Source organism: Arvicanthis niloticus, chromosome 8 (assembly GCF_011762505.2).
Source record: "Arvicanthis niloticus isolate mArvNil1 chromosome 8, mArvNil1.pat.X, whole genome shotgun sequence".
Classification (NCBI taxonomy): domain Eukaryota; kingdom Metazoa; phylum Chordata; class Mammalia; order Rodentia; family Muridae; genus Arvicanthis; species Arvicanthis niloticus.
In genome coordinates, this window is record NC_047665.1 from 19,902,602 (window position 1) to 20,046,780 (window position 144,179).

At 41.6% G+C, this 144,179-nt stretch overlaps 3 protein-coding genes and 1 non-coding gene across 8 annotated transcripts; 2 read left to right on the forward strand and 2 right to left on the reverse strand.

The window, feature by feature from the left end:
* Positions 1–1,529: 1,529 nt before the first annotated feature.
* On the forward strand, positions 1,530–80,016 carry Ranbp9 (RAN binding protein 9). The gene is made up of 14 exons (XM_034509766.2): positions 1,530–2,180; positions 19,545–19,656; positions 43,942–43,994; positions 45,102–45,269; positions 49,661–49,683; positions 55,589–55,773; positions 57,947–58,059; positions 59,395–59,503; positions 60,913–61,103; positions 64,440–64,584; positions 67,419–67,540; positions 69,028–69,179; positions 76,060–76,171; positions 79,022–80,016. Exons 1-14 carry the CDS (start codon positions 1,676–1,678, stop codon positions 79,150–79,152), a joined length of 2,121 nt encoding a protein of 706 aa, XP_034365657.1. The 5' UTR covers positions 1,530–1,675; the 3' UTR covers positions 79,153–80,016.
* Positions 54,979–55,085, forward strand: LOC117714478 (U6 spliceosomal RNA). Its single transcript, XR_004607552.1, has one exon. It is a non-coding gene; the product is annotated as a U6 spliceosomal RNA (small nuclear RNA).
* Nol7 (nucleolar protein 7) lies at positions 75,651–84,232 on the reverse strand. Of its 2 annotated transcripts, XM_034509767.2 has the most exons (9): positions 83,943–84,232; positions 83,807–83,867; positions 83,233–83,291; positions 82,166–82,194; positions 81,879–81,960; positions 81,266–81,387; positions 81,112–81,189; positions 80,838–80,926; positions 75,651–75,948 (listed from the first exon to the last, which is right to left on the reverse strand). In XM_034509767.2, the coding sequence occupies exons 1-8, from the start codon at positions 84,194–84,196 to the stop codon at positions 80,844–80,846; spliced, it is 768 nt and encodes a 255-aa protein (XP_034365658.1). In that variant the 5' UTR covers positions 84,197–84,232; the 3' UTR covers positions 75,651–75,948; positions 80,838–80,843. The 2 variants fall into 2 exon arrangements, with proteins under 2 accessions (XP_034365658.1, XP_076795232.1); XM_076939117.1 differs by lacking the exon at positions 80,838–80,926 and having other exon boundaries at positions 83,943–84,230.
* A 1,369-nt stretch (positions 84,233–85,601) lies between these two features.
* On the reverse strand, positions 85,602–115,859 carry Sirt5 (sirtuin 5). Of its 4 annotated transcripts, none has more exons than XM_034511135.2 (9): positions 115,722–115,859; positions 106,894–107,042; positions 105,766–105,899; positions 99,734–99,959; positions 96,701–96,788; positions 95,876–95,929; positions 91,423–91,546; positions 88,940–89,055; positions 85,602–86,040 (listed from the first exon to the last, which is right to left on the reverse strand). In XM_034511135.2, the coding sequence occupies exons 2-9, from the start codon at positions 107,006–107,008 to the stop codon at positions 85,965–85,967; spliced, it is 933 nt and encodes a 310-aa protein (XP_034367026.1). In that variant the 5' UTR covers positions 107,009–107,042; positions 115,722–115,859; the 3' UTR covers positions 85,602–85,964. The 4 variants fall into 4 exon arrangements, with proteins under 4 accessions (XP_034367026.1, XP_034367025.1, XP_034367027.1 ...); XM_034511134.2 differs by lacking the exon at positions 115,722–115,859 and adding an exon at positions 115,521–115,664; XM_034511136.2 differs by having other exon boundaries at positions 85,862–86,040; positions 115,621–115,749.
* Positions 115,860–144,179: the final 28,320 nt, after the last annotated feature.

Here is a 144,179-nt window from a genome sequence, read left to right on the forward strand (position 1 = left end):
AGTAAAATCTTAATGACTGTTAAGGATGTTCGATGAGGCTCCAAGCCCATGTGGTCCATCTTGGCTACCAACATGTAGAAGAACATGGCTTCCGTCGAACTCCTTTTATTTTAGTATAAATGGAAGTTTTAGTGTGTTTTAAATTTCAATGGCATCATGTAAACATGCTGTGATTTGTAGAAAACATTTAGAGCAGAGTTTAGAATTATGGTTTTTAAAAAAATTATTATTAATGAACAATGGAGTGTCTAGTGTGGGTAATTTAAGATGGAAATTAGGCAGAATGACTGCTAACTTCTGGCCAGGCGCTATGTCCATGGGAGCCTTCAATTAAATCACCATTGACCCATTCGCTTCAAAAACAAAATAACTACTTCTCTATTCAACCAACCATCTCATGCTTATTATATGGTCCAATTATAGCCAGTATATCATCTCGGGAAGCAAACACAGTATCAGAATCTGTATCATATAGCTTACGGGAGTGAAGACTGATTTTTGCCCGGCTAAGGAAAGGGTAAGCGAAACAAAGGGAAGTGTCGAAAACAGAATAGTAAAGCTCTGTGGGGTCAGAGAGCAACACTTGGCAAATTGTGCCACATGAGTTGACCAAGCACTCTACTGAGAATTGCAAAGTAGGAAGTCCTATTTTTTAAAACTCTGCTGACCTCAGTAAATATTTCTATGTTAAAAAAATGGGCATAATTCTCTGCAACCTAACAAAGAGGCCTATGATGAGAATTAATGAGCTTATAAAATGTTTGGCCGTCTCCAGAAGCCCTTCCTAAATGCACACACAGTTCGCGTTCCCGACCTTTTGACGATCGGCCAGTCTTGACTGGTATTCCTAACGTGGCTGTTTCCCCCATTAAGTTCACTCCGACTCCTCATAAATTAATTAATTAACGAGAGGGTCACTGTTTTAAGAGGGAGACTTCGCCTTCCGAAATGGTTTCCAAGGGCCCTTTATTGACCCGCTAGCGTTAAGGCGTTAGGAACCCCGGGCTCAGCTCCCGGCGGCGCATCAGGGCTCGATTGCTCTCGCCTGGGCGCGACGCGGGCTCCCGGCGGCTGAGGAGACGGCGCGACAAGACGCGCCAGGCCGCCGGTCGGCGCAGCTAGGATCCCGCAGCCACCGGAGGCCCGCGCCCGAGCCCGCGCCCGCGCCGGAGAGCCCCAGGCCGCGGAGAAGCCTGTCCGCGCGCGCACCCGGCCCGCCCCTCGCGCCGCGGCCCGCCTCCTCGCCTGGCGCCGCCCGCGCGCAGCGTCTCGCGCCGCCCGCTCGCCCGCCGGGAAACAGCCGCGAGAGCAGCGGCCGCCGCGGCCGCTCGCACTCCTCGCAGCCTCTCCGCTTCGCCGCGTCGCTCAGGGCCGCGCGCCCGCCCGCCCGCCCGCCCTCCCGTCCGCGCCCCTCGTCGTCCCACCCCATCGCTCCGGGTCGCGTGCCCGCCAGCGCCTGGCCAACGCTCCCTCGCGCCCTCTCGCCCGCCTGCCCGTCCGCCCGCGGCCGGTCTCCTCAACCGCCGCGCTCCGCCGGGCCGCGCGGCCCGCCGCCTGCTTCCGGGGCGGGCGGACTCTGGGCGCCTGGTGCCGGCGGCCGCAGCGACAGCGCCCCCGGGAAGCGCAGGAGGAAGCAGGGACGAGTGGAGGTGCCGCAGGCTGAGTCGCGGCCGGGATGTCCGGGCAGCCGCCGCCGCCGCCGCCTCAACAGCAGCCGCCGCCGCCCGCCGCCGGGGCCCCGGGCTCCGGAGTCGCCCTCCCCGCACCCGCGGCCGCCAGCGCCGGTTCCTCTCCGGCCGGCTCGCCTGGTGGAGGCTTGGGGGCCGCAGCGGCCGCCCTGCTGCTCCACCCGCCGCCGCCGCCGCCGCCGCCCCCGGCCACCGCCGCGCCGCCGCCCCCCGCCTCGGCGGCCGCCACCGCGCCGTCCGGCCTGGCCGTGGGCCCCGGCTCGGCCGCAGGCGTCCCGGTCCCGGGCCTGGCGGCGGGCAGCAGCGCCGCTGCCCCTTTCCCGCACGGCGACTCTGCCCTCAACGAGCAAGAGAAGGAGCTGCAGCGGCGGCTGAAGCGCCTCTATCCGGCTGTGGATGAGCAGGAGACGCCGCTGCCTCGGTCCTGGAGCCCGAAGGACAAGTTCAGCTACATCGGCCTCTCGCAGAACAACCTGCGGGTGCACTACAAAGGTACGAGGCGCGGGGTCCCGCGGAGAGATCCGACGGTGCGGTGCGGTGCGGGGCGAGGCACTGGGCGAGGGAAGGTGAGAGTGGGTTCCCAGGTAGGAAGGAGCTGGGATTCCTAGGCCCGGAGCAGGACGCTTAGAGGGAATCCGGGATAACCAGACACATCGCACCTTCTGATTTCCTCGAGATAAATCTATGGGCTGGAGTTGGGTTACATTGTTCTCCAGGTGGAGGGTCAAGCCATCTCCTCTTACGCTGCAGGGGTGAGAGGCACGATTCCGAGGTACAGTTTCTAATTAAGGGAGAGCAGAGATACACAGGAGGGGGAGGGAGGCGTGATCAGTGGAGGATTTGTCCCAAATTAGGCCAGAGATTGTCTAGGGGGACAAAAGGACAAGGGGCCCAAGTTGGCCATCACTGCACCTTACTGAAAGCAACTGGGAGGGTGGGAGGGGAGCCTCAGGATTCCCTGTTTTCTTCGGGGAGCAGAAACGTCCCCCCTCCGGATTGGAAATGCTCTGTGTTTCCGGGTTGGTGTTACATGAAGTTTTGTTGAAAACAAGGGTTTTAAAACATACCAATTAGCATTTTGAAGAAAACTGGCTTATATTTTGCACCTGCAGTTAACAAAGTTAGGCTTCTGCTTTCTCCCATCCCCACTTTTTCGTAGGTTAAAACAAAGCTTTAAGCAAACCAGTTATATAGAAGATTATAAATGGCAGTATGGGGGTTTGAATTGTAGCTCTGATTAATGGCCTGCGTCAAGTTTAGTTGTGTGGAAGGGGTCAAGAAAAATGCAGTGGCATCAGTTCGAACACAGTCTGTTTTAGGCCCTAAATCTAAAGCGGTGGAGCTAGTACATTCTAAGCTGGCTCTTCTTGATTGGCTCTAGAGGAAAGGTCTTTGGATCCTAGTGACATGTATGTAGAGGATATAAACAGCCTTTCGGTAAGATTCTGAAAGAATTCAGAACAGGGTTTGCGGAAGAATCTTGAAGAATCGGCTACTATTTAATTGGAAACGCGTATGGCAACAGACATCTGCTGAATGATTTGACTGTAAAGAATCTACACAAAGATGGGCCTTGTTGAACATCCTTTTTATTCTTGCCATAGATCCAAAGAAGTACTTACTATTTTGAACGTTATGTTCCTTGATGTAAGTGGCTGAAATTTCAAAATAAAGGTTTTTTTTTTTTCTTCCTTTTAGTTAGGACATTTTGTTGCTTTCCTTGTGGATTATTACTTAATTTTGTTTTTAAATTTGTGTGAACAGTGAGTGCTGTGTTATGAAGTGTTTACTTCTGTTTTGGCAGCCAGAATGCTTTTGTTAGATTTGACAAAATCTATTTTAAATTTGTGGTTTATAGTAAATAAAAAGCTTATAAAGGAAGAGACTGTGTATAGGGGAGATTAGTGAACAAAGAATCCCAGCTTTCCTGAGTCCTAGCCATCACTGGAGATAGTAGGTATGTTACAGGAGAGGGCCTCAGCCTCTTCTGAGTGATGTGGGAGTTGAGCTGGATACTCGGTAAGGAATTTTAGCTTTAGACTCATGATTATGGCTTATTTAGCATTGTAATACACCTTGATCAGTTGTGTTTACCCATTTTATGTAAAATTAATCATCTGGGCCAGAGACAAATGCATCATTGTGTGGTTGGGGTTTGAATGTTATGATACTGTTGTTGCAGTTACTCTTTCTGTTGGCCTTTTTATTACTGTCTGTTGTGTAACGGCGAGATTCACTTTCTGGAAACCTCTCTGTTTCATAAACATAGAGCATGAGTTCTGGAGGACAGATTGGTTGTTGTCGTTCCTTTCCCCATTTTTCTCTCCTCTTTGTCTCCCTTTGCAGTGTTACAAAGACAGTGTCTCTTTCCAGACCTTCGTCTAGCCTTGTCATTTTAAAGTCTGTTTTCTCTTGTTGCTGTTACCAAACACACTGGGCAACTTTTACTCAGTAGCAAAAATGAAGTGTTATAGGTAGTGAATATAAAAGTTACAGAGAAGAGTAGATGCTTTATGGAATGTGTCCTTGTGCAGTGTTGGTTTCTTTAACATGAAAAGTTACTATTGTATTTGCATTTTTCTGTATTACAAAATTTTAAAAAGATTGATCATACTTGTTTCCCAAGAATTATGATCCTTTATTTCGTTTCCTCTGAACACATTCTGTATTTAAAATGTTTTTCTAAATTGGAATTGCTGATTATTGAAGCAGCTTCTTTAGTGATCTGAAGGTACTATGTTAACATTGATAGATACCTACGTAAGATGGATTGAATTGCAGAAGTTACCGTGTGTTTAGAACAGTGTATGCTAAGTTCTTTTCTTTTTATTTTGTGTGTGTGTGTTCCTATCTTCATGACATGGTACAGGTGTGGAGCTCAGAGGACAACTTGTAGGAGTGGGATTTCTCTTCTATGTGGGTCCTAGGGATCAAATTCAGGCCATCAGGCTTGTTGGCAGGTGTCCTTACCCACCTTGCTGGCCTTACCTTAAATTTTTGATGCTTTTTATTTAACAGACTGTTACTGAAACACGTGGGGATAGCCCTCTTATTTTAAAAATTGTCAGTATTGACTAATTTTTAAAGTGACAGGTTTAGACTTAATAATAACTTTATTTTTGATGAATATTAAAGAAACATTTAATGAATAAAGCATTGGGTTTGGTGAGCCTAAATGTTTGAATAACCTATCTCATCGACCACCCCACTCCACTTCCTCCCACCCCCAGCCCCCCTCACTCACTCACTATCAGGATGCTTTACAGAGACAGACAGATCTGACACAGGTAGATGTGTGAAGTGCGAAGGTGTGTCTAACCTGAAGGTTACAGTTTTCAAGTCACAAGTTAGCTAAGATTGAAGAGACAGCTCCTCTGTTAAGAGCACTTGTTGAGCTTACAGAGGACTTGGGTTTAATTCCTTGCACTCACATGGTAGATCACAACCATCCATAACTACAGTTCCAAGGAATCTGATGCCCTCTTGTGACCTCTTTGGGCACTAGGAACACATACATGCATGTAGGAAAAACACTTCTACACAAAAAATAAATACATTTTTAAAAATTTAAAGGAACCTAATTTTTGCTGTCTCCAAATTTTGTGATCTTTGCTTTATTCTTACTAAGTCTTTTCACTTGTGTGAGTTAATCTCACAGTTCTGAAAGACATTTGACATCAGAGGTATTTCCTACTAGGGAAAAGGTAACTGAAATTCAGTAATGCTTCAGAAAAGTTGGATACTCCTGCCTTAAAATGCTTAGGACAAATGCCAGAGAATTGAAACTTGGTAGCCCAAGGAAGTGATGAAATGGTGAATTATACCTTTTAACTGAGGCATCTTTAACAATATCTTAAGTAGGTACTGTTTTCAGTGGGACTGGAATTGGAAGAGGTATGTATGTCCTAGTTCATGTGCCTTGGTGTCCAGAAGAGGGCATTGGATCCCCTGGAGCTGGAGTTAGTAGCAGTTGTGACCCACTTGGTATGGGTGCTAAGAACCAAACTCAGGTCCCAGGAGAGCATCAAGCTCTCTTCAGTTGCTGAGCCAGCTCCCCAAGTCACAGCAGTTACTAGTTTTTTAACCCTTACTAAATATAATTACTGAAAATTTTTGTAGTTTTTTTTCCCTTATTACATTTTTTTAAATTTATGTGTGTGCATGCAGGCTTATGTGTGGTTGTGTGTTACAGGCATGTACATGTATGTGGAGGTCAGGGGACAACTTCAAAAACTTCATCTTGTTGGTCCTAGGGGATTGAAGTCACTAGCAGCACTCCTGTTCAGAGTGAGCCATCTCACTGACCTGAAGTCTGAACAAATATTTTAACAAACATTTGCTTACAAGAAGAAGGTCTGTTAAGGATTACAAGGATGCTGAGAGGATGGCTTAGCAGATAAGGTGTTCAATACAAGCATGAGGACGGGAGCTCAGGTCACCACCACGCACAGGAAGCAGGTTGTGTCAGTATGTGTCCGAAACTCGTGTCTGTGTGTGTGTGTGTGTGTGTGTGTGTGTGTGAGAGAGAGAGAGAGATTGGGGCCAGGAGGAGGCTGGCAAGATGAACACAGGTGCATCTTGGGGAGTTGTCAGCCAGAGAACAGCCAGTTCCGGGTTCAGTGAGAGATCATAAAATAAGACTAAAGAATGACTGAGGAAGATACCTCATTTCCTATGCACACACACATTCACACTCATGCTCTAAAAGGGCAACTTAAGAGATTGTTAAAAGTCAAAGAATTTTCTACTGGGCATGGCGCTAAATAACATCTACTCTCAGGATATGTGGGAGGTAGAGGCAGGAGTTGTAGGCCAGCCTGGCCTTCAGAGTAAGATCTTGTATCAAAGCAAGAAAATCAAAGAAATTAATCGTGAACTAAGTTTTCCCGTGGATCTTTTTGCTAAAATTTGATAAATTGGCTTTTATTATATTTAGTAAAAAACTAAGTAGCAATAATGATAACTGAGCAGTTGCTATAGGGTAGAGAGTTCTGGTAAGTTTGTCTGTATTCTTTGTTTACTCAGACCATTCTTTTAATCCTTTTTTACATGTCTTCTTGGTCCTGGTTTCTGGCCTTAAAGGTGATTAAAATACTGTCTTTGACCTTACAGAACTCAAGGAGCATAAAATGGTAGTAAGAAAAAAATGTTAGAAGGGTACAGTGGAAGTTAGGAGTATCTAACTCAGGCTGACCCTGGAAAGGGTTGCAGTGCTTCTCACCTTCCTAACCTTTAATACAGTTCCTCATGGTGTGGTGACTCCAGCCATAAAATTATTTTAGTTGCTACTTCATAACTATAATTTTGCTACTGTTACAATCGTAATGTAAATATCTGTTTCTGATGGTCTTAGGTGACCCCTGTGAAGGTCCCGCAAAGGTTGAGAACCTGCAGTTTCTTGGAGAAGTGAAGCTCAGTGGTCAAGCTTAAAAGATGAGAGTAAGGTGTAGGGCTGGGTGAAGGAAAATGAAAAGCACGGGGAGGCAGTCATTATTCTAAGTGTTTGGATCTGTAAGCATGAAGGAATGTTAACTGAATGAACATTTATTAAGCTGAAACTTTATTCTGTAGGAGCTGGAGAATCGTCAGATGATTTCAGATTGGAAGTGTCTGGCTCATTTTTATTTTTGTCAGACTACACAACTTATTGAAAGATAGATTCAAGTGTATCAGACAAAAAGAAAAAGGAGCCAATTCCTTTTAGGAAAAAAGTTGCATCAAAGACAGTAACTTGGACAGTGGAAGGGATAGAGAAAAACAGATATATCTGAGATTTTAAAGGTAATACTGGGATATGAGAAATAATGAGAGATATCAAGGAGGATTAGGTTCCTAGTTCTGTTGAGTTCTTAAAGTAAGCCTTGACTCAAATAGATTTTGTAAGATGGTAGTGCTGTATTTCAATACCCCCGAGGATAAGTAAAAATGGGAACCTTTTGTTTCTGAGACAGGCTTTCACAGTGTAGCCTTGGCTGGCCTGAAACTTGCTATGTAGACCAGGCTGCCCTTGAACTCAGAGATCCACCTGCCTCTTAGCCTTCTGAATGCTGGAATTAACAGTGTGTGCCCCCATACCAAACCTCAGAAATGTGAATCTTAATCTTTGTTTTTCATGGAAATCAGGAGATGCTGAAGGGGGTTGGGGGTGGAAAGAAAGCCTTATAGAAGGACCAGAATAAGTGTTTTGGAATCAAGGTTCTTTAAGTGATCTCAGCAGTGGAAACTCACAAGGCTGTACTTATTTTGTAGCTGAGACTCAGCTACAGTTGCAGATTTTGAGTCTTTCCCCTATGCCTGGTTTCTCTTCTCTTTGGTTTATCCTGTTTGAAGTCCTAGGGCAAGTATGGTGCCTGCTGAGCGACTTCTCAATTTGTTGGCTAGAGCTTTTCCTGGGTTGTTACAGTGTGAGTTGGTGATCTTCAGATGGGGTGCTAGTTACTTTTCTCATCACTGTGACAAAAATAACTGATAGAAGCAACATGGGAGAGGATTGGTTTATTTCTGCTCACTCTTTTGGGAGGGTACAGTCCTCCATAGTGGGAAAGGCATAGTGGGTTCCTGGTTGCCGCTGGAGCCCGAGGCTGTTTGCTTATGTCTCTGGATCAGGAAGCACTTAGGCTGGAAGTAGAGCTTGGCTGTGGCCTCTGACCACCCCCAGCCACTCACTTGTTCCAGCTCAAAGGATGCCACCTCTTAAAGGTCCCCCAGCCTTCCCAGATCTAGCAGCAAGGGACCAATTTCAAACATATGCACCTGTGAGGGAGAGGTCACAGGCAAAACCATAACACCTGTATTGATTTAGTTTGGAGTGAGGGTAGATACAAATGCAAAGTACTGTGTAATCAACATAGTCTGAGCCCCACTTTTTTCATTGGGGGAGGGTGGCAGTGTGAGGCACTGCCTCCTGGGAAAGGGTTGGGAAGAGGGGTGTCTGTTAGCACAGCTTTAGGACTCACCTTGAGGTGGTAGTTGAACTGAGAATGAGTGTGTGGAGGGAGAAAGCTGTGGCAGAACACTTACTGCGTCATTAAGGGGCACACATGAATAGAAAGAAGAGTAGTGCCAAGGGAGCTGAGCAGAGGAAATGAGAAAGGAGGAAGAGGCTCCTGGTGTAGTGGTGTGTAGTTGACTAGGCCGGGAAAGTTTATCACTGGCTTTGGAATGAGGCCACTGTAGCCTTAGGGGGAAGAGTTTGTATTCGGTGATGGGAGCAAAACCCAAGTGTCAGGGAGTAGAAGAAGAAGAATTGGAGGGAGGGGTTCAACTAGAGAGGATATGGGAAAAAATGTTTTCTATTTTTAATGATGGATAGTTAGTTACATTTTAACTGAGGGCTAGATTCTGATGTCATAAAGGTAGGTGCAAATCCCACATAATCAAGACTTCCCTTTAAAATCTGAAAGCACTGTTCTAATAGTTGTGTCATTTCTAAGTCAATCTTAATTTAGTTTGTGGGTAAAACTGAAGTGATGTTAACATTGGTATGAGACTGTGCAAGTTATTATTATTCACTACCAACCTTAATATAATACTGACAATGGTAATGGTTTAAAACACAGAGGCACCAGAACTTTGTGAGAAAACTGTGTACATTGTAGGGACATCATAAAGGTTGAGGTGAAATTAAAGCAACATTGACTGAAGATACTTAGCTTGAGAGCTGATGGGGTCAAGGCCGGTGGTGTTTGGAGCACAGGTGGTCTTGGAGAGGAGAGTTCCTTTTTTTCCTCTTCAGAGTAGTGGAAGACAGATTGGTTTGCACACAGATCACTTTGGAGTAGCAGAGTGGAGAGCTGACAATGACCACATCGGACAGCCTCCATTTTTCTTCACAAAATGGGCTCACTGAACTTAAAAGCTTGCTGTCCATGAAGAAGATGTGGGTGAGCCTTTTAGAATAATTGAAACAGGTTGACTGAAGATTTCTGAACATATTCTAGGTAGCCCTGGGAAAGGGGAGGTAATGTTCTGAGTTCACACTGTGATCATTTGCCACACTGTTCGACTTTTCAGCAGAGGCTGACTCTGGGGCAATAGCAGGGAAGGTAACTATGATCCCGAGGAAAGACCATGGCCCTGGCTTTGCTTGTAGGGTGGTGGATGGATAGGCTTATGAATGGCATTTGAGGCCTTTGTAAGAGATTCTCATGTAAGCTTGTCCTCGAAGAAGGGAAAAATCCTAAGGAGAGATTCAGAGTTAAAGTTTAAAAGTGAAGTCTGTGTAAGAAAACAACAAGCATCTCTGCTCCAGTACCACAAATGCATTGCTGTGTGTTAGAAATAACAGGACTCTGGGAGCCTGGGCCTGGGGTAGGTACTTTGGAGTGTGGACCTCTGTAACACTGCAGCAGCGCACTGCAGCTATCACAGTACAAAAGATCTGCACACCTACCTCAGTCCCCACTGGCGTTTGTGCCAGGATTGCATGTGGCTGACTGCAGCCTTAGGTCCTGCTTCAAGGTGAAAGGCTTGACCTGGTTAACTGAAATGAAAAGCCTTTTAGAAAAAGGAATACACAGGTGTTAGAGTGGCTAAACTGTAACCAGTTGCTGGTGAGGATACCCAACAACGGGAACTCATATTATTGTTAGTGGGGAAACACAATGATATAGCTACTTTGGAAATGACAGTTTCTGACAAAGCCAATTTATTTTTACCCTACTCCCCAGCAGCTGTATCCCCAAGTATGTTTTTACTTAAATCTTACAGAAACTTGCATCTGAACAAATTTTGTTTCTCCAAACTGGGCTTTGCAGGCAAGACTGTAACTGAGCTACACCTCTGCCCTGTGCATCAGTGTTTGCAGCAGATTTACTTATGGTCTTTTAAAAGTGGTAGCAACCAAGATACCTTTCAGTAACTGGTGATGGGATCAAGAGACGTAAGTTAGATTTCATGGGATATTATCAGTGACTAATGAAAGGAGCCATCAGGTCAAGCAGCCATGTATGAATTTGAACTGCATATTTCTAAGTGAAGGCAACCTGTCTAAAAGGACTGAGTAGAAAGGTCAAAACTGTGGAGACAATAAAAAAAGAGTGGTCGGTCATTCAAGGAATGGGATCAAGTAGATTAATTAAGCATAGAGGGTATTTTTAGGACAGCAAAAATGTCCTGTTTGGTGGGTACATGGTACTGTGTCTTAAGCAAACCATATAATACTAAGACCCATAATGAACACAAATTACTTAGGAGACAGGCAGAAATTCCAGGGTAGAATGCAGAATGTAGTTACTTTTTATTAGAGTTTCAGTGCATTCTGGATAAATGGTTTACCACTGTGCTATATCCCTAGACTGTTTTAATTTTTTTTTTTTTTTTTTTTTTTTTTTTTAAAGACAGAGTCTATATAAGTTGCCTAAGTAGTCATTGATTGTGCAAGCCTCTTCATTCAGTACCCTGAGTGACTGAATGAAGACCCAGGGTGACAGGCCAACACCACCAGGCCTGGTTTGACAAAATAGTCTAGGTCCTTTCCACCCCATTTTGTTTTCCTTCCCCATCTTCCTTCTCTACCACTCACCTCTCCTGTTCTTTCTGATAGGGCAGTGGTTCTCAACCTGTGGGTTGCAACCCTTTTGAGGATCAAGCAATTCTTTCACAGGGGTTGCATATCAGATATCCTGCATATCAGTTATCTATAATATGATTCATAACAGTAGCAAAATTACAGTTATGAAGTAGCAATGAAAATTATTTTAAGTTGGGGTCACAGCATTGGGAAGGTTGAGAACTACTGTGATAGGGTCTCATATAACCCAGGCTGGCCTTGAACTCACTATGTAGCTGAAAACAACTTTGAACTGTGGATTCTCTGCCTCTGCCTCCTGAGTGCTGGGATTTCAGATGTAAAGCACTCTACCTGGCTTGATAAAATAATCTTAACTGGATAACACATGTTTGAAATAACCTTAGGGAAGAGAGGAAAGTGTTTACCTCAGTAACTTTAGAAACAGTCTAAGTAAAAGCAAAGCAAAGTCAAACTGTATCCTGAACTTTAGTTGATTAATGTGTATCCTGAGGGATTGTGGGCTAATTTTCTCATACTTCTAGCTTCTCATACTGTTGTACATGTGTACTGGAAGTGAGATGGGTGAATTTGTACTCATAGAGGAAATCTTATTAGCACCTCTAACCTGTGGCGGTTGTCGTGTTGCTCTGATGGTGATGGCTTAGCATAGTGGCATGCTTAAGAGTTCCGGAAATGCTGTGCACCATAGGGATATGCTTCTGTAAGAACCTCAACTCTTTCTCTTCAAGGCCTTTGTCGTATATTGCTAAGCTTTTAAAAATTGATCAGTTATTGAGGAAATTGATATATACCAAGTGGCATGTTTATTATGCTAGCACCATTCCCATACTTAATGCAAGTGAACTAATTTGTATTTAAGGAATATGTTTTGTTGTAGCAGAACAGGCTTGGTTAGAATTTAGTATTTCTGAGGTGGAATAGTTGTAGTAGGTGCCTGGGAAGGTGTGCTTTAATTGGAGTAGAAAGCCTATGGTAATCACAAGTTAAGTACTAGCATGCTAGCATCAATGAGATAGAGAGACGTGGTGCTAGAAGAATGTGTAAAAGTGAGGTTAGACCAAGTCAGAAGTTAGCCGATATTGGAGGCAGATAAGCTTTAGCCAAGGTGTAAAGTGTAAATGTCACTTTCATGTCCTCAGATGAAGGGATGAGATGGGAGCCTTACCCAAGCTGTATGAATACACAGTTTGGACAGAGGCCAGAACATTTCTTTCTCTGTTCTAATTATTCCTAGGCCTAGGCCTGGAAGCCTCTAGCTTTTCTATAATCTTTCAAGATGACTGAGTCAATTTACCTTCTCTTGGCTTCTGACTGAATTGCTCTGCTTGGTCTCATACTAACTTTGTTTGGCAATGTGTTCTAATCTTCTGGCTTCTTCTCAGTCTCTGGCTCATTCTGTCTTACCTGTGTCTAGTGTGTTCTCTCTGCAACCTCTCTTTGTAAAACTGTCCGCATGAAACTGCATCCCCCAAAACACACTTCCTTTTCTCTCCCTGCACTGCTCTTAAGTAGCCTCTTTCCTGTGCTGTTTTCTTGAGAATATCCTATCTTTGACTCATCTGTCAAATCTTTCTCTGATTTGTCAGTTTGTCTACCCTTCAGTTAGGCATCATCTTAAAACATGGCTGCTTCCTTCTACAAACTAACCTTACCTTCATTGTTAGGGATTAAAGGTATGTACTAAGGGTGTATCTGTATTTCAGCCAGATCATACTGTAATCCATGATGTGTCTGGCCAGATCTTGTAGACCTACAAGGTTTTTGGATGTGATCCCTTGCCAGAGCAGATGCTTTTGGATTAAAGTTCTCTGTAGTAAAGTGTGAGGAGGACCTGAGCAGCCTAAGGAAGGTCTGTCAGCTTTCCAGTTACAGAAGCAGCACGCTACACTGTGACTAGAACAGGGCTACCATGACTGAGCAGTCAAGGAAAAGGAGCTTCCAGAATTCAGGGCCAGCAAGATTTGCAACAATATGTCCTTTAGGCTGATGGGGGAAGCTTTGGAAGGAATGTTTCAGTGGTATCTCTTAAGGGATTATGTGAGAAGGCTGACCTACTATATCCAGAAAGGTATTAATTGGCTGACTGGAATAAAGCCCACTCCTATCTACTAGTAGATAGGAGTGGGCGTTATTCAACTTTTCCCATTTCAGTTAAATGGAAACAACAGATTATTGAATATGGTCTAGCAAGAGCTAGTCTTGCTAGCTTTAGAGTTTTAACTAATATATTGATTCTCTTGTAGAGTTATATAAACATCTAATTAGCATTGATGGCTTTGCAGATATAAAGATTTAAACCTAGGAGGTAGTATAGTGGCATTTGAGAGGCAGAGGCAAGCAAATCTCTAGTTTGAGGTTAGCCTGGACTATATATACAGTGAGATTCAGGACAGCCAGAGCCACATAGTGAGATCCTGTCTCAGAAAGATTTAAAATTGGGAATCAGCATGAAGACTCAGTAGGTAAAAGCACTTGCTATAAAGCCTGAAGACCAGAGTTAGATCCCTGGAACCTACACAGAAGTGGCAGGAAAGAATGACTCGGCAAAGTTGTCCTCTGACCCTCCTGTGTGCCTGTGGTGCCTGTGTGCTTACATACACAACACATCTCCCTTTTCTCAAACATTTGTAGAAAAAAAGTTATTTAAATCTTTTAAAGTGAAATTCATCAAGCTGTACTTCTAGAAAGAGTGAAAGTGTCTGTGGTCCCTGGTTTGATGTCGTCCCCCAATAGGGATTGAATTTAGGGCCTTCTTTCTTGCCTGTGTTAGGCAACCTCTCTACCACTGTATCCCCAGCCTCCTTTACATTTTATTTTGAGATAGGATCTCACCTAGTCCAGGTTGAACTTGGATTCCGTTTCTAGGCTAAGCAGACATTGAATTTTCATCTTCTGCTACAGTGGGATAACAAACCTGTACTCCTGGGCATGGCTCCTCCCTCCTCTCCTATTCCTTAAAACTACAGATTTTAAAATAATAATCTTGCATCTGATAAGCATAATTAGAGACAGGCTCAACATTATCTGGTATTACTAGCTTCGCTAAGAGATAACACTATTTTTTTTTAAAGTTGTATTTATTTCTTTGTTTATTTATACCTTTATTTCCTGTGCTGGGAATTGAGCCTAGGACCTTGAACATACTAGGCATTTGCTCTACAAGCTGAGTTTTACCCACAATACCTCCCAAATTCTATTTGTTTTTAGTGGAACTAGGGATTGGCTTAGAGCAGTGGTTCTCAACCTGTGGGTTGGAACTGCTATTGGGGGAGGGGGTGTAGATGATCCTTCATAGGGGTTGCATATCAGATATTTATACTATGATTCATAACGGCAGCATAATTACAGTTATAAAGTGGTAACAAAATAATTTTATGGTTGAGGAATAGTATTAGGAAGGTTGAAGGCCTAGAGCACTGTGCCTGTTAGGCAAATGCTCTACCACTGAGCTGCACCTCTCAGGCCCTCTGTAACTTTTAAATTTAATAATGAGTCAAATCATTTTAATTTTTACACTTACAGAACTATTCTATAATGTTTTAGAAAAGCATAACAGGATTTTTAAAAGATTTAAGATTGTGAAGAATTTACAGATATTTTGCAAAATGAAAACATATATGGGATTTTAATTTGCATGGGTTTAACATAAGTTTGGAATCTGGAACAAATCATATCATCTCTGTAAAAGTTTCATTTTAAAAAATGATGATAGATAATGCTTATGTTACAAATGTTGAATGAGAAAATTCCATACAAAAGTACCCACCACTTTGAGAAGTTGTATACTTCAAGTATTCGTTCTCGGTTTCCTCTGCCTTGAAGTATGAAGAATAGATGGGGATGGAGGCAGAGTGATTCCCAGAATTCTTGGTGTCCATAATCTTTCATGTGGGGTCAGAGCTCTGGCTGGATTGGGCTCCTTGAATTTAATTAAATTGCAGTAAGTATCCTGGTTTTAGAGCCCTAAATCATCAGGGTTCTAAAACGGACATAGTTTCTTTCACTTTGTTTCTCTGTTGTGAAGTGAGGCTGTAGTACTTCATTGGATTGTTTTGAATATTAGAGGAGTCACTAAATACAATTTACCCAAAACAGTGCTCCCCCCAGACTAGATGTTAACTATTATTTCTTAAGTATATCTTGAGATTACTCCCAGAACTTTTGGTTACTACCAGAAACTTTTTTGTTGTTGTTGTTGTTAGAATAAATTTTTGGTAAATTAAAATAAGTTTTGGTCACTGCCAAAATTTACTGTTTATTATAAAAACCCAATAATAAAATAATTGATTTAGAATTCCAATTAGAATGTATGGTCCGGGTTTTCTCCCTTGTCCTACTCCCACTAACCTCCCTTTCTTCTTTCAACTAATACCCTTTTACTTTGTGTGTGTGTGTGTGTGTGTGTGTGTGTGTGTGTGTGTGTAACCCAGTGAGTTCCATTAGGGTTGCTTACAAAGCTTAGCTGATGGTTTATTTACAGGAGCAAGATCTTATCAGTAGCTACACCTTTGAAGAACAATGCTCTCCCTCACCTAATAACCATTAACTATGTGTAGATCCTTCATATGAAACACAATGTTGATAGACCCACACTTGTGCAGATAATCCTGTCTGCTTAGAACACAACAGTCCCATAATAGTCCACGCCTTCCTCTGCTCTTAGCATTCTTTCCATATCTCTTCTGTGATGCTCCTTGAGCCTTGGAGAAGATAATAGAGGTTTCCATTAGGGTTGAGCGTTCAGTGGTTACTTATTCTTAATACTTGACCAAAGCTGACAGCAGCACTAGTCTGTGGGCATAAACTAAAATCTTAGAAGCCAATTTACAGACACATCATGGTCCAATTAACAAAAACGATAGTAGTAGTTTTCCCACTAGAGCCTGTGTCCTTCTTAGCCTTGGGCTTTTGGCCAGGTTTGTAGAACCAGGTATGAGTATACCTCTGATCAAAAAGTCTTGTTGATCATGCCACTACTATTTATTTCACTGCTAGGCATGACGTCAGTACTAGAGCAACATGCAGTGTCCACAGTTGAGGAAGACAGTTGGTGACTACTGTCCCCCAGCAGCCTGCATAGTACCCTTTGGGACTATGAACAATAGGAAGTTTCCAGCTCAGCTCCAGCTTGATGACTGTATGTGCTATAACTAAAGCTTATCTTCAGCAATAGAGTCTTAACCATCTAGTTTTGATAGGCAACTAAAAGCAAAGGCTTTTAGGTTTTTTTTTGTTTTAGAGGCCATAGAGGCCTTGCTGGCCAACAGCTTATAGGGAGGAGGCTTAACTATGACTATCTAATTTTTAAATGTGAGTTTAGTTTGCATGAGTATTGCCCCATAGGTAACCTAATTATTTGAATATATTTTTACTGAAAAGCTATTTCATTGTTAGCGCAGTTCAATAAATGTCTGTTTATTAAGTAGTTATTGTGTGCATTGTGGTTGGGAGACAGGTAGCTCAGCTGGCAAAGTGCATACTACACAGCATGTGGGCTTGAGTTTGATCCTCAGAACACACATTTAAAAAAAAAAAAACCAAACAAGCAACTGCATAGATGGTGGCGTGCACTTGTAATCCCATTCCTGGGGATACAGATCTCCACATACATCTGGCCAACCAGTCTATTCTACTCTGTTGAATTCTAAGCTAATGAGAGTCTCCTTTTTAAAAGGTCAATGCTACCTTTGGAACAATACCTGAGCCCATCTCTGGCCTCTATATGTATACACACACCCTCACATATGCACCCCATAAACACACATACATACACGTGACTGTTTTGCATATTTGTGCAGTTATTTTTTCTTGCTGCTAAGCTCACTGAGGTAAATCTAGGTAAATCTGTTACCTACAGAGGCTAAAATCCTTGGGCTGTGGAGGAGGAGGCTGCATTTTACAGCTTCCATTTTTGTCTTCCTAGCTGACTTCATTGGCCCTCAATGGTCATAGGGCTGTCTTACTTTGCCTTTATCAAAAGTTTTCGTAGTGGGCTGGTGAAATGGCTGAGTATAAGTCTGATAAGCTGGGCTCAGTCCTTAGGACTCACATGGAAGGGGAGAACTGAGTCCTGGATGCTGTCCTCTGACCACCACATGTTCATTCTCCTTCTTACACATCACACAAGCATACAGAAATAAGAAAATTGGTTTTAATGTTAATAGAAAGGAATGGAAACACTTATTTAGGCCCTGCTTTGATCCCTGTCACCACCACCATCGTGTAAAAAAGGAGTAGCCAAACTGAATCCACCCAGTTCAATTTCTTTTGAGCCAATGAACATGTAATAGTTGGCATTGCAGTGGTAAACATGGCTATTTAAATGATAAGGTGTATGTTAGTAATTTGGTAAAGTGAATGCTAAGAGTCACACCTCATTTGTGTGTATTGGATGTCATAAGATATAATTTTTTACTTGAAAGCAATATTTAGTTTTAGAGCAGCTGGGGTGAATTGGAGATGGAGAAACTCTACTATCCATGAAGGATAGTAAATGACAGTTGTACTTTGTGACACATACCTACTCACAACACAATGTGTAGTGGGGGACAGTATCTCTCAAGCAGAGCTGGGGAGTGGAGATCTGACTCACATTCTGAATATTTCTGATGGGCTACTGTCGGGGCCTGCCTGTTCCTTTGTCGTTTTCTTTTTTTTAACTTTTGTATTTTGGGTTTTAATTAGGTATATATGGATGTGTCTGTGTGTAAATGTCTGTATGTGAGTCCTTGTGTCTTCTTCGAGAGCAAGTGCGGGCTAAGTCCCTTCTCTAGCTGCTTCCTTTGTAATCTTTTGGACATTTTTTTTTTCCATGTCCTCATTTTTGCTCATTTTAGCTTTCAGGATCATTTCAATCTTGGAAGAGTTAATAATTAGTAAATAAAGTAAGGTAATTGTGAATGATGGAAAGCTGTGGGATTAGAGAGGAGGAATAGCAAGTTTAGAAAGTTTAAAAGCTGTTACTCAACAGATGGGCTATAATGTTAACAGTAGCATTGTGTTATTTCATTTCTTAAAAACAGAAAAAACATAAAGCTGTACTTTTCTGCAGACTGTTCTTGACTCAAGAATTGTGGGCCAGTCTTTTCAGAAATTCTAAGAATATATCAAATAATGGAATTAAAAATTCTTAATGAGTTATACCTATTAATGTAGTTTATTTAAAATTATGTGATTATACAAATATCTCCAGTTTAAAAAGTGGTCCATTTTGCAGAAGAATGTATAGGAATATTACAAATTAAATGCAGATTTAGATCTGATAAAATTAAGATCATTATCTCACGTACTTCCAATCAAGAATAACTTAAAATGTAACCTTAAATTTCTCTAATTTGGAGTCTAGAGAGATAGCTCACTAATTCTTGCAGAGGACTTGGGTTTGATTTCTAGTACTCACATGTCAACTTCACAATAGCCTATAACTGCTGTGATGGTTTGTATATGATTTGGCCAGTGAGTGGCACTATTAGGAGGTGTGGCCTTGTTGTAGTAGGTGTGTCACTGTGGGTGTGGGCTTAATACCCTAGTCCTAGCTGCCTGGAAGCTGGTCTTCCACTAGCAGCCTTCAGATGAAGATGTAGAACTCTCAGCTCCTTCTGCACCATGCCTGCCTAGATGCTGCCCTGCTCCCACCTTAATGATGATGGACTGAACCTCTGAACTTGTAAGCCAGCACCATTTAAATGTTGTTCTTTGTAAGACTTGTCTTGGTCATGGTGTCTGTTCACATCAATAAAACCCTAAGATAACTGCAGTTCCAAGGGATCCAACACCTGCTTCTGGCCTTTGGCAGTAGACACACAGGTGGTACACATACATACATGCAGGCAAACACACAAAAAGTAAATATTTTTTAAAAATCTTTAAGACAAACCCAGAACTTTAATTTTTGTTAAGGGCTGCTACCAGACTCATTGTGTTCAAGATTCTTTTTTTGTTTTTCAAGACAGGGTTTCTCTGTGTTGCCCTGGCTGTTCTGGAACTTACTCCGTAGACCAGGCTGGCCTTGAACTCACAAAGATCTGCTTGCCTCTGCCTCACAACTACTAGGATTAAAGATGTGTATTCCACCACCTGGACAGATTCTGAACTCTTGATATAACCCACCATAGTATAAAGAAGAGTTCTTTGTCTAGCTTCAGCTATTTTTGATATTGGATTTGTTTTAATGGTAAATGTTTCATTATGTCTTCAGTTACTTGAAATGATGATAACAGAAATTAAATTTCATCCCAGTGCCTTATTTTCTTGATTGTTTAAGATTTTCATTTGAAAATCTCATTTGTGATTTGTTCTTTTTTTTTTTTTTTTTTTACATGCAGGTCATGGTAAAACCCCCAAAGATGCAGCATCTGTTCGAGCCACGCATCCAATACCAGCAGCCTGTGGGATTTATTATTTTGAAGTAAAAATTGTCAGTAAGGGAAGAGATGGGTAAGTGTAAATTTTGGTTGGCATAACCATTTCTGTTCCTGGATAATTACATTTGAAATGATTCATACATGTATATGGTATAATTGGAAAGTTGTAATCTTGAAAAATCTTGTAATCTTGGTTTTGGAAAAATAGACTCTAAATATTACAGTCCATTGTATTGGTTCTGGTTAAGTACTAGTTGAACTAAAGCGTGAGCTCATGATTTTAACAATCTTTCTGGCGGGATCATTATTAAAACTGAGAGTTAAGGTTTAAGCAATAGAGTGACTCATTTTTCTGAATTCTGCCGAGAAGCTAGATCTTCTAAAAGCTTGCTTAGCCAAAACCAGTAAATGGCTTGTTAGGTATCTTAAAGGGCTTGGGGTTTAGGGTTTGAGGCATTACTTGGAAAGTGGATGCTTGTGTGTTCTTGGTTCAGAGCTTCCTAGAGGAGGTTAGTGTGTGGGGTGGGAGCTTCAGAGTGAAACCTCTGATTGTGCAATCAACTTTGGTTTAATGCCCTTATGGTATGTATGTATGTATGTATGTATGTATGTATGTATATGTGTGTGTGTGTGTGTGTGTGTATACACACACACACACACACACACATTAGAGTCACTTATGGGACTATTAAAATACATTTTGGGCCTTAACCAAAATATTCTTAATCAGAATTTTTAGAAATAGAGCTTTGGTAATGATAGTAGGTATTTTGAGAAAGGTCCACAGGGACTTTTGGTGCATATTTCTAGTTAAGAACTCATTCTCTAAAGTCATATTATTTTCTGATACTGCACTGGGATCTTAGAGAGTCCTTTAAACAACCATAGGGTCATCTGTCCAGCTACCAAGATAGTGGACTCTTCAGGTAAGTTGACCTGTTTTTTTGTTTGGTTTTTTTTTTTTGAATCCCTATTACTGACCTTCCTGTGTTTAGTTAACAAAAAGTAAGTGTCTAATACATTATTCTTCACTTTGCTGGACTCAGTGCCAGCAGTACCAAAAGCAGAAGGGAATAGCTTAGCCTATTATGTTGAAGCTTTTTATTGCCTTTTTACCAAGGTGATCAAACTAAACATAAAAACAGAGATATCCAAGAGAAAATCTAACTTTATAGTTGTATATTCAACTTGTTTATTCGGCTCCATAGTGCTGGTATTGCTTATGATGATTTTCAGATTTCTCTAGAGCTTTCATCTATGTATCCCATCTATGAAGGATTTCAACCTTCTATGTTCATGGCTACAAATACTCTAATTTTATGTCTCATATATTCCCTTGAGCTCCAGTCAGATGCATCTACCAAGATATTTGTAATTGAGTGTTCCACAGCCATTAAATGTAGCTCGTTTGAAATGCTTTTCTCAGAACCAGTCAGCTTAGTGCTTCCACTGTTGACATAAACTTGGGGATTTCTAATCTCTATCCTTTTCTTGTTGTCTCCACAGCATCTTCCTTAGTTGGGTCTTAGTAGTTTATCTCTGGGAGTTCCCAAGGTGGTTGGCAATTGCCTCCCAGGTGCTCCCTGTTTGTAACTGTTAATAGTGTCTTTCTCAAACAGACCTGACCTGGCTCTGTCTCTTCCTTAAAATCATTTGAAACATATGCTTTAGGGCTAAAATAGGAAACTTTTTTTTACCAGTCATTTATGGTGTGACAGTTCTATATAATTTTTCATTCTCATCTGTTTATAGCCAGGACTTCTCATTCTTTTTGTTTTATGTTTAACCGTTTTGATACAGAGACCTGTGAGGTTTCACAAATATGTGTAGTCAGTCATAACCACTATTAACTAGTAAGTAGAATAGTCTGTCGCTCTGTCCCTTGGTAGATGGCCCTTTCCCATCTCTAGCTTGGCAACCACTGATGGGTTTTCTGCCTATACCTTTGCTGTTTCTAGAATGGCATATAAATGAAATCATAATATCTAGCCTTTTAGGTCTGCTAGCATTTGCTGTGCAAAATGAATTCAAGATTCATCCTTGTTGCTACATATTTTGAAGAACAGTCCTTTTTATTGCTGAGGGTATAGATGATCAAACCAGTATGCTAGCCCACTCCGTAATTGAAGGGTGTGTTTCTACAATTACAAATGTAACCAGCATCAGCATCTATATGTGCAAGGTTTTCTATAAATGTCAGTTTTCATTTCACTTGGGTAAATATTCTGGAACAAGAAAGCCAAAATGTAGATAAAACACTTTATAAGGAATCTGAGATAGTTTTTACAAAGTAGCCAGACTAATATGTCTTTCCACCAACAATGTGAGTATCCCTCTTGATCTGCCTCTTTGTGGTCAGGGTTTTTTATTTTTTATTTTATTTTTTGCACTTTTAAAAAATCATTTTGATAAAGTCTACAAACCATTATGGCCTTTTCATGTACATACACCATTATTACTTTGTTCTTACTCTCCCTGTTCTCATCAGGTTCTGTTGTTTGGTTTTGTTTGTTTGTTTAATTGTTGTAATGATGTCTGGCTTTTTCTATGACTAATTCTTTGTTTGTTTGTTTGTTTGTTTTTCGAGACAGGGTTTCTCTGTCCTGGCTGTCCTGGAACTCACTCTGTAGACCAGGCTGGCCTCGAACTTAGAAATCCGCCTGCCTATGGCTAATTCAAAAATTCCTGTCTGCCCCTGCATCTATAAACTTCTGTCTTGTCACTCTCTGATTGCACATGTTTCTTAGGTTTCTAGTTCTTTATAGTTGCCCTTTGCTTTGCCCCTAGAGTTAGCTTCTGGTTCTCACTTCCTCTTTGCCAGTCAGGCTAATCAGTTTTTAAGTCCTAAATTCCGAGTATTTTTTTTGTGTGTGTTACTGCCTCTTCCCCAAAATAATATATTGTCTTTACATTTTGATCAGACTGATGATGGTGCATCTACCCTTGCATATTACTGACTTAAGGGTAGGGAACATTTCAAAGCCAGCATATAAGTGAGTGAAGAAATGAATGGTTTTCTGTCTTTACTTCTGCCATTTCTAAAATGGCACATACATAGAGCCATATTACTTAAGTAGCCTCTTAACTGTAGCATCTTCAACCTAGCAGAATGCATTTGAGAAGCAATCCTGCTGCAGCGTATATTGAGAACAGACCCCAGTGAGCAGACTAGTTCACTTGCCACTCTGCCATTTCCTTGAAGAGATGTGTGCTCATCTGTTTATATCACTTTAAGTAGAATTTTCTTTGAGTTGTGTTTATTTAGGAACAAGGCAGGTAAAATTTGAATCCAGGGCCGTAGTTTTCTAGAAAAAATTGTCATTGACAGGTTTTTAAATGAAATGACAAGTTTAGTGTAGTGTGGTTGCCTCTTTGGACAGATGACAAAGAACAGAAGCTCTGGAGTTGGAGTGTCTGTCGTGTGTGTGTGTTGTGTGTGTGTGTGTGTGAGAGAGAGAGAGAGAGAGAGAGAGAGAGAGAACGCGCCCTGCTCTGATTCTGCCCTCTCATTGTACCAAGCCTGCTGAAGAGGATGAGGACCATGGCTATGATGGGCATTTTGTTTTCTGCCTAGAAAATAAGGCTTAAAGGAAAGTTGTTTTATTGCATGAAAGAATATGTTTAATTTTCTAATTTAGTTTTTCATTTAAACTAAGCATAATTTTCATGGTTATTCATAAAAATAAACATAATTTATAAGGACAATTTATCTGATCGGTAACCTGTCAATTTTTTTAATTTAAAAATAAAATCTGAACACATTTCCTAAAAAAAGTCTAAAATTGTATTAAGTACATGATCATTTTTTAGGAGACATTAAGGGTATATCTTCACTTTGCGTTTTTATGATTAATCAGTGACTGGTGAGAAGTTTCTAAAAATAATCTTATGAATGTAATTTCAGCTCAGGAATTTCATTCAAGTTTTAAATTATGCATACTGATAGACACAGGGTAGTAGAGAAAGTATTAATTCAAAATGTGAGAGAGAATAACATTTTGTTTGAAAATTTTTAGTTATAACTCATGCATATGGATATTTTTAACTCTTTGAACAAAATATTGATACCACTCTGACAGCGAGCGATTCTAAAAGAATTGGCAAATTTTTTAGTCTTTGTTCTATTCCTCAGTTTTTCTGCCTGTTCTATCCTCAAAGTGTGCCTTTTATGCTTATGGACTTAAGGCTTTTTATTTTGTTTTTTGTTGTTTCTTTTTCAAGACAAGGTTTCTCTATGTAGCCTTGGGCTGTCCTGGAACTTACTCTGTAGACCAGGCTGGCCTTAGACTCACAGATATTTGTCTGCCTCTACCTTGAGCACTGTGATTAAAGGTTTGTGGCACCATCGCCTGGCTTTAAAGGCCATTTTTTTAATGAAGAGTAGAAAAGAAAGTTTCCTGTCTAGCTTTGAGAAAATTAAAAACAAAACAAAACAAAAAATAGAAGGGCTGGGGCTGGAGCTGGAGCTGTGGATCAGCAGTTAAGAGCATATTCTGCCCTTGTAGAGGTCCCACTTGAATCCCAGCACCCATGACAGCAGCTCACCATGGCCTTGTAACTCCAGTTTCAGGTACTGATTCAAGTGCATAAATCCAGACATATTCATATAGACTGATTGCAAAAACAAAATTAGAGTTCCTCCTCATTTCAGTTGGTTGTTCTCAACAAATGAGTGCTCACAGAGCAAAGATGTGAGCAAGGTGTGAGCAAAGAGAAAGCCATGTAAGTAAGCAGCATGGTTATCAGCTTAACGTTCTTGTTGGATAAATGGCATGGTTACACGTTCAGTGAGCCTAAGCGCATTACCTTTTCATGGTTGTCTTACTTACACTTCCTTGTGGGCTTTCTGAATGCAGTAGGAATTCAGGAAACATATCCAGGTTAGTATTTAAAAAGTACAGTGGGGTAGGGTAGAAAGCAGTCATAGTGCAAAAACTCTAGCAGTCTATAGTGAATGAAGATTGAGATCATATATGGGGGAACTGAGGGAGTAGTTCTGACTCAAGGAAACATACATATCTAGGAAATAGTATTTGCTAGTCCTTTAAGATTAGCAAGACATTGAGAGGCTTTGTTGGGGGGAAATACTACAGAAGGTGGTAAATGGCTAAGGTAGTCTCTGGAAGAATATGAATCTGTATGGTCTTTGGCAGAGGCATTCTGATAGCTCCATGTTACTGGGACTTTAGGGGATTGTAATGGAACCTGACAGAAGTAAGAATCGAGAGAGCCTTGATAGCAATTCTAAACTCTGTAGGTAATAGCAAACCTTTGTTATTCTTAGTAGGAAAGTGAGAGGACATCCATATTCAGTAGAACCAGCTAGAGACTGAGAAAGAGTACCATGTGTAATGGCATTGAGCAAGGTAGCTAGAAAGGTGGCCTAGGAGTAAACTGGTAGAGACTAAAAGCAAAGAAGAGGGTTTCTCTGTCGATTACCTGTTATGCACCACAAACTGGGGTAAGAGTTAAGATTAATAAGGCTTGTCAAGGATGAAGACAAGCCTGTAGACATGCTGAAAATAGGGTCCCCACTGTTTAGATATTTATAGGACAGAGCAAAAATAGACTTGTAATAAATAATCAAGTATAAAATAGTAGTAATACATGTGAACAAGCTGACGTGCAGAGGTGGTGACTAGCTGTTGGAAGACAGTGGTGATCAGGGCAAGCTTGGTAACATTTAACACTGCAGAAGGAAGCGGGTAAACATCAGGCTCTAGCTTCCCTGTCCTTGAGCAATTTTAATACTCCACTATAGACAAGCTTCTTGGGCATCCTTCTCTAGATGGTGTGTGATTTTAAAGTAAATTCCTGTTTTACAAGCTGGGTTACTTTTGTTGAGAAGCATAGTGAACATTTAAATCTTGCCTCTGCTGTTCACTGATTCTTTGATTTTTGTTCCTTTTTTTTTTTTTTTTTTTTAAGGATTTATTTAATATGAATGCACATGGCTGTCTTCAGATACACCAGAAGAGGGCATCAGATCCCATTACAGATGGTTGTGAGCCACCATGTGGTCTGGAATTGAGTTCAGGACTTTGGGAAGGGCAGTCAGTGCTCTTAACCACTGAGCTATCTCTCCAGCCCGATTTTGTGCTTTTCAGTAAACTGTTTCAGTCTAAGTCCTGAAAAGGAAACAGTACTTCTGGCCTCATGGGGCTGACATAAGTAATGCATTTAAAGAGCACCTGGTTCATGCTAACTCATGAGGACTTTGTGCTTCAGCTGCTTGGTGCTCATAAATTTGGACTGTGTTTGGTAGTGATAACCTTTGCCTTGAAGAGAGTCAGAGGCTGAAGGATCTCTGAGTTCAAGGCTAGAGCTTTTCTCCTGGCTAGAACTATAGAGTGAGGTCCTGCCTCCAAAAGAATAAATAAATAATATAAAACCATTAATTTGTTGTGTCAGCAGTTTACATATACTTGGTGCTTGTGTGTACTCAATTGATAAGAAGGCTGGATTGTATGCTTGATACAGAATGAAATTCAGGCAAACCGAAGAACAGTCTCCGTTGAGATTAATGGTGATGGTCTGTGTAAATGGATTGTTTGAGTTCTGGCTAGGCAAGGAAGGAGTAGATCTATGAGATGACAGACTCAGGCCAAATGAGAGATTTTTATATTGTTATTTTTAGTAAGGTTTAAGAAGAGCAGTGTGTGTGGGTTGTGGTGGATTTACTGACGATGCCAGGGGTAGACGTCACAATGAAAGATGACTGAAGAGAAGCAAAGCTTCCTGAGAGGATTTGTATGTGTGGACATGAATCTGCAGTATACAGAGATACAAAATGTCCCAGGCAAATATATTACCTGAAGTATCATAGACAGGGTAATGTTTTCTTTTGTTCACTGATAGAACTGTGAGCACTGCAGAATTTGAATGAGAAAATTGTAAGCTATAGGCTTTGGGTACTTCCTTGCATGTATTATTAAAAATAATTTTTACAGCATGCACAAGACCTGCAAAAGTTTGTGCCAGATGGGATTCTAACATGAAGACATAGATGTGGACACACAGCCCCACTCCTGACCAAGAAACTGCAGTTGATCCCTGCTGGGAACACTAAGTCTATCAAGTCACACTCCAAGGCAGGCTGCATCCTCAGGATAGTTACATAACACAAAAAGGATTCCATGGTATTTAGGTGGGAGGGTGGAAGGATCTGGGATGAGTTGGGAGAGGGATGTATTTGATCAAGTATGAAAAATTTTCAAAATAATAGAATGATCTGTTCAATTTAGTCTGTGTGTTTGCACGAGTATGCATGCGTGCATTTGCGCCATGCCCTGTGTGTGGAGGTCAGAGCAGAACTTGAGGGAGTTCAGTCTAGTACCACATGGCTCCTAGAGATTGAATGTAGATGTTCAGGGTTTCAGCAGGTGCTCTACCCACTTAGCTATCTTGCCACTCCACATTTTTAATTGACCATTGAGCCCTTTTCACCATGAAATATCCTTATCTTTTAAAAAATTACATTTATTTATGTGTCTGTATATGTGTGTACATGGTCATACTTATGCCATACATGTGTGTAGAGACCAGAAGACAGCCTACAGAAGTAGGTTCTTACTGTGTGGATCCTAGTATTTGAGCTCAGTCATCAGGCTTGGTAACGAGAACGCTTACTCTGAGCCATCTTACTAGCTTTTCTAGTTAGGACTAGATGTGATAGTGGACACCTATCTCAGCACTTGCAAGGCAGGTTAGTTCAAGGCCATCTTGGTCCGTGTAGCTAGTCCTAGGCTGGCGAGGGTTATATAGTGAAACCCTATTTAAAACAAAACAAAACAAAACAAAACAAATCCAACCCTCCCACAAAACCAAAGCTCAAAGAGTTTTATTTAATTAGCTCACAAAAAATTAGGTTTCTTTATCCGCTTTCATCTCTACTTACTTGGTTTTTGATTACTGTCTTCTCTACAGCTTCCTGTCCCAGCCCCCACAGCCTCCCATTCCCAGTAGTTTCCTTTGTACTTTCATCTTATGGCTCTACCACCCTTCCTGCTTTCCTGTGAAGTGTCTTTTTATGTCTCACATGGCCCCCTTTCTGGTTTCCTGGCTTCTATATGAATGTACATACAGAAAAATTAAAAGAGTCTGCATATGAAAGACAAATTTTTGGTTCCGTCTATTTTCTTTGTTCTCATGAAGTTCTATTGTGTATTTGTACCATATATGTAAATATTTATGTATATGTACATTACATATTTACATGTATATATTTGCATATGTCTATATGTATATAATACATATTTAAATCTGTTCTTGAGGGATGTTTAGGCTGATTCTGTTTCCTGGCTATTGTGACCAGAGCAGCAGTAAGTGTGGATGTGCAGGAGTCTCTGGTGTTTTAGCGTCCGTTGGGCATATGCTGTGTTGTACTTCTAGCTTTTCTGAGAGTGTTCCACAGTGATTCATGGTGACTGTTCCAGTTTACGCTGTCATCACTAGTGAACAAGTACCTCCACAGCGGCATTTGTCCTCTGAATGGTAGCCTGTCTGACTGGGGTGAAATGGAACCTCACTGTAGTTGAACTTGCCAGATGGTGAACGCCGTTTCTTCTTTTGAGAATTTTATCAGTTCTGAAGCCATACTTTGGGTTGACTTCTTGTTTGTTTTTGTTAATTTTTAAAAAGTTCTGTTTGTATTCCAGGTGTTGTCTGTCCTGCTAGTTTGTAGCTAGCAAAGATTTTCTTTCCTTCTGTAGCTTGTCCCTTCATTTGAGTAACTAGTTCCTTTGACATGAAATTTTCTTTTCATTCTACAGTGTCTTATTTGTGCAGTGTTGAGTGTGTCTTTCCTTCTGTAGCTTGTCCCTTCATTTGAGTAACTAGTTTCTTTGCCATGAAATTTTCTTTTCATTCTACAGTGTCTTATTTGTGCAGTGTTGAGTGTGTTTCCTGTGAGCCTAGAGTCCTGTTCAGACTGCCCTTACCTCTGCCAGTGTCTTGAAATACTGTCCTTTCACACTCCTCTTGTCAGTTCCAGAGTGTCACATCTTAAGCAAAGGTCTTGATCCATTTGGAGTTGATCTTTGTGCAGGGGAGAGGTAGTTTCATCTTTGTGTAGACATTGAATTTTTCTGGTCCTGTTTGTTGAAGCAGCTAGTTTTTTCTCCCTTAAATTTTTGTGAATTAAAAAATTAAACTTTTGGCATCCTGTTAGAAGTCAGAGGACAATAGCTATGTAGGTTACGTCTGATCTTCTGTTCTGCTCCACTTATTTTCTTGGCTGCTTTTGTGCTAGTACCAAACTGTTTCTGTTACAGTGCCTGTAATATAACTTGAAATCAGGTATATTGATAATCTCTAGCGTTGGTCATTTTTGCTGAGGATTGTTTTGGCTGTCTGAGGCCGTTTGTGTTTTCCAAATCAGTTTTAAGGTGAAGTTGTCTATTTCTGTGACGAGTGGTGTTCAAAATCTGGTTGGGAATCTCGTGATCTCTTTTGCTTACTTGCATTTTGAGAGCATTAAGGTTGGGGGTAGAAGCTGCATTTTTGTTGGAGAACAAGATGAGTTAACAAGACAATTAATTAATGTGTGAAAAGTGACCTGAGATACACAGCCAGTGTATTCCTTAAATGTTCTTCAGTTGCTTATCTTCAGGACACTTGGGATCTCAATTCAGTTCTTGTTGTAGCAGTAATTTTATACATAACAACTGCTGGTTTTTTTTAGTTATAAGGTTTCAATCAACATTTTTTGAGAAAGAAAAGAGCATAAATACTTGTTATTGTATCAATAATGCGATTGAACCTAAGGCTTCATGCTATGTGTCCAGCTTAAAGATGTTTGCAAACCCCTATGGTTCAACTCAAACTATGCTGCCATTTTGTGTTTTATTTTTTAAATCCTGTTTTCCTTTATTCAAACTGATTTTTAACAGTGCTAATAGGATTTAAGGTGTATTTGGATTACAAAAGAGAAGCTTCAATATTGTATGATGTCATCATGATACCCTACTTGCATTTTGTTATATTCATTACTTAAAGTGACTGACATACCTACTTTCCTTTCTTTTTCCTTCCTTTCTTTTTCTTCCTTTCCTATCTCTACTCCCCCCATTCATTCTTTTTCACAAAGGCAATATGTTTATCTCATATGTTGAGTATTTGCTGTTACCTTCTGTTGGACTCTGGTGAGAGTAACCTTCCAAAATCAGGAGAAATGGGCTATTTGTCATTGGTCTTTGTACTTTTAATGGATGAGTTGGAGGTTGGTAGAACTGGAAACGGGTTGAGGATTAGTCCTTGTGGCTGGGTAGAAAAGAATTAGTAAAGAATACTGAGTTGATAAGGAATTGAGCTGCTGATGGGGAATATGGCTCAGGGGCTATAAAGGTGCTTGCTGCCAAGCTTGATGACCTGAGTTGAATCTCTAGCCCTACTTGGTAGAGGGAGAACCACCTCCCTCCCACAGGTTGTACTCTTAACCTCTGTACCAACATGCAGGCATGCTCTGTTTGTCTAATATGCCAGGTGTGGTGGCACACTCTAATCCTACCACTTCAGAGGCAGAGACAGGTGAATCTTTATGAGTTTGAGACCAGCCTGGTCTGTCTTAAGTTCCAGGCCTAGCTCGGGCTACATAGTGAGACGCTGTCTCAAGAAACAAACAAAACCAAAAATGGGCTGGAGAAATGCTTCTGCAGTTAAAAGCAGGAAGCTGAAGGCTTACATCTTGAACCACAAGTATAAAGCAGAGAGAACAAACTAGAAATGATGTGAGTTTTTTAAACTCTCAATGGCTCTTTCTAGTGGCATATGTCCTCCTAAGCCTCTCGGAGACAGTGCCACCAAGCTCGAATGGCCACGACTAAGGAGGTCATCTCTTTCAAACCCCTATACCTGTCAGATCTGTGTCTGTTCCCTTTTTACAAATAAATGTTTCTGGAAAGACATGCCTTTCTCCCTGTGTGCTTTTACTAATGATGAGTTGGCTGTATTGTGGCCCTGTTTCTCAGGGCTCTTTTGATCCTGTGAGAAAGAAGTATCAGTTAATTCTTTTTAAACTTTGAACCTGGTTGCAAATCACACCTTTTAAACAGTGTTAACTTTTGAAAAGCCACCAAATCCTGTGAGTAGCTGTATTTAGGCAACCCTGTCAAGTCCTGCTTTAATCTGAAAAGTACATTGTCTCCTAATAACTCAACTTGGTTTTATACTGCCTCATTCTGAAATTATTTTAAGATACTAGCCACACCTGAGGAGGTCCATTGGGATTGCTCCTTAGGCTGCATCCTCCAGCTGTGGGATGTGCCCTGTGACAGCCTTGCACTTGGATATTGTATACTAGCTTTTGTATGTGTGTCTACTTTTATTTTTTAATAGTCTTTCCCATGGCATTTCAGACTGGGATCTTCGTGCTCACAAATTCTTTCTTTGTTTCAGCTGCTGATCTCAAAAGACACATTCTTCATTTATTTGCATATATTTAATGTCTCGTGTTGAGTTCAGTGCTTCCTTATAATCCATAGCACAACCAGTTGTTTGGAACTCCCAGTTTGAGCTTTCAGATTCTGTCATATCTTTGCTTTTCAGACTGTCTGTTCTCTTGCCTTTTATGTGATTTCTCGTTGAAATATAGCTATACATTTCTGAGTGTTAGAAACCCAGGTAAGTATATCTTTAAGGTCTCATAGGAGTTGGGTTAACAGCACACACAAAAAAATGTACTCTTAGGAAGTCTGTGGCGTTTGTTTGTTTGTTTGTTTTTCTTTTCTTGCTTCTGCTTTGAATATGAGATCTAAGAGGTCACTGCCTAAGATCAAATCCCGAAGATTGACTTCATAGTTTGTTTTTATAGTTTTAGTTTCCTTGTTTATTTTTCTACTTCATATGAGTTCACTTTTACTGCATGAATATCCAGTTGTTCAAGCCTCAATTGTTTAAGAAATTGTTCTTCCCCTGTTGAACTAACTTCTTCCTTTTGTCAGTGGTCAGTTTACCATATTTGTGAGCATGTTGATGCACACCTATAATCACAGTATTTGGGAAGTAAACGCAGGAGGATCAGGTCCAGCCTTAGCTATATAAGGAGATTGAGGCTAGCCTGTATTACATGTGATCCTGTCTCAACAAAACCAAAGACAAGCAGAAAAAAAAATCATCTTAACATTGACCAGATGTTAATTTCTGTTCTGGATTCTATTGCAATGATCTTAGGACCAAGTATAGGAGTATTTCTTCTTTACTGTATTCCGTAAGATATTTTAAAACTGAGAAGTGTGACTTCTTCAGTATTGTTCAAGATTGTGTTGGGCTCTTGGGAACACCTTGTACTTCCATATGAATTTTAGGATCAAAAAAACCAGGTTATGTTTTTTGGGAAGGGCCGATTTGAATCTCTAGGTTAATTTGCCATCTTCATATTAAATCCTTAATTCTTGATCATGGTGATCATTCATTTAGGTTCTCATTAATTTCTTTCATTGGTCTATTGTAGATTTCAGTGCTTAAACCCTATATCACTTTAGTTACATTTATCCTATATTCTTCCTCTGCTTTGTAGTATTATTATATCAATTACATCTTTAAAGGTTTTTTTTTTAATAGTCTTAAGATATTTATTGTCATGGTGGAAAATGGATGAAGCTATATCCCTGTATTCTCAGAGTGGGCCTGAGGTTAAATCATCTTTATAGGTTTTAAGAGTTTAATAGTTACTTCTCTGTTTAAATCAGAAAACAAAAGTTAGTTAAAAAAACATTTACATAATTTTCTGTATATTTCCTTAAAATTATTTTTCACATTTTTATTTGAGGTGAAGGGAACAGGTGCCAGAGCACATGCCTGGAGGTCAGAGGACAGCACATGGGAGTTGGTTCTCTCCTTCACTGCGTGGATTCCAGAGATTGAATTCAAGTGTTAGCCTAGATAACCAAGCATCTTTTCCTGCTGAGTACTTTGCCCACCCTGTTATATCTTGAAGAGTAGAATGCTAATGACAAATTCTGTTTTTGTTTGAGAATTTATTCATTTATTTCTTCATCCCAAATGTTGCCCCCCTCGGTCCTTCCTTGAAGACTTACTCTCACACCCCCATTTCCTTTGACTTTGAGAGGGCACCCCCAATCCCTCCACTACGTGCATAGGCGCATCCTTTCCCACTGAGCCTAGACAAGGTGCCCCTATGCTACTATGTATCAGGGCCTCAGATCAGCCATGTATGCTCTTTGGTTGGTGGCTCAGTCTCTGGAAGCTCCCAGGGGTCCAGGTTAGTTGACACTGTCGGTATTCCTATGGTGCTGCCATCCTCTTCAGGGCCTTCAATCCTTCCCCTAACACTTGCACAGGGGTTCCTGACCTTGATCCGATGTTTGTCTGTGGGTATCTGCTTCTGACTCAAGTCAGCTGCTTGGTAGGGCTGCTATGATAGGCTCAGCTACAAGTACAACATAGCATCATTAATAGTGGGAGGGACTGATGCCTGCCCATGGGGTGGGTCAGTCACTGCTCTGCCATTCCTTCAGTCTCTGCTCTTTTTCCCCTGCATTTCTTTTAGATAGGACCAATTTTTGGTCAAAAGTTTTGTAGGTAGGTTGATGTCCCCATACCTCCATTGGGGGTCCTGTCTGCTGCTGGATGTGGTCTCTTCAGATTCCATATCCCAACTGTTGGGCATTTCTGCTACGATCACATGCATTGACTCCTGGGAGCCTCTGGGACTTCTTAGGGAATTCCTCCATCCCTGACCCCTGGCAGGGAATTCCTCCATCCCTGACCCCTGGCAGATGCATCATTTCCATTCATTTTCCTGGCCCTCTGGGACTTCCTCCTGTCTCTCCCCATGCCTGATCCTGCCCCCCTATTTCCCTAGCCATCTCCTCACCCACCTAGGTCTTCCCTGCCTCTGCCTCCCATGGCTATTTTGTTCCCCCTTCTAAGTGGGATTCGTTTGAGAATTTCTTTTAATTTCTCCCTTTTAAAAGTGTAGAGTGGCTTGGTCCAGAATTTGCATTCTTTTCCTCTGGGCAGTTTGAGTACGTTTTCCCACTGGAAGCTGGCCTTCATAGTTGGTTAAAGTCTACTGTTAATCTTGTTAGGCTAAGTTACACTAACTGCTTAAAACAATAATAACAGAGTGTGTGGACATGGCAACATGAAGGCCTGAGACATGAAGAGATAGCAAAAAATTGTGTGAGGAAGTAAATAGGCTTTTTAAAAGGTATGTCTTAAATTACCAGAATGTGATAAATAAACTAATTTAAGAATCTGATCTTAATATCTGAAAGATATATTTTAAATTTGTAAGACTTATAGTTCAGTAGTAGTCAAAAAATAAAAATCACAAGAAAAGATGAATGGAGGTGAGAATAACTAGAACAGATCTGAAGGAGTGGCTATCTATCTTTAATCCTGGTCATTTCTGGTATGCAGTGTTGGGTACAACTTAATTAAAAATACTGAAAAATTAATATTCTGTCTCACAATATTGATCTGAAGAAGTCTTTGTGACTGTTACTTTTTATAAACCTATAGTGAGTGCCACAATAATTTTTTGCTTGCATATGTAAGCAGATCTTACTATTTTGTTGAGTTTGATCCTTTTCTTCTACACAATGCCTCATTTATCAACTATTCACTTACCTGTATGTTATGAGCCATACTTGTGCTTACAAACTTCCTTCTGCCAGATACCTTTCTTCTTGTCACTTCACAATAACTTTAGCCCTTTGTCTTAGTCAAGGTTTTATTGCTATGACGAGCCCATGACCACAGCACCTCTTATAAAGATAAACATGTAATTGGGGCTGGCTTAAAGCTCAGAGGTTTAGTCCATCATAGACATGGCTATATGCTGGGAGACATGGTCTGGAGAAGGAGCCAAAAGCTCTACATCTGGATGGGGGCGGGGAAAGGGAAGGAGACAGACAGACAGACAGACAGACACACACACACACACACACACACACACACACACACACACACACACAGGGCCTAGAATAAACATTTGAAATTTCCCACTCCCAGTGATACCCTTCCTTCAACAAGGCCACACCTCCTAATAGTACCACTCTTTGAGCCTATGGGGGCCATTTTCATTCAGAACACCATATCCTGTGACTTCTCACCTAAATATCAGGCCATTTTCAAGATAAAGTGTCTACTTTATTGTATTTTGTAATTTTAACATATGCAAAATTATATTACTATTTTTGTTATTTTTAACATGACAAAAGATTTACATGCTGTTTCCCATATTTCCCCTTCTGTAAGCCCTTTAAAACATCTTTTCCTTTGTTTTTATATATTTTGACTGTTTTGCCTACATCTATGTTTGTGTACCATGGACATGTAAATACCTGTAAAGGCCAGAAAGTGTTTGATCCCTGTGGCTGGAGTTAAGACTAGTTGTAAGTTGTGGGTACTAGGCATTGAATCCAGGAAGAGCATCCAGCTCTTAAGCACTGAGCTATCTCTTTAGCCCCAGCACTTTGACTTTTATTGTATAATTTCATATAGTGTGATATTTTTTAAGAGCTCAAAAATAAAGTATAGAAGTGATGGAAATTGCTTTATCTCACATCTCATTTCCCCATCCTTCCTTTGATTCATCATCTTTTTTTTTTTTTTTTTTTTTGGATATTTTAAAGGTAAGTATAACCCCCTAATAACTGTCATAAGCATATCTTTAGTTGGGTCTATGTACCACTTTTTATTGTGAACCACTGTTTTGTCAGCTTGATACATGTGACATGGTCAAAATGGAGATAGGTGTCTGTGTTTCTTCTGGTGGAATTTTAGGTAATAAGGTGGGTATAGCACTGTGCCTTTGTGATGCTGGTTTTGTTTGTCCTAAATAGTAACTGTTTGGTGCTGTGTAATAGCAGCTCACTGCAATTGTAATTTGCATTTTCTTAATGACTAATAGTGAAAACATGTGTTCATGCCTGTGAACATTTGCAGTGAGAACAACTGTGTTTTTTTCCTACCTATGGCTTTTCTTTGTATTTAACTTACTTAAAAGTTTGTTTTCTTTTGAATCTACAATTTTTTGTCTTTCCAAATTTGGGAGATTGTTGTGAATTACTTTTTCAGCTCCATTCTTTTTGTCTGTCTGTCTTTCTCTTTTTCTTCCTTCCTTTCTTTTGTTTTTCTTTGGATGGAAGACGGATCAGATAATAGATTTAAAAATCTAAATAACATTTAGTATCATTTTAATGATGTGTTTTGTCCTTTTCTGTGTTAATGGTTGCTTTGACCCGTGCACTCATTCATCTGTTTCTGCTGAAATAAACATAAACATTAAACATAAAATATTATTTGGTAAGAGTCTGTGGTTCATAAATGATTTGTTTTTACATGCCTTGATACCTCTTTCTTCTTATTCTTACTGCTTTCCTTGGGCATTAAAGTTCAAAGCTGGCTGCTATTATTACCATCAGTACTTTGACCTGTGCCCACCACTAGTTTTTGCCATGAGTTGTTGAGAATGGATGTCAGGTGACAAATGTCACTTGTTGGTTGGTGCCTCTCCTCTTTGGTAGCTTTTTACATTGTGCTTTTCATTGATTTTTCTCAATGTATTTTAAAGATAAGTTAATATTTAACTTTCTCATATTCAGCAGTACACTTTTTAACCTTAGAAAATTACTAGATAAATTGAACTCAGCAGAGTGGTATATCACTGTTTCTTTTGTGTGTGTGATTATGATTTTCTTTTTATATAAAAATACCTACTTATTAAGAAAAATAAGGTGCTGCCAGATTCATAGGTCAGTGGGTAAAAGGTATTTGTGCAAGACTGGATCCCCTGAACCCACTTAGTGAGAGGAGAGGCCAGTTGCGTGAAGTTTTCCTCTGATCTATACATGTATGCTCTCTCACTGGATGCTAGTGTCAATGGACATCAGTAACTAAATGCTGCAGTCTGTTGAGTACATCAGCCACAGTGGATTCTTGGTGCTCTTGATTTTATCTTCAATTTTAGGATTTTGCAACCTCATTTTGATTAGGAATTTTAATATTTATCTTTTTAATCTATTTTTTGTGTGATTAGCATTTTAATTTTTAGTACAGTTTATACTTATTCCAACTCCTTGGACCCTAGTCTAGAGCTTTGATTCTCACCCGTCCTAATGCTGCAACCCTTTAATACAGTTTCTCATGTTGTAGGGGCCCTCAACCATAATATTACTTTGCTGCTACTTCATAACTGTAATTTGTTACTGTTAGGAATCATAAGTAATCTGAGAAGTAGGCTATCTGATGCAACCCCTATGAAAAGTCATTGACCCCACACCCACAAAAGGATCATGACCTATAGGTTGAGAACTGTTGGTCTAGAGTTCTTTTTGGAGTTTCTAGGTCTTGCCTCAAGATAATTTGAAGAGTGTTGCAGATTTAGTGACCAATCCATTAACAACTGGTTTAGAACCTTGTCCAAATTTCCTTCACTCTCTTGCCTTCTAACCACACCATGGCATCTAAGCTCAGGTAACAGCAGGCATCCTGTTTTTTTTAGTTTTCTTTTAGTATCAGAGAGGTTTGGTCCAGTTTTTGTCATTAAACAATAAGCTTGGTGAATACCTCTTGTGCTGATCAGTTGTTTTTGACTAGAGCTACTTGGGAAGAAGGAAACTTAATTGGGGGATTGCCTCATCCGTTGGTTTGTAGGCAAATCTGTTGGACATCTTGTTATTAGTATTATTAATAATTGATGTAGATGGTCCTACCCAGCCTACTCCTTCTCGGAGTGATCCTGGAGTATATATAAGAAGTCAGAGAGAGCAAGCCATGGCAGAGCAACGGTCTTCTGTGGCCTCTGCTTGAGTCCCCGCTCCAACTTTCTTTTGTGGTGGAATGTTCCTTAAAGTGTAATATGAAAGACCTTTCTGCCTTCAGTTGGTTTTAGTCAAGGGTTTATTGTAAAATAGAAAGCAAACTAGAACACCCCTGTTGAAGAGTTTGTGAGGTTTTGTTTCTCCAAAGAAACTTGTAGGTGTCAGTGAGTGAGTCACAGTCACAGCCTGTGTTCTGCCAGAGAGCTTGGGCTGGTGTTGCTACATTGTAACAGCACAGGCTGCATGGGCCAGACTACAGCCAACCTACAGTTGTTTCTGTCTTGTCACCTTGCCTCACTCACAGTGGGCTCTTACTAGTAATCTTCTTGGGAATTTCATTAACTGTAAATTAAGCTGGGAGTGGCCTGCTGTTTACCTAAGTCTTGTCTTTTTTGGAATTCTAGATTTGTATATATAAACTTTAAAATCATTTTTTTTCTAGTTTAGGAAATCGGATTGGAATGTGTCTTGAACTGTACTCAGTGTACCTACAGCTTTTAGAACAGCTATTCTCAACCTGTGGATCTCAACTCCTTTGGGGGTCAAATGATCCTTTCACAGGGGTCACCTAAGACTATTGGAAAACAGGGATATTTACATTATGATTCATAACAGTGACAAAAGTATACTTAATGAGTAGCAGTGAAAATAATTTTATGGTTAGGGATCATTACAACACGAGAAACTAACTGTTGAGAACCACTGTTTTTAGAAAGACAGTTACTTCTATTGTCAAGTCTCTAGATACATGTTGTGCCTACAGATTTGATACATTGCTTTTCCGCTTTGCTAGAAAACTTTATTACTATTTTGGGGTTTCTGTGACTCATACACATTGCTCCTATTTTCAGCTGTCTGTTGCTGTAATACCAAATTGGTTTTCTTTTCTCTCTCTTTTTTTTTTTTTTTTTTGTTTGTTTTTTCTAGACAGGGTTTCTCTGTATAGCCCTGTCTGTCCTGGAACTCACTCTGTAGACCAGGCTGGCCTCGAACTCAGAAATTCGCCTGCCTCTTTTTTTCATTTTTTTTTTCCCGAAATTGATTTTCTTAAAATATCTAGTTAATTTTAATGCTTTGACTAGTTTCTGTGGTTTTTGTATGCATATAATTATACCAGCTACAAATGAATACATTGTTTTCTAATGTTTTACTGGTTATTTTTTATGTTATATTAGGATTTTAAAGACCTCCAAAACAATGTTTAACAGATACAAGCAACTCCTTGTTACTGTTTGAAATGGAAATGGCTTCACTGATTTTCACAGTATTGTTTTGTGTGGGGCTTGTATTGGAGTTAGGGGAAACAGTATCATACTTAAATAATTTCCTTTTCTTAACTTTGCTGGATGCTTTGTGAGGAATGGTTGCTGAACATTATCAAATGACACAAGATCATACAATTGTAGACAAATTACAGACTTTAACAAATTGGATTCAATTTGCTGGTTTTTGCACTTGTAGGTGTTTTGTATTTACTTGTTTTAAATCTGAGCTTCTGAGATGTTTATAAGCTTTTGAAATTTGTGTATTGTTCTAGAAAGCCTTTATTGTCAGCTTGATAAAGCCTAGTGTCATCTAAAGCTAGCATTGCCTAAATTGGATTGACCTGTTTGCAGGTCTGTGGGAATGTCTTGGTAAATTGATGTAGCAACTTTTTAAACTCAAAAGACAAGAGAGAGTAAAAGAGGGGGCTGTGTGGGGAAAGGAAGGAGCAAGACAAGAAAGGGTAAGGCGGATACATACCATCAAATAGTTATGCACCTATGAAACTGTCACATGTCACTAACATATGTTACTGTAATCTTTCACTGTCTGTAAAAGAGCCATTTAGGATTACAGTTGCTCAAAAACAAGTATAGAGGAACTCATGTGAGAAATATTAAATAATACAAAATGTTTCCAAGAGGACACAGTGAAACTTCAGAACCCCCAAAATGGGCTATGACTTCTCATTTGGATGTAATGTCAAATTCATGCAAAATATTTGGAGTTGTTAATAAGGTACAAAATATATTTGGGGTTTCTATATGACTATTTTCTAAAACTGAGCAAACTGACAATCTACCTAAACAAGGGACTCTAGTCTGCTAATTTATAAAATTAGAACAAAGTAATCTCCACAAAAGAATACACATGCTCTAATTTGTTATGTGATAAAATACTTTGACCAACTTGAGGAGAGAAGAGTTTATTTTATTTGGCTTGTACTTCAGACCACAGTGTCATTGAGGGAAGTAAGGACAGGAGGCATGGAGGAGCATTGCTTGCTGGCTCACTCACCTCCAGCTCATATTTATCTAGCTGCCTTATAGCCTAGGGATAATGCTGGGCTTGCCCGAATCTTTCATCAGCCATCAGTACTAATACAGTTATGCTGTATCACTGAAGAAAATGTCTCCCAGGTTGTTGAGATAGCTCATTGGATAAGTTACTGTTCTAGAAGCATGAAGGCCTGAGTTGAGATCCCTAGTACCTACCTCGACATGGTGGCTTTTGTCTGTCACTCCTGTGGTAGGGTTCTGGTAAAAGGTGGATCTTGGGGGTTCACTTGTCCAACCACTCTAGCTAAAATGACAAGTTCAGTGAGACCCTGTTGCAAAATAGAGAGGAAGATACCATTTGCCTTCAGTAACCATTCTGACTGAAACAATAGAATCTCTAGAGTAGTTTTGATTTGCAATCCCTCATGGCTAAGAATTTTGAACACTTTTTAAAAGTATTTACTAGCCTTTTGTATTTCTTTTTGAGAATGCACTTCAATTATGTAGCACATTTTTGATTGGTTGTCTTATTGTCTTTGTATATTCTAGATATTAATCTGTTGATGGTATAACTGACAATGATTCATCCTGTAGAGTGCTCCGCTAACTGTTTTCTTTGCTGTATGGAAACTTTTTTTTTTCCCTCAGATTTCATGAGGTCCCATTTGTCTACTTGCTGGCCTTATTTCCCAAATGGCTGAAAGCCTTGCCTATGCTTGTATCTCGAAATGTTTTACTTACTTTTTCCTTCAGATATTTAGATCTTATGTTAAGGTCTTTGATGCATTTGGTGTTGGTTTTTGTTCATGGTGAAAGTAAGCATCTAGTCTTACTCTTCTACTTGGAGACATCCAGTTTACTACAGGCCATTTGTTAAAGAGGCTGTCTTTTCTCTCCTAACTATTTTTGGCATCTTTGTGTAAAAACAGACAAAGCAAAAATCAGGTTTGTACATGACTTTGTACCTAGCTCTCACATCTAGTTACTGCATTGATCTGTGTCTGGTTGTTGTTGTTATTAGTGCAGTGCTGCTGCGTTACCAAAGCTCTGGAATGGAACTGAAACTTAGCTATAGTCATATAACATATGGCATTATTTTTGCTTGGGAATTCTTTGAATATCTGTCTCACTTTACATTTTGCTAGGACAGAATGGATAACAAAAACAAGGAAGGTAGGGTTTGCTTTGTTTCACAGTTCAAGGTCATGGCCCCCTCCTGGTGAAGTTATGGGCACAGGAGCTTAAGGTTGATGGTGACATTGCCTCTAAAGTTAGGAGATGAATGAGTACTCAGTTCTCTTTCTTGTTTTTATTCAGTCTAGTCCTCCCCTCCACCCCCCATGGAACTGGCCACCCACAGTTGGCAGATTGTTCCATCACAATTAAACCCATCTGTATACTTTATTGTCCAAGCAATTCTTGATTCCACAAGGTTGAAAATAACTGTCACACTATCTAAGTGAGGTCTTTTAAATGTGTTTTGTTATCATTGTGTCTGTGCCATATGCTTGCTTGATGCCCATGGAGGCAGAAAAAGGGCATTGGTCTCCTAGAACTGGAGTTACAGATAGTTGAGCTGCCATATGGGTGCTAGGAGTTGAACCTAGATCCTCCAGGTACTCTTAACTGCTGAGCCATCTCCAGCCTGAGTGAGGTCTCTTAAACTTACGAATGAAAATTAAGATAGATTTTTTTTCAATCTCTATATAAAGAGTGGCATTGAAATTTTGATGGGGTTTACATTGAATCTCTGGAGATTACTTTTGGTTAGGGGAATCATTTTACGCAATTGATTATTTCAAATCCATGAGTATGGAAGGTCTGTTCATCTCATATCTTGAGTTTTGAATGTTTTAAAGTTTTCAAGATTGATGAGAAGGTTCATCGAGTAAGGTGCTTGCTGACAACATAATTACCTGAGTTCATTACCAAAGACCCACATGGTCTTTTGTGTTACAGGTACCTGCAGAAACAGAGATACATAAAAATAAATGAATAAAAGTACAGGTTTTCTTATAGAACTCTTTCACTTTGGTTAGTTTTTTTCCCAGGGTGTGTGTGTGTGTGTGTGTGTGTGTGTGTGTGTGTATGTATGTATACCTGCAGTTGTGAATGGGATTATTTACCTGATAGCTTTCTCAACATTGGTATATATGAAGGTGACTGGGTTTTGTAAAGTTTGTGTGTTGCCACTTTTCAAAATTTATCACTTCTAAGAGATTTCTGTTGGAATCTCTAGGGTCTCTTATGTAAAATCCTATCCTCTGAATAGGGATAAGGAAAGATTGACTTCTTTGCTATTTGTATCCATTTTGTTCAATTTTTGTCTTAACTTCTTTAGCTAAGACTTCCAGTACCATATTTAATAGAGAGCAGCCTTGTCTTATTTCTGATTTTAGTAGAAATGCTTTTGAGTCTCCTTGTTTAGTGTAATGTTGACTATAATGATTATATAATAATTATATAATATAATGTTAATCATACATAGTGTTTATTATGTTGACTTTTATCATGAAATACTTTCAAAGGCTATTTCTGCGTTTTGGGGGATGGCCATGTGATTTCTGTACTTGTCCATTTATATAATTTGTAGTGTTTATTATAACCAACTATCCCTGTGTCTCTGGAATTAAGTCAACTTGATCATAGTCAATGATATCCTTGGTGTTTTCTAAAACTTAGTTGGCAAATGTTTTGGTGACATCCTTCTTCTCTTTGTATCTTTGTTGTCTTAGTTACTGTGAATAGATTCCATGACCAGGGCAGCTCTTATAAAAGAAAACATTTGTTTATAGTTTCAGAGCTTGGTCCATTGTCAATATGGCAAGGAGTATAGTGACACACATGGGGCTGGAAAGAAGCTGAGAACTTTCCATCCTGGTCTGCAAGCATGCAGGCAGAGGGAGACTGGGCCTGGCATAGGCTTTTGACATTTCAAAGCCCTCCCCCAGTGACACACTTCCTCTAACAAGGCCTCAGTTCCAAGTCCTTCTAACCCTTTCAAAGAGTTTCATTCCCCAGTGACTAAGTATTCAAAGCTATGCACCTATCAAGCTGTTCTTCTTGAAAACACTGAGAATGTAACTCAACATAATAAATACTGTGTATGATAAACCTATAGCCAACATTACACTAAATAGGGAAGACTCAAAATTATCACATATATCCATCAGAAAGATTGGTCTATAGTTTTGTTTTTAAATGTTTTTATCTGGTACTGGTATCAGAATTAGTAGTGGCTTTATAAAAACAGTTTGATACTGTTCTGTTCCTTAGTTTGGGGAACTTTGGTGTTTGCTTTTGAAATTCTTGTAGTATTTAGCAGTCTATTTGGGTTTGGATTTTGATTAATTGGCAGATTTAAAAAAAAAACAACTAAAGACTTGTGACATTTATTTATAGGAGTGGTATGTGATGTTCAGAAATTAGTTTGTGGGAGTTAGCTCTTTGTTCTATTATGTGGGTCCCAGCACCTTCACCAGTTGAGCTGTCTCATTGGCTATGGAAGGGTCCTCCTCCCACCCCACCCCCCAGTTGTTTCTGTCTCATTATTTGCTATATAGATCTGTTTGAAGTATTTATCTCCTTTTGGTTTAATTTTGGTAGATCATATGTATTTAGACATTATTTCTTTTAGATTTTCTAATTTGGTGAATTCTATGAGATTTAAGACATATTTTTGCAATTTTCTGATTTATGATGATATATGTTGTAAAGGCTTCCTTTTCATCTCTAATTTTAAAAATTTGAGTCTTTTTTTCTTTTGATTAGTTTGATCAAGGGTTTGTTCTTAAGCTTTTCAAAGAACTAACTTGGTGGTACTAATCATGTGTATTATTATTTATTTCTATTTTATTAACTTCTGCCTGATCTTGATTCTTTCCATTGACTGTATATTTTTTTGTTCCTGTTTTCCAAAGCCCTAAGGTATACTATGAGATACTTTGAGATCAGATTTCTTCTTGTCATGTAGTATTGGTACTTGTGAAAGGCAATTCTCTTCTTTCACCAGGTGGATGCCAAGGATTCAGTTCATTAACAGTCTTGACTATGAATGCCATATCACTCACTGTAGCCATTACTAATATTTTTAATGGATTTATGAATGATTACTATTGTTTACTGAATCTAGGTCTCATTGCTGCTTAATAGTCCTCTTTGTTGCTATGGAATATGTTGTAATAATACTTCTGTGGCTACTGTAGGAGCCTCAGTTGGGCTTGGTTCTAGTTATGTTTTAGAGTATTTAGTGATATGTCCATATCTGACTGTAATAACCTCCATTTCCTTTCCTTTGTTCTCCAACAGCTACATGGGAATTGGTCTTTCTGCTCAAGGTGTGAACATGAATAGACTACCAGGTACACTTGCAAGTGAATTATAGTATTGTTAGAGCCTGACATTTAGGACTGACATTTCTGCTTAAATTTTTAAGTAATTGAAATAGTTCAAAGGTAATAGCTTTTGAAATTTTGATCACTTATAATATGAATTCTAACTGGAAGTGAGTTAAATTTTATGTTCTTCTGTAAAATTTACATAGTACCTATGCTTTGTTTTCCTGTTAATGTTTCATCCTTTTTAATTTTATATACTGTATCAGCCACTTGATACATTTTAATGTCACTGGTTCTGTTGTTACCAGTCATATCCTGACCCTTAACCCATGTTAATTGTGTGCCCTTGTGAGAGTAGGGACAGAGGACAGAAGTGAGCTCAAGGAATGTGTGGATGATGTGGAATGAATGCTGTGTGAGAACTAATTAGCAGAAGGAATTGAGTCTGTTTTCTGATGCTAAAAATCAACAGTAGCAGAAAGTTCTTATTTAAAAAGCTAACTGAGCTGTGCAGAACTCTACAGTAAGTGCATTGAACGGGAACATTTCAAGCCAGTACTGCTGCCATCTCATTGGATCCCTGTGTGTCTTGATGGATTTTCATTGTGCACTTTTGCTAGAAGTTATTAAGGTATAAATGGGGTCTTGATTATAATAAATAAGGATGTGTGTAATTGAGTGTATAAAATGATTACAAATTCCACAACTTTTACCTATGGATCAACTTGAGAAATTTGTGGTGACTGAAAAGTTATATTTTACAGTAAAGTTTGTGTGTTATTCAAATTAAAGCAAAATTCCTTTGCTCTATTAGCTAAAGAAGTAATGCATGGAGAAACATGCCCTGTCATGACTGCTGTGCTTATGCTCGCATTCCTGGTAGAAATCCTTTCTCCTCAGTACTTGTTTTTACTGTTCTGGGTGGTGAGTTTATTTTTCTTAATGTTGTAGACAGCATTTTAATGCTGAAATCACTCTCTAGTTTAGTTGTTGAGAATGTAGATGGACATTTGGAGATTTTATCTGTGTAATATCTGTTGTGCTGTTCTGGGTTATCTTACAACGTTAGTGATAAGTGACTGCTGAGGAGCCTTGTTCATCATTGTAAATATACTGAACCTGTCTCTCCAGGTTGGGATAAACATTCATATGGTTACCATGGGGATGATGGACATTCATTTTGTTCTTCTGGAACTGGACAACCGTATGGACCAACTTTTACAACTGGTGATGTCATTGGCTGTTGTGTTAATCTTATCAACAATACCTGCTTTTACACGAAGAATGGACATAGTTTAGGTACTGAGATGTTTCGAATACAAAATAGCCAAATATTGTGATTATTTTACTAAGCATGATGGTTTTGTTTATTACGTGATTGTGTTTAATGGATAGATGCCTTTTTATTCTATCCATGTCCACATTAAGGAAGTGATAAAAAATTTCGTATTCAGGGAAGGGTAACTTACATACAAAAGTAATAGGAGAAGAAGTACTGCCTAGTACTGAGCCATTCATTCTAGTAATAGAAGTGCTAAATTTTGCTTGGAAAAAAAAAAACTTTATTAGTTATTCAGTTCTCTAGTACAATTTAAAAAAATCACTTCTAAGAATAGTTGGGGGAACAGTTAAAAGAAATGGACAGCTCAGTACATTAGTGAAAGAACAGGATGGATGTACTTAAGCTTAGGCCTGCGAATGATGTTGCTGAAGGATGGTGTCTGAGACAAGTTTGTAGTGCAGGACAGAGTTAAATAAGTAACAGGAATAAAAAGACACATGGGCTAAAGTATGATTATCAAACAAAGAATCATGTAGGAATAATAAAAAATGAAAGGCTCTAGCGAATGTGCATTCGTGTGTAGTTATTGTAGTTTTCCCTTTTTAAAAAATGTGTTTTTATTATATCTGTGTGTGCACATGGGCATGTTTGTGTGAATGTATGCATGCATGTGTGGGTTCTGGAGGAGGCCAGAAAAAGGTGTGGGGTCTGCTGAATTCCTGGTGATGTGAGTTGATGAGTGTGGGTGCTGAGAACTGAACTTGCGTCTTTTGGACGAGCAGGATGAGTTTTTAACTGCTGAGCCATCTCTCTAACCCACCTTTTTTTTTTTTAATTGCAAGAAATAATAGAAGGTAGTAAGACTGCTGCTTTTTAAAACCTCATGTTTATTATTGGGAAATGTATATGTTCATAGCAGATTATTTCTAATGGGCCCAAGTGGATAGAAGCAAAAAGTAAAAATCTTAGAGGGCAGAAGCTGCTTTACTTCTGAACAGCATTTTAAAAGTTAGACTGCAAGTAGTCTGCTTATCTATATAATGCAATATCTTAAATGGCAAGCCTTTGTGTTCCATTACATAGAGGAAGATTCTTAAGTTTCAGTTTGCATCATAGCAGGCTTCTGTGGTGCCCCAGCACAACCCATGTGTAAACTCTTTGCATTCCTGTCTGGTTTAAGATTTTTGCTTAGATTTTTCTTTCTTTTTTTTATGTGGCTTAAAAGTTGTTACAGGTCTGCAAAACTACAAAGTTACTCTCAACCATGTATGGTTTCATGACCTCATGCAGACTATATACAAAGTAGTTAACTGACACTAGTCTTAGACTGTCTGCTTAAACTGTTTAAGATCATTAACTTAAGGGAAGTCTGCTTTTAGGTTTGACAGCTCAAAAATGCAAAACAAGACATTTTTAGAAAACCACGATTAGCCTTTGTAACACTAATTTTTTAAACTTTTCAGAGAAGAAATTTTATTTTGGGAGATGGGAAGATCACAGGTGATGTGATTTTTTTCCTATTAGATTTTCACAAACATTTAAATCAAACCCTTTCATTGAATAAGAAAGCCATTTTAAAAGGTAAGATGCTTAAGAAAAGGGTACCTAATGATGGAATTATGTTCTAATTTTCTGTAAATTTGAAATGTTTGATGGTATTTGTAAATTCATAAATATTGAGCGTATAGGTAATATAATACTGCTTAGTGGGAGGGAGTCCCGCAGTCTCTTGACTGGGTTTGACTCAAGGGGCTTTTTTGCCATGTGACCTTAGCCAACTTACTGAACATTTCTAAGTTTATAAAAACCGAGTGCCTGTAACGGCCACCACAGTAAGCTCATCAAAGAACACTAAAGTGGTGCCTGAACAGTTCGAGATGCTAGGTAGTCTGGGACTTTAGGCTGGGTGCCAGGGCTGCAGAGATGACCTGGTTAACAGAAGTTATCCCAGTGAACAGAGCCTCTCTAAGTGTGGCTGCTGAAGCCACTGTGGAACACAGCCCCACCCATTCGTTTGCATCAGTTACAGGCTTTCTGTGGCAGAGTTGAATAGTGGTGACAGAGACACCATTACCTGAGAAGCAGAAAGTGCTACCTAAGTTGACCCTTACAGGAAAAGTCTCTATGCTTTAGGACTGGACTCTAGAATCTAGAAGATAAAATGTTACTCAGCCCCTACCCATTCCTCCAAGGGCATTTGTAGAGGGATATTTCTACAATAAGACTGGAAGAGTTCTATTTCTGTCTGAAGCAGTTTTCAAAGTTGTACATGTACTTACTATATAATGAAAAATGGAGAGGTTTTATTTGGAAAAATAGAGGCATTGAAGTATAGAACTTAAGTAATGTTTTTTTTTTTTTCTTTTTAGCTTTTTTAAAAAAATCAGACATTATTCATTACTTGAAGATAACATTTCAGAAAGCTTCTTGGCAAGTCAGGAACTTGAAAAGTGAAATTTCCGTAGTTCTAGCAGCTTCCTTTCTAAGCACCTGTTTGTGGCCCTGGACTGCGGAGGTGCACATGCTTACTTGCACATGGCCAAAAGTGCTGATCTCTGAAGCTAACGTGGAGTTTTTATTAGCATTCTTGATATAGAACAAAAACTGACAAAGTATTTTTAATAAAACAATGTAAATTTAGAGACTTATAAGTACATATCCTTGAGAAAAATAGTCTACATTAAAAATGTTTTAAAAAGATCATGTTAAGATACCGTTTTATTTTTTTGTATTGTTTAATTTTCTGATGATTTTGGAATAAGTTTTGTATTTGGCTCCCTTCCACTGTGAATGAACTGACTGCAGTCAGGATATTTTGTATGGAGTGACAGAACAAAAGCAGGACTTAGCCTTCCTTTTGACAGATGCACTTATTATAACTTGGTAAAAGTCATAAAAACAGAGCTTTACCAACCACAAGCATTATTTTTACATTAAAAAAAATTACAGATACCTCTTACTTGAAATGCGTAGGATCAGAAACATGGAGGGTTTTGGATTGCAGGATGTGTGTGTGTATCTGGAGGTAGATACCTCCGGGATGGAACCTAAGTGTAAACAAAACAACCACAACAACAACAAAAACAAAAAAAAAAACAAAAAAAAACCCCTCGAGTTTCATATGTGCCTGACACACACAACCTAAAAGTAATTTCATGCCCTGTTTGTAGTGTGCCTGCATTTGAACATGACCTACCAATTGTATTGTGGTAGAACTTGACCCTAATGGCACCATTAGTTTTAGAGTTTGAATTTTTAGCTTAGAATTATTCAGCCTATACTATTTAAATTCACTGTGTCTTTTAACTTTATTATTATAATAAATAGAGTCAGATAGCTTAAGGTGAGATTGTTTTTCTCTTGGCAAAACATAGTACTAGATACCCTTACACTTTAGATGCTTGTCAGAACAAGAGAGGTGCTGGTGCTGCGTTGTTTGTATGCTTCCAGTGTGTGCAGAGGCAATGTCTTTGGCCCTTACTTGATGTTACTTTTTAAAACAGTATAGTAGGTGCTATAGAAATATTGCCTCACTTGTATTCATTTGGTTAAGAATGCCAGTATACTTATGCCATTACTGGTGTTCCAGTTGTGTTTGCACATGGGTATGTTGAAATTCCTGTTGGGATACTTAGGAGCACTCTCCATCCTTCAAGAAAGAATAGATTTGTTTTATTGTGTTGTGTTTTGAGACAAGATCTCAGCATGTAGCCTACACTGGCCTCATACAGAGCTCGTTGTAACTCAGTTTCCTGAGTGCTAGGATAACAGGCATGTATTGCTATGTCCTGACAAGAAACTGTGTTTTGTTTTGTTTTGTTTTGTTGTTTTAGAAATAAAAACAAAATAAAAAGTGCTTTCTTGTGTTTAGTTTTTTTTTTTTTTAATAGAAAATGTCAGTTCCTTTTTCCTAGTTTTTATTTATTTTTGATTTTTGGAGGCAGAGTTCCACAAGCTCAGTTTGAATTGGCTGTGTCGCCAAGGATGACTTCATCTTGCCTCTGTCCTCTGAGTGCTGGGATTATAAGCATGCACTACAATGCTCAGCTCCCACCTAAAATTTTGTAAAAGCTAAATCTAGACAAGCATTTAGTGCTGAGATGGATAGTACAGTTTTGGGGTGAAACTATCAAATCTGACACTGTGATAGCCAGTGTTCTCATACAGCTCTGAAGGTTTATCTAAGATCACTTTAAAGCTCTGTATCCCAGAAATAAAGTGTGTGTGGCCAATAGAACTGATGAACTCTAGGACAGCATTCACACAAAATTAGGCTTTTCTTTCACCTTTTCTTCCTTTCCTGTTCTCTCCCTTTGCTTTAGTTATTCAGCTTTTTATTATTGCCTGCCTTTGAAAAAAGCCACTAATACCTTTCTTTTTTTTTTTTTTTTCTTTCTTTCTTTTTTAGGTATTGCTTTCACCGACTTACCGGTAAGACATAATTTTATTTGAAAGATTATTTGTTTTTAACTAAAAGAAGTTCAAGAAACTAGAACTAGACATGTGGAGCAGCCTCCCTCATTCTACGTGCACGTGCTGGGCATCAAATAGAGGGCCCTTCTCTGGTCCTCTGGAGGGAGCTTCAGAAGTAATGCTCCAGAATGCATTGCATCCTGCTGCACAGCATAAGTGAAATTACCTAAAATACCCAGAAAGCTTTGCTTGTGGATTGGACCTGTTGCTTCCCATGCAATAAGCATTCCTTTACACTGAGCTATGCTCCCAACCCCAAAACACTTGTTTCTTACCATGTGTTCATTTATAGTGTGGTTCCTGGTTATGTGTGAGCTTTTCAGCTAGGGTTGTACATTTGTAACTGCGTTCACCTAAGGTTCATCATCATCTCCTGTGCTTTTGGGTCAGTTAGCAAGTCAGTAAAGATTTCTGGAGTTGGGTTTTGAGATTAGTGTCTAAGGTAAGGAAATTTATAGAGTAAGTACATGAAAAATAGTGAATTTTGATATTTTGAAGTTTATGACTTTGAAGAGAAAGTTGTAGAAGTTGCCTGCTTTGCCCACAGTGGAACTTGAGCTGAGACTGACAGAGTATTATGTCAGTAGATATGCATGACAAGAGTGTTTAAGCGGGGAGAAAAGTGGTCAGGCAGAGTCCAAGACAGGATGTGGGGGCTAAAGAGATGGGTTGTCAATTAAGAACACACACTATTCTTCCAGAGAACCAGAGATCAGTTCCCAGAGCCTATGCCTATACGACCTGTGACTCTAGCTCCAGGGCATCTGACACCCTTTCCTGGCCTCTGAAATCTTGTGTTCCTACACATACACATAAATAAATTTTTTTTTTTTTTAAAAGAAAGAGGACTTGACTTTAAGACCCGAGGAACCTTTGAAAGAGTTGATAGTAGAGATGGGATTGCTTGGTGATAAACAGAGCACTTTTCTTTGCATATTGCTTTGTGTCTGAGGATCAAACCCCAGACTCTTGCACATGGTTGGTAAAAGCTTTTCAACGAGCTACACCACAGCACTTTTGGGTTTTTGTTGTTGTTGTTGTTTTGTTTTTGTTTGTTTTGTTTTGTTTAAATCTTAAGACAGGAGTTCTCCATGTTGCCCCATCTGCCCCTAAACTCCTGCTTGAGCAGTTGCTCAGACATCCTTTTGCCTTCCTGGTAGACATCACAGAAGGATTTCTTGGAGTATTTTAGGGGGCAGGGTGAGCAATTTAGTTGGGTAGAAGAGTCAAATATGGTCACATACACAGTTGGGTTTGCAAACCAGAATTAAAGAGAATTATCTGTGGTAAAGTTGGGGCTATTGGCAGTTAAGTGTTAAGTTTTAACTGCACGTGGACAACTCCAACTGTGTGTTGACACAGAAGAAAAGTAGATGGTTTTCTAGGACGTGGTAAGGTTAGGAGAAAATAAGGAACTATCAAAATGAAATTGAGAAGTAATTAGTGAGGTAAGAAAGACAATACCTGGGTGAAAGCCAGCTGAAGATACGAATCTAGGGAAGGAACTGTATTACTTACTTTCCAGTTGTTAAGATAAAAAGATAAGTGAGGGCTGAAGAAGTGAGTGGTTAAGTGAATAAGTGAGTGGTTAAGTGAATAAGTGAGTGGTTAAGAGCATTGACTGCTTTTCTAGAGTTCCTGAATTCAATTCCCAGCAACCACATGGTGGCTCACAACCATATGTAGTGGGATCTGATGCCCTCTTCAGGTGTGTCTGAAAACAGCAACAGCGTACTCATATACATACATACATACATACATACATACATACATACATACATCTTTTTTTAAAAAGATAAGTGATAAAACATCACTACCAAAGATGGCTTATGGAAGAACTTGTTTTGGCTTGTGGTTCCGAGGGATAAGAGTCTTAAGGCAGGGAAGCTTGACAGCAGGCATGATGGCAGGAGCAGGGTGAGAGATCACATCTTCAACCACAAGCATGAAGCAGAGAGACCTTGGAAGAAAGGGGATTATGAACTCTCAGAGCTTGTCCCCAGTGACATACTTCATCCTAAACTTCTCCAAACAATATCACCAACCAAGGACCAAGTGTTGAGATGCCCAAGCCCATGGCAACATTGCTCACTCAAACCACCACAGAAATCAGTTGCGTCCATGCTGAGATGTATTTTATCATGTCCCAAGCCAGAACTGATCATGCATTAGGTAGGTAGAGCAGAGGTCCCTGGTAGCACTGACAAGGAGGTTGAGCAGAGTAGAGAAAGTCTGTTAGGAGTGAACCTAATAGAGACAGGGAGGAGACTATGGATGACTGCGGAGCCTTGGTTAAGATGGAGGGAGGTAGAGACATAAGGAATAACTGGCGATGAAAAAAGGTGAATAGAAAACAGTCAGATTTAAAAATCAGTTACATTTGGCACAATATTGTTTTGCTATTAAATGATTTACTAGGAAAACTACTATAGTGACCATATTCTTCAATAAGCAAGTATGCAAGTGAAGGGAATTAGCTTTTGAATAGAGCTTTGTATGGGGGAGTGACAGGTGGGGTAGCAAAATATGAAGGTGTAAATTTTTTTGTGTGGGTGAGTATGTACACACACACACACACACACACACACACACACACACACACCCCGAGGCCAAAGTAAGAAAACATTAAGAGTCTTTCCCTATTGCTCTCACTGAACCTGAAGCGTGCTGTTTTCCAGTGAGCTTCTGCAAATCCACAGTATCTGCCCCCGTCACAGATTACAGGCACATACATGGGTCCTGGGGACTTGAACTCAGTTTCTCCTGCTTTCACAGCAAACTGTCTTACCTACTGAGCTTACGCTCCAGATAAATTCTTCAGGTAAGATGATATCTTTAGCTATTGGGGGATGTTTCATAAAAACACTTGTTAACTGTTGCAGGGTTTTGTTACAGGCGTTTGCTTGCTGTGCTAAGCACCACTGGGTGGCTGTGCTGTAGTTGTTCTCTTTGCCTCTTGGTTGGCCAGTGCAGTAGTGATCATTCAGCAAAGGCATACCTGGTTTTAGGCAATGCATGGTTTTTGTCTGCTTGTAGTGTTTTTCTGACCCACTTTGGTGATGTGTGGTGGCCTCCCCCACCCTCATGTAGGATGAAACAGTGGCAACTTTGTTGTTACTGAGCAAGGTAAATGTGGTGGGAGTTCTTTCAGGTTTCCTTTGATGGCTGGCTGGCCTGCCTCTAGGGCTCTAAAGTCTTCTGGGACAGACTCATGCTGCACTTCACTTTCTACTTCAAGAGAGACAGAAACGCTAGTCTTTCCCTTAAAGGGATTGCTTGGAAAATATTTATATGTTCTTTACCTATGGTTTCTTTTGAGTTATTTGGAACATTGAATCCTGGAGAAGTATATTTGCAAAACAGTCTTGTCCTTGACTGTACCATTCATTGGTCATAGCATGTTCACACAGCAGTTCTGACAACCTTGCATCCTTCTGTTGTTTGTTTGAGACCCAGCTTGGCTGGAGCCTATGATGATCCTTTCCCAGCTCCTAGGACCTCACATAGGTTCCTGCTAGAGCTTATGTTTTTTAAATTTTTTTTCTCTCATCTGAGAAATAGCTTTTAAAAAATCAGTTGAATTTGAAATTGGATACATATTCTTTTTGTTGTCATTAGTTGTTCTCCTTTAAGATTTAGTTTTAATTTATGTCTAGTCATGTTTTGCCTGCATGTATATCTGCATACCACATGCATGTTTGGTGCCAACAGAAGCTTTAAGGGCATAGGATCCTCTGGAACTGGAGTTATGGACAGTTGTGAGCTGCCACGTGGGTGCTGGGAACTAAACCTGGGTCCTCTGCAAAAGCAACATGTGCTTTTAACTGCACAGTGTCACTTTAGCCCCCTGCTCAGTTAAAACAGTGCGACTTTCCAAGGCTACAAACTGACTTGAAATTGAGTTGCCACAGATAAGTTATTTGCTTTTGTTTTTTGTTGTTGCTGTTATTTTGCTGTTTTTAGAATAAATATTTATAATAGAACAAAACTTAAATTCTTAAATATTGATTTGAATATGTACATTAGTAGGAATAAGATGTTTAAGACAGGGTTTCTCTTTGTATAGCCCTGACTGTCCTAGGACTCTTTCTGTAGAGCAGGCTGGCCTGGAATTCACAGAGATCTGCCTGTTGGGATTAAAGGTGTTTGCCACCACTGCCTGGTGTGGAAGATAAGTTTTTTAAAAAGGACTTTCCCATCTATAGTCTAAATGTATAAATGCATGGTAAACCATGCCTCCTCAAGCTTATAGTTTTTGTCCTGAAATGACAGAATTGTCTTGCCCCCTTGTTGATGTCTTTGGTTCCTTATATTTTTGTCTTAAAAATATATAATTCTGTGATGGATTTTGATGAAAAGTTAGTTGTGCTAGAAGAATTTTTTTTTTTTCTTTTACATGATGCTATTAGCAAGCTGTATGCTTTTGGATTGGGTCTCAAGTCTCAAGTTTTCTAAGTGTTGAAATTAGAAGACTATTCAATGTCTGACCTACTGACTATGAAGAGTTAAAGCTAGGCATGATGTATCAAGCCTGTAATCTTAACACTTTGGAGGCTGAGTTGAAGGTGACACTGAGTCACAATAAAGTATAAAATGTATAACGATAATCTCACCACAAAGAATCAATACTTTGTCTTATCATATATCTTAATAATCTAATAAAACTTTGTGTTTATTTTGACATATTACTTGTTTCTGATTTGTGTTGTTTGTTGAAGTTATGTTTAAATACACCTCAGTCTGCTACAAAATATCTTTACCTTGTTTTGTAGTGAAGATACTTGTGATTACTACAAATAAAAGCGAAGAAAGAAGGCACAAATCCAGACACTAAAGTGTGAGAGGGTTTGGAGTCCCAGGATGAAACTTGCTGTAGCATTGGTAGCCTGTGTGCTGTGTTTGCTTGTTGGTAGTAGAGCAGTCCTGGGAAAGTTATTTAACTTCTGGTTCTCAGTTTGTGCATCTATGTAATGGCAGCAGGCACCTCCCAGGTGATTCTAAGGAGTGAAACTGGCATTTAGTGAATACTCATTATCTCTTTAGATGGAACGAGCAATAACAGCAATAACAGTAAAAAGAAGGAATCTGGCATATTGTGTGTATTTGAAGATAACTTCTTTTTACATTTTATGAGTTTTTTCTTTAATATCATAGAGTATATTTGAATGTATTTCAGTTTGAATATTCAGACTTGTCTTTTCCTTTGAAATTATACATTTGAGGTTTTAGTTTTGCATTTAAAATTCCCACAGTGTGTTCACTTCGGCAGCACATATACTAAAACTGGAATGATACAGAGAAGATTAGCATGGCCCCTGTGCAAGGATGACCTGCAAATTCATGAGGTGTTCCATATTTTGAGAGGAATGAGAGTGAATCATTGTGGTGACACTGCGTCTTGCTTAAAACAAGTTTTTACCACTGTCTTTGTAAAGGCAGGCCTTACAAATATTCTGGTAATGATTGTAGTAAATTTTAAATGCTACTTTCTGTGAGTCAGCTATAATGTACATTTTTTTAGACATGCAGCTTATATAAAGGCTGAGTTGATTTTAAAGCTTTATAACTGAGATATTACATTCTGAAGAGCATGGGGTAGATTTCCGTGCATTAGAAAATACAGTGCCACCTGTATTATGCAGCAGGGTCCCAGAGTCATCCATTCTTGATGGTTAGTGGAAGAAAATAACACTTTTTCATTCAGCACATAATGTGTTTTGTTTTAGTTGTCCTCTGCTCATATTTAGATGGAGATTTTAAAATACTCATTATATAAATTTATGTTTCTATTCTTGCATTGAAAAAGTAATGAAATCTTTAGTGAACAATAAGTAGATATTTAAAGAAATATGTTGTCTTACAGCCAAATTTGTATCCTACTGTGGGGCTTCAGACACCAGGAGAAGTGGTTGATGCCAACTTTGGGCAACATCCTTTTGTGTTTGATATAGAAGACTACATGCGAGAATGGAGAACCAAAATACAGGCCCAGATAGACCGCTTTCCTATCGGGGATCGAGAAGGAGAATGGCAGACCATGATCCAAAAGTAAGAGCAAAGAATTTTGAATATACAGATTTAAACACTGAATGTTTATAGGCAAACTGTTCTTTTTGTATCCAAAGATATATATCCAAAGTCTAGTTTAAATCCTAATCGTTTGTATGTACTAATGATTATATTTTAATCTCAAAAAGTAATTTACCAGTTGGGATAAAATAGCATTGATTTAAGCACACTCAGAATTGTGTTTGTTTGACTTAACTGGATGGACGTAGTAAAGTGACACTTGATCATAAAAGTAGCTTAATTCGGTTTTACTCGTAGTAATATGACTCAGTGAAGTCCGTAGGTTATACAGTTAAACTTCTAAAAATGTTGACAGAAAAGAAAAAGTTTAGAGGAGCAACCTAGATTGTATGTTTTGGGTCTGTGCTTTAGTAATATGACCTTGAACAGCAGCAGTTCAAATGCATATGGAGGAAAAGAGTGGTTGTTGGTGCTTACTCTCAGTGTGGAGAAGTATGAGAGTACAGCCAGAATGGGCACACAGCATTTTCCAGGCCTGAGGGGTGTGGGTGACTCTAATGATTGCAGTGAACCCCTTCTTTATTTTGTATTTAACATTTCAATTCAGGGAGACTATAATTGTTCCTATCCAGGAATCTACTCATAGGCTTCTACCCAAAAGACTTCAAAAATTAAATTACAATTAAAAAATGTAGGCAGGAAAGATAGTACCACCAAGATGGCAGAAAGATGGCTTGCTGCCAAGCTTTTTCACCCAAGTTGTATTCCTGGGCCCCACATGCTGGAAGGAGAAACAAACCCTACAAAGTTGTCCTGACCTCCACATGTGTGCCATTGTGTGTGTGTGTGCACAGTCACAATAAACAAGTAAATGTAATTGTAGAAATAAAAAGGCCTTAGTAACTCTTTTTAATGCTATTTCTTACATAAGTTACCATTAGACACTTAGGATAAGATAAAGGGAATGAAGACCAAGGAGCAATGACTGTGGAGTTAGCCCAAGTGCAGCATAAATACTTTGAATTCATTAATAATAATGGAGGATGGCCAGCAGTAGAGAAGAAAGTAAGTGTTAAATCTGCTCTGAGGAAGAGCTTTGTAGTGCTTTATGTGTTTGTTTTATTTCATAGAATTTCATAAAGAGCAGCAGGAAAATTGAATTCCTGTGACAGTCAACTCTTTTAGACTATGCATCTGTCAAAAGTCTAGAGACAGTGCCTAGATATCACAAATATTAAGTGACAGATGTTAAAGACTGATGTACATTGCATGTATACAAAAATTAAATACCATTAATTAAACCATTCTCTGATTGTATAATCTAGGCAAGTAAAATAGCCAACATCTCAAATAAACCATCAGTGTGCCTTTGTCATGAAAGTATGTTTATAATTACTTTAAAGGTTCTTTGAGTGCTCACTTTGGCAGCACATATACTAAAGGTTCTTCGATTGAAAATTTAAAGAAAACCTTTTTTTGTGTATTGTTTAGGGAAGATAGTGGTTGAAGGTAACAGATTTTTTTTTTTTTTAATAGTGTTGGATTACTGGTTTTGCTAGCTACATTTTAACCAGTTAGTGGCTTTTAAAAAGCAAGCTTGTTGTCTTAGAAATGTATCACTATCTTTAAGTCTTGCACAATTAATTTTCTGTTAAAAAACATCAAATTGATGCAAGACACATTGTTTAATTGTTCCCATGTGGATTCTGTTCTGGGCTAATATCAGTGTCTCTTCTCACATTTGTGAGGTCTCATCTCATTTGACAGCTGAGCACAGAAAGTAGTTGGAACTGCAGAATGCCAAATATTAATCAGTTATCTCAAAATCGTGTGGTTTGCACCAAACTAACATGTTATCGGGATGTCTATAATTAAGGTGAGATAGAAATCTTGGTTAATAGGATTGAATAATAGGAACATGGATAAAGAACCAGGGGTAATAGGGACCCAAGAATTAAATGTAAGAAAGACGATTTTAATGCTTTTCGTCTTAATTTAAATTATCTTTTGGACTATTCATAACTAGAGCAAACTGTTACTATCAACTTATTTTAAAATTGAAGATTGAAGAGCCTGGCTTCAAGGAAATAGATTGATTTTGTGATACCAAGTTGTACTTTGTTAACAAAAATTGTAGTCTGAAGCATGTATTCTCCTGACTAAAAGATGTGTTTCTTCTTTTTGTTTTAAGAATGGTTTCATCTTATTTAGTCCACCATGGGTACTGTGCCACAGCAGAGGCCTTTGCCAGATCTACAGACCAGACTGTTCTAGAAGAATTAGCTTCCATTAAGAATAGACAAAGTAAGAATACTGTGGTACATAGCAAATACTTGTTTTTAAATATTAAGTTTGGTTGTTTTAACTTTTAGAAAACTTATTTTTTTATTAAAAATTTCCCTGGTATATTGTTTTAAAGTGGATTTCTCCAAATTTATTTTCATTGACTTTTTGAGTTGTTTGTTTTTGTGAGTGATTTTGTTTGTGGCAGGGTGGAAGCTTTTGTGTTTGAGGCAGGGTCTCATGTAGCCCAGGCTGGCCCTGAGCTTCTCATCCTCATGCCACACTCATGACAGTGAGTGAAAATTTGTTCTAAAAAAGTTACATGACAGTGAGTGAAAATTTGTTCTAAAAAAGTTACACTGGAGTTTTAAATGTAGAAATACATCTTAGAACTTTAAAAGAAATGCTTTTATTGTGTTTCCATGAAAAACATTGCTTTCCTGTGGATTGGGATTGAGGTTGTTGGTGAGCCTGATGCTCTGGGTTTGGTGTCAGCACCTGGTACGTGGAGGACGGGGCAGGGAAGCCTTGTTAAGAGATAAGAAGCACTTGTTACAAAGAAAGTTTCCTTTGGTTGTTTTGGTAACAGTCTTGATGAGGTAGTGGAGCTAGTATATGAAATAAGTTTTTTCTTTGAAAGAAATTTAAATATCTTCTAATTTGCTGCCTAAATGTAAGGTGGTGTTGGTCATAAGTAGGTTACTGCTTAGGGCCTTGTGGCTGGTACTGTTTTCATTAGGGCAAGGCAGCCTGACAGCTGATGTCAGTTATACATTCTGAAGTCAGTGCTGCTGGCCCATGAGTGTAGATCCCATCACCTGATGGGCAGGTGGAAAGATGGAACAGCAAACAGGCAACAGTATGCTGGGTGGACGAATCTTCTGGGTGAGATGGCTAGGGTAACGCCAGGCGCAGCGTGCTGTAGCACACAAGCATGCTGCTCTCGCTGCCTTAATGCTCTCCTTCAGCAGAGGAGGTCACTCACTCAGTGTTAGTCTAACAAAGCTCCAACCCTTTCAAAGGCCTGAGTCAGAAGGTTCAATAAGGCATTTAAGTGTTGTTTCTTTAAAGTATAGTCTTCTAAATCTTACTGTTTGAAAAGATAATACTGTTCAATGGATGTTTTCCCTATAGTTTTTACATATTTATTCATGATATTTTAAAGGAGTCTTTGAAGTAACTTGTGTTTTCTAATTTTTTTCTTGGATTTACTAGTCTAAACTTAAAAAATTTAGACAAAGAGTTTAACAGTAATTATTTAGAGGTTTTCACTGTTTTTTTTTTTTTTTCTGGAACAATTTTAAGGTTGTCTCTGCTTTTGTAGAGTTTAATATTTATGCTTTTATTTCTGAATAGGAATTCAGAAGTTGGTGTTAGCAGGACGAATGGGAGAAGCCATCGAAACAACACAACAGTTATACCCAAGTTTACTTGAAAGAAATCCCAATCTCCTTTTCACATTAAAGTAAGTTTTAGTAAATGTTATTTTATATGTTGAACGTTTTAAGAATAAAATTATCTTCATAATTTGTAGTTTTCTCCCTTGCTTCAGATATTTACATATAATTATTATAATATAGCACATTTAAGTGATATTTTTAAGAGTATGTGGAGCCAAGGATGTGTATCTGAGTAGCAGAGCAGATGCTTAGCGTGTGTGAATAAACAGAAGGTGCTTTGTGCTAAGGTCACTATGCACATGATGCTTTTGTTTGTTTTTATCATTCCATCTTTCTTAAAATGTGAATGTCTTACTTAGAAAGCAGTAATCCCAATTTTCTCTTGAAAGATAACTTGAGTAACTCTTCTGGATATAGTGAAAAGTTAAAGTAAACTATAAATGTAATTTGCTCTTCTACCCATTCTTACAAATTTAGGTACACTTGCATTTTTGTGCATCACTGGGGCTTTTCTATCTCGGACTGCCCATTAGACACTAGTTTCTCCCTTGTTCACTTGCCCAGAGCCCTCATATACTGTTGATTTTAGTGACTGGCTTAGTCACTTACCATACTATCCTTAAGTTTCATCTATATTTAGCATGTGTCAGAATTTTCCTTCATTTTGAAGGCTGAAGATCATCCCGTCCCATGTAAGCAGTGTGTGTTGTTTAGTCTTCTGTCTGTTGATGGAGTTGCTTCTGTCTGTCTCTGCTAGTGTGAATAATTCTGCTGAGAACAAAGGTGTACAAGCATCTGCTTAAGTCCTGGCTTTCTTTGAATTCTTTGATTATTTACCTGAAAGTAGAATTGCTGGCTCATTGCTGTGCTCAACATTTTGAGGCCCCCATCTACTGTTATCCATGGTTCGTCCTCTGAGTTACTTCCTGGATAGGAGAAAGTTTCCAGTCTTCCCACATCATCATCAACACTTATTTCTACATTTAGGTTTCTAGACATCCTTGTTTAACATTTAAAAAAAAGTCTTTGTTGTTTAAAAAAGAATGCCGTTAGTCAATCACTACTCAACTCATAAGACAGAGACAGGTGGATCTCTGAGATTTCAAGGCCAGCCAGGGCTGCAAAGTGAGATCCTGTATCAAAAAACAAAAAGGAAGTTGGGATGCTACTGAGCTTAGGATTTCAATCTTCTAAGAAGTACAGAGTCTTTGTAGGTCAGAGGTCAATTATTTTGCCTCACAGCAAAAGCCAACTGAGGACCATTTTGGCTGAGAGCTTGGTTTGCAGCCTGAGCTGGATAAGGAAGGGCCAGGAGAAGGTTGTGCAGGTGCATGTGTGCCAAATCTTGGTTACTTACTCACTTGATAGGCTATCAAGTAAAATACTGATTTTAAGTTTTAAAATGCGGCCTATTTTAATACAACCGCATACAGATGAATGATTATGTCTAAGTAAACTTTCTTTTTTCTTTCAGAGTACGTCAGTTTATAGAAATGGTGAATGGTACAGATAGTGAAGTGCGGTGTTTGGGAGGCCGAAGTCCGAAATCTCAAGACAGTTACCCCGTCAGTCCTCGGCCCTTTAGTAGTCCAAGCATGAGTCCCAGTCACGGAATGAGTATCCACAGCTTAGCCCCAGGCAAAAGCAGTACTGCACATTTTTCTGGTGAGATGACCTCTTTTACATTTTTACTCTTCTTTATGTAATTTTTAGTTAAAAATTTTTTTAATCTTAAGATTTTTGTACCTTTTTCCAGTTGTATGTGTACAATGTCATGCTTCACATGAGAGAACATGGTTAGGACAAATACCAAGAAGTCATGGGAATCTGAGACTGTTAACAGAGTTCCACAAGTACATGTCATCATTCAAAATAAGTTGTCACTAAAACCATTGACAATAGGGAGAAAATAATTATGGTTTTAATAAAGTGTGAATTTAAACGTGATCTGGCTATGCTGTTCCCACTGATTACCAAGCCTAGCTGGGCTTCCTGTCTCTTGACTCATTCCTAACTTTCTTTTTACAAGTTCATTTCTTTTCTTGTCCCTTTTTCAGCTTGCTTACTGCTCACCCTGGCTCTTGGTGGTCTCTTAATTACAATTTCCTTTGTTAGCTCTCTTGCTATCACTTCTCCAGATCTTTCTCTAATCCTCATTCTTTTTTTGCATCTCTTTAATTCTTTCCCAACATGGACTCTTAGCTCTATGTATTTAACTTTATTTTTGTTGTTTGATTTTCATTTTATTCTTGAATCAGTGGATTAAACAAGTAGTATTTCCCCAGGTACTGATGTAGAGATGTTAAGAAGTACCGAGTTTCACAAAGTCTGGCCTCTTTAACTGCAGTTTTAATCCTTACTTATTATAAGCTATGTATAATATTCATTTAATATAGTAAGCTAAATACACAGGCTTCATATCCTGAACTACATGAGTGGTTTGAATAGCCACATAAAGTTTTATTTAGGTATACATTTCCACAACAAAAGTACTTACAGGTATGTCAGTAAATCACTATCCCAAATACTTGTCCTGTCATTCTTGATACTGAAAACATTTTCTTTCAGAAGCTTTAATTTCTTTAAGGAAATTAAAACTTAATAAATATGTTATAAGTGCAAGAAGGTTTTAAATCAAAAGGTTCCTCAACACAGAAGTCCTAACATAAAACTTTACTTCCATTAGAAAAAGACAGAACACTGCTCTTTTGAAAAGAATATTAAAGGATCTGTTAAGACAGATAAACATTCTTATTAAAACTTGGTTCCTTAAGAAAGAAATTAGTCAGCCAGGCGGTGGTGGCGCACGCCTTTAATCCCAGCACTTGGGAGGCAGAGGCAGGCGGATTTCTGAGTTCAAGGCCAGCCTGGTCTACAGAGTGAGTTCCAGGACAGCCAGGGCTACACAGAGAAGCCCTGTCTCAAAAAAAAAAAAAGAAAAAAAAAAAAAAAGAAAGAAAGAAAGAAAGAAATTAGTCACTCTCTTTAATAACCTCTTCAGGTTGACCTTTTAGAATAAAAATAGAACAAATTCTAACTGGGAAACTCAAATGTTAATTAGGTTGTCTAAAACCTTCAGATACATAGAGTACAAGCTACAAACCTCAACTTTGATAAAGTTAAAAGGATATTTAGATTTCACAAATTATGCACCTGCAGTGTACAGCTTGCAATGTACAAATATACCTTAAACCCTACTTAACTGTAACATGTGTAACTGCATGCTTTATCCTGGGTTTAGTCATTAGACTCCAGGAAACAATTCAAATATGGCCAGATAAGGCAGGGTGTTGAAAGCTTGGGTTAGGAATCTAAAACAGAAGACTTCTTTTATTGTATGTGTATCAGGACTACTGTAGAAAAAAAAAACAGTTCTAAATTATGGCTTCCACAGAAAAGATCATAATTTTTTAAATTATGAATGGTGTCAAGATCTTGGCCAAAAGCTTTTCTAGTCCTTTTGAATTCTTTATCCATTTAAGTCTGCAGCTCCAGTAAGCTTCCCCGGGTCCTTTTAAGTTAGGAAGACAATTTGGGCTTGGCCTTGTCCTCCAGTTGACATTGTCTTGTGGGTGATTCTCAGTGATGGACTCTGACAAGCTTGTCAGTAATACCCACTGATTCCATGTAAGGACTCTGCTCCTCCCCAAAGCCTTACATGTACACTATGATTGTTTAGTGATGAACTCTGACAAGCTTGTCAGTAATACCCACTGATTCCATGTAAGGACTCTGCTCCTCCCCAAAGCCTTACATGTACACTATGATTGTTTAGTGATGAACTCTGACAAGCTTGTCAGTAATATCCACTGATTCCATGTAAGGACTCTGCTCCTCCCCAAAGCCTTACATATACACTATGATTGTTTAGGGGGAAAAAAATCTTCTTTTGTTCTGTCTACTTTCTGCTGCTCCTCCATTTTTTTTCTTTTCCTTCATCTGCCATCCTCCCAGCTCACAAGCCTGCCAAGCCTGTATTTAACTCTGTAAACAGATCAGGTAGTTTTCCTCCCAGTCAGTGCTGCCTCTGTTCTTTCCTACAGTCAGGCTGCACTGCTTTACCTCAGGCTTTTTGAGTCACTGTCCCATATGATGAGGACAAGACTTGCATGTCTGTATCCTCAGTCACAAGATGACATCACTCTTAAATATTGTACAGTTGGTATATTCATAGATAAACGGTGATGATTATAACATGCAGCATAAAGACATTTCTGTCAATGACAAACTATATAAAGTGGCCTCATGCATGTTGACGGAGCAGAAGAACATCACAAAATCACATGGTATTTTTTATTGTAATCTTTTCTATGTCAAAGTATGTAAATGTATACCATTGTGTTCTGATTTCTTTCTTTAGAGAAAAATAACATATTTTCACATTAATGTATGGGTATTTTGCCTACATGTATGTATGCTTGTGTACCACATGTGTGCATTGTCAGGAGAGGCCAGAAAGGGTGTTGGATTCCCCCCTGGACTGGAGTCATCAGATGGTTGTGAGGCACCATGTGGGCACTGGGAATTGAACCCAGGCCTTCTGCAAGAGTAGGTAGAGCTCTTAACTACTGAGCTGTCTCTCCAGTCCCATATTATTATTTCTTATAGCATGCAGTATAGTAGAGCAGCATGCTGTCCAGGTGTATTGTGTAGATAAGCTGGACCATCCTGGCATTTGTAAGAGTATTCAATGATGTTAGCACTCCAGTGAAATCATTAATCCAGTTCTCATAATTTGCCTTTGTTATAAACACTGTAGTGCCCTCTTAACAATAATTGTGTGGGTTACATGAGATCTGTAAGTAAATTCAGAGGAAGTAATAGTTACAATGAAGTTTTAATCCATTATCATGCTTTTAAAAACCCATTTAAATATACACCATTGGTTTTCCTACATTCTAAATTGTTCAATATAAAATCAAAATATAAAAGTATTGTTTACAACCTAATTAAATTGCTGTTTGTTTCTATGTTGTACTTTTTTTTCTGTTTTCTTCTTAGGTTTTGAAAGTTGTAGCAATGGTGTAATATCAAATAAAGCACATCAATCATATTGTCATAGTAAACACCAGTTATCCAGTTTGAATGTACCGGAACTTAACAGTATCAATGTATCAAGATCACAACAAGTTAATAACTTCACCAGGTAATAAAGTGACTTACCTAATTTCTGTATTACTAAGAATGGCCTGGGCATTGATGTCATCTTTACTGATAATGTCTGCAGAACTTCTGTAGTACACACTGCAGCCTGTAGCTCTGGGCTCTCAGAAAGTAAAAGGGTATGGACTCTGTTTCCTATAGGCTTTTAACTTCTTCATGTATAGATCTCTGGCCTATAGAGTAAGATCCAGGAGAGCCAAGACAACGTAAAGAGACTCTGTCTTGAAAACAAACAAACACAAAGTAGAGCTTAATGAACATACCATGTGCCTTTAAACACTCAGATTTAACATTAGTGGATTCTTGAAACCCATGAAGTATAATCACTTGAATATAAGCATTTAAGAACGAATCTGTAAGTGTTCAGCATGCCTAGGGATGTAGCATATCCTGTAACTAGAACCAGAAGTACTGCATTTTCAAACAGTGTTCTCAATTACGTATTGGAGAACCAACTGTTAGCATGGAATCTCATAACAAGTAATATTTTAAATAGCAAATATAACTTCTTAAATTGTATTTGAAAATTTGAAAAGAGACTAAAGTTCCTAGGTTATCTATCACATACGACAGAAACTTTAGAGGATAAAAGGTCCAGGATCTTGGGGCAGGGCACAAAAGACTGAGAACAGTAGGAAAAGTAACTGCTGTAGAGGGTGGGGTACTCTGTCACAGTCAAGTTGACCTCTCAGAATAAAAATAGAGCAAGTTGTGAATGGGAAACCCAAATGTTAATTAGAACTTTATAGTTGGTGTTTTGATTGTTGACAGAGTTCTGCCTTTGTTCAGTGGTAAGTTTTCTATTGGTCTGTGACATTTTCTCTTAGATGCTGCCCTCTTGACAGGAAGTTGCTCAATAGACTAATTATTACCTGCATTCTTGCTTAGCCACAGGGCTGATGATACAACATCCTCCTTTGCATTAAAGAAGGAAAGACAGTAAACTGCAAATACTTTTAAAACTGCTAACCAGTAAGAAGTATTTGTACTTGGGTAATGACTTTTCTGCACCAATATTGTGAAGTTGATAAAGATGGCATAAGCTGTTTAAACCATTTTACAGATGTATAGCTGAATATCGGAAAGTGAATGCTGTTTTTTAAGGTCACTAATTAGGTAGTGAGTTGCAGAGCTGAAAGTTCTTACCAGGATTTCTGACTTAGGAACTTGTGCTTCTCTCTCCATTGTCTGAAGCACTCAACCAAATCACTCCTTTTCTGCCCTTAAGACCCAGGTCCAGGTGTCACCTTTTGGAGATATCAGTTACCTACTTGTTCCCTCATTTTCCTGGCTTCGTGCCTTCACACCACATGCTTTACTACTCTTTTTGATGAATAGTTTTCACAGCGTTGAAGGACACCACTCAGATCCACAAACTAGCTGAACACAGGCCTTTACTCTTAGAGAGCTGTATAACATCTGAACATTGAACATAGTGTTCAGCAAGGCTCTCTTAAATGCCTTCAAGTGCATGAGATAAACAGATGCCCCTCAAATACTAGATCAGGTTGTCTGAAATGTTAAAAAGCTTACATTTGAAAATTAAGACATTAAGGATTTTAAAGTTTAAAATTTGTTTTCCTATTTATGAGATTTTTCTAATAAACTGAGTCCTTTGCCTTGGAAAAAGTTCTTGTCCTTTTCCAGGATGCTGCCTGGTCTTTCTTTACCTTATAGATTTGTTGCACAGGAAAGTAGGGGGAGTCACGGGGGGCGGGGGGGACATTGAATGTGATGTGCACTTGTACAGCTCTAGTCAGCTGTCGATGAGTGGGTTATCTGTACTATGGTTTGATTTTTGTTTTGATACAAGTGGGTTATCTGTACTATGGTTTGATTTTTGTTTTGATACAATGCAGGATGAGCAGGCATGGGGCCTGTTCAAAAAACATTTGGCTACTGTCTAAAAATAAAAGTGGTTGAATTGGGAATGGTGTTGCATACCTGTGATTAGAGGACCTTTTATCCTCTAAAGTTTCTGTCGTATGTGATAGATAACCTAGGAACTTTAGTCTCTTTTCAAATTTTCAAATATAATTTAAAAAGTTATATTTGCTATTTAAAACTATTTAGGGGGTTGAGGCAGGGGGATTGTAAGTTCAAGGCCTGAGCAACATAGATCATGTAACAGTAAAACTGAAAGTGAAGATTTAATAGTCCTTTAGAGTCACTAGCCTGGACAGTAGTAGTGCTGTCTAGATCTGAGAAGCTGGAAGTGGTAAGACAGAAGACCTTGGACTTTGTTTTGTTCTTTTATTCATTACTTTTGAAACAGCATAGTCTTAAATAGCAAGGACAGGTGACAAAGTAAAGTTTCAGTAATGGAGATATGGAAAACTGTAGAAACTTGTAAAAGATCTAGACCCATGCCAAATATTGAGGACAAGGAAGCATACACTAGGTTCTCTGAATTAGGTTTATCAGTTCAGAAAGCAAAGTTTCTTCATTAAATGCTGGCAATGATTCTTGTGGGCAGTGGAGACGGTTATCTCAGAAACACTCAGGCACAACAAAAAAGTGCAGATCTGAGTTTGATAAATAAGTATTATGCCAAAGCATGGCTTTTCCATAGTGATGTAAAGTGACGAGAATTGTTACACATTTATACATGCCTCTGTTCCTTCATCTCCAGGAGTGCAGATTTGTTAAAGATCAGCTGTGTGTGTGTTTTGATACATTCGAGATTTAACCGCATTTATCTCGTTTGCAGATTGCCATTGTCTTAGGAAAATTAGTTTCTTATAGGCTATGAAATTGTGTAGTAGTAACTTATCTTAAACCAGTTTCTGAAATTAGGTTTGTCTTCTTCCTTTTCAGTAATGACGTAGACATGGAAACAGATCACTACTCCAATGGAGTCGGAGAAACTTCATCCAATGGTTTCCTCAATGGTAGCTCTAAACATGACCATGAGATGGAAGACTGTGACACCGAAATGGGTCTGCAGCGATATTTCTTACATTTTAAATAAAAAAACGGTGGCTACAAGGTTATGTTCTTACTTGGACTGATTCACAGCTAAGCATGAGCCAGATTTCAAGATGAAAGATCTCACATAACACTTGTGAGCATGGGTTGCTATAGAATGAGCAACCTCTGGGCTCCTGAGTGAGGTGTCAGTTTTCCTGGCTCAGCTCTCCTTTGTACTTGCACTGCCTCGGCATGAAGGTTGGAGATAGAAAACAGTTTTACACTGATTTCAGTGTAGTCAGTAAGTCTAAGTGGGTAGAAATTATGTTGTAATTCAACTAATCTGATCTCTTATATGCAAACTTATATGCAAACATATGGCATACATAGTACTATCCGTAGGTGTGACTTCTTTAGAACAGCACCTTAATGATGCACTAGAATGCCTCACTTTTCTTATCAATGAAAATGATTGAATCTTATAAATTGTTATAATTTGAATCAGTGTTAGATTTCTTTGTATTTTGAGACTGAAAGGCAATCAGTGAAGTTCTTTAAGGGACAGTCTGGTCTTCCCTGCTGATGGAAGGCCCTCTGTATCTAGAGACACTTATACACACTGGGTAGGAGCAAGAGTTCTAGAGCCAGATTTACCTGGATTTGAAAGCTGCAACTGCCACTTACTAACTGCTTGACCTCAGACAGAACGTATAACTCCTCTGTGCCTCCGTTTTTTTTCATCTGTAAAATGGGTAAAATAAATCTTAGTCACTGTGAAGAGCAAGTGAATTCATCTCTGAAAAGTTAATTATATCAAGTTACTTGTTAATGCTAGCCATTTTCTTCATCATCATATGAATATTGTTACTAATAGTGATTTTTTTTATGAGTACAGTGTGTCAGTTACTAAGTAGCAGTCAACATATATAGTATAAAATACTTCTAAAGGCAACATTTCCCTTAATAGTATAATTGGTCTTTTTCATTAGCAATATAAAATACCATGTGTTTCTATTGGGGTCTTAACTTCCAAGAACATTTTATTCTATTTCTATTTGCTGTCTGTTAAAGCCCAAGCGGGAGTTAGTGTGTTTCACATGCCCCCAGCCCCATCTTGTTTCATATAGTTTAGAAAGTTCCACTTAACTTTGCATGCAAACACTGAAAGGTTCTTGTCTCATGGCTGCACACTGAATGTTGCATTCCAGACTCTTGAGACACATACAATATAGCTTTGAGCTACAACGTTCTAAATAAAAAATTTTGAATTTCCGTGTTTAATAGCCAGGCATGGTGGTACATTCCTGTAACCCCAACCCATGGGAGGTCACTGCCAGCCATACAATACCTTATCTTGAGAATATTCATGTGTGTGTGTGGGGGGGGGGGTGTTAGATGAACTATTAGAAGTAGTTACTAAAGAATATACGATATATGAACGTTAAAAGTAACACTTGTTCTCACTTGTTTATTTTCTGTTCAATAAGTAGTGAACTAGCGGTTGTTTTGCTTACAGAAGTTGACTGCAGTCAGTTAAGACGCCAGCTGTGTGGAGGAAGCCAGGCTGCCATAGAGAGAATGATTCACTTTGGCAGAGAGCTCCAAGCCATGAGTGAGCAGCTGAGGAGGGAGTGTGGCAAGAACACAGCAAATAAGAAAATGCTGAAGGTACGAGTGTCGATTCCTTTCTGGGATAAATTCCTGGGGCCTGGGAGGCGAATTGTAGAGGTTTCAGTCTGTTCCCACTTGCCACCGTTGTTCCTGGGTCTGTGGTAAAAGAGAACCTCAGTGCTGGAAACTGGGTAGAGCAGGGCTGACAGGGAGAGAGGACAGGGCTGAGGACAGACTCTACCTTTGCAGGCAAGCGTCCAGTGACCTTCCACTGACTTCAGCTCTGCGTGGGGACCTAGTCTTACACACATAAACTTTTGAGAGAATATTTCATATTCAAACCATATCATGTGTTTTCCTTTGAGACTAATAAATGTGTCAGAGGTGCCAGATAGAGTTTTGTTAAACATTGAGCAAAATGGTAGAAATTCCTGGGAATTAGTACCTGGGATTTCCCCTCAGAACTGTGCCCATTTGTGAGTCAGAACTTATGATGGCATTAGGCAGCCATGATGTAGAACATTGGGTTTCACACATACAGTCGTAAGGGCCAGCTGTGCTGCAGAGCAGCACCATGTCCCGTGTGACTTATTGTGCAGTGGCAGTGTGCTGCAGAAACCACAAACTTGAGGGGTATTTTTAGTAAACATTCAGGGTTGCAGCAAACTAAATTGGTTTTATGGGGATCAGTGAAGGATTAGGTCATCTTTCATACATTTTGAAGTCTCTTCTGGATATGTCTGTGGTGGATGATAAGGATAAAATTTCAATAAAAAGTTAACTACAGTTTTGTGTAGTAGTTGAAGATGGAGTGCTTTGTTAAGCTAGATTGCATTTAATTCTATTGATTTTTTTTTGAGTCTTTAAAAATTGAATTGTTACAGATAAAACACTACACACCAAAATTACACAGACTCAGACTATACAGTATATCTCAGTGAATGTTGGTATAGTTAGAACAGCCGTTCTGATGCTCTCGGGCTTCACATTGGATTTTTTTTTACATTTTTACTATTAAATATATTATGTATTCATCCACTACCATAAAGAACAAAATCTATGAAAGAAGTAGAACTAGAAAAATTACTTTATGTTCTCTTTCATAATTCTCATCTATTACCTACATTCATCCCCAAATCCTATTGATTCTGGCCCCTGATAGGGCAGGACACTGTAAGCAGGAGCACATGGAGGAAGAGGCTTTTACCCCATGGCAGAGAAAAGCAAAGAAAAAGGAAGAAACTGGGATTGTCTATATCCTTCAAAGACAAGGCTCCAGGGCTCTACTTCCTGTAGCTAGGTCCTGTCTCCTTATATTTCCAGGACTTCCAAAAATAGCACTACCTGCTGAGATTGCTTGTGACAAACATTTCACATCCCAACACAGCACAGCCTAGAAAGCAAAGGAAAACACACTTAATGGCCCTTGTGACTAATTATTAGAGATTACGTGAAAGGACAGATGACTACTTGTATTTGTTCTGAACCTGAACTGAGAATTTAGTGATCAGTAACTTGTGATGGTACCCAGTACCTTATCCTTGGCATAAAGCCAGCACCAGTAAATATTTACTTGCACAGTAGCCTCAGTTAGAGGCATTATGTCTTACATTTCAGTAGCTGAAGTTGGAAGACAAGCGTAGTCACTATAGCACATCATCTGCTGGGTAACATGACAGTTGAGTTTCTGGTGGTAATCCTCAGCAGTCAAGAGCATTAAATTCCTGTTTTGTACTAGATGTAAAAGATGATGACTATCAGATAGCATCAGGAAAGTGGCTGTCCACATTTGCCTTAGAGGATTTTCTGATGTCCAGATTACATCTTTATAACTTTTCAATGTAAGTACATCTCTCTTGAGTACATTCCAGTCTACAGCAGCAATACATATCTCTATGCAGCTCTTCAGAAGTACCTGTTGAGGAGAGTTATGAAAGTTAACATGCGGGTCTTTGTTAACTTTCTAGGCATCTAAACAGTACTTTGCAAGATGCTGAGGGCTGGCTTAGGGCATTGGTTCTTAATATTTCTGATGTTTCAATCCTTTAAAATTGTTGATGGAGGACAACAGTTCAGCTCAGTGGTCAGGTGTTTACCTGTGTTGGAGGAGGCTCCAGATTTTACACAAGCACTGACACACACACCACACACACACACACACACACACACACACACACACACACACACACACAAACACACGGGGGTGGGAGAGCTTTCCAATGGTTTTTGTTAAATCTGCTGATATATATGGTACTAGAAGCTAAAACTAAATTTCTAAAACCGGAAATACTCATTTTAAAATCTTTATGAAAAATGTACTCCCACTTAAATGAGAATTAGCATTATTTTTATTTGGGGGGATCTCTAATATAATAATAGATGAGCTATATTCTTATACCTACTTCTTCAGGGAGCCCTTAAATCAGACATGTGAGCAATGAAAGTGAAAAGGGCAAGGAAAACTTCAGTGATGCTGTGGACAGGTTTGAGCTTGATACCTCCTTGAAAGGGCCCTAAACACTGTCCCTGGACCACACTATTGGAAATGTCTCATTTAGGTAATATTTGATATACAAATTGTGCTCAGGAATTCTTAGGCTTTTTTATATTCAAGTCATCTGACTGTATACTCTCAAAACTCTGTGCTAATTGAGCTGGCTGAAGGAATGTGTGATTATCTACTTCCTTTAATACTTATACTCCCATAATCTCACTGTGTCTTTGGTTTAACATGAAACTCAGAAAATGTCATTACGTGACCATATCTCAGAAGCATTTCTTGATTCCATTGAATTATGTGAAAAGTTCATTTTTTGCCTAAAGATAATTGTACTTCTGACTTCTTTCCCCCTTGTTTCCCAAATTTACCTTGCTCTGGCTAGGGGTGAGGATATGAGCAAAACAGAAATGTAGATGAGGTTCTGAAACTGTTCCTCATTAGTCTTTATTTGGAGTTATATTTAATTATGGGTTGTTTTTCTTTAGCGTTTTGGGGATTTTAAGAACCTTCTAGATCACACATGCAATTGTGTATCTCTTAAAAAAGGGTAAATTTTAAGAAATAAATTAGGCAATTTTGTTCTTGTGCAAACATCATTGTACATGTAACCCAGACCTAGATGGTATATCCTACTGCCCAGCTTGCTATGTTCTGGTGTGTGTACATTGTGGCTGGCACTGCTTTCTACTGTGTGTTTCCTCCCCACTGACATGACAGGAGTGATGTCAGTAGGTAATAGACACGCTCCATTATAATCTTGAGAGATCACCTTGTATGTGCAGACTCTCAGTGACCTAGACATGTCTCTGCAAAACAGCACACACAAAGAGAATGGCTTGAAGTTAAAGGTAAAACTTTGCTAATACTTTTTGATTGTACGGAGTAGTGTTCTGTTTTCCTTTATGTGCACCATCCCAAAGTAAATGGCTAGGGAGTTCCTGCAGCTGTGGTTGGCCCAAAGTGTCTTCTGGACCTTTGTCCTTCCAGGTTTCCAGTCTTCCTTTCCTCTTTTCTTGAATGTTAGCAGTGTGATTCAGTCATTGACTTGAGCTCTCAGTGCAGCAACTGACAGAGAAAGAGAACCAGCCAAGATTCACACTGTCTAGAAACTGCTCTGGCTCTTAAGTCAAAATTGAGTGCTTGGTGAATCTCCAGTTTCCATCAGAAGTTACATTCATTGAAACACTCTTTTTTCTTTTTTTAATGAAGCATAACCTGTAGTGGCACTGTATTTCCTTCAGGTGTGTGTCTTACGTCCCACATGCATTGGCAGTTACAGTGGCACCCTTTAAATCAGGGTCTTACTAGTTATTTCTCCCATTTATCTACAGGTAGTCTTGAGGTAGCTGTGTGACTTGCTATTTTCTGTGCACTGCTGTTGTGCTTTTCAACACCTTCACACACACACACACACACACACACACACACACACACACACACGCATACATACATACATACATCCTGGTTTCTCTGAAGATTTTCCATTGAAATAAATGTTAGGAATTACCGAAAAAGGCTCTGAGTGCTCTGTGTGGCTCATGTTGCATGTTGCTAGACTGCATTCTGGAACCTTTGTAGCACAGCAGTGGGGATGGATTACAGGAGCAGCACTAGAGCCTTAGTCCAGTCTTAGTGGGTAGCACTTACAAGTGGTCATTTGTATTCTCAGCAGGGTAAGAACATTTGTTTTGCTCTGCTGATTTCATTTGTGTTCCTTAACCTTGAACTCTCCTAGGTGTTCATGCTTGGGAGTTTGATGCTGGCTTTCTTGCTTAGAACTTTACTCTGCTTCTAAGCCAACAGTTCACAACCTGTGGGTCACAACCCCTTTGGGGGTCACCTATCAGATATCCTGCATATAAGATATTTACATTACAATTCATAACAGAGGCAAAACTACAGTTACAAAGTAGCAATGAAATAATTTGTCATCACAACAAGAGGAACCATGTTTAAGGGTCACAGCATCAGGAAGGTTGAGACCTACTAAATCATATTTTGTCTCGGTGTTGCTCTGTGGGTCTTCTCATCAAGTCTAATCCCTGTCAGGCTTTTTTTTACAGTCCCATTGCCTCTCTGTGGAAAGCATGTTTTCATCATGTGGTTTGGAGTATGTTAGGACCTAGCTCCTCCTTATCCATGCATTTTTTTTTTCCCTTTCTCTTAGCCTCAGTTTACATGTTTCCGTTAGGTCAATAGAGATATGCTAAAAGCACTAATTAGGTTCTGATCTTGCAGTTTGTACCCTATCTAGCAGCTGTGCTCACCAAAATACGAGTAAAATTTTAGCTCTTATTAATGTGTAGACTGGTAATTCAGCAGGAACCTCTATCTTATGGTACTGTGTGATCTTCACCTCTCATCTCAAACTAAGATTCCTCAGATAACATCTGTAGGACGGGGCATGCCAGCCTTGGGTGAAAGCAGTTGAGGTGATCTTTGAGTGCCTGAAATGTTGTAGACTATTGGACAACAATAATTTAATACAGCTCTCATATCTATGAGTTTTTATTTTTAAATACTAAAGGGGGTTGAGATTTCTGCTTTTTTGGTGGTGTACAAATTTGAGTCCATGTACTACTATTTGCTCATTGGACATATTCTTGTCCATACTTTTAAAATGGACTGCACATAAAATGTAGCTGCACAGTTGGGATTTCACATCTCATCAGATGGCTGTGGTTTGCAGGGTAAATTAGTATTGATGAGAGTCTTGGAAATAATGACTTAATAAGTTAGCTCTGAAATAATGAACTGTTCCTTGAACAGTAAGCTAGAGGTTGAGTGTGGGATAAGGAAGAGAACTACTTGGTCTGTTGAGAACAAAAGCATGGTCAGTATCATGAAGAGCAGTTACTGTTGCCACACAGGTATATAGAGGCTTTCCTATACCCAAGACCTAGGAGTAGTTACTGGTAACTCTAAATGGTATACTAAGAAACTTCTGTGTTTCTAGAACTTTCATTGTGATTGGGCAGTCTAACTAAATGAAATATTCAGTAATATAGGCCAATGGATAAGTCATGTGTGTATTTAGAGGCCTATGTGTTCCATTTTTGTAGCCTCAGACTAACTTCAGATTGTATCATGGGCTGTGTGGAAGATATAAGCCTGAATACAAACAACCAAGAAGCATTTCCCTGCCCCCAAACCTGCTTTAGCAAAGACATGTAGTTATGTTGGATCAGGGAAGTATGCTTGAGCAACTAAATCTAGATGTTCTTCGGAAATTTTGACAGTCACCGTTTTCAGGGTGCTATGGTTCCCAGTTTATAAGTTTACAACTTCTGTGCCACCCTTTGCACTGGAGTCTCTTGACTGTTTTGTATGTATCCCTTCGTATAAATGTGTGTGGAATATTACTTTGGGTCGGGCTATTGGCTTGACAAATCACAAAAACACTGGAACTGTCGTAGTTACTGTTCTGTTGCTATGAAGAGACACCATGATCAAGGCAATTCTTACAGTTTAATTGGAGGCTGGCTCCAAGTTTTAGAGGGTTAGTCCATGATCATCATGTAAGAAGCAGACAGGCGTAGTAGCTGAGAGCTTTACTACTTCGTCCACAGACAGCAGCAGAGATACTGGGCCTTGGTGTAGACTTTTGAAATCTTAAGGTCCAATCCCAGTAACTACTTCTTCCAGGAAGCAGACATGATTCTCTCCAAACGGTTCCATTAACTGGGCACCAAGCTTTCAAACATAGCCTACGGGGCCCATTCTTACTCAAACCACCACAGGACATTGCCAATTTCATTGGCTGTCACACAATTCTGTACAATAAGTTCTCTTTGTAATCACCCAAAATCACAGTCAAATGAGGAACTGGCACTTAAGACAGACTGGTGTTTTGGTAAAGGGCCACAAAGCTAGCAAGTAGTACAGCTTGGACTTGAAGCCAGTGTCTGAAACTATCATGTGCCTTCCATAGTCAAACTGGAGAGTAAAGAGGAAGCTATGTATAACCAGTTGTTTTAAAGCTGCAAGACAAGTTGCTTTAGGATAGTTGGAAACAATATACTGGAGACTACAAGATCCATCTTGGCTTTATTTTTCTGCTACTAAAACTTGAGATAGTATTCAATAAGATCTCCCCAGTTCCCACATTTGGTTAAAAATAAGGCAGGCCGTATTCATGAGTGTCAGATTTATATCAGCAGTCACATACGATAAAGCATCTGGATGTTTTGTCTCTCTTCCTTCTTCGTCAATATTAGCCCATTCCTTCAGAATTGGTTTAAATTTTCCTATTGCTTGTGTTGTAGACGTGGTAGAGGAATGGCAGAAACGAACTTGAAAACTGGAAGCCTGTTACTTTGCTGTGTTCTGAAACATAAAAACATGGGTTTAAATGTTATAGCCACCTAGTGTTTTAAGACTATATCTTAACCTTTCAACCTGGAGCTGCTTTGAACACACTGACACTGTTTTCAACAGGATGCATTCAGTTTACTAGCATATTCGGATCCTTGGAATAGTCCAGTTGGAAATCAGCTTGACCCAATTCAGAGAGAACCTGTGTGCTCAGCTCTTAACAGTGCAATATTAGGTAAGTAACTAAAGCAAGTCAATTGGACTTCGCTACATTCTCTCAACAGTTGAGAGGATATCGTTCTAACATTTGTTTCAGTAAAATAGGGACATATCATTCTTTTTAAAATAACAGAAAATTTCCTCCATACCAAACATTACATGGATTCTGTTGGAATAAAAGTGGTAGATTCTGGAATATATCTTGGAAAAGGTTTTGTCTGCATGTATATAAATACTTAATGAATCTTCCCATTTAGAATGAGGTATTTGGGTAGTCTTTGTGTCTAAATGAAAAAAAAAAAAAAAACACACACTAAAGAGGCACTCTGTAGCCATTTTGGGACTGGAAATCACAGGCATTGTTCTTTTAAATTTCTTTAGCTCCTGTATGGAAGAGGATGTGGACATGGCTGGGGAATGGCCTTTTGTTTCTCCAAGTGTATGTCATTAGGGCTGAGTTGTGGAAGAAGTAGGAAATACTGAGTTAACATGTGACCTTGACTAGCTCAGGTGAGAAAGGTGACTATATTGACAATATAGGAAAGTACAGAACCTTCCTATGTCAGTAGCTATGTTTAATAGACTGAGCAAAACTTGGTTTGGCTGCTATGAAAGAAATTGGGGCACGTTTCCAATGAGTTCTGACAGTTGCTCCACAGGAAGGCGAGGCAAGAAGGGAGCACTTGAACAGATTAATTAAGCAGATCATGTACATGGTAAGGCTTTGTCAGTGTATATGGGAAGTGGGATGCTGTTTAGTTTGTCTGCGTCACTGCAGTGATGTTAATAGTTATTGCCTACTGAATACTTTGATGCAAATTCTGTAGTTACACTCCTATGGAAATGTCATGGGTTGATCTGCACATAAAGCTTCATTTTTAAGCTGTTTTCTTCAAAGGTAATTTAGATCAAGGGTTACTTTACATCTGACTTTTAGAGTCTTACTTAACTTCCCTAATATAGTGAGACTCCAGTTCATTTTAGAGGTTTGTGCTGAATTTTGGCCTGGTAAGGTTTAGAATCTTCAAACTGTTTCACGAATAAAGAGTAATTTAGACATTGGTACTTGGATTGAAGGCTAATAATACTCACTACGAAAATGTAAAGGAAGCCATGGATGGAGTGCTCGTATTTATCCTTAATCTGATGATAAAGGTCAATACTGTCATTTGTGTAAGAATAGTTTCTTAAACTAGGATTTGTGTGTAGAATAATACAGATTTGGTTTGTGTGTTGTATTTGGTTTGTGTGTTGTATAAGGTCAGCTGTGTTAGTAAAAATACTAACACAGAAGAAGTAGCTAACTTTCTTGTGGCAGTTTTTAATTTCTTGAGTTCTTCAAATCAAATGCTTAAGAAGTGAGGCAAACTGGCAGGTCTCTAGAGTTTGAGGCCAGCAGTTTACAAAAGAGACTTTCTGGCCAGTCAGGACTATAGAGTTACACCTGGGGTGGGGTGGAAGTGGAATTTATGAAAAATGCTTATATTTGTATTAAAAAATGATAAATTTAAACAACTCTGTGAATGACTGCATCTTTTTGCTATTCATGAGCAGACCCATATGTAATGCATAATGTACTGTGTATCATATATATCTTCAAAGCTTAAAGATTAAAACCAGAGGCCTCGAACTCAAGGCCAGCCTGGTCTACAGAGTGAGTTCCAGGAGAGCCAGAGCTACACAGAGAAACCCTGTCTGGAAAAAAAACAAAAGCAAAAGCAAAAAAAACAACAACAAAAAAAAAAACCCCAGAGACCTCTTTTGGTCAGAGTATAATAATGAACCCATGGTGCTAACTTGAATGAGTAAAGGTACTTCCTGTGATTCTTAAAACCTCATTTTCCTTTTGTATTTATCAATAAATGAGTACTTCAACGATCTTAGCCCTCAGACCACTTTTAATTAGAGTGTATTTTCTGACCAGTCTGCTCCAGATTATTTTCTATGTGCTTCATTCCTTCAGAATTTTGTAAATTCTGGGCTGAAGCTATAGGTAATCGGACAGAGAGCTTGGCAGCACTGTCACTGGTTCTGCCCCATGTGCATCTTGCCAGCAGAGGCCTGATTAGTTTCACTGAAGTTTGGACACCATCTCCAGAGAGAAGCACAAGCATCTAAGCAGGGTGCTGTCACCCTTAGTTGACGTCATCCTCTGTAGTACCTGCACATTTACACACAGCACTCAGGAGGCAGAGGCCAGCCTGGTTTACATACAGAGTGTCCTTACCAAAACCAAATACACCTACCCGAAGGTAGTTATGTATAATACCTAAGAACATTCTATCTATTAAAATATCTGAGCCGATTAGAGGTTAACCTCTTTGATTCTAGGATGGCTTTGCTCTATACTCTGATGGGCTTTCACTTGCCTCTGAAAAACATCTCCAAGCACACCTTAGAGGCAGCTCAACAGCCCTCACTGGACTTTATCTACAGGGGTGGGGTATGATCGATCACTGGAAACTTTGAATGAACACCTGGTACTGACTTTTCTTGTTAATGTCAGCTGACCTTGCCTAAGTAGAGGAATGGCAGATTTTCCTTATCTCAACCCCAGGTGTCAGGTAGGTTACATCTTTTCGATCAATGTTCACAGAGAAGTAAAAGGTTAAGTGTATACTTTAACAAGGATCTCTGAATTCCAGGAGAGATGGGAAAACAAAATGAGACCATGTATCAAAAAATAAAATTTAAAAAGTAACTTCATTCTTCAAGAACATTTCTTAGAAATAGCAATCTGCTTTGCTAGTCAGATAGTTCAGATCCTCAGACACGGATGTAGCAAATACTGTACTGCCCTGATTGAAAGATGACTTTTAAAATGGTTGTTAATTGCTATTTTCATTTTCTAATCCTTTTTCCTTAGAAACCCACAATCTGCCAAAGCAACCTCCACTTGCCCTAGCAATGGGACAGGCCACACAATGTCTAGGACTGATGGCTCGATCAGGAATTGGATCCTGTGCATTTGCCACAGTGGAAGACTACCTACATTAGCTATGCACTTCAAGAGCTCACACTTACATTGTGGCAAATAGTCAACATGGAAGTAGACCGGCTCTGCTGATTTGAAATTTAGATTTTTTTTTAATTATGTACTGGGGACAGGTTTTTGTCGCTTTACATTGCTTCCTAGTTTACAGCATGATGCAAATGATTTTCTAACTTAGTGTTAGGAGAAAATATTTTCCATCTTTTAACCTCTTAGTTGTCTAAGAGTTAAATATTACTGAATTTCAGACGTTCAAATTGATCATCAGAAATCCTTTAAAACAATTACCTAAAAGAAACCAAAAATCCTGCCTTCTTTGTTGGGGGGAGAAGGGGGAAGGAAATGGAACAAGTTGTGTTTGTGTTAGCATGTGGGTGATGTAAACTACAAATTGGGAGCTGTTCCGACCCCCGCTCCTGTGTAAGCATTCAATCAGTGTAACTTGCAAAATGCATAAACATCCGACAGTTTGAATTTAATAGTGTTGATGGAAGAAATCATTTTTAATGTGTACTGTAAAACTTGAAATACTCAGGAGCTGAGTGAGTATGTTTGTTGCTACTTACAATCCCAACCTGTTAGTCCCAGTAGTTTTGTTTTAACATGGTCTTTTTCAACTTTGTTTCCTGTTTAACTACAGATGACTTCTGTTGTAGACTCACAAGTTTAACTGTTGTATTATAACAGTATTACATGTCAACAGTGTGGTTATGACCTTTATTTATATAAAAACCAAATATTTAGTCAATTTACCGTGTCTTAATTTAATCTTTGTACACCTTCCATTTTTAAGTGCTTAAATGAGTACTATATTGCAATAAAAATGTAGTGATATAATTAACCAGCCATTAAAAATTTACTTCTACAGATATTAGTGTCAGTTGAATTTATGTATTAGATTCTCATATACTTCTTAGACAATTAATATTGGTTCTTACTGTCAGTCCAGGCTCTACAGTCTAAAGATTACCTTTAGGTAACTTAGTTAAAACCCGACTCTGTGCGTGGACATAGAAAAATAGGAATTTAACAAGTAACTGTCAACTAAGCAAAATCCCCAAACTAGTTAAAAATAAAATGTGGAAAGCTATTCCAGAGCTAGCCAAGACTGCTCAGCAGGTAAAGGCACTTGCTACAGTCTGGTGACTTGAGTTCAACCTCTCGAACACACATGGTAGGGAAGATTCAATATAAATTGTCTCCTGATGACCATGTATGTGTAACACACACCCCTACCTTTCTCTTTAAAGAACAAAAACACTTCAGATGAATTTAGTCTGTGGCTGGGCAAAGGTGCTAGCTGAAGTTTAAGTCTTCTCTTTGTTTTAATTTACCTGCTTTGGACCTCCCCCCCCCCCCCCCATGCTGTTGTTTAACAATGATTTATCCCTTGACAACAGGAATCACATCAGTAACACCAGAATCGCTTTTCAGCTGTACTAAAAAGAATTCATGGATGGTTTTTCCCTCCCTTCCTATGGCCACAATGAAGATGAAAATTCCTCTTTAACTGCTTTTCCCTCCAAGACAATAAATTGTATTCTAGAAAGAAATGCAGCCAGCTGTTTTCCCAAACAAAATTCTTTATGATTCCTTTACAATGATTTATCAATGACTAGATTTTGAGAAATGAATCCTCTCTACACCCAGTAAAATCTATATATACAAAATATAGGTTCTTTAACTTTACTTTGATTCACTTATAAGTTTTCTTTTTCATCATCTTTCTGGCCATCCACCGTTTTTTAAACCTCTTGGCATTTTGTTGTTTCTGAGTACCTACGATAGAAGAGAAAGCTCCAGATGTAAAAACATTCAACACGTACTCAAAACCAAGAAACATGAAATTGGATGTCTAGTTTACATAAATGGATGCTGTTAAAGCAGATCTTTCAACTTATAATCCTTCCAAAACATTTCCTTTGTAAAAACTACTAAAGACAACCGATGAAAGCTCCACTTACCCCAGGTGCTATTCAGAAACTGGGCTGCAGCCTTTTTCACTGGTAACCTCTTGTTGTTCAGAGACAGGAACTTGTTTACTAAAGGAAAGAATCGCATATCATTGCTGTGTCACTGTGGGAAACTAAGGGAAAGACAAGTCCATAAGAAGATTACCAGTCGTCCTCTTGGATTCTGAGCCATATAAACAGCTGTGGATGAAGTGTCTGGCTGCTGCTTGCCTTGAATCTCTCAGCTCTTCATCTTTCAGCCTTACAGCCACATAGCTTTTAGTCTGACTGGTGATCAATACAAAAGGTCAAAATACATTAGAGGGTACATGCTTGTTCTCCCACATAACTCTATGACGCTGGGGAGGTCAACCCAAGGTGGTCGCACACACTAAGTAAGCACTGTCCACTCAGCCGCATCCCTAACCCAACCTTTCCCTCCTTATGGTGGATGGGGTTAGCGTGGTGTCAAACCCAGGGCCTCACAAATGCAAGGCAGGGAGGGACTCTACTGTATGACTCCTAACCCCTACATGACTTCACTTTAAAAGTCATTTTGTTGGTGGCTCACCCTTTTCTTTAAGGTATACGCAATACAGCAAACTCACATGCTGTTTTATAACTAAACACATTTTAAGGCAGCAAGTAAATGTTACTATCAAAACTGATACTTTTCCACACGTAAGCCAATAAGCCAATCCAACACACTCCTCCTCCTCCTCCTCGTAAGCCAGAACAAGGGAGACTGCATCCATTAGGAAAACAACAAAACTCGTTACCCGACAGACTGCACTGTCTGTATTTTAACTTTCTTGGAGTTTCTTCCTTTTGCGTGCTGTTCACTTTTCTTTTTCAAATTAACTGAAAAAATAAGATCCACTTATATAAATTAACACTTAATGGAAGTTACTCACTTCAGTGACTACTTATGTGAGTATAGGTTTTATTTTGAAGAAATAGTGGAAAACAGTCATAAGCCAACTTTGGCCAGGCCTAAGAACCACAAATAGCCAAAAATACCTGCAAATACACTTTACCCTGACAGTTAACCGAGAACAATTCATACCTTTTACGTTTCCTGGTGATTTCTTTACGCTGTGGAGGGAAAACAAAAGATGAGAATGGCAGGCAATATAGAGAACTGGAAATAAGTACCCTAAAATCCTCTCTGGTTTTCATGACCTCAGCCCTTAGTCTCTACTCACTGAGCCACACAGCACTGCCACCAACTCCCAATCACTGAGCTAGCATGGAGTGTCCTCAGAACTTAAATCTAGGGAGTATACTTAATAATATGAGAAACTCAGAACTGCTTGTATAATTTAGCATTCCAAATATCAAATAAAGGTCTCATAGTAATGAGAAACTGATTTAGTCAACAGTTTAACACTGGAGACAAGGGGCAAATTCCAGGTAACTACTGACTGACTAAACCGCCTGGAAAAGAAAGCACAGAAGCAACTGTACAGATGGAAAGTGATGGGGAAGGAAGGGATGACACATGAACCTGGTTAGGGAAGACAGACATCACCGAATAGCACAAACATCTGCTTATATGCCTCTAGGATTAAAGATGTGAATAATTATGGAAAAAATAAGCAACAATTTGGAACTATTATTCTGATTAAAAAAAAAAAAAGACTTCAAATTTTGAATGTTATAAGGCCAGGTATGGTGATCCCAGCACCAAGAGGCAGAGACAGGCAAATCTGAGTTTTGAGGGTAGCCTGGTCTACAGATCGAGAGGACAGTGAGGGCTACACAGAGACCCTGTCTAGAAAAAAAAAAAAAAAAGTGACTCAAGTAAATTCAGCAGGACTTACTTCGTAGGCTAAAGATAAATGTAACTCAAGCTTTGGTTTTTAAGCAACTACAACACTGCTCTAAATGAAACAAACAGAGAAAGGGTGGCAGCAGGTCGAACAAGCTTAAAAAAAAGTCTGGGTTTTAGAAGCTTTGGTTAAGTGCCTGCTGCAACACTAAATGATCTCGGTCACTTAGTTACCATCTATCTTGCTGGACAAACCTTACTTGATAGACTGGCATCAGAAAACCACTGTGTAGCTTTTAAGTTTGGGAGAATTTCTTAGACTGCAGGGCAGCCTTATGCACATAAGAAACCCCGTTACTTACTCAGCCTCTGAAGCTGTAGTTAGTTGCTCTAAAACAGCATCTGGAAGCAGCTTTCTTTTCTTTAGGGATAAAGACATTTGAAGACAAGTTAAAGTGATGTACAGGTATGCCTGGAGATATTTTTAAAGTTACTCATTTCAAAGAATCCTGCATTCGGGCCAATCTGTGAACACTGCCCTGCTACCTCTAAGCCGGCAACAGAAAGACTGGGCTTATAAAGCCCAATACATTCTCTGAAGTTTTACCCAAAGTAGCTCAACGTTCAAGTATCCCTGTTCTGAATAGAAAGTTATTAGGCATGGCCATTCGAAATCAGATCTCTGGGCTGCGAAATAAGTAATCATTAGCTCTAATCTAGAATCCACAAACCTCAAGAAAACCTCACTACCTCTGGAAGCCTGTAAGACCCAAAGTCAGGGCCATGTGAGTGTCAGCGCGTCCACGCCCACTCTGAATTAGGGCAGACTCCAAGAAACACATCAATCAATGGCCCTTGACCCTCTCCAATACCGTATCCTAAAACGAGCCTTTAGCAAGGCGCCGTGTTTACAAAGTGACAAGTCCCGCCTCCAACCTTCTGTTCGATGAACAGCTCCTCGCGCCGCTTCCTCTTCTCCTTTAGCAGCGTTTTATCCCTGGAAGAAAAGGAGTCACGTCAGCACCGGCGAAGCCTAGGGAGTCGCGAGGCACCCGGTTCCCGGGCCAAGGACCTGCGAGCACTCTCGCGCACGCGCAGCTCCTCCTCCCTAGCTTCCGCCTGGGCGCTAGCGAAAGTCAGCTCCTCCGGGGCTTCGTCGTCCCCGTCCTCCTCCTCATCCAGTGGCTCGGCGGCCGCGCCGCTGCTGGGCTGCGCGAGCAGCAAGCCGTGCTCCGCCTCCTCCTCCTCCGAGGCCGCCTGGTCCTCGTCCACCATCGCCTCTGCCGGCGCGGGAATACGCGACGAGCGCGGCCGGAGCTGCACCATGGCCAACGGAAAGACGGCTGTCTGACCCTTGACCCGGAAGCAGCCGCTCGCAGTGCGCCGCGCGCTTTCTACGCCCCCTGTCGGTTCGGAGGCCGCGGAACATGCTGAGGCGCGTGCGCAGGAGGGAGGGGCTTCTCATGGTTGTGACCTGGAGATTGGGAAAGAGGGGACGCGGCTTTGTCCTGCTCTGTATCGCCGACTTTTTATTTTTTCTTTTTGCAGAGAGTGGAGGGTATGGGGAGGCTCAGGTTGCTTTGATCCATGGAACACCGGCAAGGGTATAATAAATACAGAATGAATGACCGAGCCACTGGATGAGGAGGAGGACGGGGACGACGAAGCCCCGGAGGAGCTGACTTTCGCTAGCGCCCAGGCGGAAGCTAGGGAGGAGGAGCTGCGCGTGCGCGAGAGTGCTCGCAGGTCCTTAGAATTGCTAGTGGGTGCATCCTTGTGTGTATTGTATATAACACCCCCACCCCTGTCATATATTTTCTGGGAACACATGGCCCACGTGATGTCTTTTACCCGTTATACAACAGGAAACGATTCTTCATTCCCTAATCTATCCGTGCGTTTGGATGAGCGGCCCTCTCTGCTATGTCTTCCCCTAAGCAGAACTGTTAACACTTTCAGCGTCCCACCCAGAGACCGGGGTCCCCCTGGCATGTTTAGCTACACTATTCTCAAAACTGCACTTTTCCGTCTCTGCTCCACTCAGTTCACCTGGCCGTTGCTTCAACCATCCTGAAATCATTAATTTCTAATGTCACGCAGTATATGTTCAACAAATGGTTAGTTAACATATATGCTTCCTACTTTTAAACATTATTTTTTGGAAATTTCCAATTTAAAAAGAATAAAGTGAGCGAACCGGCGGTGGCGCAGCCCGTAAGGCGTCCGCCCGCAGAGGGCGCGGGTCCCTCTGTGCTCTCTCTTTGTGTTCGAATCCCACTCACTCCCGCTCGCCTCCTCCCACGTCTGGTGGAAAAAATAAAAAAATAAAGTGTGGACAAAAAGATCAAAACAAGCCCTGTAGGTGGCGGTGCACGCCTTAAATCCCAGTGCCAGGAGGCGGAGGCGGAGGCAGAGGCAGAGGCAGAGGCAGAGGCAGGAGGATCTCCGTGAATCTAGGCCAGCCTGGTCTACAGAGGGAGTTCCAGGACAGCCAAAGCTACACAGAGAAACCTTGTCTCAGAAACAGAACAAAACAATACAAAACAAGAACTGCTTGAGAGGGAGTAGGCAGAGAAGGAAGGGGAGCCTGGGAGCCAGATGGGAGGGTGGCTCTGAAATCTCTTGGCCTCGGTCAGATAGAAAATACAAATGTGTCCAGGGCTACACAGAGAAACCCTGTCTCGAAAAACCTAAATAAATAAATAAATAAATAAATAAATAAATAAGAATGTTTAACTTTCAGGATTTTAATTCTCTGTCTTTACCCAAGATGCAAGCATACAATCAGGATAATTACCTTTTAAAGCAATTTAATTATAAATTTTTCCCTTCCAGGAACTACCCAAAAATGTCAAATCCAAATTACTCATATTTCAGTTCAAATCAAATAATATGGAAGACCTTGACAGCCTCTTCCAGATAAAACACATTTGCTGTTGGCATTTTGAAAGCCATCACTTCACAGATTGTCTGCTAGGGGCTTAGAGGGCGTTCTTAGATTTTCCCAAAGTTCAGCTCACCATCCACCAAACCACTTTTCCCGTCAGTGCCCTGCTTCTGTACTCCAGGATCTTCCCCTCTTTCCACAGGGCAATTAAGAAATCCTTTCAGTTTCATGAGGAGCAAGGGCTTCGGGAAGAGTTATCCCACAGGGTCCCGGAAAATGAAACCTAAACATAAGAAGCCATACAGCAGAATTAGGAGGTACGAGTTAGCAAAACGAGCATATACCACTACAGCCAATCACATACAACTAATGGTGTTTTAAATTTTTAATAGACTTCTTTTGACACGATCTCACCGTGTAACCCTGGCTAGCCTGGAACTTAACATGTAGACCTGGCTACTGTTGAACTCACAGAGATCAGTCTGTCTCTGCCTCCCAAATGCTGGGATTAAAGGTGTGTGTGGTGGTTTGAATATGCTTGGCCCAGGAGTGGCACTATTAGGAGGTGTAGCCTTGTTGGAGGAAGTGTGTCACTGTGGGCATGGGCTTTGAGACCTTCTTCCTAACCACGTGGCAGTGAGTCTTCTAGCTGCCTTTGAAACAAGAGGTAGGACTCTCAGCTACTCCAGTGCCATGCCTGCCTGGACACTGCCATGCTTCCTGCCATGATGTAATGGACTAAGCCAGACCCAATTAAATGTTGTCCTTTATAGGAATTGTCTTGGTGTCTGTTCACAGCAATAAAACCTTAACTAAGACAACTGTTCAAGGCAACAGACTTTTAGATTTGAGTCTCAAAACTGGGCCACAAAAGCAAAAGTATACAAATGTGATTATATAAAATTAATATCAGCTTGGAGAGTAGCCCAGTGGTTGAACTCTACTGTGCTACCCTGGACTATATCCCTGTCATTGGATGAAGAATACGCAAACCACTAGCACAAGATATAGACTGTATTTTAGACAGACTTGGTGAGCTTGCCTATAAGAATCATGAGTTTGAGGCCAGCCTGGGCTACATATCAAACTAGAATAAGATGTATATTTTGGGCTGAAGAGTTATCTTACCATAGAGAGCTTGTGTAGCATGCACAGGTTCTGAGTTCAATCCCCAGCATCACAAAGTAAGATAGAAAATACAGCAGAGGGTTGAGAGAGATGGCTCCGTAGCTAAGAGCATGTGCTGCTCTTGCCAAAGACTAGGGCTTATTTCCCAGCACCCACATTTTGCAGCTCACAACCTCCTGTAATGCCAGCTCCAAGAGATCCCAAGCCTCTGGCTTCCACAGGCATTTGCACTTGTGCACACATACCCCCACACATATACACATAACTAGAACAAAGGAGTGCCTGTCAGGAGTGCCACTGGCCATTTGTTAAAGTATAAACAGTGTGATGGTTTGTATATGCTTGCCCCAGGGAGTGGCACTATTAGGAGGTGTAGCCCTGTTGGAGTGAGTGTGGCCTTGTTGGAGTAGGTGTGTCACTGTGGGTGTGGGCTTTAAGACCCTCATCCTAGCTGCCTGGAAGTCAGTATTCTGTTAGCAGTCTTCAGATGAAGATGCAGAACTCTTAGTTTCTCCTGCACCATGCCTGCCTGGATGTTGCCATGTTCCCACCTTGGTGATAATGGACTGAACCTCTGAAACCTGTAAGCAAACCCCAATGAAACGTTGTCCTTTATAAGACTTGCCTTGTTCACAGCAATAAAACCCTAAGTAAGACAAACAGCTACCTCCAGCTGTAAATGCTGGCTCAGAAAGTCTGAGTGTCTAAGTGTCTGAGTGTTCATAATGGCTAGGGTTATCTGAATCTTCAGGAAGATTAAAGAAATACCAGGAAAATTATGGGAATGAGGAAAGGTGGCCTCCTGTTAGCCGATTTCATCTCAAATGGAAGGTCTGTGTGTTAACCAAAACCAGCAAAGATAAAACTAACGAGTATCCATTTGTGCTTCATATATAATGATATAGATAAGGTATATATATTATATATAATATAATTAATATAATTAATAATTATATATAATTAATAATATAATTTAAGGTACATTTGTCCTTTTTCTTTAGACTTATCTTAAGTACACTTTTAGATTAAGAGACCAATAAGCACCCAGCCTACACTGTCAGAGAAGGCCTTGCTGCCTAGTCATGATGGGACAGCCAACTCCCCCATCCAATGTGGCCACTGGCACTTAAAAGCAAGGGTTCTTCAAACCCTTGCTAAGTGACATTACTGTCTACTTAGTTTTCTCGGGCTAATTCCTTAGCGGTCCATCCTCTACCAACAATTCTCATTCAGTGGCAAGAACCTTTCCTCACCACGTGCCAATGAGTTACTTTATTAACCAAAATCACCTCTCCCGGACTCTCCCCTCTAACCACCCCTACAGCAAGATGGACCCTTTGGTGGTCCCCACGCTGCCCAGTGTGCATCTTTCTTGGGCCTTTGTATCGGGTAGTCCCAGAACCAGGAAAGTTCTTTCACCATGTTTTGTTTTTATCCCTTAGGGCTTACCCTAAAGACCCCAAATCCTAATGTCTGTCTGTCCCTGCACCAATCTCCCTGAGGTTCTCCTGGCTGCCTCAGCACATCGAAGCTGGCTAATCTACCCACCATTGGTTACTGCCCACCTTTGACCACCAGCATCTAATCTTCACGGGGTACTAAGCAGTGTCTGGCACACTGTGTGCTTCAGTTAAGTTCTAAAGATTAGGCAACATGGTGGCTGAGGGCACTGAGGGGGTCCGAGTGCTAAAAGGCCCCAAGCAGAACATCAGTCTGAAGGGGAAATGGTGCCTGTCACCTACATGTAAAGGCTGTTACTGCATCTAGTTGAAAACTACAAATACAAATAAAAAGTCTAGAGAAAAATATATCATGCCAATGGGAAAAACAGAAGCTCTATGGAAATTTCTATGTAGGAAAACACAGCCACCCAGTCTGCACTTAATGGCATTTTGTTCTTTCATAAAAGTCAAGTACAAATCAAATGAAAAGACACCAACCCTCTTTCTTGTCCACATTCTCCTCTCTGGTCCTCCAAGGAAATCAGTCTATTGGGATGGCATCCCCAAGCCCACCCTCCACCTCCCATCAACCCAACCTGGTTGTCCCTATACCTGAATCTGTTGGTGGCTGGGGTGGTTTCCATGTTAAACTCGGCCACCGGGACTCCCCTGGAAGCCACCTGAGGGGCAAACATGGCAGCTGGGTAGACCACAGAGGATGTTCCCACCTACAAAGCAAGGGGACAGTGACAGCGCTGGGAGGAAAGGAAATACCAGGGAAACTCACTCAGGCAGGGCTGTGGATGGAGGTCTGAGGAGAGCTGCACTACATGACAGGAGGTGCAGCATGGAGACGCGCCAAAGGTGTTACCTGTTACCTGTCCGGTGCTCGGCCGGTCGCTGGGAGTGGGCAAGAACAAGTGACACAAAGGGACAGTTACACAAGTAGCCAGAGATCAAAGAAATGGCCCAAAGGACATGACTCAAGGGTCAGTTTTCTTCTGGCCTTTGAAGTTGTGTGAATGATCCATGTTCTTTTTCTAAGGTGGGAAATAGTCACTGTTAAACTTTGACGTGCACACACGCCCTCCCTAGGCATGCAAAGGCCAGAACACATTTTAGAAAGCAGGTTTCCTCACTAATGACCACCCTAGCCACAGAGGCTGCACACAACATGGGGTGTGTGCAGGAAATACAGATTGGAAATGGACCCGCCGCAAAGGCTGTCTGCTCTTAAAGACATTAAAGAAGCGGTGAACTCTGCGTGCTCTTCCAGTTAATTCCACATCCAGGGAATGTGTCCTAACGGAACTGCCTGAGGAACATTGCTAAGATCCCCATCTTCAGGCACATGCAATGTTGCATCAAATGCCAGAATGTGAAACAGCTGGGTGTAGGGTGCATGCCTGTAATCCTAGCATGTGGGAGGTAGAAGCAGCAGGATGAAGAATTCAAGTCTGGTTTTTAGCTATGTAGTGATGTATACTGCTTGGCTGCATTAGACGCTATTCAGAAAAACAGCCTGAGACAACCCAAATGTCCTGTGATAGGATTTTCTCATGATAATATCTGTGTGTCAGAAAGTCATGCAGTAAACCAAAAAATGTGGCGGCTTTGGATATGTTGACATGGAGTGATGGAATATGCTAGTTGAATTATTATATGAATGAAGCAGTCTCAAGATAGAGTGTGTATCATGTGTATTTTACACACACACATACATACATACACACACATACATACACGTACACACATACATACACACATACACACATACATACACACACATACACACACATACACACACATACATACACACACATACACACGCACACACACAAACACACACATACACACACATACACACAAACACATACATACATACATACACACACATACATATATACACATACACATATACACATATACACACACATATATACATACACACACATACATACACACACATACATACATATACACACATACACACATACATATACACACATATACACACATACACATATACACACACATACATACGTACATACACATACATACACACATACACACACACACACATACATACACACACATGCGCACACACAGACACACACACAAACACACACACACAGATTTAGATCAGAAGTACAGAGCCAGACAGTTAAACTGTTAGACTCTGAGCCGTCCAAACTCTGCCACCAGGTCTCAGCTCTCACTGTGGGATAAAAGCAGCCATAGTTAATGTGTGAAAAGACACAAGTCTTCCAGCACAACTGTTCACAAAATGGTGCAAACTGCGCTAATCCAGAGGCTGCACCCCTGCTCTGGAAGAAAAGATCGACATGCCACTGACGACTATTTCCAGATGGTATACTGTGGGGATTTCTAATTTCCTTCCCAGGCTTTGATTCTTTCGTATTTTATCAATGATGTCTAATAATGAACATGTATTATATTTAAAATCTAGGCCAGGGCCAGCGAGATGGCTCGGCAGGTGGAGGAGCTTGCCGTAAAAGCCCGGCAACCCGAGTCCCAGCCTTAGAAACCATGTAAAGGTAGAAGGAGAGAACCGACTCTACGAAGCTGTCCTCTGACCTCCACAAAGGCATGTGGCACATCAACACACAATCATCATGTGTACACACATGATAGGTGAATAAGGAAAATCGGATGCTCCCCAAATGATGTTAGAATATTACATCTATAAATTTACACTGCTCTAAAAAAACATGTTCCTTTTCAGTTTTTTTTTTTGGGGGGGGGGAGCGGCTCACAACTATTTGTAACTTCAGGGGTCCCGAGGACACTGAACTGCACGTACACACATGCTGTTACACACACCTAAACGTAATTAAAAATAATAAAACAAATCTTGTAAAGAGACAAGCTCCTGGTTTTTGCTTTTCGGTTTTTCTCCAGGACACCACACACTTCCACACATGTCTTTCAGAGAGGGAGGGACGGAGGAAGTGAAGAAGAAAAGGAGGAAGAGGGGGTGGAAGGACAAGACAGAAGGGAGGGAGGAAGATGGCAGCCAGACACTCCACCTGAGTCTTTCCAGGGCCTGAAGACTAGGGACACATGTGACCTACCACTAGACACAGGTCACAGAGGGCGAGCTCTCTGTCCACCTCCTCCAGAATGGCAGGATCCAGGTTTTCTCCGAACCACACCACGTGAGGTCGCAGCAAGCCTCCGCATCCTGCCTCCTCGCACCTGTAAGAGCATCATCCTTAGATTGTCTCTAACCACTTGGCTCAGGACTGACTGTCCAGGATCCCAGGACTGCCACACAGGCCAGCAGATGGGAACGTGCCTGGGATGTGGGCGCTGAGGTGACCCTTCTCCTTTGAGTTCTTGTTTTCATTCACTGAGCTGTGTAGACACTGTTTCAGCTAAGTTTGACTTTGCGCTAAAAACTTGTTTCTCTCCCGGGTTACTGTGCTCACTGGCAAACTCACTCCTGTTGGCCAGACCAGAGCCTCAGGGCTGCCTCTAACACTGGCCACCTCTTTCCACCAATGACCCACCTCCTTTTTCTTTCTCAGCTCACTTGTTTCTTCAGAATGGTCTACAGCCGCATGTTCTGTGCCTAAATCGTCTCTCTCTCCGCCCTGCTCTGCCTCTCGATGTAACTGGGCTCTGGACGTGGTAAAGCGATTGTTTGCTTTCAGGCTGGTTGGCTAAATTACCCCTGCTGACCTTGAATATGCCAGTGGGCCAGGCTAGCCATGAACTTGTGATCCTCCTGCCTCAACCTTTGAAATGAAATAGCGGGGATTACAAGCCTGGGCCAAAAGGCTAGCTCTAAAAATCTCACTTCTTGGCCAGGCGGTGGTGGTGCACGTCTTTAACCACAGCACTCCGGAGGCAGAGGCAGGCAGATCTCTGGGAGTTCGAGGCCAGCCTGGTCTACAGAGTGAGTTCCAGGACAGCCAGGAATACAAAGAGAAACCCTGTCTTGAACCCACTCCCTAACAACAACAACAACAACAACTACTACTACTACTACTACTACTAAAGAAAGAAAAAAGAAAAGGGTCAGAGGCAGGTGGATTTGAGGACAGCCTGGTCTACAGAGTGAGTTCCAGGATAGCCAGGGCTATACAGAGAAACCCTGTCTTGAAAAACCAAAAAAAGAAAGAGCGAGAGAGAGAGACAGAGAGAGAGACAGAGAGACAGAGAGAGACAGAGAGAGAGAAAAGAAGAAGAAGAAGAAGAAGAAGAAGAAGAAGAAGAAGAAGAAGAAGAAGAAGAAGAAGAAGAAGAAGAAGAAGAAGAAGAAGAAGAAGAAGAAAAGGGTCTGTGGTTTATACCAAAGAAGTATCAGTGGGGTATAAGCACTCTGTAGAAAACAGTGACTCAGGGTTGGAGTGATCGCTCCCTGGAGAAGAGCACACACTGTTCTTGCAGCAGTAACTTAAGTCCAAATGCCCCAGTTCTCCAAGGACACTGAATCTCAGGTGTACATACCCACAGGCGGGCATACACACATAGACATAGTTTTAAAAAGTGAAACCTTTCTTGAGAGGGGGTTCGGTCATTTTTTGGGGGCGATTGTTCGTCTTTTTTGTTTTGGTTTTTTTGGTTTTTTTGTTGTTGTTTTTAGATACAGGGTCTCAATATATAGCTCTGGCTGTCCTGGAACTCACAGAGGTCTGCTTGCCTTGTTTTGTGCATGTGCACATGTGTACCCGAGTGTTGATGCTCTGGCCTGCGCATGTATGTATGTGGAGCTCAGAGGTCACCTAGGGTATCTGCCCCTATTGCCCTCCACATTATCTGTTGAGATAGGGCCTCTCATTGACCCTGGAGGTTGATGACATGGCTAGACTGGCTGTCCGGCAAGCCCCAAGAATCTGTCTGTCAGCACTGGGGTTTTAGGTACCGTGGCAAGGCTCTTCTGGGAGTCTTGAGAATCCACACTGAGGTCCTCCTGCCTGCTTAGTAAGTGCTTTAGCACTTACCGTTGTCTAGGCCCCAAGGAACTCCCTTTGGAAGAACTGTCTCAATGTCTGGTTTTGAAAAATCAACAATTTAAAATTTGAATGTACTTCAAAACATACAAAAATATATTTTAATTGTTTTAGATTTATTTACTCTATGTGTATGAATGTTCTGACTGCATTTAAGTCTATGCACCATGAACATGCAGTGCCCTCAAGGCCAGGAGAGAGTGTCAGACCCCCCCTCCCCCGGAAATGGGGTTACAGGCAGTTGTGAGCTGCAGTGTGGGTACTAGGAATTGAACCCAGGTCCTCTGGATCAGCAGCTAGAACTCTTAACCACTGAGCCATCTCCCTAGTCCCAATTTTTTTTTTGTTGTTTGAAAAAAATTTTTATTTATTATTTTTATTAGTAACCCCCTTTCTCTTGTCTCCTAGCTCCTCCTCTCCTCTTCCTCCTCTTCTTACTCCTCCCACCTTAGCTCCTCCTACATATCACCCTTCCTGTTAAAATAAAAAAAAAAAAAAAACTTTTTTCTCAAAATACAATTAGAGCATAACTATACCAATTTGTATCAGTAAGGTACAAGATAGACCTAATACCCAGTCCATCATTCTGTTGACTAACCAGAACCTCTGTCATCTCTCCTAACTAGAAGACTTAGTTCTGAACCTGGCTTTTTTCTTGGCTTTAGAATGAATGTCAGCTGAAAACCATCCTCTCAAATCTTTTCTCTCAAAATAAATAGCCAGGATTGGCTATGAGACTATAAGTCTTCAACCCCATCAGAAATCCAGAATGACTGAATTAATTGAAATTATGGGAAGCACAAAGCATAGCTTCTAAAACTTAGCCAATTTATAGAGACCGCTGAACACCTAGACAATCCCTATACTACAAGACGTTGGAGCATCCGATCTTCAGCCTTCTGGCCCAGGATCATCTGACAGACCTAGTGATGCAGAATTATTAAGGGCTGATTACTCTGTCTTGGCAGATATAATCAGTTGACTATTCCGCAAGTGTGTCCTTTTCTGGACAGTATTTTGTCTGTAATTAAAAAGAGGCAATTCTTGTGGCTGTCTCACCACAACTGGAGTAACTCCAAAGATGCTCAATTTCTTCTTAGAATCCAAAGACAGGGAAGCTGTCAGGAACAGACAGGTCTCTAACCAAAATGAACATTAATACAGAAATGTTTGTAACGTCAATTCTGTGGACTTCTGACATTTTGAAAACCAATTATCCATGTAAGGCAATCTGGACTGTTGTCTGTTAACTCCTCTCAGCTATTTCTAAATAAAATATAGAAAACACCCTAACAATAAACTCAGAGCCATGAATTTGCTATAGGCCCTTAACTCACAGGCTAACCATCTCAAATCAGTTAAAAAAGTTAAAGAAGGACTGGGTCTAAGCCTTGTATTCCTAAATGTGTTATATAGGCACAATGCCTATGAGAGTAACAATATTAATCTCACTTTTATATCAATAAGAAACTCATACCAATGAATACCTTAAATTTGAAATCAAAGTAAATTTTGTACCATCTAAGAAATTATAACTTCATCTTAATAACAATCATACATATTTCTACCCATAGGTTATGGCTATGCAATAAATTCTAGCTAATCCTCCCTGTTCCAACAAAACCACTACTTTTCCCTAGAAAGACAGACCAATATTAACCATCTCAGTCCCCAAGCCCAGGGAATAGGGGCACTGACTCTTCATTAACTTCTTCAAGCTGATTACGCAGCCCCAATTTTTTTAGTTCTGTAATTTTACTTTTGCAAGACCTCTGCCAGCTCCTTAGTCTCGGCCTAGGAGACATACTGAGGAAGAGGAAGAGGGTTAATTACTAATTATACTATAAATGTTCTATAATGATAATTACAGTGTGATTCTGGTGCACAGATCACCTCTGTCATGTAACTGCTTTCAGAAACTTCCCTGAAGGAAGGGACCTGTCAGGACTCAGAGAGATCAAAGTCAGGAAGTATATGTGTAGCTGCTTGGGCACCTGAGGCAGAAAGATCACGCGAAACTGGCTCTCTCTAAAAAGGACCTGGAAGATGTTTCATCTTTTGTCCTTTTGACCCTGGACTGAGAGGTCAGGGTTCATTGCTAATCTGGTACACTTAAAAGGCATCCCCCTAAACTGAAAAAAGAAAAGTTAAGATTTTGACTTTTTTTTTTTTTTTTTGGTTTTTCGAGACAGGGTTTCTCTGTGTAGTAGCCCTGGCTGTCCTGGAACTCACTCTATAGACCAGGCTGGCCTCGAAATCAGAAATCCTCCTGCCTCTGCCTCCCAAGTGCTGGGATTAAAGGCATGCACCACCACTGCCCGGCTAAGATTTTGATTTTTATACACCATTTTTTTAACTGTATATACATTGGTGCTCTGCCTGCACTTGTGTCTGTACGAGGGTGTTGGACTCCTCTAGAATTGGAATTATGGAGAGTTGTGAACTGCCATGTGAGTGGTGGGGTTCCAACATCACGAAGAGCAGCCAGTGCTCCTAACCACTAAGCCATCTCTCCTGCCCTTCTTTCCTCCGACCCTGAACACCAGATAGACATCCATGTTTTACCTACCGGGGAAGTTTGTCGACTGGGATTCTGGCGTCTTGAGTTTCTGGCTCTGGGGCCCTGGAGTAAACAGCATTAAAGAGAATAAACACGAATGGTAAAGTCAAGGGAGAGACATGGAAGAACATGACATGGTTGTTTGTGCATTTGCCTGGTGGTACATGGTACAAAGCTTGCTCGTGTGTGCTAACTTAGTAGAGTTAATCCGCAATATTACAGTTTTGCTTCAAGAGGGAATTTGCATAGGGGAGCCTAAGTGGGATAACTCTGACGCTTCTCCAATGACATCGTGTTAGCATTTTGTTTCTGTACATTTATACTGCTCTGAAATGGTCCAGGAGATATTTTTTTTTTCCAGTAGTTCAAGTTGACTCCTAAATTCTTCTAATTATAAACAATGATACACAACCACCATAAAAATGTTAGAAAACTCCCTATGATCTGAAGGAGAAATAAAAATGACCCATAATCTCCTCGTTCCTCACAGTCACAGTTAATCTTTTGCTGTGTGTTTCTTGTGGTCTTCTTTTCACTAATATACAGATACTCGGAGCTAGAGTGTGAGCTTGTGTAAATAAGACTGTGGGATCACATCACAGCAAATAACTTCAGCTCCTCACAGTTTTTACTTTTAGCTGGGCAACTTATGAGTCAAGTATTGCTTTCATCAAAGATCTGTACGGTGTCTAGTCTGGTGCTTCAGAAATAGCCACTGGAAAAAAACAAAAAAGAAAGAAAAATGTCCACTGGAATCTTCAGTGGACATTCAATATCCTTGTCATGTTCGATTCGAGGAGAAACGACATTTATTCCGCAGTATGAGATAGTTACCCTTTCCCAGCTAAAGCTGGACAGATAGGACTCTTGTAGTTCTCAGCGACAGCGCCACACGAGGTACACCGAGTTTTAAATAAGGTTCCTGAAGGAAAAGACACATGTCAAGCAAGTTCAGAACACAGTTTCATCGGAGTAAAGTCTCCCTGTCTGAGAGGCTGGACAATAATTTGTCATAATAATTTTTATGTTCAATTTCAGGGTTGGGTCTACCCTGGGAATCATGGGAAATAACAAACACGCTGTCTTAGTCACTGTTCTATGGCTGTGAAGTGACCCTGGAGTGATGTCCAGACTTGACTAGAGTGGTCTGGAGAAAAGCAACTGCTCAACCAGAAGCTAAGGATCCGAGTTACTAACTAGATGCTTAATTACAAAAGGCCATTGGGCTGGGGAAGACGGTGCAGCTGTTCAAGGTTTAGCCTCATACCTAAAGGGTTAATCATTTGGCGTGTCTGTACTGGCTGGTTTTGTGTCATTTGACACAAGCTGGAGTTATCACAGAGAAAGGAGCCTCCCTTGAGAAAATGCCTCCATGAGATCCAGCTGTAAGGCATTTTCTCAATTAGTGATCAAAGGTGGAAGGGCCCCTTTTGGGTGGTGCCATCCCTGGGCTGGTGGTCTTTGGTTCTATAAGAGAGCAAGTTGAGCAAGCCAGGGGAAGCAAGCCAGTAAGTAACATCCCCCATGGCCTCTGCATCAGCTCCTGCTTCCTGACCTGCTTGAGTTCCAGTCCTGACTTCCTTTGGTGATGAACAGCAATGTGGAAGTGTAAGCTGAATTAACCCTTTCCTCCCCAACTTGCTTCTTGGTCATGATGTTTGTGCAGGAATAGAAACCCTGATTAAGACAGTGTACCAAAATCTTACCTTTGATTTAATAGAACTTGAATCTCTTCTAGCAAAGACACTTACAAAATGAGCAATTAACTGACAAATAAGAATTGCTAGTAATAGCAGCCATCTACAGTGCACTGTGGTGGTCACAGTTCACACAGTTGCTGCACGCTCAGGATGCTCTGAGGTACACTCCCACCACAGTACACACAGACAGTTGCAGTGTGCCTACTCTGCCTTCTTTAGGGGCCATCTCTCCTCTACCCCGTGCTGAGCAGATGGAGCTATCAATTGCGTGGCAAATATAAGTTTAGCCACAGGCTCCCGACTAGAGCATTCAGAGTACATCTCTGTGGCAGTGCATGTGACCCCAGAGGTATAATTTTCTGAGGGGCTTACCTGTGATGGTTAATCTTGGTTGTCATATAAATACACTTTATAATGACCTAGCGTATACACCTCTGAGCATGTCTGTGAAGGTGTTTCCAAAGAAATTTAGCTGAAGGATGTCCAGGCTGGAGAGATGGTTCAGAGGTCAGAAGCACTTGATGTTCTTGCAGAGAATGTAAGTCCATTCTCAGCATCCACACATATCTTAAAATCATAATTGAATTTAATGAAATGAGGGAGCTTCCTTTATTTTTACCTCAGAAAAAAGCTCTCATCATTTGTATGTAACAGAAAAATAAAAAAATCCCACCCAATATGCACATGGGACCTTTTGTAATTCTTCAAAGAACCCTGTAAGGCAGGTGTCATTGTCTCCACTCTATGCATGGCTAGGAAAAAAATGGCTCATGTGTTGACATTGTAGAGAAATAAACAGAGACATATGGCAAATGACACACAGCCAGCAGAGTTAAGTGTTGACCACTGTGATGGTTTGAACAGGTATGGAACCCATAGACTCAGATGTTTGAATGCTCGGCCTAGGGGGAGTGGCGCTATTAGGAGGTGTGGCCTTGTTGGAGGAAGTATGTCACTGTGGGGGTGGGCATTGAGGTTTCCTATGCTTGAGCTATGCCCAGGATGCCTCACAGTCGCTTCTCCTGCCTGCTGATCAAGATGTAGAACTCTTGGCTCCTTCTCCAGCACCATGTCTGCCTGCACACTGCCATGTTTCCCGCCATGATGATAATGGACTGAACCTTTGAAACTGTAAGCCAGCCCCAGTTAAAGGTTTTCCTTTATAAGAGTTGCAATAAGCCAGGAGGTGGTGGCGCACGCCTTTAATCCCAGCACTTGGGAGGCAGAGGCAGGTGGATTTCTGAGTTTGAGGCCAGCCTGGTCTACAGAGTGAGTTCCAGGACAGCCAGGACTACACAGAGAAACCCTGTCTGGGGGGGGGGGGGAAGAGTTGCAATAAAACCCTAACTAAGCTAAGCAGAGAAGAGATTTCTGTGTCAGGTGGCCATAAGCTGGCTGAGTACAGCACTCCACTATAGCTATCCGGAATAGACAACATGGCTGCCTCTCAACCTGTGCATGAGGAAAGCCGTTCCTTGGGTTTGTAAACACTAAAGCTAATGCCCTTGAGCAGAAACCCACAGAGGAAAGAAGCCAGAGCAACGCAAGACCAACTTCATGGATGTTACAACAACATGGTGGGCTTCTTACAGAAAAGAGCCTGGGTCAACACCTCCTTCAGGCTCTATGGTGGAACAGGATGACTTCAGCAGCAAATTCCCTACTGAGGACAAAGGATAAGGAAATGCTCCCTGCAAGTTGAAGTCACATCTGGCTATGTGCAGTCCTGCTGAAGCCACAGTGATGCTAGCACCCAGGCCTGTCTGCTTCCCTTCATGGATAGCTGTGTCAAGCACAGCCTCCTTCCATAGATGCCCCAGGGACAGGGGCTTGTGGCTGTGTGTGTAGCACATTTCCAGTGGACCGGAACACTGATAACTACCGGGTGTATGGTGGGGTCTGTGGGAAAATATGGGGTTTGTTTTGGTAGGTCCAGGTAAGGCCTACCTAACTGAAATCCAGGGGTGTTGACACTATTGGTCTCAGTCCATCTTCCAACGACCAGGCTGCAGGGAACAAGTGAGTTGTGCCTATGGGTAAAGTGTCCCTTGTTACCACCTGTTCAGGTGCTCTTGGGCACCACTGTGTCCCTGAGGGAAATGCCACAGCATCAGGGGGAAGGACAGGTGTCGAGTAGAGTAGGGTGGACAAGCTGTGTTCTCCTCACCGTGGATTTCCAGAAGGTTCTTGGTGCCAGCCTTTCGGTGCAACTCATCAATGTTCTGGGTGATGACTACAACCCGTCTGCCCTGGTCACGCAGCCGGGCTTCACACTGGGCAATGGCCAGGTGCCCGGGGTTGGGTTCCTTGCTCTGCATGACCTCCCTCCGGTAGTGGTAAAACTCCCACACCTGTGATGGATTTCGAGCAAAGGCCTGAGGGGTCGCCAGGTCCTGAGGGGAGAGAGGCAGAGGTCAGAAAAGGACCTGTGGAAGTGGAAGTGTAAGTGAGTAAGCAGTAGGTCAGGCTAGACTGTATAGCACTGGCTAAGACACTATATACACACACACACACACACACACACACACACACAGAGCGGGGGGGGGAAGAGGGAGGTAGAGGGAGAGAGAGGGAGGGAGAGGGAGAGGGAGAAAGAGGAGAGGGAGGGGGAGGGGGAGGGGGAGGGGGAGGGGGGAGAGAGGGAGAGGGAGAGGGAGAGGGAGAGGGAGAGGGAGAGGGAGAGGGAGAGGGAGAGGGAGAGGAGGGAGAGGAGGGAGAGGAGGGAGAGGGAGAGGAGGGAGAGGAGGGAGAGGAGGGAGAGGAGGGAGAGGAGGGAGAGGAGGGAGAGGAGGGAGAGGAGGGAGAGGAGGGAGAGGAGGGAGAGGAGGGAGAGGAGGGAGAGGAGGGAGAGGAGGGAGAGGAGGGGGAGGGGGAGGGGGAGGGGGAGGGGGAGGGGGAGGGGGAGGGGGAGAGGGAGAGGGAGAGGGAGAGGGAGAGGGAGAGAGGGAGGAGAGGGAGAGGGAGAGGGAGAGGGAGAGGGAGAGGGAGAGGAGAGAGAGGAGAGAGAGGAGACTGCAACTGCTATACACATGGCCAGCAGGAGCTCCCAGGAGCCTATAGAAAATCCAAATTAGAGACTCTGGCAGACTCCCCCCCCCCCAGCCCCCCCCCATGCCCTTGGTGGGAGCTGCTTGTTCTAATAAAGTTTGTCCCTTTGGTTGGCTTTCTCTTTGTGGCTGGTCTTTCTGCTCTGCTTCAATTCATAACTTACTTTCCCTGGCTACTGCCAGGACAGTAACTCGACTTCCCTCTGGACCCTCAGGGGTCTCTGCTTTCAGTTTGGAGCAGGGCACGGCATGTCCCCGCCCTTAGATCTGAGATCTCTGGTTGTTGCACACTGTCAGTAGCCCTCCCCCCTCTGTCTGTCTGTATGTATGTGTGACTCTGCTTTCCTGTCTCTCCAGGGCATACAATTCTTTGTCCCATGAAATGAACTCGGTGAAATGAACTAGATGATCACCCCTCACCCAAGACACCCATAACACACATTCATGCATACAAACAGCTATATGTACTTACAAACTACATATATACATGCACACACACTGAACACATGCACACACATGAGCCACACTGAACACATGCACACATACACATAAGAACAATATATATATTAACAGAATGCAAGAAGTATCTGGACTTAAGGCACTCGCCCTCTTCTGAGACAGACAGTTTGTTCCTGTGATGGAGGCCCACGGCACAGCTGTCCCAGTTGGAAGCTGACAGGAAGTGCACAAGGAAACTCTTAACAGTCACGGAAATGTCCCATATCCTGCCCGTGTCACCTCAGGTCCTCACTGAGCTGTATACACAACAAATGGGTTCATTCCAGTCCATGTTAATGTTGAAAGGAACCACACCCCCACCCCAGGCAGGGACAGTAGTCTTTCCTTTTGAGTGCAATGTGTGGCCAGAGCAACCCACAATTTCACCTGCTTCAAGCTGCTTCAGCCTTTAGGAGGAAGGAAAGGACAGCGCATGCGCTCTGCACTCCACAGGACCGCTCTGTGCGTTCTGCAAGGCTCCCACTAAGGTGGCTCATTTTGTCTTCAACTAACCAACCAAAATGTATGAAGCCTGCATCGTGTGCCAGCGTTCTGGGGCTGGGAGCTTCACAATGGATACAACACACAAAGTTCGCCGCTCTCTAAAACTAGGGATTTCCAAAATGAGAAAGATCCCTAGGCAGTTAAGAGGGCCCAGGCACAGGTCCCCAAACCCACACCAGGCTACTACTCCACGATCTCCTGTAACTACTGCAGGTGCTGTTTCTCTATCTTCGGAGGGCACCACATGCGTATGTACCATCCCCACCCACATACACACAACTAAAAATAGAAATGAAATAAACATTTAAAACTAACGATTTTTAACTTAACAGTGCTATCGTTTGAATCTGCAATGTCTTCTAAAGGCCCAGCTGTTGGACGTATGGCTGCCCACTTGGCACAAGCGAAAAGCTGTGAGCCTTTGAGAAGTGGGGTCTGATGGGAGAGCTTAGGTCACTGGGGTTAATGCAAAGCACTAGGACAGACTCTTGTCACTTCATTCTTTTTCTTTGGTTCTAAGCCATTGTAAGACCCCCCACGAGGAGAGGACCTCACCTAAGCCTCAGGAATTTGCAGCACCCAATAACTCACAAGACACTGATCTTGATGCAACTAGCAAGAGGTATATTTTGGGATCAACCGACTGATGGTCAACTCACAACTCAGGCAGGAGCAGAGGAACTGACAAAAAGCCTGGGGAGAGGAGGGCTTTTAAAAGGGAAAAACCACAAACCAGGGGGGTGAGGGGGTAACCAAGGGAACATATCATAAAAATAGTGGAAAGTCCCAACCCATAATTCAGTTGGTGATGTGGAAAACATCCTGTACACACATTTTTCTCAAGAATGTAATCTTGTTCAACCATTCATCTTGTGGTCAGCTAGTTCCTGGAACCACCCAGATGGCTTTGTATTTTTCTTTGTGGTCAGCTAGTTCCTGGAACCAGCCTGCTTACATTCTTGGCTCAGCTCTAGGAGACATAGAGAAAACTTTCCATACCTTTTAAAGAATTTTCACCATGAGGAGAATAGCCTTGATCTGCTCTGTGTCCCCATGCTCTCAGCTATGATGTGTTTTTCTCAACACAGGCCCCAAAGCTACAGGGCCAATGGTACATGGAGGAAAACCTTCAAAACTTTGAGTTAGAAATCAATCTTTTTTCTTTATAAGCCAAACATCTCAGATATCTGTTAAAGTAACAGAGAGGACTTATGTATGTATACTTTGTGTATATGTGCATGTAGTATGTGTAGATGTGTATATGTGCATATATTATAAGAGTAGAAATTTTTAAATTGGACAGTATCTCAGTGTTAGGTGCCATAAGACCCTTGCCCCAAGATGGTGATGGCCACCCGAGGGCTGAGTGATAAACAAGTCCTTATTAGGTGTGAAGGCTGTGCTTCAAGGTGGCCTGATTTTACGCAAGCGTCACGAGCCTATGGAGAGATGATACGTGGCATGAGTTCATGGGCTCCTGGCAGGGTTTATAAGCTGCGCCCGGGAAGGGCTCACGGGCTCGCCATCTTGACTACCAACTGCTAAGCATCCTGAGTAAACTGCTGTGAGAAGGAACCGGTTGTTCCATGTCTTAATTCCTGCTGGTCAGGGTTGGCGCAGTGCATCTCAGAATAACATGGGACCCTGAATTCATGAACTCCTGGGGAAGTGCCCCAGGGCAGGAATATACAAAAAATTTCTGAAAACTGCAGCTGTCTGTGCTGATAAGAGTGCTCCCGCCTAGAAAGTCTCTATTCCCCAGCCCCCCTCCCAGCCTGTGGTTTTTGCCTTCATAAGCTTGTGTAATTTTATGTTTGGGGTTCTTCTCTCCTTTCTTCTTGCAAGAGGTACGAGACAAGTCCCAGCACACTGGTTCCTGAGTAAAGCCTCTTGCTGTGTTGCATCAAGTGCCAACTTCAGTGGTCATTGGGGTAAGCACTGGTCCCCAGGACTTGAGTGAGGGTCTCCCTTTTGGGGGGTCTTTCAGTATAAGTACCTGTAGCTATATGTGTGTGTGTGTGTGTGTGTCTGTCTGTCTGTCTGTCTGTCTGTCTGTCTGTCTGTCTATGTGTGTCTGTGTGTAGCTGTACATATGTGTGTAGTGGCTAGTTACTTACCGACTTGCCATAAGCTCAAATCATATGAAAAGAAAGACCAGTTGAGTAAAGGCCTCCATCAGATTGGCCTGTAGGCAAGTCTGTAAGATATTTTCCTGATTACTAATTGATATGGAAGAGTCTGGCCCACTTGGGGTAGTGGCACCCCTAGGCTGTTGGTACGGTGATATAAGAAGCAGCAACCCCCCATGGCCTCTGCATCAATTCCTGCCTCCAGGTTCCTGCCTTGGGCTTCTGCTTTGCCTTTCCTCAGTGATGAACTGTGACCTGAGAGTTGTAAGATGAAATGAACCCTTTACTTCCTCAAGTTGCACCATGGTTTTATCACAGCAATAGAAACCTAACCAGGATAGTATATTATACAGAAATGTCCTAACTTATAACCATGATGTTAAGAATACAACTTCATCCATCTGCTGAAACTCACTGAATTGTACTCCAAACATGGGTACATTTGTCTGTGTCTATTTTAACAAAAACGGAATACTAAAACAACAAACCAACCAGGGCTGGAGAGATAACTCAGGGGTTAAGAACACTTGCTTCTCTTGCAGAGAACCCAAGTTCAGTCCTCAGCACCCACACTAGATGGCTCACAACTGCCTGTACCTGTAGCTTCAGGGGATCTAGTGCCCTCTTCTGGCTTCCTTGGAAACCCATACATATGTGCATATACCCACACACAGATACACACATATACACATAATGAAAGTCAAATAAATAATAATGCTTTTAAATAATAAATCCACTCAACCCCACAGAACTTATGTTGCAATGTTCTTCATGTAATTGTTTAAACACCAAGCTCTAAGCCTTCAACAAGCTTCACAGATGTTTTACAATGATTAAGACTTAATTCCAATTATCTTCAGATATTTATATCTACATTTATAGTTATGAATTGTGGTAACCAATTCTGATTCTACCTTAAGACTAAAGAACTGAATTGTTTTAAAAAAAAAAAAAAAAAAGAAAGAAAGAAAGAAAGAAAGAAAAAAGAGAAGAAAAGCTGCAATCTTTTCACATCTAGAAGGTAAAGGAAGTGTTTTTGCTCAACTGTGAGGTCTTCCAAATGCAATGCAACCTTCCCAGGAGGGAAGGAGAGGCCCTGAAGCCTTAGGTGGTCAACAGAAGGCAAACAAAAGGTCACATGTCCTAGACAAAAAACTTGAAAGATCTTGAGGACCTAACCTCAGAGTAGAGGGAATAAGGAATTGCTGTGAGTTGAGACTGACCACCCAGAGAGAAAGATGCCCCCTGCTGGAGCTGCCTGCAAGCTGTGTAGAGACGCTCTAGGGTCCTATGCACCTCATAGGACACAGTTTTGGGGTCACATGGGTTGAGGTAAGCTTTCCAGCGATGCAGATGATGTTGAGTTATCCTGCTCCTTGTAAGTGACCCCCACCCATACTCTTGTTAGTAACTACAATAAAAGACTCACTACACCACCAAATTGGACGGTGGTGGAATCATTTGGTCTTTGGTCTGTCAGGGGCTCCCTTTCTGGGGTGAAGTGTGTGTGTGTGTGTGTGTGTGTGTGTGTGTGTGTGTGTGTGTTTCATACACATAAGTATTGCAATTGTATATACCTGTACAGCAAAAGTATTCAGAAGCCAGAGGAGGCCACTGGGTGTCTTCCTATTTCTCTCTGCCTTCTTGCCTTGAAACTCAGTCTCTCAGTGAACTAGAAGCTTGCTCTTTAGACTAGGCAAGCTTTCAGGAACCTCCTGTCTCGGCTTCCCCAGGGCTGGGTTTCTAGCATAGAGAGCTGTGCCCAGCCCTTTCTGTGGGTACTGGAAGTCAGTCTGAGATCCTGATGCTTGATGCTCACACAAAAAGTACTCTTCTGTACTCCACCCATCTCCCTGGCCACAGATTTGCTACTGTAGTCATCGTTGATACTGTGTTAGGAGCAAAACCCAAAGGACAAAATGGTCACTGCCCATCTCAAACACTGTCTGTATGGATGCTGCATCAAACTCCGTAAGAGCTTCATTCAGAAAAGCCTTTGGTATTCTGGAAGCATTACTAACCTGAGCTTGCCATTTTCTCCAATAACCTCCAGCTCCTCTGAAAGTCGGAACCCCACTCTCCGCACTAACACCAGCCCCCGAGATGATGGCTATGTGCTTTGCATTTGCAAAACACTTCCGAAAATCTGCCATATCTAAACAGAAAATAAAACCTGTGTCAATCCAGAGTACCAACTGGAAATTTATATTCCACATCACCTGTGTATGAACCTTGACACTGAAAAGAATTATACTGTACGATACTCCGATAGGGGCTGAAAGACAGTTCAGCCAACTAATAGCAGCACTTGTTCTTGCAGAGGACAGGGGTTCAGTTCCTAGCGCCTACATGGCAGTTCACAACCATCTGTAACTCCAGATCCAGGGGATCTGGTGCCTTCTTCTGATCTCTGTGGGCACCAGCCACACACAGGCAAATACTCGCACACATTAAATAAGTCTTTTTTTTTTTTTTTTTTAAATGGATTTTGGATATTCCAATAAAAAGAATTCCTCAGGGCTGGTGAGATGACTCAGAGGAAGGGAACTTGTCACCAAGCTTGATGACCTGAGTTCAATCTCTGGAAGCCACATGGCAGACTTTTACAAGTCGTCTTCTGACCTCTACACACACCATGACTAACACAGGTCCCTCTCTCTTAAGCAAAAAAAAAATATAAACATAAAAAAGTTTTCTATATCATGAAGATGCAAGCTTATATACTTGATGGGTGAACATATGGCAGCCTCCTGTATCATGAAGATACAAGCTTATATACTTGATGAGTGAATATATGGCGGCCTCTCAAGGAAATGAGAGCTTTGGCCACACATTGACTCAGCATCTCAGCTCCACCTCCAATGCCTCGCTGTGATCTAATATACTTAGTCACACTATACACGGGTCCCTGGGCTGCTTGGTGTGCATGGCCTGTTGTAGAGTACATCTGTGGAAATTTAAAAGGGTTCATAGACCCAAATTGCTTGTGGAAAGTCAAGACAAAGCCTTTGTGCTTGTGACCAAGCTGAACTGAGGCCCACTAGGTACCAAATATCTAAATTTCTCCTCCTATTCATGTGCCCTGTGAAAATCATGCTAACGCTCCCTCAGCACCATGGCCAATGTAGGCATGTATAAGGATGACTTACTTGAGCTTGGACGAGCCATGGTAAGGCAGATCTTGCTTTGTGGGGAGGCTGGAGGCTTCAGTCTACAACACAACTGGGAAATGAATCGGCCTGTAGCAATCCGGAGTGGTCGCATCAGGTTTTCCTTTAAGCTTTACTCCCCAGGCAGGCTGTAGAAAAATTATAAAGTGCATAGAAACAATCACAAGACATTCTCATACATAGTGTATCTTTGTCTTGCTAGAGGTGTTGTTACATGTATATATGTACAAACATTTGCTAGTTGACTCAAGATAACTAACTAGTCGTAAATGGAAAATCTCATACATAGGCTTGCCAACAGCAGAACACAGTCCAGCCTACTTCAAACACACAACACCATGTAATGTAAAATCTATGTTAAAATAAAGTATCAAACATCTCACAGTTTCTCATTTTATTTTATTTTATTTTTTTTTTTTGAGAGAGAGAGTCTGGTTACATATTGCAGGGTAGCTTTGAATAATGTTTCTCCCATTGCACACTCCCAAGCCCAAGGTTACAAGCCTGTATGCCACTCTGAAGAGCTTAGATATCTTTTAAGCTTTTGGGGATGGGTGAAGCCGGAGGCTTTGATTGTCTCGGGCTTCAGGACCTAGACTCCAGATCCTAATCTTGTGATTTATTGAACATGGAACTAAAAAGGAATCATTGCACCAGTAGAGCTAAAAATCCCTGAATGAGGTCATAAGTCACAGTGAGTAAATGAGTAACTATATTGTTAAGAATACCCTTAACATGGTGGATGAGGGAGGAGTGGGAGATCAAGGTCATCCTCCAGGAGTTCAGAGAGCCTGTCTCAACAAAATAAAACCACCACCACCACCACCACCACAACAACAACAACAACAAAAAAAAAAAAAAAAAAAAAAAAAACAAGACAAAATGAAAAAAGACAAAATTTAAAAAGACACCCTTAACTGAAGTATAGGCAACAGAATTCTGATAGATGTTTAGCCTGGTTTTATTGCTATTATTGTTTATGCTCTGGACTGCAGCTCAGAGTTGCAGCACTCCTCAACTGGCTGCACACCTGCAGTAGCCTCTAAGAGCCTGAAGGGTGCTCTCACCCCAGACCAGAGATAGACACATAGCCAAGCGCACAAGCCACTGGGAAATCTTTTTTGTTTTGTTTGTTTGTTTTTCTCTGTGTAGTCCTGACTGTCCTGGAACTGGCTCTGTAGACCAGGCTGGCCACAGTCTCTGACTCCTCTTAGTGATCTGCCTCCCTCTGCCTCTCAAGTGCTGGTGAAAGATATAGAAAACTTATGAAGAGCATAAAAAGTTTTTATGACCCCTAGACCTGAGCCAAAAATGTAGGCCAGCTCGTTCATTAGTTCCACAAAGAAAGCAGAACTAAATGTGAGATTTTTGGGTCTTAGAATTCACTGCCCCGGGATACATTTTGCATTCCAGGAGGAGTACATTATTCCTGAGTCAGAGGACACTTGCTGGATTAACATTTAGGAGAGGAAGGGAGAGGCTGATTAACAATCCTCAGACCTTAGGGAAGAGAACCCACCTGTGGGTGGGAAAGGCCCAAAGCACTGAGACACATTCCACAAGGTGAATGCTACAAAGAAAGATGCAAGTCATCTGGGTGGTTCCAGGAACTAGCTGACCACAAGATGAATGGTTGAACGAGATTGCATTCTTGATGTTCCCTTGGTTACCCCCTCACCCCACTGGTTTGTGGTTTTACCCTTTAAAAGTCCCCCTCCCCCGGGCCACTTTGTCAATTCCTCTGCTCCTGCATGAGTTATGGATTGACCATCAGCTGGTTGATCCCAAAATATACCCCTTGCTGATTGCATCCAGATCGGTGTCTTGTGAATTATTGGGTGGCTGTGACACCCCAAGACTTGAGTGAGGGTCTCCCCTCTCGGTGGGCCTTTCACTGGGGTGTAAAGGCATGTGCTACTACACACCATCACTGAGGGGAGGGGGCTCATGAAGAAAAATAAAAATGGCCAGCCAGGTAGCCTAACCAAACTCTCAAGTTCAAGATTCAGTGAGAAACCCTTCCTCCAAAAGTAAAGGGCCAGTGAGACAGTGCTTGTCACCAAGCCTAGTGACTCGAGTTTGATCTCCAGAACCCTGGTGGTAGAACAAGAGAGCTGACTCCTCTGTTAGCTGTCCCTGAACTTCACAGTGTGCCATGGTATGAACATTCACCCCCACACATGCAAATGCTTAAAAAAAAAAAATTAAATGAGTTAACCACAGATGAAGACAACCAAAAATGGCCTCTGGCCTCCACATGCATGTTTGTACATGCACATTTAGTTACAGACGACTATGTATATATACATACATTCATTCATATACACAACAAGTTTTGTAAAGAATTCATGGTTGTATTCCTATAACATTCCAGAATAAACAAAGCCTATACCTGTGATCCCAAGGGAAGAGGAGGAAGTACAGAGACGTGGGGAAAGGAGAGTAATAAATGTGTCCCGTGTCCTGATCATGGTAGCAGTTACATGCATGTCCATCAGAACTCATAGACCTCTACAATCAAAAAGAGTTAATTTTACTGTGTTTGAGGTATACTTAAAAATAACAGGGAAGAAGTTTCAGTGTTTATAGAATGCAAAAAGGTCAGAGGAACAGTGTCCCATTCACCAACTATGACTACACAGTGGTTTTAAAATGGTTAGGGCTACCTGGGACAGTGGTGGCACACACTTTTGATCCCAGCAGAGGCAGGCAGATCTCTGAGTTGAAGGCCAGCCTGGGCTACAGAGCAAGTTCCAGGACAACCAAGGTTACACAAAGTAATTCTGTCCTGAACATCTCCCTCCCCACCCCAAAAAGGTTAGGACTATGTTATCTTCGTTGTCAACCTGACTCCATTTAGATCACCATGGAAACACACCTCTGAGATCATCTTTGAGGGGGCCTCTCGGGAGGTTTAATTGAGGGAAGGCCCACACTGAATGTAGATGGCACCATCACACAGGCTGGGGTCCTGGACTGAATCAAAAGGAGGCTGGAGAGATGGCTCAACGGTTAAGAGTACTGACTCTTCTTCTGGGGTCCTGAGTTCAATTCCCAGCAACCAAACACATGGTGGCTCACGATCATCAGTAATGGGATCCCATGCCCTTTTCTGGTATGTCTGAAGAAAGCAACATTCTTTCTCTCTGCATGCTGACTGCAGACTCAGTGTGACTGGCTGCCTGCTATCATGTCTTCCCAGCCATGATGGTGTGACCCTCAAACTGTGAGCCAAAATAAACCTTTCCTTCTGTAAATTGTTTTGAAAAGATATGTAGTCACAGGGATAAGAAACAGAACTAAGGGCAAATTGTATGTTCTGTGTACTTTGACCAGTTTTTATTTGTTTGTTTTGTTTGTTTTTGTTTTTTTGGAACAGGGTGTCTCCGTGTAGCCCTTCCTGGCTGCCTGGAACTCGACCAGGTTGACTTGGTCTTGACCAGGCTGACCAGACCCCACGTGAACTCACCAAGATCTGCCTGTCTCTGCCTCCCCCACTGCTGTGTGATTAAAGGCACACAGTAACCAGTTTTTAAAAGACAGAATGAGAGCTTTATATCATCTGATAGAGATCAACAGAACACAACAGAACAACAGAATTGTTGGAGGGAAAGGGTTAATTAGTGAGAGATATGAATGACAAGAATTTGGTCCTTACTAGGATGTTTAAAATTATGAATCTCCAAGAGATTAATGAAAGAATTAGGTATGGGTGGGAAGTAGTTTATGTGGAAATACAAAGAGAAGCCAGGGTTTCAGTATCTATGTGAATATTTTGTGTGGACCATAAGTGTCTTCCAGGCAGCACAAACCATGGAGAAATTAAATGATTGTTAATTGCAAAATATTTTATTTAGATTTACTTATTTTATGTGCATGAATGTTTTGCTTACATGCATATACTTATGTACACTACACATGTGCGTGGTGCCCTAGTAGTTCAGAGGAAGGTACCACATCCCTTGGAATAGGAGTTATGGATGGCTGTGAGCCTCAGTGTGGGTGCTGAGAACTGAACCTGAGCCTATGAGGAAGCAGGCTACTTCAACTGGACATTGTAGGGGTCATTATTGAAAAGGGGAAAGAAAGGTTGGCTCTGTGATTGTTGAAAAGCAGCAGGCTTTTGGACTTGTGGTTTAGACAGGATTACTGAGTGGTCTGGAGTTTTGTCCTGATTCACTGTGGTCACATGAAGCCTTGCCTGGTGTTGGTATTTTTTATGGCATGGTTTATGTTTAACAGAACACCAAGACCTATCAGATAGTCCAAACCGAATGCCCATCAACTTACAAATAAGTGAACAAGTTATGCTTCATCACACAATGGAGGCTGTTCAGTAAGAAAGAGAACAAGTTGCTGGCACACACTTAACCCCAGGAAGGGCTCCTTAAAGTCTTGTGCAATATAGCAGCTTCTGTGGAAAACATGTCTACTACTACCGTGGCCAATCTAGACAATCAATCTGGGTTAGTACAACCAGTACCGGACATGGCAGCTTCATCCACCTCCCACTGATGATGCAACAGAAAGGGTAAAGTTTTGTTCCTGTGTGATTTTTCTCCCATGACACATTACATAATTGTTGCAGGGTCCTCCGTCACACTGTGAACCCCGAGATTGTGTTATTTCCTGGAAAACCCTGTTTTTACTTGTGATGTGGCTCAGCCTTAGCACACACCTTTAATCCAGGAGTTTCTGTTTGATTATTGTAAACAGGATTAAATAAAGTCAACCACAGGTCAAGAGGTGGAGCAACCAACCAGTTGACAGAAGTGCATATAATATTATTATGAAAAAAACCATAGAGAGTAAGACAGAATCAGGAGGATAGAGAGACACACAGGAAGTAGAAGGGAGGAACATTGAGTTTGAAAGAGATTGTTTGAGTCATCCTGAGAGAGGGTCAGCTTCCAGCTTTCTCTGCCTCTCTGAGCTAGCAGACTTTCATCCCAGCATCTGGCTCCTGAGTCTCCATTGATAAAATCAAATGATTGAAATTTTGTTTTAAAATATGTAATTAGGACTGATGAGATGGCTCAGAGGTTGAAAGCACTGACTGTTCTTCCAAAGGTCCTGAGTTCAATTCCCAGCAACCACATGGCCGGCTCACAACCATCTGTAATAAGATCTGTCACCCTCTCCTGGTGTGCAGGCAGAACACTGTGTATATAATAAATAAATAAATCTTTAAAAAGACCAAACAAATATGTAATTACTAGAAATAGTGCACAAACCCAGTTGAAGGGGACCGTACAGAATAGCAAGGTTATGAAGGGTGAAGCCTGGGAAACTGTCTCCAGTGGGTCACACACCTGAAAGTGGACCCTATTGAGACATCTAGCAAAATGTGGATGTCAGTTAGTTAGTAGTGTAGTTACACTAGTTGGTAAGGCCCTAATTTAGATCACCATACTCCAGTGAGGTAAGAAGTAACACTGGGGGAAGTGGGTGAATAATACACAGGAGGTCCTACTATGTTAATATTATTTCTGGAAACCTTAAACTCTTTCAAAATTAGAGTTGCCTTGCAAAAAAATAAACAAATAAAAACACAATGCTAGGGCTGGAAAGATGGCTCAGCATATGATATTCTTGCCTAGGATCCAGGTTCGATTCCCAGCTCTCACACTGTGGCTCACAACTATCTGTAACTCTAGTTCTAGGAGATCCTCTTCTGGCCCCAAGGGTACCAGGCACGCACATGGCACACATATATGGATACCACAAATGCTCATATATATAAATAAAAACAAATGAAGTAAAACACATTCACACCACACACACACAAACACACACACACACAATCACACACAATGCTAAAAAGCCCAACACAAAAGCTACACTCTGAGCCATTTACCCAATATTCTGAAAAGGGAAACTATAGGTACAGAAATCTCATCGGTGGTTTGCAGTGGGGGATGAGCAGACAGGGATCATTCCAACTATGGAAAGTTCTCTATTCTTATTGTTGTTGTGCTCTTTTGAAAACTTATGAACTGTAAAATAAAAAAGTGATCTTGACAGTGTGTGCACTGTAATTCAGCAGACCCCAATTAAAAATACGATGCAAGCATGCTAACACTCCCAATGTGACCTATATCTACTGTGATCAGAGGCACTGCACTAGAATTTCAGGGTGATAATAATAGGAATAAGAAGGAGAAGGAGAAGGAGAAGGAGGAAGAGGAGGGAGGGGGAGGGGGAGGGGGAGGAAGAGAAGAAAGAGAAGAAGAAGAAGAAGAAGAAGAAGAAGAAGAAGAAGAAGAAGAAGAAGAAGAAGAAGAAGAAGAAGAAGAAGAAGAAGAAGAAGAAGAAGAAGAAGAGAGAAAAATGACCCAGACTGAATATCTGAGTCTGGGGAATGTGGAAAGAGATTGGACTCACTCTGTGCCCAAACTGGTTTAGGACTTAGCAGCAATCAAGGCTGGGATGGACCTCATGGCAATTCTCTTGTCTAAACTTCCCAATTGCTGGGATAACAGATGTGAGCCACCAAGCCCAGGCTCCATTATTGTTTGCCTCACAACATAAAAATCAATTACAAGTGGATTGAAGATTTAGACATACCACCTGTAGGTGGCGCTAACGGAAAATAGAGAGTTGGGATTTCTAGGACATTGCTTTGGCGATGGTTTCTTAGCTACGACCCCAAACACACGTAATAAAAGCAGAAACAAGCAGGGTAGTAAAGGAATCAGTCACTTACACCGTGGTAAAGAATATTTCAAATCATACATCTGATAAACGTAAGTGTCTAGAATATATGGAGGGGGTCAGTGAGGTGGCTCAGCAGTTAAGAGCACAGACTGCTTTTCTAGGGACCAGGGTTTGATTCTTAGAATTCATACGGCTGCTCATAACCCTCTGTAACTGCAATTCTAGGGAATCCAACACCCTGTTCTAGCCTCCTCAGACACAGGACATATGCAGTTTGTAGAAATATATACATTAATTTTTTATCTCAAAAAATATTAAATAACTTAAATAAAATAAAATATATGGAGGTCTGGTGAGATGGCTCCAAGGGTCACTTACCACTAAGCCTCAAGACCTCAAATGTTAGGAGAGAACCAACTCTTGTGAGCTGTCCTCTGACCTCCACATGAGTGCCATGCCATGATTCTGTACACACACACACACACACACACACACACACACACACACACGTGTACATATATATTTCAGTTGCAAGAAAAAAAGCAACCTAGTTTTAGAACTGAGCAGGGCACCTGAATGGGTATTTCTCAAAAGAAGACACTGGGACAATGGAATTAAGCCACAATGAACCATCACCACAAATCTGCTGGAAGTGGCTGTTATCAAAAAGACAAAAGCTAATGTTAGCAAGGATGTGGATGAAAAGAAAGCCATTTTGGTAAACAGTAAGGAGATCGTTCACAAATTTCAAATTTTCTAGCATTAGCATTAGCATGTACTCTAGCAAGCCCCCACCTCGATGGTTATGAAGGGATTGGAGGTCAATGTGGGCAGGAGGCGTCTGTGCTTGGATGTTAATTTTGGTGTTACCTACATGGAAACAATCTAGGTGGTAATCAACAGAGGAATAAAGCAAGTATATCCTGTACACACACACACACACACACACACACACACACACACACACACACACACAATACAATATTAGAAGAACGGGTTCTATCATTCGGATGACCCTGCTAGCCTAAGTGACATAAGCTAAGCACAGCAGGGCAGGCGTAACGATTTCACACGAGGAGCATATTAAGGTCAAACTCACAGAAGCAAAGAACAGAGTGATGGTCGCCAGAGGCGGGGTGTGGGGAACAAGATGGAGGCCTGGAGATGTCTGTCAAGGGGCACAGACTCTCAGCTAGAGTGAATACGTTTGGTCTTTCGAAGGGCACAGCAACCCTAGTTGATAATGAAGTGATGTACATTTCAAAACTTTGAAACGAGTGAACTAGAAAGGTTCTTACTAAAAAAACTGCGAGATGACAGTCCTGTTAGTTAGCTTAGCGATCTCTTCTTATATACATAAAATATATGCATCTATCAAAACACCCCCATTGCGGTCCAGAAATATACACAATCAACTGAAATGCAGTAGTAGTCATGGGACAGAATTCAAAGCAACTAACTGTACTGCAGAAACGTTCACAGGTCTTCCGTAAAGACTTTTTGGACACCAAAAACACATGAGATCAGTACCCCAGTAGTCCCAGGCCTTGACGCCTGACCCGCTCACTCAAACCTGCTCCTGTCAGGGTTACCTGCCATCTAACCCTAAAGAAGGGTACAGCCTAGGACCCAGCTGATCACCTCTCCGAACACGTGAACACGTGCGTGCCCAGCCTCACGCCCCCACCCTCTGAGAGTTTCTCACCCACCTCTCCAGCTATCGCTTCTGATCTCCTATCTTCCCAGAGTTGAAAAGTGCGCCACCTCCTACTCCCGCCCTCCTCGCAAAACTTTGGAGCATCATCGTCCCGGCTCGTGGCTTGGCTTTGACCCTTCCCCAACCCTCCGCTGCCAAGATCATCAAATCCTGCCGGCTCTCCCTTCGGGCTGTGTCGCAATCCTACCCTTTCTGCACTCCCACCATCACCACAACAATCGGCCACTGTCACCTTAGCCAAAGTGCCCTTCCTTCCGGTCACTGCTTTCCCTGGCCCAGCTGCTCCCCTGGGTTTCTCTCCTACGTGAGGCCCGGCCCCTCCAGACACCTACAGTGTCGCCGCCGTCCCCACCGGCACCCAGCCGCGCATGCGCGGGATGGGGCGCGCGGAGCCGGGACAAAGCCGGGAACCCCACCGGAGCCAGAGACGCACCTGCAAAAGGCGGTGGGGACGCGGCAGGCAGGAGAGGCCTGGGGCGGAGCGCTCCGCGTCCTGGTGCCGCGCCCCGGCTGCAGCGGCCCCTGCCGGAGACCCGGAGCGTGGCATAATATTGGTGGGGCCGCGAGTCAGTGGAGGGCGAGGCGACTTGCAAGTGTCTTTGTGACCTTCCAAGGTTCATTCCACTGCCCAAATAGGTCATGAGCTGCCGCCTGCTCCGTTGCCTCCTAGAGCACACTGGGATGCAATTTCAGTACAGAGCTTGGCAAAATCAGTCGTTTCCTCTGAAAATCTGGCGAGTCAGTTCCGGGCTAGACCAAACCTCTCTAACCCAGCCTAGAGGTTATGTTCACTACTGCTGGTGCAAGATGGACTGGCTTTAGGGACAGACTTCTGCCAGGCTCATCAGAATGGCCTTTCTAAGACTGAAATTGGTGGTGGAGCCAGGGAACCAGAATGGGAAATAATCGGAGAATTTGAGAGCAAACAGTTCACATTTATCTTTCCCAGGTTAAATCTCAAATGTCCCATTGGTCGGACATTCTGCCCCCCTTTGAAACCCTCTCTTGTGGCAAAAGTGCTCCAGAGGCAGGGGTCCAAGCCACTACATGTGATGCCTGGGCAAAGTATTGTATTCCTCTGCTTTTCTTTTCCTATTCCTTTGATGTTGGAGATGTCGAACCCTGTATCTTGCTCACGTTATGCAAGCACTCTACCACTGAGCTACATCTCCATCTGTTCTGTTGCTTTTCATGCTTGTGATAGTAACCACCATACATGTTCATTCTTTGCTATCAATATGTGGAGGACAGGGAGAGACATTTAGATTCTTATTGCATCTTTCCATGGTCCACAGAGCCAATGTGTTGCCCTCCGTCACGCATGGGTTATGCCATGTCCTTGACATTGTATTTTATCAAAGTCCAGGGGTCTTCCCCCATTCTCCAGCCCTCATGCACGTCCACTCCAACCTTTCTTCTAGGCTTGGAAAGGCCATCTTTTCTCAACCTCACCACTCAAGAGATGGTCTGAAATGGTTGTGTCATGTGATGCAGACTCACGTGGAGTCTTGCTGAGGCAAGACTCATGGGAGGACACCGTGATCTTTGGAGACAGTATAAATAGAATTCACAGACAGTGACGAGGTGCTTGCATAGCTAGCTTTGCAACGCTTCGCTGGTCTGGAGTCTTTGCTGAGCTTCACTTCATTGAGAGGCACAGCAAAGAACGTTCACTGGTGTCCCAGCTGCTCCAATTTGGCGGAGGCCAGGTAGTTTCTGCTGGATCGTGCTGCCACTGTTGATTCGTGTCTGCTATCCTGACACTACTGAATTGGACTGCTGGTATCCTGACAATGGAGATTGGAATCACCCCAAAGAACAACTTCTAAACAAGTCCACATCTTGTCCTGTTTACCATTTTTTTCTCCCTTACCTTTGGACAGTGAGCTAGAAGGAGGGTCGAGAACCCTTTTTAAAAGTAGATTTTGAAAAAATCTAAGCCTACAATGTGGCCTCAGTATTTTGGAATCGGTGGCCAAGAAAATGTCACAGGACAGGAAAATGCAGTGGCCCTGGCGAGACTTTGCAGGCTCAGACTTTACTCAGGTCAGACTTCAGACTTGGTCATCTATACCATGTGTTGGGGCCTAGGCTACCCCACTTTGGGTGGCCAAAAATGTCTCGGCCCGAGCAAAATGTTGAGGCCTGGGCTGCCCTGCGTTTGGTGGCCACTGTATCCCGGCCCAAGCTGCTGCTCCAGTCCGCGGGTCAGAGTTCAGCAAGAGAGAGAGAATGAGGTCAGACTCGAAGAATGGAGACCAGACAGTGTGTTTCAATCCTGTTTATTCTTCAGTCTCTTCTTAGTCTAAGTCCTAAGTCTTGAGTTCCTAGTCCCTAGTTCCTAGTCCCTAGTGCCTCCAGGTTCCAAGTTACTTCTTCCAAGTTCTCTTCCAAGTGCCCTGCTACCTGTTTTCTCTCTACTGTGTCTGGTTCTCTCTCTATAGTCTGACACTCAGTTCTGTTCTGTCTCTGCCTTTTATATGTCTCACTTCTAAGCCACGCCTCTAAGTCACACCTATAATCATGCCCTTAGGTCTTGTCTCTAAATCTTATCTCTAAATTACATTCTTAAGTCACATACCTTTAATCTCACACACCTTTAATCTCACACACCTTTAATCTCACACACCCAAGGTATCTAAACCAAGATTATCGGAGTGTGCTCAGCTGTTGTAGGCTATTGTAATCCAAGTCACCTGTCAGGGTATATGGCTCAAGATGGCTGCAAAGCTGATAGCCACTTTCTGCTAAAAGTCGGCCCCCAACAACCATGACAGGTACACATAGTAAAAGATGCCACCAGAAGAGGCATCTGGGGAGCTGGGAGGGTAAGGGAGAAGAGTCTCACAAACAGGAATGAGTACAGACCTCTGAAAGGCAGTCCCCTTTAAGGACAGGCAAAGGAAGGCACATTGAGCAGCTGAGCCAGAATCAACGGTGGTTCTGAAGTTTGGAGGAGCAGAAGTTCCAGGCACTGTATGGTTATGGTTTTTGACCCTGTCCCTTGACAATACTAGTGAGAGTGGAAATGTCGGATATAAAACTAAAGCATTTGGCTCACTGAACTCTGCAGTGCTTGGATTCTGAGGCACTGTTCCAGGGCCTCTAGAGTACAAGCTTTAAAGGAGCTAGATTCATAGCCAGGCAGTGGTGGTGCACACCTTTAATCACAGCAGAGGAAGAGGCAGGCAGATCTCTGAGTTTGAGGCCAGCCTGGTCTACAAAGTGAGTTCAGGACAGCCAGGGCTGCACACTACACAGGGAAACTCTGTCTAGAAAAAAAAAAAAAATGAAAAAAAAAAAAAAAAAAAAACATCTGAGTTTGTAACTCATTATCCATTACTCAGGAAGGAAGCGCTCAGGGAGCACTGTCAAGCCAACTGCTGACAAAGGAGTAGCTTCCGGCTTGAGCATGCTCCTTGCCCTCTCCCTTAGAAAAATAAAGTAGAAAAGAAGTCTGGGATGCTGTGCTAATGTGGTGTGGATCTTTGGTTGACAGAAACAAAGTCATTTATGTGATAAAGTGACCTTGTTTGTTCCCTCAGGTGATATTTGGGGACAGGCTGGCTCTACAGGAAGAGCAGTCTGACCAGGGCAAGCTACAGAAGCCACTGCTGAAGGGGTGGTTTAATTAGAAAAATGACTTTGTCTATACTAGGTAACAGCTTCTATTGGTCAGGGTTCTCTAGAGGAACTGAGAGACTGAAGACATATTTAAAGCGGGATTTATTAGAATGTCAACTCATCACAAGTTAGGGTCACCTGGGAAGAGGGAATCTAAATTGAGAAAATGTCTCTATCGGATTGGCCTGTACACAAGTCTGTGAGGCATTTTCTTCATTAGTGGTTGATATGGAAAGCCCACTGTGGGTGTTATCATCCATAGGCATACATAAGAAACTAGCCGAGTGAGCCTTAAAGAGCAAGCCAGTGTGAAGCATGCCTCCAGGGTCTCTGCTTCAGTTCCTGCCCTGACTTTCCTCAACGATGGGCTATGTGCAAGTGTAAAAGCCAAATAAATCCTTTCCTTTCCTAGTTGCCTGTGATCCGAGTGTTCTCTCACGGCCCCAGAAAGCAAACTGATAGGACGGCAGAGCCTGGGCTGTCCCACAATGGCTGTCTTCGGATTGGAGAGCGGGAGAACGGAGCTGCTCCGCCCACTGGGGTTAAAAACGTTGAGGATTGCTGGAAAGCCAATCATCTTCTGTCCATCTACAAGAACGCTGAAAAAGCTGGATTCTGATATCAGTGAAGGAATGGAAAGGAATGGAGAAACAAGCACCAAGACAGGAGAATTTGCAAACAGAGTAGACAAATTTGCAAGCAGGATAGATGAACTCTCCAGCGATATGTGGCGACAATGAGCAGAAACTTCTCTCTCAGACATCCTTTTTTTTTTCTCCCTGAGCTGCCACCAGAAGGTGTCACTCACACTATGGATGGGCCTTCTCACTTCAAATACCCTGATCAAGAAAATCCCTTACAGGTGCACCCAGCAGTTTTTGGTTCCTGTTAAGTTGACAGCCCAGATTAATTCAAACGCCTCCCAGTGGGTGACAGGGTGTGTCACAGACCAACTATGCAATAAGAGAGAACGGGACAACTTGGGTGAGTCTGAGCACACCAGTCGCAAAAGGCTACCTAACAATTGTGTGGTTCTACTTCTAAGACATTGTAAAAGGAGAGCTTCGGAGACAGATTACAAATCAGCTGTTTCCAGAGGAGTCGGAGAGGGTATATTTACTGGAGCAGAAAGAAGTCCTTTGGGATGCTGATATGTGATCTGTAAGATGGTACGATAGTTAGTAAATGTATCCATGTGTCAGAACTCAAACAGAGCTCAGCCATCTTAACAAGGCCAGTGACCTGAGTTCTATCCCTGGGACTCACATGGTAGAAGGAGAAGGACCATTTCCTACAAGTTGTCCTCTGACCTCCACATTACACATCCCACTTGTACACACACACACACACACACACACACAAATACAATAAAAAGGTGTTATTTCTCCCCCCCTTTTTTTTTTTTTAATAAAAAGGAACTCAGCTCTAAAAGCAGAACAGAAATGTTACTTGACTGTAAGTATGACTGGATGACTATACATTTTCAAAATTTCCTTGCTGTTCAACTGCAGTATGTTAGTTTTATAGAAAGTACACCAGGAAGGGGGCATGGGGGAGATATGGAAGTAAGAAATGAATGAAGAGGGCTCATTAAGTTACTGGTTTTTGTCTTTCTGAGTGTCCATGTGTGTCAGTGCATATGTATGCATGTGTGTGCATAGAGGGCACACGTGAGCCTCCTATCATTCTTCAGGTTCTAGCCACCTTCTTCTTTGAGACAGAGTTTCCTATTGGCCAGGAGCTCCTGATGTAGGCCAAGTGGCCAATGAGCTCTGGAGACTGTTTCAGCCTCCCCTGCACTGGGCTTACAAGACCTTAACTACCACACCCACATTTTTATGTAAGTTCTGGGGATCAACCTCAGGTCTTCGTGCTTTACCAACTGAGCCATATCCCATTCCCACATTGCTTCTATCTTGGTATGTGTTTTAAAAAATGTTTATATTAAATAGCAACAGTGAAAGTAGATCTGTATCTCAGAGAATTCCCAAGACCAGGTCTAGGAGCTTCTGCCTGAACAGTTTCAAAATTCCACTATAGACATTCATGCAGAACACCCTGACACTACAGGACCCATACCTAGGCTTAGATTGGGCACACTGCTCATCCTGACACCACAGGACCCATATCTGGGCTTAGATCAGGTACACTGTTCACCTACTATAAAAGTTGTCCTCAAAAAGCCACTCAAAAGTTAAATTTCTTTTCTTTCATAAGATTTGTTTTATGTGTGTGTGTTGCCTGTATATGTACACACATGCATGTGTGTGTACCATATGCATGCAGTGTCAGTGGAAGCCAGAAGAGAATATCAGATTCTCCTAGGACTGGACATGGTTGTAAGCCACCATGTTGGTGCTGGGAATCAAACCTAGGCCCTTGGCAAAAGCAACCAGTTCTCTCAATCACCGAGCCATTTCTTCAGACCTCAGTAAGCTCAATTTCTTAAAGGCAAGGAATATGGTTCAGTCGTGGAGAGCCAGTTTAGCATGTACATATGCTGGGGTTGATCTGCAGCACAGGAGAAGTTCACATCTGCATTCTCTGCCACTGTTGGAGAGAGATCTTTCTGGCTCCTTGTTACCCCCGGTTGGTTCTCTTTCAAAGTCCAGAGGAGAAGCCTCTGACAGGCAGAACCTCTGTGCCCTGGGAAAGGGAAAAGTTGGCAATTTTACTTTCTGGTATGAAAAGAAGCCTGCCTGCCAGTATAAGCCATAGGAAGTGGATACAAACGCTTAGCATCTAAAAGAGGGACCAAGGCACTTCCTGTGAGAGCAAGCAGCACTTCCTGTGAGAGCAAGCAGCACTTCCTGTGAGAGCAAGCAGCACTTCTTTTTAATCCTTGCCTTGAATTCCCCTTTTTTGACCTGGAAATGCTTCATGTTATAGTAACATGGCTGCACATTTTCTAACAGTGGACAGGCACACAGGCCGTCCACTGCCTCTGGGTCTCTTTCTTTACTCGCTCCACCAGTGTGGCTAAATAAGCACACACTGCTAACCTGCTCTGACATGGTCTAGTCCACAAACTTTGCTCTCTTCCTCATCACCACAAGAGGCCAAAAGAAGGGCAGGGGAGGTGGTTCAGTTGGTGACGTGCTTATTGCTCCAGCATGAGAGCCTGAGTTTGGATCCCCAGCACCTACATAAAAAGTGGGGTGCGGGGCTGGAGAGATGGCTCAGTGGTTAAGAACACTGGCTGCTCTTCCAGAGGTCCTGAGTTCAATTCCCAGCATGGTGGCTCACAACCATCTGTAATGGGATCTGATGCCATCTTCTGGTGTGTCTGAAGAAATAATTTTTTTTTTAAAGTGAGGTGTGGCAGTGTGTGCCTATCGGCCCAGATCTTGGAAGGCAGAGACAGGAAGATTCTTGGGCTTCACTGGCCAGCAGTGAAAACAAATTGGTGAGCTCTGGGTTCAGTGAGAGACACTGTCTCAAAAAGTTAAGCTGGATACCAATTAAAGAAGACACAAAGAAGATAAAGAATCAATTCCAACCTCTGACCTACACACACACTCACACACACACACACACACACACACACACACACACACATACACAGAGAGAGAGGTGGGGAGAGGGAGAGGGAGAGGGATGAGGAGATCCATGTATGTGTGTATGTATGTATGTATGTATGTATGTATATACCGTTCAAATTGCTTTGGTACCCTCAGAGGGAATTGAGAAGAAGGCAAGCTCAAAGATATCCACTTAACTCACTTAGATGTGTTTGTCCTTTGGCAAAAACCTTGCCTCAAATGAAGGTTTTCCTCAATGCTTTAAATATCACAGAACATCAAAACAGCACCTAAGTGCTTTATTTCCATGCAGGCAATTGGCCATCACGATTCACTTAGGTATCCATACATTATTGTAGGAAGACTGCTTTTTTTTTTTTTTTTTTTTTAATATAACACTTGATACATCCTAAGTGCTTTCAAGTCATTAATAAGCTATCTCTCTGTGAATCTCCAGGTCAGTATTGACTTCGTCCACTTCAAGGGCAGCTATCCAGGCTCAGGGTTAAGTGACTGGCCCAAGGTGAGAGAGTGAGCTCACTGTGAGCCTAGGAGTGCAGGATTCAACCGAAAGAGAAAAACCCAATACTGCATTATTCATTGGAAAAAGGCTGGGATTCAGTCAGGCCACTTTAGAAGTCAAAGGCAAGAGGAGGGTTGATTGCATGCTGATTTGATCCCTTTTAAGACTTGGCCTAGGGTTGTGCGGGCCAATGTTAATTACCTGTCTGTCCCAAGACTTCTAAATCAATCCAGCAGGGCGCCTCAGCCACAGATAGCACAGTCACCGGACACCTTGCTCTGGGTGTTTGTATTGTGGTCACCCCTACATTCTAGCAATGACTTGTTCTTGCTGCTGTTGTTTGAGGCAGGGTCTCATGTGGCCCCGGCTGGTCCCAAACTCACTATGTAGCCAAGGCTGGCTTTGAATCTTTCCCTGACCCCCTAGCCCTGTCTCCTACCATTCTTGACTATTCAAAACCGTAATCTTAGGGATTAATGGAAAAGGTGGTCTAGGCCCAGAGTAATGAAATTTTTAATCTTAATATAGAAATAATTTTTAGATATTTGATTTTTCTTATTTATATATGTCTCTGTGTGTGTGTGTGGGGGGGGGGGGTATGTGCATATGAATGTAGGTGCCGAGAAGGCCAGAGGTGCCACATCCCCAGGAGCTGGAGTTACTGGCATTTGGGAACTGCCTGATATGGGTGCTGGGAACTGAACTTGGGTCCTCTGTAAGGACAATGTGTGTTTTAAACCTCTGACTCATCTCCCTAGACTAAAATCAGTTTTTAAATGAATTAAGTGGCCAGTATTCTACTTATCATTTGTAAATGTGTTGGGTAGTCCATATTCTATTTAGCATAGACAGTTTAAAATATATTTAGCTAAACGTTATACCTTCGTGTAGAATTCTTGAAATAAGGAGAGATGTCAGGCATGGAGGCTCATGGCTGTAATCTCAGCTATTTGAATTCTAAGGCAGAGTGGTGGTGGTGACGATGATGATGATGGTGACGATGACAATGATGATGACGATTTTGAAGGCAGTCTGAACTACGTGGTAAGTCTGAGGCCAGCCAGGGCTATCTAGTGAGACTCTGGTTCTAAAAATTAAAAAGTAATGAAAGAGTGCTGGATGATAGCCCCAGGAAAGCCTGGTCTACACAGATCGAGGTCCAGGACAGCCAACACTGTTACACAGAGAGGAGGTGTCTAGAAAAACTACAAACAAACAAACACAACAAAACAAAAACAAAGAACAAAACAAAAATAGAAGAAAATAAAACCGGAAAAAGGAGAAAGGATTCTCGCAGGAATGTCACCCTGTTTCCTAAGCCTGGTGGGCTTTTATGGGTCTTCAGGTGGGCATTGGATGGAGATGGAGGAAATCTTTAAGAGTGTCATTTTTTAGTGCATCCTGGGATGAGGCAGTAAAGAGCCTATACACTCTGCACGCTGCCGCCTCAGCCCAGGCAGAAAGCTTCTCCTTCCTTCAGGAGTGCACTTAGCTGGGCTACATGACTACAGCCCAACCCAGCACGGCTGACCCTTTCTGCTAAAGACAGCCAGCTCCTGAACCAGTGAACAAGGGGCTACTCGGGGCTATGGTTTAAGGATGGTGTGGCCCAGCTGTTCTACAGTGTGGGGATGGTATCGTTGTTCAGTTGTTCTTAAGATTCAGAGAATATGAAGGAAGCTCCAAAAGGTATTTCAACTTCTTTATGCTCCAGATTCAGTGATAACTGCTCATCTGAACTGGCTGTATCGCTCATACTTGCATTCAGGCCTTTCTTCACTGACCAATGCTGCTAGCTCTTTTCTGTCTCTCTTTATTCCCCAGAGAGCAGAATACTGCAGGAAAGGCAGGAATAACCCCACTGTGCCACACGGATGAGGCAAATGACCGAGAGTCAAATACACACAGATATGCAGGAGGAAACAACTTTGCCTGCACTGAACATTTGATTTTTAAATTAAGTTTTATTTTGTTATTAGTGTGTCTGTACCTGTGTGTGTGTGTGTGTGTGTGTGTGTGTGTGTGTGTGTGCAGGCACAAATGTGGAGGTCAGAGAATATTCTTCAGAGGTGGTTTTTCACCTGCCACCTTGTTGAGGCTGTGTCACTCTTGTTTCTCCCACGCTGTGAGCTGTGTTCCCCAAGCCAGTTGGCCTACATAAGACCCTGTTCAGAAAAATAAAAATAAATCCTGTCAGGAATGGTGGCATAGACTGCCAGCCTGGTTCTGCTTCTGCCCTCAGGATGTCTTCGCTGAACTTGAAGGAATGAAGTGTAGCAGGGCCAGTGGGGTCCAGGATCTCAGGCAGCATGAGTGCCGGGAGACACAGCCTTCTTGGGGATGGTTTTGAGTGAAACAGCTCTCTTTTATTGGGGAGTGGGTAGGGGCTTCTGGGTTGAGTGTATATTATTGGCTGGTACTGAGATGCTGGGAATGCTTCATTTGCATGAAGAAGAATTCCAGGTGCTTGCTGGACATGTCCTTATATGAAGAGAGGAATTTAAACCTGTAATTTGGCCACCAGGCTACATGACTACTTCAAGGGTGACAGAGGTGGAGAGTCATATGTTCTATGTGCCCTGGGACATGCAGATCCAGAGCAAGGGAGAAAACAGTCTTATTCGGGCTGGTCTTAGGACAAGATTTTCAGGGTTTGGACAAGTCTTGACTTCACTCCTGTTCTGGATTGGCTCCCTGAGTCATGTGGCTTTCTGACGCCCACCATACACCTTTAATCCCATCACTCCAGAGGCAGAAGTTGGTGGACCTGTATGAGATTAAAATCAATCTTATCTACATATGGAATTCCAGGCCAATCAAAGCTTCATAGAGAGGCCCTATGTTTTAGTTACTATTCTGTTGCTATGAAGAAACACCATGACTAACCAGCAGCAGCAAGACAGAGAGACAGATAGAGAGACAGAGACAGAGAAACAGAGAGACAGAGAGACAGTGAGACTGAGCCTAGCCTGAGCTTTTGAAATCTCAAAGTCCATTCCCAGTGACACACCTCCTCCAACAAGGCCACACCTCCTAATCCTTCCCAAACAGTTCTACTAACTGGGGACCAAACTGTTGGGAGCCGACTTTAGTAGAAAGCGGCTAGATCAACTTTACAGCCATCTGGAACCATATACCCTGATGAAAGACTTGGTTGTCAAAAGCCTATAACAGCTGAAGCACACTCTGATAAATATATTGTTTATCCCACATAGCTTGTTTTGCTGTTTAGTGACCTCAGCTGTATGGTGCACGTGGTAAAATGTTTTCACCTGTGTTCTCCTGCTTGTGTATATAAATACCTCAGAATTCCCTTCAATAAGAGAGACTTGAGAAAATAGAAGAGACTGAATCACACCCTGTCTTGTCTCCATTCTTCTCGTCTCTTGCCCCAAGAGCCCCATTCTCTCTCTTGACCAGAGCACTTAGCCCCAAAAGTGTTGAGGCAAAGTGTTGAGGCAGAATGTGGGCCTCAACACCAAACATTTAAACATAGGAGCCTATAGGGGCCATTCTCATTCAAACCACCATATGCTGTCTCAAAAAAAATTTTTTTTACTGTATGTAGTGTGTGTGTGTGTGTGTACATACAGGAAGGGATAAACTGAAGTAGATTTTTTAAAAGAAAAGAAAACAATACCCCTCAAAAATAGTAAAGTTCAGGAGCTTCCTGTACTCTCTTTATTTCCCTCCAGTTGTTGATTGCTGAGCAGTGGCTGTTCCCAGAAACAGTGCTGTGCGTTTTGTGTGCTCTGCTTTACTTAGTGACCTAACAACTCACTGTGAAGACGCCATCACTACTTCCAGTTTATAACTAAGAAGCTGAGGTTTTGGCCAGTCACAAAGCTAGCCAGTCACATGCCAGGGTCTATACTTTTTCCAGTCTACTATTTGTGGTGGTTTGAATGAGAATGATCCCCATAGGGTCATATGATTGAATGCTTAGTCCCCAGTTAGTGGAACTGTTTGGGAAGGATTAGGAAGGGTGGTCTTATTGGAGGTGGTGTGGCTTTGTTGTGGGAGGTGTGTTAATGGGGGCAGGCTTTAAAGCCTCTTTCTCTTCTCTCTCTCTCTCTCTCTCTCTCTCTCTCTCTCTCCTCACTGCTGTGGATTAGTATGTAAAGCTCTCAACTACTCCCTCCAGCTCCATGCCTGTCTGCTTCCTGACATGATGATCATGAACTAACTCTCTAAAACTGTAAGCAAGGCCCTGGGGGGTTAATGCTTTTTTTTTTTTTTTTATAAGAGTTGCCTTGGTTGTGGTGTCTCTTCACAGCAATGGCACAGTAACTAAGACACTACCGAACATGGCCTTTCCTGGTTCATAACTCTGCAGAAACAGAATTTTAATGGCTGTCTGAGGCACTATATTACACTTTGTAAACTCATTCACCTACATGGAGATCTGAGCAACATTTGAGTTCTTGTTTAACTCCTTTCATTTATGGTTTATGACTGATGACCGTACAATGAACATCTTTAGGAGAAACCATTTGGGGATTTAGATTTTTCTTTAAAGGGAAATTGGAATTGCTACAGTTGTGTTCAGGAGGCTTTCCATATAGAGTTGTTGACCACTAAGTGCGGCAGGCACCATCGGGGCAAATGTCTCTGCTAATGCACCTTCGAAGTATGCCTTAATATACTTTCAGCTAAAACTTCATGATGGAAGCTGAGCATGTGCAGACATTCCTGTCCATCATTTTAACCTTAAACATGTGCCCTAGGATCTTGAGCTAAACTTACCTGCAATTAGGTAGGTCTGTTCTCTAGCTTAAATTATTACATTTGTAGACTGAAGTTCCTAAGGGATGCGAGGGTAGGGGGACTGGGGATGACACAACTATATTAAAGATTCCACAAGGCTGATGGACAGATTACACCTTCTGTGACTGTGGAGAGCTGAAATGTTGCAGGTCCAGAGTCAATCATCCTGAACTATCTCTGCCCTTTAAATAGTCCTTTATTGGACATGTCTGGGTGTAACCTAACATCCCCGAGACTATTTGGTAAATAATCTCCTGATTTATGAACAGACCCCTAAGCTTTTGCCAACTTTAAGGTAAGAATGTCATTGGTTAGCACCAGAGACCTATGACAGAGATCTTTCCATCCCTCCTTTCTGTTCCCCTTTCATCAACATTCCCATCAATGCAATTTTTTTCTTATTAACTTTTTTTACATTTATTTCTTTATGTGTGTGTGTGAGCGAGAGGTGGGGTCAGAGGATAACCCATGGCAGTTGTTTTTCTCCACATGATTGAATTCAGGACATCAGGCTTGTGAAAAGCACATTTACACACTGTCATATTGTTCATCTTCCAACGATGTATTTTTATTTCATTTTGATTGTGTGTATATATGTAAAATAGTGATGATGATGGTGGTGGTGATGATGATATGCACATGTGGAATAAAACCATTGTGTGCAGTTAGAGTCACATTAATAACCTGATTATCACCAGTGTCTGATTATCACCACACTTTTAATCCCTGCACTTGGAAGCAGAGGCAGGCAGATCTCTGAGTTCATGGCCAGCCTGGTCTAAGAGTGAATTCCAGACCAGCCAGGGTTACACAGAAAGATTCAGTCTCAGAAAAAGGAAAAAAAAAAAAAGAAAGAAAAAAAAAAAAGAAAAAAGACCTGGTTGTCTTCAAATGTTTAATTGATTAAAAAAAAAAAAAGTCAACAACTGATAGACTAGTCTGAACTTGATTTTCTCTTTTATGTAGGTATCCAGCAGAATATTTCATTCATCTGAAAGCACTTACTGAAACTCAACATCTCTTGTGATGTCTCTCATCTGAGGGTCAGACATTCATTTTCTTTTCTGTGGGTGAACTGTTTTTGACATTTCCGAGAGGTTTCCCAGTGCAATTCCAGGTTTAAATTAACACACGTAGAGAGATGACATACGGCCATCTCAACCTCAGATTTATTTGAACAACTGGTTGCTGTGAGCCACAGGTCTATATCCACGCAGAACCGCTGGGTATGAGCCAGCCTCTGCAGGTTCCTGGCTCCCTGATCTTTTGGCAAGCCTGCCCAGCATCTACCGATCTACAGCTTTCATTATAGAAGGTATAAATAAATAAATAAATAAATAAATAAAAATCCTTTGTTGCAGCTCACTTGAAGCCCTTAGCCTGCCATGAAAATTCACTTCCTTTTGTATCACGCTCAGTGAAGACAGAACAGCATGGCACTATCCCCAGGGGATGATCTTTTTCTTTGTTTAACATTTGCCCATGCGGGCCCGGCCGATTCTCAGCAAATAATTCCCGATCAATGTTGACGTTTGAAATCTTTGACTAGAACTGGTTAGGCTTTCTCACTCCAACTGAAATGGGCTGACAATCTTCTCTTGCTTTTTCTTTTCCCTTTAAACTATTATATCTTCTTTCTGTTTCTTGCTTCTAAGGGAGCCTGGTCCTCAGTCTCTGAGCTGGGACAGAAAAGATCCAATCTTCCTGTCAGCCTTGCCCCAGAACTGTCCCGTCGGTGGCAGAGTGTCCCTAGGCCTGTCCACAGGAAGTAGAGGAAGTTATGGGCATGACTGTTTCGCCTTGCCACCCCATCCCTCTCCCATGCCTGCCCCACCTCACCACCACCACACACACAGTTTGAATATGAACTATCTCCCGCAGGCTTGTGTGCTTGAACATTTGTTTTCCCAGTTGGTAGTGCTGTTTGGTGAGGTCAAGGAATCTTTGGACCTCACTGGAATAAATGGGTCACTGGGGGTGGGGTGGGGGTGGGGGCAGGGATATAAAGTCCAACCCTACTTCCTGTCCACTCTCTAATTCCTGGTCTGTGGAGGTCTAAGCAGGCCTGCATGTGCAGTCTCCTGTAGCTTTGCCTTCTCTGTCATGACGGATGGTGCCCTTAACCACAAGCTAAGTCACCTCTTAAGACTGTTCTTCACAGATATCTGGTCACAGCAATAGGAAAAGTTCTTAACAGCTCCCTGATGTGTTATAGACTGAAATGAAGACAGAGAGCTAGGACAAAACAGGGCTGGGGACACAACTGGGTTCTCGGGGACAGATGCAGTGAACACACACAATGCTTCATGGTAGTTCATTCACGAGACATACTAGTTTTAACAACATTATCTTCTTTACAACACTCTCCAAAGATAAAAGACAGACCCCAGATGGCCACTGAAGTTTGTATAAAAATTACAGAAGTTATTTGACAGCAAATCTGGTGATTCCTGGTTATAGAGAAGAAAGAAACTATGCCCACCCTCCACATCCCCCACCCAGGCCATACTGGATCACATGAGTTCCAAGCAGTGTTTCCCAGTGTGTACCGTTCTGTGTAGCTTCCCTTTCTTGACTTCTTTCCTGCAGCAAGTCAGACAAATTTTGTTCCATAAAAGCAAAGCTTTTGTATAGCCAAAGCCTGATTTATTTTGCTTTCTTAATGAATGTCCAAATAGGTTTTTATGCTTACCACCCCCACCCCAAACCCAGTGTCTATGTTTCAGTCAACAGAGATTTGGTTCCTTTTTGTTTTTATATGTCTTATTAAAAATAAGTAAACTATGGGGGTGGGGGAATGGGACTCTACTAGTAAATCTTTTCCTGGGAACATCAAAGAAAGTCTCCAGATTGGATGGATCACAGTATGTGTTCATTCTGTCTCCACATAAGCACATGTGTGGCACAGAGATCTACACAGGATGGAAACAGGGACCAGTCATGGCACAAAAGAAGCCATTCTTATCCCTGACTTCTAACATTCTGGCATTCACTTTAAAGACAACTGTGAATTGAGCTTGGGACGAATGTCCTCAAATAACCTCCCATGAGTTCATACCCATCTCCTAAGCCGAAAGCACTCAGGACCTCCCCCACCCCTGTGCTTCCTTCCTACCCTGTTCATTTCCAAGTTGTTTGATTAAGAGCCGTGCCAGACCCTCCCCACCTCAGGCCATTTGCTTACATTCCTGCAGAGAAAAGAAAGGCTCCGTTCATGAAAAGAGGGTGGCCCTCCTGGCCTGAAGGAGACAGGCAAACCAACCTCAGGCCCCACCCAGTCTTTCCAGCATTTCTTTGTGAGGCTAGTGGGATTTACCAGGAAAAGAAGGCTCCAGGGCCATGGGCAGGCTGGCCTTTTAGTCCTTCAGCTTCGTGTAAATGCTATCTTATCTTGGTCAGCATTTCCTTAGAATGCTTATTTGGTATTGAAGAAAACGAAGAAGGAAAAAAAATATTGCAGTCTTTGCTGTGACCATGGAAAGTAAGTCATGCTGAGCTTTACAATGTAGATGCCAGTGTCCTGCCCTTGGCCCCAAGTGTCAGGTGGGAGAATAAAGATTTATTCTTTAGAGACGCTGAAAGGCAAGACCTGGTGGCCTTGTTGGGTTTCTTGTTGGGAGGGTCTGCCTGTGCTCAGCAGATCCCTGGCCCGTCCTGACCAGAGCTCACCAGCATATCCAACTTGTGACAACCACAAAAGTCTCCAGACATTGCCAAAGGTCTTGTGGGAATAGAGAAAGACAGAATGTCCCAGCTAAGCCTGAGATTCAGGAAAATTCTACAAGGCCATGTTAGGGGTATTATTATCTGTGGTTTATCTGATGCTCCGACTCCAGTAGGGACCTTGGTCCTTTATTGCTATTGGGGGACTGGTGGCATGAGACATGTGTTCAGTCTGTAAACCTTCCTCATTTTAACATCAGATCAAAGTCCGGTTAGTGAAACACTGTGCCGATGTTGAAGCACAAGTGGTACCAGACAGTGTGTCTGCTGACTCAAGGACAGACATAGATCAGTGGAATAAAACTGAGTGTCAAGAGAGAAATTCATGTCTACGGTCACATTTAATGAAAATGTTGCAGACATTCAAATGATTGTGCATGTGTGGGAAGAGTAGAATGTAACTTTAGATTTTTCTCAACCTAATTTTAGTAATGGTTCTTAAACACTCTAACCTCCCTTCTAGCCCACCACCCACCAGTGCTAGTAGAAAAGAAAGGTTATTAGAATATGGGGGGGGGGGGGAAGTGGACCTGTTTAAAAATGGTTCTTTGGAGCAACCCCCATCTGCATTGTTAGGAAATCAGCAGTTCAGTTCACAGGTCAGCAGTGGCAGCTCGATATGCTCTCAAACACTTCACAGATACACCAGCAATCCAGTTTAGTAGTGTTGGTATAGCAAGCACAAACCAGCAGATCAGCAGCAGTGGCATGACCTAGCAAAGACAGCCAGGTCTGCTGACTCAGCATGACTCAGCAGCAGGGGGTTGGATCACCAGGAAAGCCAGCAGAAGTCCTCTGCTGTGCCTCTCTCTCAATGTAGCAAAGATCAGTGAAGAATCTGAGACCAACAAGCGTTGCACAGCTAGCTCTCCCAGCAAGCCAAGCCCAGCCTCCAGCACTGTCTTATTTATACTCCCTCCAAACATCATGTGTCCTCCATGGGTCTTGCCTCAGCACATGAGTCTGTCTTAGTAAAACTCCAGGTGAGTATGTATCAGCTGACATCACTCTGCCAATCAGCCTGAGTCTGAGGAAGTGGCAAGAAGCCTTAGGAACCCCACGAGAAGTTTTTTGGTGTGTTTCTCTCTACGGAGTCCCAACAAATGGAGCTCAATTACACAATCTAAGGTGGCCCAATACATGTCTGTCATTATTGAAGAATCCTTCATCATGAATCCTTTCACATGCTTGCTTTAGCAAAACATCCTTTCACCTGTGTCTGCTTCAGCAAAACATCATCTGATACAACTGACATTCCAAAGAATCCAGAAGTTTCCACTTCAGCAGATGTTTCAACATAGGGTTCCAGACATGGTAACTGGACCACTAGAGGCAAAGGAATGAGGTCAGATGTTGTTGAGGCCCGAGCTGCCCCACTTTTGGGCCCTATGTTGCGGCCCTCTCCACTCCACGATTGGCGGCCACTGTTTCCCGGCCCAAGCTGCCGCTCAGGTCTGCAGGTCAGGGTTCAGCAAGAGAGAGAGTGAGGATGGACTCGAAGAATGGAGACCAGACAGAGTGTGATTCAATCCCATTTATTCTTCAGTCTCTCTTCCTAGTCCAAGTCCCAAGTCTTGAGTTTCTAGTTCCTAGTTCCTAGTTGTATTCCTTCTAGTTCCTAGTTGTACTCATTTTGTTCTCTTCTGAGTGTCTAATGTCTACTCCTACTCCTAGTGTCTGAATCTCTGTTACTCCAAATTGTTCTGAATTCTCCTGTCTGCCTCTCGCCTTTTATATGTCTCACTTCTAAGCCATGCCTTTAGGTCATGCCCTTAGCTCTTGTCTCTAAATCTGATCTCTAAGTCACACCTTTAAGTCACACACCTTTAATCTCACACACCCAAGGTATCTAAACCAAGATGTTATCAGAGTGTGCTCAGCTGTTGTAGGCTGATGTAAAACAAGTCTCCTGTCAGGGTATATGGCTCAAGATGGCTGCAAAGCTGATAGCCGCTTTCTACTAAAAGTTGGCTCCCAACAAGATGTCTTGTAACAAACAGAATAAAACTCACTCAAAATTATTCAACTACAACAGAAAGAGAAAAACCTCTAAAATGCTGGTAGATAAAATGTAAAATAGAGGGTAAAATCTTTAAAACAAAAAAATTTACATTTGTGTATTTACTTGTATCTGTGTGGGTACACGTGTATTGTGGCATACATGTGGAGGTCAGAGGACAACCCACAGGAGTTGGCTCTCTCCTTCCACCATGTGGACCTTCCCAGCATGCTTCCCAAGCATGAGGACCTGAGAGTACTCATGTAAAAAGCCTGTCATTTGTAACCCCAGCACTGGGGAGACACAGACAGGCAGATCAGCCAAGCCTACATGGTAAGCTCAAAGCCAGTGAGAGATTCTGTCTCAAAAAACACATAGATAAGAAATGAGTTGACCTCATAGGCACACAAGAGTGCACATACCCATACTTGTTCGTAAGAGGATGCATGCATATATGCAGGCTCACAACACACACACACACACACACACACACACACACACATCAGGATGTAGATTTAATTCTCATGATGCAATAAGGAATGACTGTGACTGGTCTTCCCTGTAGTTCAATTTCAAAGATATTAAGGTCTTGGGACACTGGATAGGTAAACATTCTCTGTCTCCACAGCTGAGGTTAAACATACAGGACAAGTCAAAACACCATCTGTTGCTGTACTTGAAGTCTCCTTAGACAACTGGCTCTTGAGACAGAATTCTCAGATCAGCAGCTTTGTCACCACCTGGAAACAGTCTATGTAGATTCACGGATGGGGCTTTCTGGAGGTGGGCAGAGACACCTTGGTTTCCTCAAATCCTCTAAGTGATATGGAGAACCTCTCATGTACAGAACATATCTGTCTGTCTACCAATGTGTTCGTAGCATCAGGAATGGCATCTGGTATGAATCAAAGAACAGAGATGAAAAATGAGTGAGGTGAGGAAGCCTTCAGATTTAAGCTTGAGCACTGGATGACCTGTATCTTCCCAAGTTGCTTTTCTTCCAAGATGGTTACTTCCAAGTACTTGGAAGGTTACTTCCAAGATGGCTTGGTTTAGAGTGAGAGGTTGTAGTTTCCAAAGTCAGGGAAAGCTGGATCCTATTAAATACCAGAGGAAGCTTTGTGAGGAAGAATACATCATATTTTAGGGCAAGCCAAGCCAGCAGAAGGGTGTTATCATGATTTGTATGAGAATTAAAGGGCTGAGAGAGCATACTTCAGTGGTAGGCCTTGGTGTGCAAGGCCCAGGAATTGACTGCCAGTATCTCAAACATGAAAAAAATATATGTGTTCCAAGTTGACATTAAGACCACATTTCTGAGCCGGGTGTGGTGGTGCAACTCCCTCAGCCCCCAGCACTTGGGGGAGGCAAAAATAGCAGGCTCTCTGAGTTTGAGGTCTGTCTGGTCTATAGAGAGGGTTCCAGAACAGCCAGAGCCTCACAGAAAAACCCTATCTCAATCGCTCTCAATACAAAAGACTACATATCTGTAGAGAAACTGTTCTGCTCCTTGGGTTTTATTCTCTAGACATTACCCATACCTAAGCAGAATAAAATCCCTCTTCAGACTACAACGAATCTTTAAAGAACACACTTGTGGAAATCAATTAATCTTTTTTCTAATTTTCTGAAGTAATAAAATTCAGCAGATGAAAGGAAGAAAATCAGCACAGTGGCCAATATTTTCTTTATGTTTTACATAATAGTTTTAAGTTCTAATGAGGAGCAAAATGAAAGACTGTGCAAAGCCCATAGTTCTGAACAGACGTGATTTCACCACTTTTCTCCCTCGGTAAAGGCACGGTTTGAGATGCTTCTTTGATAATGTGTGTGAGAGTCCCAGCTCATTTTGAAAACGTTAGGCACAATAGTAGGAAATTGCTTCTGGGAATGTTATCAGATCACTCTGGGAGGGCTAAGGTTATTGGACAGGAGGAAGCTGAGTTAGTTATGCCGAAGGCAAAGCACACTGCTTGTGCCAAGTTCTCTCATGGCTAAGGAAAAGCCTTTCCCCGGTAGCCCACTTTCACTTCTGCAGTATTGCTTTTATTTTATTCTATTTTATTTTATCATTTTGTTTTCATGTATGGATGTCTGTGCACCATGTGCAGGCCTTCTGTCTGAGGAGGTCAGAGGTGGCATCGGATCCCCTGGGACTGGAGTTACTGGTGGTTGTGAGCAGTCATCCGATTGCAGGTCTTCTGCAAGAGCAACAGGTGCCCTTGACCTCAGAGCCATGTCACCAGTCCCTACTTACTACTTTGGTAGAACTTCAAACATTGTATTTCGCTTTGTTAGGAGCGTGTCTAACTTTGGTAAAGTGACAGTGATTCATGGGTGTTCAGCAAACAGCAAATACATGACTGAACCATAAGCACTTTTCATCACCCTCCACAGACATCAAACAGTGGCTCACAGGGTGAACCTACAACTGTTTGTGTGGCTTGGCTGTTGCTGATCTAAGACAAACAATGAAAGGGAAAGGTACATTTTACTTTTTATATTTTGGGCTCATACCCAGGAAAGATTTAAAGTTATAAATCTAAGACTTGAAGACCAAAGTCTACTGTTCAACAGTCATTCTAGAAATAGTGTACCATCCAGGAACACACACACACACACACACACACACACACACACACACACACACACACAGAGGACAGATGTATGTTCTCAGCCTTACTTCCATACTGGGTAATGAACCCAGAGCTTCGTGTATGAAAGCAAGGCCTCTACACTGAGTTACAACTCTAGCTCTTTCAAACAATTTTATTTTGTCACAAGGTCTTGCTCTGTGATCAAGGCTACCTTTGAATTTGCAATCCTTCTGCCTCAGCTTCTGCTTCCTGGGTATCTGAGATGACAGGCTTCCACTAAGACCATCTGTAAGCTTTTTGATTGAAACTAAGAGTAAGCAAATAAGTGGATTAGTCATGGGACTTTGTGCAAGTTATTTGACCCAGTCATGCCTCAGTTTTCTGATTTTAGAGCAAGGGCTATGGCAGCCCTTATCACGAAAGACTGTTGTTCTGAAAGCCTCTTGTGAGGTCACTAGCATATGGGGCTTTGCAGAATGCCCAGGAGGTATTTTCTTGTCTTAGTCAGGGTTACTATTGCTATGATGAAACACCACAGCCAAAAGCAAGTTGGTGAGGAAAGGGTTTATTCAGCTTACACTTCCACAACATAGTCCATCACAGAAGGAAACCAGGACAGTAACACAGGCAAGGCAGGATCTTAGAGGCAGGAGCTGATGCAGAGGCCATGGAGGGGTGCTGCTTATTGACTTGCTCCCCATGGCTTGTTCAACCTGCTTTCTTATAGAACCCGGGACCACCAGCCCAGGGATGACACCACTCTCCACGGGCTGATTCCTCCCCTTCAACCACTAATTAAGAAAATGCATTACAGGTTTGCCTACAGCCCAGTCTTATGGAAGCATTTTCTTAATTGAGGCTCCTTCCTCTCAGATGACTTTAGCTTGTGTTAAATTGATGCAAACTATCCAGCCCATCTTTCTATTACATTTTTTTCTATTATATAGGATCCCTTCTTGGAGGCTCATGCCTATAATCTGCAATTGCCTGCGACTGCCAAATCCCAAAATCTTAAATCTGGCCATACATCTTGAAGTGAACTGATGAAAGACTGATGTGTGACTTTGTCCCCTTTGGTGTAGATATTTCTGTGCTGCTACAGGAATATTAATGAATTTATCCTTCCAACATCCACAACTTTCTAATTCTAAAGCATTGATGATGACCAGCCTATGTCAATAAGATGACAGCTCAATTCAGGGGAATAACAGACAACTTTGGTTCCATAGACTCCTGGTTTGGAACCTAGCCCTGTCGTCTACTTTGTGGTAGTTCAGGTGATTGACACATGTGAACTCTACTCTGGATCAGTAGTTTCTGCATCACTGTGACTGAGATTTCTCCTAACAGACAGAATGTTTAAGGAAACTTAAGGTAGAGATTTCTTTTGACTCTTTTGAGTTTCTGGACTTTGGTCCATTGTAGAGAAGGCATGGTGGAGCGACTCCATTCGATATAGGATGTTGTGACCTATTCATCTCTTAACAGACCAGAAAGCAGAGAGCAGCCAGGACTAGGGGTCAGCCTATAACCTACAGGGTTCCTCCTGTTACCTCCTTCCATTACCTATGAGGCAAACAGCCTCACCAAATTGAAAAGTGAGCACTCAAAGCAGGAGCCTGGGGAGAAATCTTTAGAGTCATACCATAGCCACTCCCACCCCCATGCCCAATCCCATCTACATTCTCAGCTCCACCCCCATCCCCATCCCCATCCCCATCCCCATCCCCATCCCCATCCCCATCCCCATCCCCATCCCCATCCCCATCCCCATCCCCATCCCCATCCCCACCCCCACCCCACCCCACTACGTCCCTTGGTCCTCCCTACTGATCACTATTTATAGACGGCCTTGATCTTGGACTGAGCACCTGTGTTCAGCCCAACAGAACAAGACAGTAAAGTTTAATCTTAGTACATGTGCATTAGCTGGCTGCAAGATGCCCTGCAGCCAATTAACTGATTAAGCCGTAGTTAAGCTGTTGATTAGTGGGTGATCCTGCTGTAGCTGATGCCGTCGTTTTCTGTGTTCTGTTTTTCTGTAAACGCTGTCCAATTGCATCATTGGCAGAAGCTTTCAGAGCCTTGTTCTGCCTTGGTTTGGGGAACTGCCTGATTTCATGAGTTGCTTTCTGGTACTCAGACAACCTCTACTGGATTGACTTAGTCTAAGGAATCTTCCTTTTAACATTGTGAATAACTGCTATGGGAGAGCTATGCATGCTGGGCTTGTTCAAAGCCACCCTCCAACTGCACAGTAGATAAATACCCTACAGGTGGATGCGGTCGGAGCCAGATGGGAAAGTTCTCTGGAATTCTGAAAACGGAAACAATGATTCAGATGAAGAAACTTGGTTGCTCTGCCGCTGCTCTCCCACTTTGCCTGTGTCTGCACTTGCTGACACCCGCTAGCAGTCCTCTGAGGTAACTTCCCAAAGAAGAAGAGCCCAGAAGGGAATTTGCACAAAATGGCTTACGGTGGTGCCAGGCTTAATTCACGTGCAAATTACAATATCAAAAGAAGTCCTCGCCCTGTTTCACACTATTATTGCCGACTGCAAAGATTGCAGAAGCTCAGAGATGTAGGAGAGGCAAGTTCACTGGCTTGGACCAACCTCATTAAGGAGGTATCTGCAGGCCAGAGATCTCAGCCCTGGCTATACAGCAGGCTCTCGCAAGCACCTTACAAACAAGAAGGTCCTCACGAGACAGGTGACCCTGAGTCCCAGGGGAGGGCTCCCTGGTATCAGTGTTTCAAAACTTCCTTCAGGTAATTCTGCATTTAGCACTGCCATAGGTCAGCAAGCTGCTGCCAGCTCCCTGGGAACTTTAAACAATGATGAATGCTCAGGACCCAAAACCCAGAGAACCCTAGGCAGCTGAGGTGGTATGAGAGATGGGACAAAGTCTTTTTTCATTTTGATTCAGAGGAGTAATTATGGAAAAAGAATACTAAAACTAAACAAATAAAATAATTCTTAATAATGGGGATGAAGAAAATTAGACAGGGCAAGAGGAGAAAGCTGCTTTGTGTGGAGTGGTTTAAAACAATTTTGAATAAGGGATATTTGAGGAGTTATCTGAATGTCTAAAGGTTAAAACCAAAAAACGGTTCTGGGGTTGATACTACCAGTTTTAAAGGACTGCGCTGAAATGTCTACAGATGCCTTCCCTTTTCAATTAAACACCAACTGGAAGGGGACAGCCATCAAATACATTCCATTGCCTAATCGGGACCCTTGAGGACCAGCTGCCTGGCTGCTCATGATTTCTGAAGCCCAGATGAGATGAGGAAGTGAGGTTGTGATAGCCAAGAGAATCAACAAAGTGTCTCCTCTATGCTCAAACCATCCCATGTGCACTGACCACACAACTGGTAACATAAAAATGTCCCCTCTCCAAGGTCCCCAGCCCTTGATATTTTTGAATTATCATTCACAAACCCTTCAAGTCTTTTCTGTGAGAAGAAGGAATGTGATTTCTGTTACCTGCCACTTAACCTGAGATAAACGTACTTATGTGTTATTGTGTTTATTATTGCCTCTTCTGATAAGCCTGCAGGCTCCTGGGCTTGGTTACCATTTGGAAGAGTGTGTAGGCATAGGTTGTTTTTGTTTTTTTTTTTTTTTTTTTTTTTTTTTGTTTTGTTTTTTTTTTTTTTTCTGCACTGTGTGTAAAGGTTATCCTTTGTGTTGTTCAAATGCAGATTTCTCTGCCCTCATATCTTGTTTCAATCTGGACACAGCATTGTAATGCTTAAGTCTAGGATCTCCTGTCTCAAGTTTGTGTAAACAATTCTTACCATGTATTTATTCTCTGCCTTGTCAATAAATGCTGATGGCCCAGTGGCTGGGCAAAAGAGAAAATAGGGCAGGATTTCTGCCAGCCAGGAGAAGGAGGGAGGTGGAGGTGAGGGGAAGGGGAAGGGGAAGGGGAAGGGGAAGGGGAAGGGGAAGGGGAAGGGGAAGGGGAAGGGGAAGGGGAAGGGGAAGGGGAAGGGGAAGGGGAAGGGGAAGGGGAAGGGGAAGGGGAAGGGGAAGGGGAAGGGGAAGGGGAAGGGGAAGGGGAAGGGGAAGGGGAAGGGGAAGGGGAAGGGAAGGGGAAGGGGAAGAAGGGTGAGGAGAGAGGGAGAAGGAATGAGAGGTTCAGATCGACCATGATGAAGAGTTGGAATTGGAGCCATGAGAAAGTCTGAGAAGACATCATGGGAAGATACATCCGAAGCAGAGAGAGCTAGAATCATATTAAACTGTAAGTATCTTGGGGCTGGGGCTGGGAGGTAGCCAGATTAGCATAGAGGGTTAAGGTAGATATTTAACTGCCCAGCTATTGAGGTGCAGCTTGAAATAAGTCTTGGTTTCTCTTTGTGGTTACTGGGGACTAGTATAAGGTAAAGACTTGCAGCTGCCAGATTAATTCATTATTTACACTTATAAAACAATTCATTTTACAGACGTGAAGGAGGAGAGCAAAGTGTCATTAATAGAGCAAAACTAGAGGATAGAACATTCCAGACTTATAACACTAACAGGCTTTTCTTTCTTTCTTTTTTTTTTAAGTGTGCGTGCGTGAGCGCGCGCGTGCGTGCGTGTGTGCGCGCGCCTGCGCGCGCATGCACACATGCGCATGTGTGTAAATGCCAGTGTGTGTGTGTGTATGCCCATGGAGTCCAGAAGAGGGCATTTGATCCCTTAAAGGGTAAGCACTCTTAACTGCTGAGCCATCTTTTCCAGCAAGCCCCCAGTGGGCATTCTGACAATGGTCCATTTGATTTCTCTGTCCCCTGGGGCCTTAGTTTGTTATTCTTCATAAAAGCCATAAAGGAAAATTGTTAGATTCCCCAAACTAGTGCTAGAAATCAGAGATTGACCACTTGCAATCCTTCACCCCACCTTGTCCCATAGGCCAGTGTATCTGAGACTCTGTGGTCCTTGAATGTGAGGTGGATTCTGATTTTGCATTATACAAAAGCACTGTCTGTTTGAGAACTGTTTCTTCTCAGTGAGAAGGCTCTGACATGAAAGGTAAAGTACCTCAGGAGATGAAGCCCTTCCCTGCAGTTGACAACCACTGTGGTGGTCTGAATGAATGTGGACGGATTTCTGAGTTCGAGGCCAGTCTGGTCTACACAGTGAGTTCCAGGACAGCCAAGGATATACAGAGAAACCCTGTCTCAAAAAACAAAAAACAAACAAACAAACAAACAAAAAAACCCTTTACCAGTTTGCACCATCTCCAGACCCAGTTTGTAAGTCTTCTTCTACTATGTATCTTCCTGTTTATCACAACCCCACTGCACCTTTCCCACGGTAACAGCTGCTGTGGGAGGCACCCTGCCCTTTTGTTTCCTCCTATAGCATACAGGCCTGACAGCATCACCTGCCAGGTGTCACCCCACCAGAGGTGTTGGTACAGATGTTGTCACCTCTGCTTGCATGACAACCAGATGCTGTAGGACCCAGGAACTGGAAGCATAGCCAGTCATAGCAGAACTCAGTCTCTGTCGCTGAGTTCTTGCAATGAATCCTTTTAAGAAAAAAAAAAAAAAAAGCCAGAGACACTGAGGGCAAAACACATCTGAAGAGAACAGTATTTGGATGCTGCTTTGTCTTATTCTTCTGAGGAAGAAGCTTTTTTTTATATTTTTACTTTATTGATATACCACTGATGAAAATGTGTGTATTCACAGTATGCAGTATACAAGGTGATAATTTGATGCATATATACATTGTGAAATGATGACCCATAATCAAAGTGATTAAAAAACATGTCTATCACAGTGCAAAGGTTGTGATTTTGTGTGTGTGTGTGTATATGTGAGCTGACAGAAGAATTTAAGATGAACTCTCAGTAAATTTCAAGTATGCAACACAACATTTTTGTTGTTTGTTTTACTTTTGCTTTTTAAGACAGGGTCTCTCTGTGTAGCCCTGGCTGTCCTGGAACTCTTTACATAGACCAGGCTGCCCGTGAATTCACAGAGATGCACCTGCCTCTGCCTCTTGAGTGTTAGGATTAAAGGTGTGCACCACTATGTCCTGCACAATACAAAGCCATTTCCAGACTGTGTGGTGGAAGGCCAGAGTTTATTCCGTTCCTTTCATTTTTTAAGGGCAGGGTCCTATGTGTATGACGATTGCCTGGAACTCACTATGTAGCTAAGGATGGTTGAATTTCTGATCCTCTACCTCCCAGTTCATGCTGTGCTGGGTATGGAAGCCAGGGCTTCAAACATCTAAGCAAGCAATCCACTCAGTGAGCTATATCCTGAGCCCTTACTATTCTTATCATTGAAACTTAGACACTGGGATCAACATCTCCCAATTTCTTCCCTGCCTCTGGCAACTTCATTCTATTGTCTGCTTCTGTACCTTTATCTTCAGTTCAGCTTCTAAATGAGACCATGTGTCCTGTGTCTGGCTTATTTCATTTTACGTTGTGTCTACTAGGCTCATGTCATGTTATACTTGGCAAGGTTTCCCTTTTTATTTTTAAAAAAAGAATTATTTATTTTATGTATGTGAGTACACTGTAGCTGTCTTCAGACACACCAGAAGAAGGCATCAGATCCCATTACAGACGGTTGTGAGCTACCAGGTGGGTGCTGGGAATTGAACTCAGGATCTCTGGAAGAGCAGTCAGTGCTCTTAAGCCCCCCCCCCCCCCCCCCCAGCTATCTCTCCAGCCTGGGTTTCTTTCTTTTTATGGCTGAATAACATTACATTGGCCATGTGCATACACACACACACACACACACACACACACACACACACACACACACACACACGGTAAATCAAAGGGCAACTATATACCCCAAAGTAGCATTGCTGAGTGGTCTTGTGGGAGAGGCATCGAATGAACCCTCCTTTGTCTTCTGAGGCTTTGCCAGGAGCCCTGAAGACACTTGCTCCAAGAAAAGGAACACTGTGAAGCCTCAGGGAAAAGAAATGCAGGAAGTATTGACACTCTCTTTAGTATGCAGTTTATGCAAATCAACCACAATTAAAGCGGCTTCTGACGCACAGGAGCTCTGCTGAAGAAGCAGAGTCAGTGTTCAATGGTGGCTTTAGCTAAACCACTGCCTGGGAGGTCAGGCCCAGAACCCTTCTGGTTATTTCTACGTGCTTCCGGTTTCCTGTTCATTTCGCCTTTCTCTGCAATCATGGTTGTCCCAAAGATCTCTGTGGCAGCTTTCCTGGATTACCTACTCACTGCCTGCCGGTTTCCTGAAGCACCCTGCTGATGAAGACTTCAGAAGTGGGGACGGAAGGGTCAAAGAGCAGCACCAGAAATGGTTGTAGCTCATCCTAGGAAGCTGTCCCACTCCCACTCCATCATTCACTCTTCCCTGGTGACACACTTCTATCCTTTGTCCTGCTGCAGTTTGTTCTGGAATGTTCCCCAGAGGCCCATGTGAGGAAGAGTTGGTCTTCATCTTGGTGCTACTGGGTGAAAGATAAAAAAATCATAAGTTGATCCCCTGAACCCTACTCTTAAAAGCAAAGACATAAAAACCTGTAAGTCAAACACTGTGTTGCCTCAGTCCCAGGAAATTAGCTGACCATTTGAACAGATGGCCCTAACTAAACAAACCTTAAGATTCATGGTATCAGGATGCTATGGGCCCGAGATTAGCCTGGCCGCGCTTTGAACTAACAGCCCTGAGACAGTTGGTGCCAGGATGCTAAAAGTTTGAGATAAGCCTGACCCCCTTGAACTGGAGCTCATGATATATAGTGTGAAACTAGTTCGAAATAGCCAATTATAAAGTGACACACCATGCATCTTAGGAATTTGAGATCAAATGTATCTATGACCTAGTGACCTGTTCCCCCTCCTTCCCACTTCCCTAACTCCACTCTCAGCCTTCCCCCTTCCCTAACTCCACCCCCACCTGGTTTGTAGATTCACCCTTAAAAGCTGTAAAGTTCTTTTGTTCGGGCTGCTGAATTCCGATGCCCCTGCATGCCCTGCGTGGGCTTGAAGGAAAGACAGCCCTGGCTAGCCAGTAAACCTCTTGCGATTTGCATCAAGTTGTGTTTCTCGTGATTGATTTGGGGTGCGTCTGCAGTTCTCCACGGATCGGTGAGGTCCTTTTCATTTGGGTTTTACATGGGAAGCAGTGGAGCTTCCAGAA

Excerpts from the sequence above, each read along its gene's own strand:
- Ranbp9 (XM_034509766.2), top strand. The coding sequence starts at position 1,676 with ATGTCCGGGCAGCCGCCGCCGCCGCCGCCTCAACAGCAGCCGCCGCCG. Across the intron at positions 43,995-45,101 it reads GAACATGAATAGACTACCAG|GTTGGGATAAACATTCATAT; the intron begins GTACACTTGCAA and ends CTGTCTCTCCAG. Across the intron at positions 64,585-67,418 it reads CAAGTTAATAACTTCACCAG|TAATGACGTAGACATGGAAA; the intron begins GTAATAAAGTGA and ends CTTCCTTTTCAG.
- Nol7 (XM_076939117.1), bottom strand. The coding sequence starts at position 84,196 with ATGGTGCAGCTCCGGCCGCGCTCGTCGCGTATTCCCGCGCCGGCAGAG. Across the intron at positions 83,292-83,806 it reads AGCTGTTCATCGAACAGAAG|AAAAGAAAGCTGCTTCCAGA; the intron begins GTTGGAGGCGGG and ends TTATCCCTAAAG. Across the intron at positions 81,190-81,265 it reads AGAATCCAAGAGGACGACTG|TAAACAAGTTCCTGTCTCTG; the intron begins GTAATCTTCTTA and ends TCTTTCCTTTAG.
- Sirt5 (XM_034511135.2), bottom strand. The coding sequence starts at position 107,008 with ATGCGACCACTCCGGATTGCTACAGGCCGATTCATTTCCCAGTTGTGT. Across the intron at positions 95,930-96,700 it reads CCAGCTTTAGCTGGGAAAGG|GGCCCCAGAGCCAGAAACTC; the intron begins GTAACTATCTCA and ends TGTTTACTCCAG. Across the intron at positions 86,041-88,939 it reads CCAGCCACCAACAGATTCAG|GTTTCATTTTCCGGGACCCT; the intron begins GTATAGGGACAA and ends TCTTATGTTTAG.